The 105,875-nt window shown below is 32.9% G+C and overlaps 3 protein-coding genes across 3 annotated transcripts; 2 read left to right on the top strand and 1 right to left on the bottom strand.

Moving 5' to 3' along the window:
• Positions 1 to 39,984: 39,984 nt before the first annotated feature.
• On the top strand, positions 39,985 to 49,902 carry LOC115889315. Its single transcript, XM_030909280.1, has 3 exons — positions 39,985 to 40,309; positions 47,307 to 47,438; positions 49,566 to 49,902. Exons 1-3 carry the CDS (start codon positions 40,210 to 40,212, stop codon positions 49,643 to 49,645), a joined length of 312 nt encoding a protein of 103 aa, XP_030765140.1. The 5' UTR covers positions 39,985 to 40,209; the 3' UTR covers positions 49,646 to 49,902.
• A 15,806-nt stretch (positions 49,903 to 65,708) lies between these two features.
• LOC115889266 (inositol oxygenase) lies at positions 65,709 to 87,604 on the top strand. Its single transcript, XM_030909207.1, has 7 exons — positions 65,709 to 65,942; positions 68,076 to 68,259; positions 73,038 to 73,246; positions 74,674 to 74,810; positions 82,480 to 82,614; positions 83,850 to 83,948; positions 87,199 to 87,604. The coding sequence occupies exons 1-7, from the start codon at positions 65,931 to 65,933 to the stop codon at positions 87,305 to 87,307; spliced, it is 885 nt and encodes a 294-aa protein (XP_030765067.1). The 5' UTR covers positions 65,709 to 65,930; the 3' UTR covers positions 87,308 to 87,604.
• An 11,745-nt stretch (positions 87,605 to 99,349) lies between these two features.
• Positions 99,350 to 101,565, bottom strand: LOC115889265 (solute carrier family 35 member F6). Its single transcript, XM_030909206.1, has 8 exons — positions 101,321 to 101,565; positions 101,093 to 101,240; positions 100,460 to 100,613; positions 100,303 to 100,398; positions 100,062 to 100,250; positions 99,840 to 99,998; positions 99,632 to 99,786; positions 99,350 to 99,577 (listed from the first exon to the last, which is right to left on the bottom strand). The coding sequence occupies exons 1-8, from the start codon at positions 101,395 to 101,397 to the stop codon at positions 99,413 to 99,415; spliced, it is 1,143 nt and encodes a 380-aa protein (XP_030765066.1). The 5' UTR covers positions 101,398 to 101,565; the 3' UTR covers positions 99,350 to 99,412.
• Between the last annotated feature and the right edge of the window lie 4,310 nt (positions 101,566 to 105,875).

Here is a 105,875-nt window from a genome sequence, read left to right as displayed (position 1 = left end):
CGAAATTGGAGCCGCTATCGATCATACCTTGTATTCTTTGTACCATGAACGGAATACAGCCTTACTATTGATACTCTGTCCAACGACAAGATCCTTGACAGTGATAGATGTGTCTGTCATTTTAATTTCAAAGTAGTTTATTTTATTTTACAAAGAAATAAGTTGGTACAACTGGAACGCATAGCAGGAAATTAATATAAAGTGATTATTTCAAAATATTGTGAAAAAAAAACCTTTCAGGAAATTAATATAAAGTGATTATTTCAAAATATTGTGAAAAAAAACATTTGAATAAGAAGAATAAGGAAGGACCATATCAAAAATCTTTGGTACACCGCGATGGGCCTCAAATATGGCCGACTTAAATTCCGGTTTATCAGTGTCGTTCTAATTTTATTTAAAAAATGTAAAACTATGATGTAGGGTAGACGTGGGGTAGACTCAATAATTTGTTGTTTTATTTTACGTTGTGAATAAATGTTGGTAGTTATTAAAATTGTTATAAAAATATATAATTCTAATAAAAATAGATAAGTTATAATAAGTATTTATTAACACAAACATCCGATACGCTACTGAAGCAGGTAAGTCAAATTAACGTATCTAAATTCTTTGACATCTAATCTTTGACAAGTAATAAATAACAGCTAAAATGCAAGAAAAATATATAATTTAGTGAATTTAAGTGAATTTCATAAATGATAGGTTTACTACACGTATGTATATTATATAGTCACTTACTAGCGAAAAGTTGTTCCATTATTTCACTCAATTTTTGCCGAGATCTACCGCACGCTACACAACCAACTATTTTAGAGTCTTTTTCGATAAATCGCGATAGTGTCACTGTTAATTTAAGTTCTGCCACAATTTCCATCTAGATTTACTACCTTTATACAACTATCAGTAGTAGAATAAATAATAAATAACATAAAATAAGCTCCATAAAGACTGACAAATCCACAAAATTTCAAATCAAATTCAAATGTGTCAAATGAATCGTCAAACAGAACTGTCAAGAATCCCCACCCTAGAGAGCTTTTATGGTGCCTTTTCCGCCCACCATGCATGAATACATGGATAGCATTATGCTCCTTCCTAAAGAAAAAAACTGTATAAAAGTGGAAAAATGTAATGAAGTTATTTTATTTAAAAAAACAGTATGTGTTAATACAAAACAAACACAAACAAAACACCACATATCAAAAAAAATATATAAAAAAACTATTTCTTACTTGCACACTTCAAGAAACTTCCCGCATTTATTATTATATTATTTATCAATATAACTTATGTACAAATACAAATTTGTAATATTCCACAGGTATAAATAAAACAACATAAATAAAACAAACTATTTTATTAATAATAACACTTACCAGATTTTATATCTTAAAGGTTGCTTAATTAACTTTAATCTTGATTTTTTTAAACCAGTACCTTTTGACATTATTTTTCTGCATTACTAAAAGCCATTATTAACCTATCGTGTGATGTCGATATTTTACAGCTACTCCAGTAGTATATGTTTAGTACGATCCTTGTAGCATATACGAGATGCATTATCTACGACGAGATGATATACAAACTTTATTGGTATATAAGACTTTCTGCCTGAGCAGCGAGTATTAACTATAAACTGTGCTCTGAGTCTACAGTTAATTTTCTCTCGATTTTTCCTCCACCTGACTTCAAAAGACACAAAACACACGTAATAACACGAATCAAAATACATCATCTTCCAAAACGCAGGGTATTTGACATAAGTTGATACAAAATTATAACCTATAATTTGGCAAGACTTTGACAAGCCTCAAAAATCTAAAGGTGAGTTCATACGTTCATACGCATCGGCGACCGTTTGTCATTCATCGTTCCGTCAAACCAATAAAATTGAAATATGATCTGTCATTTTTGAAATAAACCAATAAAACTGGTTAAAAACAACAAGAGACGACGCATGACGGATTTATATTTAAACCCATCCATAGTTAACTTAAAAAATATTAGGAACTTTTTTTAGTAAAATAAATAGATTGGTATGGGACGCCATCTGCTTTTCTTCTGTCATCGTCTGTCGAAATCTTACCTGAGAAAAAAAAACAGAGTATAGCAAAAAGTTATTCCATTATTTCCCTTGATTTTTGACAGATATCTACTGCACGCTACACAACCAACTATTTTACAGTCTTTTTCGATAAATCGCAATAGTGTCACTGTTAATTTAAGTTCTGCCACAATTTGCTTCTATATTTACTACCCTTAAACAACTATCAGTAGTAGAATAAATAATAAATAACATAAAGTAAGCTCAGTAAAGACTGACAAATCCACAAACTTTCAAATGTGTTAAATGAATCGTCAAACAAAACTGTTAAAGATCCCACCCCCACCCTAGGACCCTCTCTTCGTCTACCATGCATGAATATATGGAAACATTATACTCATTCCTTAATCTTTTTAACCAAAGATACAAAATCTGAAAAAATCATATGACAGAGACCGACAAAAATGTCGATACACGTCAATTATAAGTGTAACATCACTGTCGGATTTCCAATTTTATTTAATTTTAAAACGGATCCATTGTACTCATTTGCATACTCGACCATCGGTTATTCATAGGGACGTAATCTTTTAATGAAATAATTGATAACGCACGTAGGTAACATGGCGCGTAAACGTTTGTACGATGTAAGCCGGCGGCGCTGCGACATCGGCGCCCTCTGGCCATCGTGAAATTGAATTACGCCCTCGATCGGAATAACAGGAATCTGCGCAACCGGTACGAGGATTTTCTGGTTTATGCAGAGAAATCATAAATATTTATGCGAATCCGGGACTTTGTATAATGGTTTTGGTCGATAAATATGCATTTTTGATTTGTCAAAAATTTGTCGCATTATTGATTATGAACGTAATGTTTATAAGACCCTGGGTTCTTAAATTCAGACACATGATAACACACAACTGATTCAACGAACAGCTTTTTTTTTCAAACTTCACGAAAGTATTAATTTTTTCGACGAGATTGACAATATAAAATTTCCCATGCAGTCTTCAAATGGTCTAAAAATCAGCAGGAATGACCCATTATGCAGTAAAGACACTATTGTAGAATCATTGGTAGGTCTTTTGTGGGCATTTCACAAATAAAATAAATTGTCTCATCAGAAACTGAAAATACAAAACAGATAGTAAGCTTTATAAAAATTTATACAAATTACTATATTGTCTATTTATGTCCTACAACCTACAATTCAACCATATTTTAACCAATATTATAATATCCTAGTCCAAGTAAATAAACAAAAATGCACTTTTATATCAAGAATAGTAATGGATATACCCAGTTTCCAAGGATTTTAATAAATCTTTAATGTCCAGGATTCAAAAAACACGATCTTGATTTGAGGTGAGGTCATCCATTACCTGGCGTTAGCCACGGGCCACGGGCAGGGATCGGAAGTAGTTAACTAAGACGTAATTTACCTGATTAACTACGTGCAGTTTTTCTTCAAAAACTACGTCTTGTCCCGTTCATTAACTACATGAAAACTACGTTAATAAACTATGTATTGATGTTATGAATACTTTTCCTTTGTATGAGGTGTAATAGAGATAATATGATGTAAACATTATATTTAAAGTCATATTTCTTCTGATTTCTTAAATACATTATGTGTTTTTAAAGCTTCAACTTATTATAACCTCTCCTCAAGCCTTTGACATTTGAAAGTTACATACATAGGTTACATAAACTACACCCTCTACATAAACTACATTAACTACATGTAATGTGGTTTATGTAGTTTTTAAAAGTAACATGTAGTTTTCCGAACCCTGGCCACGGGTCATTCTGTCACCGAACTAGTAGGAGGCTTTCTTTTAATATATCGATAACATATTTTTCTAACAGAGAAAAATGCAATTACGCGTGGGCTGCTCTCATTTTTCCCTTGTATGGCAAAATTACTAAACTGTAACATCTCTGGGACTAAGCGTATACCGGGTGCGTCTCAAAAGTGGCTCACCCCCTATAACTTTTGTATTTTTACAGTTAAAAAAACGAAATTTGGTATGTTAATATATGACATAAATTAGGATTGATTGGCGTATTCAATTGTTTTCGGTCACTTCCTGTTTCACCGGAAATGACTACAATTTTTGATTTTTAAATGGCACCCTCGCTACTTTTTTATTTTATTCGATAGAAAATAACACTCTGAATAGAATGACATATCATATGTCAACTTTTGACATTTTCGCATATGGTTTATATTGACTCGAAATACCAAGTGTGTGGTACCAAATTATTCGTAAAAAAATGCTTTTTCCAAATATGCTAATGAGCCACCCTCGTTCGATTTGAAAAAATTGAAATATGATTAAAAATACGATTTGAGCATTTTCTAACTGGCCAGGACAAGACACTGAAAACATTAGACAATCAAATCTATTTTTCCAAGGCTCCTTGATTAAGAATTAGTATTTTTAACATAACCATGGCACTCTAGATTGAATTTTAAAATTTAATTTTGTTTTAAGCGAGAATGTCAAAAGTTGACATATGATATGTCATTCTATTCAGAATGTAAAAAAATACCGAGGGTGCCATTTAAAAATCAAAAGTTGTAGTCATTTCCGGTAAAACAGGAAGTGACCAAAAACAATTGAATACGTCAATCAATCTTAATTTATGTCATATACTAACATACCAAATCTCGTTTTTTATCTGAAGAAATAAAAAAGTTATAGGGGGTGAGTCACTTTCGAGACGCACCCGGTATTGCCTTCTTTGATGGTGCCTCGAATAACGCTAACATTTGCCTATAAAGTTGTGTCGCTATCTTAATTTCTATGAAATTTTTAATAAAAAATAAAAAAACATAAAATTATAAAGCTAGAACAATATACGATTTTATATTAACTCTAATTTTTATGAAGTTTATAAAAAGCATTTATAAAAAATATATATCCTTCAAATCCTTCAATTTAATAATTGTTGTTGAAATTTTACTTCAAATATGCGCACATAGTGCACACACTGTTTTTTTATCTAAAAAAAATAAAGAAGTTATAGGGGTGAGCCATTTTTGAGAAACACACGGTATCATGAAAAAAAATATTGTCAATGAGTTTCTAATAAACTGGAAATAAAATCAATAAACACATTATTTATATTTTGGAGAATATAATGCTCTTTTATCGATTTTTATATACGGTTTATTCAAATGAAAGTCTGAAAAACTCCCTTTTTTCATTAATAATTTATCCGACCAAATATTGCCTCCGGCTATTTTTTCCTATTTTATTTGCTTTCGTCAATGTTGTTTAATAAATTACGTAGAAAAGACCAAACAAAACTTGGGCCGCATTTGTTTAAATTTAAATTATCAGTGCGGTGCAGCACTGTTAGTTTTAGGAGCACGGTAAATTACTCAATTGTCGATAGTCTGAATTCATAAATAATTCATTGTCTGTGCGCTATTTACCCTTTTTATTTTCTGGTTTGCTTATATCGAGGTTATTACGAAACCAATACAGTTTTCTCGATAGAATCATAATAAATAGCTTCAAAAACTCCTTCACTATGTGCTATCTTTAAGTTTTAGAGTTGGTAAAATATAATTTAAATTTAAAAGAAAAATCTGCTTTTAATATAGCAGACTTTTAAAATATTGCTCAAGTAAATATATAATATAATTATAAATAGTTAATAATACAAACAAAACAATTTTTTAAATATTTTATAACAACTTGCAAATCATATGCCACTAAATTATGATTTCACAAATATTTATAAAACCAAAATATTACTTTTATATTACCATAATGCGTATCATCCATGTTCAATATGGAAGCCGTTAAAAAACGAAACCAATAGATTTTATACATTCTCCGCCGGTGCTGTCACCATCGAAGAATATCGTAAACAACTAGTATATACAAATACACGGGTTTAAATAGCGATTATACGAAAAATTTATTATATAATTATTTTAAAAGTGTTAGGTTAGGTTAGGTACCACAACACGATGGTTTCCTAAAAGCGGAAAGTGATTTGGATTCAGACGATGACTTGGCAGTAGCCTAATGGCTGAAAAAAGTTGGAAGAAATGATAACAATATTCTAGACAATCTTCCTTGTCCTGAAAATAAGTTTAATCAATTTGTCCATATTAATGATAATCTTGTAAGTGTCGAATACTAGGATGATGATGCCATTGTCGCTTCTTTGTGTTCTTAAGTTTATATTGATGACGATGAGGAGTCGGAAGATGAAGAACCTGTGATTTAGACGATGACTTGGCAGTAGCCGAATGGCTGAGAAAAGTTGGAAGAAAATGATAACAATATTCTAGACAATCTTCCTTGTCCTGAAAATAAGTTTAATGAATTTGTCCATATTAATGATAATCTTGTAAGTGTCGAATACTTGGATGATGATGCCATTGTCGCTTCTTTGTGTTCTTAAGTTTATATTGATGACGATGAGGAGGCGGAAGATGAAGAACCTGTGAGTACAGAATTGAAACCAATTCCGACCACATCAGAAGCACTTCAACATATTGATAACGTTCGTCATTTCCTTCAGTCACGAAATACTCCGCAAAATGTTCTTAATCAATTAGCCAAAGTAGAATTACATATTAATGATATTTATTTCACAAAAATAAAAGTTTTTTTTTAAATTAGACTCTTAAGAACAGTTGTTAATGTATCTACCATATTACAAAATATATTTTATGTATCATATCTATGTATTAATAAAAATACCACATCTTTTATATTTATCAGCATTTGTCGTTTATTGCGAACTTTGCTTATAACGAACTGTTTTCGCCGGTCCCATGAGGTTCATTATAACCGAACATTACTGTATTTTGATATCTTCACAAGGTCTAACTTGTATTATAAATTATTATTCCAGCTAAAAAAAATTTTTAGATGAGTTCAGCTACGGTAGCAGTTTTATCGGCACAGTACGGCATAGTTTTATCATTATCTATTCATAATCAAAGGTTTTATCTGCCGGTTTTGCTAGTAGAGTCATAATTCAATGTCAGATGCTGGTGTAGGTGCTCATTGGTTCTGAGTATTTAGTTTTTGATCCAAATAGTTCTCTATCCTTGTTCCTATTTTATACGTAATTATTGCTTACCATAGAAAAATATGTTTCTTCTTAAGAAGAAAATAATATTGTTCATAATATTAATAAACATTGATTATTAACTGTTGATTCATTGAGACAATGATTTTTTTCATTATATTAATGATTTGTTAATCATAGATCGATGCCTGATTTATTAATAGTATGAATCTAATTTCATCAATATAATGAAAGTCTGGTTATTAAATTAATGTAAGATTTTCGTTAATATAAAGAACGCGTTCATTGTCACAATGAATGCTTTCTTTATTTTAATGGTGAGACTTTAATGAACACATATTCATTATATTAATGTACTAAATCATTGTTAATGCAATAATGTAGTGTGTTCCCTGTATTAATAGACAATGTTATTAATACAAGGAACACACTACATTATATTAATGTACGCCGTTATTAATATCAGAAACAAAATATTAGGACTTAAATGGTGGCCATCTTGATCGGTTACTTTGGCACTTTAATAAGGTCTATGTGGTTGTGCTACTCAGTGAGGCTTTAGTTTCATTAGAGCGGTAAATGTTCTCTTTAATATTTTAAATATTTTAAATAAAAATCCTATCGTATTGTAGTTGTCAAATCAAATTCCGCTGTGTGAGATCTCTGGTGCGTATATTCATTAAAACAGCGGTTTCCCAATATGTTTCAGAAGATAAAAAAACAATAAAGATAAACATAGTAACCAGTCGAGGCATGAAACTGATTATGGTAAATTCCAATGTTCTTTTAATATTATTTCATCTCATCTCGCATCTCATCAGTTTATAATCATCTGCTGATGATGCTAACATTGTTAGCGAAACGCGCGTCCAGTGTAACAGTAAAAGTGTTTTGGTGTATTGTGGCGATTTAGTGTTTTTATTTTGCTATTAGGCATTTAAATTATTTTGATTTACGTCGATTTAGAACCGGAACAAGATGCTGAGACATGCCTTCAAGCCCTCAAATTCGACCATTTAACATCGGACCCACTTGATATGACTTGAAAGGCCTGTTGCAAATTCGTCTAGACTAGCTAATATAATGAAGAAATAGTCTTTTTTTAGAAATCCCTCAGGATATCGACTGGTAAATTAATTTTCTTATTATAATTTACCTTAAAATTAATAATAACATTCCTATTCTCTTCGTCGATTCGATTTTTTTTAAATTTTTAACTTGTTTTTTATTGCCCTAATGGAAAAATTTACTGTGATCGTAAGTAAGTCGGCACTATTGGTAATTTTGTTACCTTTGTAGCTAAGGGCTTGTTGATTACCATCACCATCATCGATTATACGGTATAACAAGAGTTATTAATAGTGTCGACTTTTAAATGTATAACTAAACAGGTTATAAAATGATACGGTTCATTAATATAAGGGTTTAGGTACATTATATTAATGAAATCTGTTAATTGTACCAATAAATGTGTTCTTCAAATTAATGAACACTGTTCATTGATTTAATGAACTTAAACTTCATAGAGTTAATGAATTACTTTTCATTGAGCCAATAAAATCGTTCATCGGCTCAAAATTAATGATTTAATTCATTATATTAATGAAATTTTTCATTATATTTATGTCGACTTTTGGTTTAGTGTTGTAAAGACGATCCGGGGACATACTGTAGAAAAAAGACTAAACTCGCAAAAATTGAAATTTTTTAAGGAAACATCAAACAAAGTAATGTAGTAGTGACAAAATAGTGTATCAAAATGTATTTCACTCCTTTATTAGTTTTTTTTTAATCAAAAAACCAATTTTCTGCTGATATTTTGGCTTAAAAGCAAATCGACAATAATTTTTAAAGAGATATTTAAACGTGAGATATTAAAATAATTTCCAAAAAGTAATGGTCGTGCAGGAATGCGTTGGCCTAATCTGGCCCCTGGTCAGTAGGGCGGGCGCGGGCGGTCGCGTTTCTCTACCCCAGCCTAGTCTCTGCCTGGACAAATGACATTTCCGACATTTATATCTACGGAATCGCCGACTATTACGATGTAATATTAAAACGGGCAACGACTACGGTTTATGCAAATTTAACGGTAACGGTAATGGCGTGTAAAAAACGGTCAAAGTGGAACGGCTGGCGTTGGCGTAAAGTTTTTTTTTTCGTGAGCATGACGAACCAAAAAGGAAGTAAAGAAAATATTTTTGAATTTACTTTGTTTCAATAAAACTTTGTTGAGAAAAATAGTCACATTTTGTAAAACCGGTTTAGATTTTTTTTCGTACATTGGCAGCAATTTTCAAAAAAAAGTGTGCGCAATATGTGCACACATTTGAAGTGAAACTTCTTACTGCCAGCTATTAAATTGAAGGATTTGCAGGATATATATTTTTTACGAATGCTTTTTATAAACTTCAAAAAAATTAGAGTTAATATAAAACCGTATACTATTATAGCTTTATAATTTTATGTTTTTTAATTTTTATTAAACATTTCAGAGAAATTAAGATAGCGACGCAACTTTATAAAGAAATGTTAGCGTTATTCGAGACACCATCAAAGAAAGCAATTATGCGCTTAGTCCCAGATATGTAACAGCTAGTTATTTTGCCATAAAAGAGAAAAACGAGAGTAGCCCAAGCGTAATTGCATTTTTCTCTGTTAGAAAAATATGTTATCGATATATTAAAAGAAAGCCCCTTACTAGTTCGGTGACAGAATGACCAGTGGCCCGTGGCTATTGTCATGTTGGTAATCATAGTCGGTAATGAACAATAATGAATGACCTAACCTCAAATCAAGAATCGTGTTTTTTTTTAATCCTGGAGATTAAAGATTTATTGAAATCCTGGGAAAACAGGTATACCCATTACTATTCTTGATATAAAAAGTGCATTTTTGATTATTTACTTGGGCTAGGATATTAAAATATTGGTTATAATATGGTTGGATAGTAGGGCATAAATAGACATAGGTATGGTTATTTGTATAGAATGTTTATAAAGTTTACTATCTGTTTTTCATTTTCAGTTTTTGATGAGACAATTGATTTTATTTGTGAAATGCCCACAAAAGACAACAAACAATAGTGTCTTTACTGCATATATAATGGGACATTCTTGCTGATTTTTAGACCATTTGAATACTACATGGGAAAAACCAGATGTCACATTTTCATAGAAATTAAGATAGATTTATAGGCAAATGTTAGCGTTATTCGAATTAATTTAGTGTTCTTACCTATTATCGTTCAAATCCATGTTAATAGATAATAAATATTTGGGATTTTTATCTTTTATTTTTAAATATATTTTTGGAACTGCTGGTTTTAGTAATTATTAAATTAAACGAACTAAAAAACAATTCTCAACCATAACCTGTGCCATAACCCTATAAAAAATCAAAATAAGGCATATCTCCTGTCAACGATTACTAATAGTCTAAGAGCTAGCAACGTTTTCGAGAAAGTATTTTAAGACATCTGGCTCTTTGATATATATTTTACTATGCTCTCTGGAACAGCATGCGGTCCGTCTGGCTGCCGATGATACCTGTTGCGTTCACTACTGCGCATCGGAAGAAGATCCTATATTTTTTTATTAATTTAGTCCTATAAATTCTAGTATTGAATATAAATCGAACATGTCTCCATAGCGCAGTGCGTAGAGTTTTCGACCACGAACCGATGATTTAGAGTTCGTATCCGGGTCAGGGTAAAGACTTTTTTATTTTATTTTCGTTTATATTCTGATAGTAAAGTATTAAATAATTCTGGTGATTAAAAAAAACAAATATAGTTAGTTCAGCAGCCATACAGGACACCATGGTTCAAACAATATAAATCCTTGACAAAGCAACAAATAACCACCATATGTGTCGCCTCAGATCAAACCATTGCTTATCCCCGTCACATCTCTATAAAATCAGAATTAATAGAGATAATTTGTGTCAGTGTGGCGAGGTTGCTGATGTCTTTCATTTGATAATTGCTTGTCCACATCATTATAATCACCAAAAAATCTTATATTCCTATTTCGACAATGAGACAGAGAAAAAACCGATTTCCCTGCATGACATCCTTTTTAAATTCAACAAGACAGAACACATAAAACAAATCGCTTTGTTTTTAAATGTTAGTAATTAAAAATCTAAATATATTCACAACAAGCCTAACATTAACTTTATAATCAAGAAAAAAAACTAACCGCAAATTTGAAATGTCATAATCACATTTTCTTGAAATACACAGGAATTATTGGGACTTAGCGCTGCTTAGTACTCGTAGAATACATGCATAACTGAATAGTTGCAGAGCTTAAAGCAACCTGTTTAATAGCCTCAATAATTGTTAGTCGTTAAGAAAGATAAATCGGTGAAAGTTCATAAAACGTGACCACCCAAAAAAAAAGAAAAAAGGAAAAAGAAAAGCAGAAAAGTACTTTGCCAGAATGGTCCTGGCAGCCTAGGCAACGCAACTCTCTCCTAAAAAGGAGAGTTTGAGAAGAAAGAAGAAGAAGAACCAGCGCGAGAAGGCTGGTTTTTCTGGTTTTGTTTGTCAATCAATGTCATTTATGTGACAGAAATCAAGCAAATATTGGAAGTTCGAGTGAAATTCTCATTTAATTTCTAAAATTACTAAAAGTAATAATATTTTGTATTTACTTCCACAAGCAATGGACTTAGGCAGTAAAGGTAAATAAATTTCATTAACTAAATAAAACGACTTTTTAGGACCATTTAAACTTATCATGCAGCCATTGTCTCTTAAAGTCAGGAACATTTAAAGAATACATGAAAAACAAGACAAGTAATCATGAATGTTTTGTAGGTTATAAAAATATAAATGTTGATTAGATTTGTTCATTTATTATTGATCTGTTTTAATATTGGACCTGCAAATCTTCACTTGAGCTGTCTAACGAGTTTAACAGTTTATTAATAAAGTACTTTTCAATATTAAATTCCATTGAAACAAAGAAGCAAACGTAAAAGCAGAGAATAGGTACATTAAAAATGCATAAAAGATAAATTTTATAATAGAGGTATTGAAATTTAGTACATGTCAACATTTGACGTTTTCAGCATTTTACCAAACCGTTCCGTATCAAACCGATGTTTTTCAGGAACCGCTCTTTACCGTAGTTTACTGGTCTGGTTCGCCTGGTTTTGCAACGGAATACGGCCTAAATCAAAAAGAATATTCAATAAGTTGTCCTATCCCTATGCAACGAAGAACAACGACGACGCCTCTGTTGCAATTTCAATTTTTAATAACCGGCGAAAACAACCCGACCGAGTCTTTTATTCTTTGAGTTCCGCTCACTCGTAACATATTTTAATAACATTTTTTTTCGAATTTTTCCGTCCAAAAAGCAGAGCAGAGTCAAACGAGCGCGTTTGGTTTATCGTTTGCCGCAAAAAAATTAATTTAAAAACATTATTTACCTCCGGCGGTCGCGGCATTTGGTTCCCCCACGTCCCGACTTGCTCCACTCTCCACTCTCGTCGCTTTGTTTATCGATATAGAAATAATAGAGGCGGGCAGCTTGCACACAATTCGTTATTATGGAATATTAATAACTTTCTTACAGCAAAGTCCATGATGAACTTTTCGATCACAGCACAAAATTGAGTTTCCAGATTTCTTAGACTAAATAAAATAGAGTAATTTAAATTTACCAGAAATAACAAAAACTATATAGGGTGTCCCACAAATAAGTGCAAGAATTTTAAGGGGTAATCTCGATAAAAGAAACATATTTTCCCTTTATCGTTTTTCCAAGTCCAAAATAACGGAGTTATTTTGCTTTGAAAATTTCCAAAAAAAATGATTTTTTGCTCAAATTTTGAGAACCACGGGATCTTTTCTGGGTTTTCTTTCTTGTAAATTTAATTTACTACCTATGTTGATATATTATCAACAAATTATTTATTTTAGTAAAAACTAAAAAAATTTCCAAAAAAATTTTCAAAAAATTCCGAATTTTTAAAAAAACTACATAGGCGTGTTTCTGGGGTTGAACTATACTACCAGTTAAAATACTTGCACTTATTTCTGGGACACCCTGTATACAAGGTGTTTCAAAAAACATGTGCCATCCCTCGTGGGGGGATTCAACATGGGTCCGATTCTGCTTTGTTTCCTAGCTACAGGCTGTTAAAGTCTTAATATTTTTTCGATTTATTATACTTTTCTTCCAAGTACTTTTACCGATTTGAATGAAATTTTGAGGGTAAAAGTTACTATAAATGCGACATATTTTAAGGCTAAAAAAGTGTCGCCATATTCACCAGGGACGTGCATATGGGTTATCACTGGAATATTTTTCTAAAAAAAGCATGTACGCCACTGACTTTTTTTTTCTTGTTAGCGAAATAGTGTAACCAGTTTAATACCGATTAAATGTTGTCTCTTGATATTTTGTCGGTTTCGGCCTCCTTGATGAGATAAACGCAATTTTATTAATTTGTCTTGATCCAAGCCTAATAGGAACCTTAAAAAATTTTAATATCATTAACTTGCGAAAGTTTTAAATCGTAGAGTACTCGTTGATTCCTCATGAAAAATATGAAAAAAAGTTCCTATGAACATGGGTACCGAAATGCATATTTTTAGAGTTACAGGGTGTTAAAACTAGTTTTTTTTGTAATTATCTTAAATACCATATTTTTTTATTTGAAATTGCTGTAGGTTGGACTAATAGTAATAATAACTAATACTAATAATATTTAATAATAAATTAGGTAAAATAAATAATTTATTAATTTCATTTTTATTTTAATTTTATTAATTGTGAGTAATAAAATTGCGTTTATCTCATGAAGGAGGCCGAATTCGACAAAATATCAAGAGATAACTTTTAATTGCCATTAAACGGCCTATACAATTTTGATAGCAAAAGAAAACAGTCAGTGGCGCACATTATTTTTTTTTTGAAAAATATTGCAGTGATAACCCATATGCACGTCCCTGATGAATTTATCGACACTTTTTTAGCATTAAAATATGTAGCACTTATAGTAACTTTTACCCCCAAAATTTCATTCAAATCACTTAAAGTATTTGGAAGAAAATTATAATAAATCGAAAAATTATTAAGATTTTAACACCCTTTGACTACAAAATAAAGCAGAATCGGACCTATGTTGATATGAAAAATAAATCTGAGGAATTGTGAGGAATTTCCCCACGAGAGATGGCACATGTTTTTTGAAACATCCTGTATAATTCAAATAAGGTTTTCTCTGAAGAAAAGGAATTAAAGGGTATAGCCGGATTTATATGGGAAATCAGCCCCAACGGCTTTTTTAACTCGCACTCAGTGTATCGATTTGGTATCGAATCAAAATAATTCACCTAAATTTTTAGCTCTTTAACTCAAACGGTTTTCGAGTTTTTCCAAAAACCTGTTTTTCAATTTTATTTTTATTTCTATAATAATTTTTTTGTTGCCATTCTTGCCTCCGCCTGGATCACTATGTGAAAAGGCAGAAGGTCCAGAAGCGCCTCCTGCATCAATATGCCCCCCCCCCCCCCAGTGGGCGTTTTATTATTTCATCTCAATTCATCTGATTCATCATCATCATTTAGCTTATTCCGCTCACTGCTGAACAAAAGCCTTCCTTAACTCTAGCCATTTTCTTTTTGTGCCACTTGAATCCAGTTTCCTGTCACTCTCTTAATATCATCTGTCCATCGACTAGTAGGTCGTCCTCTGCTTCCATAGGTCTCGTGTCTTGGTCTCCATTCCACAAGTCTCTTTGTCCACCGTCCATCTCTTATCTTAGCCACATGTCCTGCCCAATTCCATTTAAGATGTAAGACAGATATCACCGCATCTCTTACTCTTGTTCGATTTCGTATGGTATGATTGGGTATTGTCAAGGATGGAATTATTCGATATATAAAATAACATATTTAATATTAATATATTACGCATATGTCACACCCCATTTTGTGGGTTATGACTAGGGGCATAGCAAATAATAAATACTTCAATTTAACTTAATAATCAATTTAATTAATCTACGAATAATACAATAATTATAAAACTAAATGTGTACTTACATATTATATTTATGGACGAACATCATCACTGGCTCGGGGGTAGTGTCAGGGTAGTGTAACGCCAATGCCGGAATCTCGACCGCGACCTTATCGAACTTACTATCGACTATCGACTGTCGACTGTCCCCCCAACAGGTGACATTTTTGTATTTATTGGTTCGTTACGTCGAATCATCGAATCAGCATTATTGGTCTATCGGTGCGATGACCGGTGCGATGACCGCGTTAGTGCTGATTTGATGATTTTACAAATTCGTAGTATTGAAAGGAAATATTTTCGCAATTGCCAATTATGCTTATAACTTTGATTTTTAAAACTTTACTTTTGTTACGTAAATGCCAATGAACTTTAATTATTTTATACTTCCTTTCAATCGAATTATTAATTTACGAAATATATTAATATTAAATATGTTATTTTATATATCGAATAATTCCATCCTTGACAGTATTTTATCTCTAAGTGTAACACCCAACAATGGACCTTTCCATTTTCCGTTGCATGACCTGTATTCTACTCACAAAAAAAACCGGCCACTAAAAACTACACCCAATTTCAAAGTTGGATTTCTCGCGAACAACTCATTAGATTTTGATGATTTTGTAAATTAATTCCTTTTTAATGAACTGAATTTATTTTGAGCATATACAGGGCACAACAATAAGACGAAGTTTTTTGCCCGAACTTTGTAACACCCTGGGGTGCAGCAGCGGTAGTAGCTATTGCTAAAATATAGATATTGCTAAATCACATTGTAGCTTCATCTTTTGTGAGCATTTTGTTTTTTTAATCACCACATTATCTCTTTTTGCATTGGAGATATGCTGTTTTAAAACGAACGTCTCGGAAAAATGCTTCGCAGGCAGAAAGTTTTATGTATAAATAATCAGGACGACATGCGACATAGGCGAAAACGGATTTATGAGTATTTGTAATACTTATGAAATAAACGGTTGTCAAATTAAAAAATGCCATCTGTAACGGATGTTGCTCGTATTGTGGCTTTAATTGAGGATGGCCGAAGTCAACGTTATGTCTCCGATACCCTGGGTATATTTCGAACAACAGTCCAGGATGCCTGGAATCGGTATATGGAAACGGGTAATTTCACCAGGCGAGTGAACTAGATACTAGTCCCTTAAAAAAATTTTACCTTTTTTTAGTTTTCATGTTTTTGTTAGTTTTCAGGTTAAACTTACCTACGTTCTGATGTTTGATTTGTTTTTAAAGCTTTTTTCGAGGCGTATGTTTTAAAGCAGCGTATCTCAATTACAAACAGAGATAATGTCGTGATTAAAAAAATAAAATGCTCACAAAAGATTAGGCTACAATGTGATTTGATTTAGCAATAGCTACTACAGCTGCTGCACCCTAGAGGGTGTTACAAAATTTGGGCAAAAAACTTCGTCTTATTGTTGTGCCCTCTATACAGGGCCGTATCTGGGGGGATGTTTTGGGGGTTCAAACCCCCCCCCCCCCCGAAATTATGGCCGAAAATTTTTAAAAAGTAATGATCATTGAGTAAGTAAATAAGAACAAAACAAAAAAGAAGAAGAAGAAGATGGATGAATATCAATGACTAAAGAATATCAGGACATGTAACGTCCATATACGGGCTGCAGCAGAATTTGTGACCTTAGACGCCAACTTTTTAGACATAACGACATCATCAGCTGGTCATCAGCGACAATTTTAGCGATTTTTAATAGTTGGTTGTGTGCAGTGAACTTTGTATAAACTTTATTACAATGGTAATTTGTTCAGCTTTCAAGTGTAAAAGGCGCAATGTAAGAAAGAGCCAGAAGTTACGTTTTATAAGGAAATAAATAGTCCCCTACACCTTTTTAGCGTTTTTTTATTGAATTCGATAATTATTTTTCTGATATTATATGTACTTGATATGTACTATGCGTCGATACTAGTTATGTACCTTTTGTCAACATTTGAATACGTTTTTTTTCGTAATTAATTAGTATGATACTACTCGATACACCATAGGCGTAGTGAAAACATATAATATCAAATATATAAATATCCCTTCAAGCGGCAATGTTAAGTAAAATATGTGCCACGGCACTGTTTGGAAGAATGGTCACAGTTTGGTCTCGGGTGCTATTTGTCCTTGTATTCTTTGTCATTGATGAATATACATTATACACCCTAACCTTACTTTTCCACTTTGAAAGCAAATGTCATTTTCGATTTTCGACTTTCAACATTCAAGTGTTTAAAACAGCAAAAGTTTGACAAGGACAAGATTTTGAATGTTGTGTGTTTTGCTGGTCATTAACGTTATTAACGTTTGTTATTGTTCTGCTATTAGACAAAGAATTCTTGGACTATGACACTTTAGCGGCAGAACTAAACTTGTGGCGGCAAAAATGGAAGCAGCTACCTGCAGTCGACCGACCTAAAAACGCCATCGAAACGATAATCGGAATGTAACCAGTGTATATTTCCAAATATATACATTTTATTAATGATCCTAGCAACTCTACCAGTGTCAACAGCTAAACCAGAAAGGTCTTTTTCAACCCAATACCGCAACCGCACATGCGGTATTCGGCGATCTCCGATCGGGGCTGTGCCGATTTCCTATGTGTGTGGATGAGGAAGTCGGAGTTCGGCGATACGATCGGCGACGAGAACGAGCGCTCGTCTCTATGTTGTTGCTATCAGAGCCCGCATGTGTGGATGGAAAGGCGAAGTCCGATCACGAGCGTTCGGTAGTTGACGAGCGCTCGGAGTTCGCTAAATGCCGCATGTGCGGTTGCGGCATAAGACGATTGAAGGACTTCCTACGTAACTCTACAGGTCAGGAGCGATTGACAGGATTTGCTCTATTAAGCGTGCATAGAGAAATAAATATCGATATCGAAGAATCATATCAATCGTATTTCCAGGAAGAATCGGTCAATCGTTTTTCCAGGGAAAAGACCAGTTTATCCTTTAAAATTAATAATTTTTACCTGTTATTTTTTTTAAATTTTATTTTCAATTAAGATTTGAGTGTAGCCCAAAGCGATTTTTTTATTATGCTTTTTTTCTTGCAGTTTTGTACCCCCAAGCCAACCCCCCCAAAATTTTGGTCTAGATACGGCCCTGCCTGTATATGCTCAAAATATATTCGGAATAAAAATTGCTGACGTAGCATCCATTAAGAAGGAATTAATTTACAATTTTAAAAAAAATCATTAAAATCTAATGAGTGGTTCGCGAGAAATCCAACTTTGAATTTGGGACTAGTTTTTAGTGGCCAGTTTTTTTTGCCGGTGAGTGTATGTATGTTCTTTTTTGTCAAAGTATCGGGCAATTAGGCTTCATCGCAATTCTTATATTAAAATAATGTAATTGTTACTTCAATTTTATATACGCTGTTATTTTTTAGTACAAGATAATAATAATTTTTATTTCTCTTTATCCTACGTTTTTTTAATGAGCGATGTGTGTACTTTTTGAAGACGATTTTATAGAAAATCTAAACTCGAAATCCAGTATTAATGTGTAAATAATCGACTGGCACCCGTTATTTCCCAAACATAATTAGCCAATATACAACCAGTAAAGCCTCAGTATCGTTTGAGGTCTCTTTTCATTCTGTATTATATACCTCGCGCTTAATGATAGAATGGCATGTCCAATTCCAATTCCGTTGATTAATTTATTTGGTTGGCTTTGTTTCTCTATCACAAATTTGCGATGGCGATGTCCCTTTACATTTGTGGTTGTACTCTAAAATGATAATTTATGTCTTTGTAGTCTTGGATTTTCTTGTTAAAAACCATCAACCTTAATGTACAGTTGGATTTATTTTTGTTGTTTTAAGCTTTTACCACTGATAAATGAATATATGCTTTTTTATTTTTTTATAAATAGACAGACGGTATCAATAGACAATATCAATACACGGTACTATCAAATATTACATGTGATGTATACAGGGTGCTAAAAATTCGAGGTACGAGGATTGGTATCTCGGTAACTGTAATAGGCACCAACATGGTTAAATTGGCGCAAAGTTGAGTTTTAGGATGTACCAAGATGCCATTAAAAAAAATTTAAAAATTTCAATCCTTTTTTTTTAAAACGGATTATTTTGAAAACCAATTTTATTTTTTCCTGTCGTTACATTTTAGAAAATCAAAAAACTAATTGGACATTCTCATATCCACTTTGTTCAAAGTGCTATAAATAAAATTGAGTGAAAAATAAATTTGTGCTATAGGGAGGATGATAACCCTTTCGAACATGTAGAGCATTAGAAACTATAGTTTGTAGAAGTTGATTTATTTATAATAACTACTATTAATATTACGGATATTATTAGATCGCCATACTGAGATTTCAAATTCACAATAAAAATAGTTAAAAATAATATCTTTAAATTGTTGACCTGGATATTATTTATTTGAATTTTCCAATTGGCTCGATTTTCCTTATTGAATGTTAATTAGCGCAGATCAATATTGTTTTAATGAATATAATCAGTTTAAATAATTAATTTTAATGAATATAATCAGTTTAAAAAAAAACAGAGTAGGATTTGAAATTATTTTAAATAATAATTAAATAGATTTGTTGTTCTTAAGGTACACAAAACAAAATAAAATAGAAAGTGTGGCATATCATTGTACTCAGGAGACCGAGTTCTTTCAAAGCCGGAAATAAAAAATGCAGATCCGTATTTAAAAAAACTAAGTTGGCCTCTGTATCTCACAAATTATAAGCTAATTTGAAAATCTAAAAAACTATCAGATAGCCCTAATAAAGTGGTTATGAGAATGTTCAATTAGTTTTTTGATTTACTAAGAAGTATAATATATTAAGAAATTTTTAAATGTCGAATCAAAATAATTCACCTAAATTTTTAGCTCTTTAACTCAAACGGTTTTCGAGATTTTTAAAAAAACTGTTTTTTCAATTTTATTTTTATTTTTATAGCAAAATTCAAAACTAATTAATAATAATTCTTCTTCTAATTCTTAGTAGTCTAAGCCCAAGGCCACACAGAAAGCGTTTTTAGTGTTTTGCGTTTTTTGCTTCTCAAGCGCTTTTTGCGATTTTACCGTTTTAAGCGCTTTTTTCCATTTGTGTCCATTAAAAACACGCAAAAGACGCGGCAGGTCTGCAGTTTCTATCAAGATGTCAATTAGTAACGTCGCAAGCTCGCGGATTCCCGGCCCGTCCAACAATCAATCCTGTGAGAAAGAGATAGGCGAGATCGGCGCCGTTAGCGTTGAAGAGACGAAGATAAAAGATGCTGGGATTGAATTGTGGACGGGCCGGGGCATATATTCGGAGACAAACACAATCTACTGCTAGTGCCAGTGGTGTGTGTAAAAATAATTATTATTATTTGCCATTTAATTTACGAATTTTAGTTTATATGTGTATAGTTTTTTTTATGTTGTAGTGTTGTGGTTAGTACTTGTTATAACTATAATATAATATAATAAATAATTATAATTATATAATAGAATAGTAAATATTTCTAGTTGCTAATGCAATTTTAGGACATGATTTATGAAATATTATGGAGTGAAACTTCTTTACGCGCGCTTGGAGTAAAAATTGAAGGCCGTCACATACGAGCTAGTGAGTCGGCCCTGACACACAAGCTCGTTGTAACGAAACGTGTTAACGGCTTAGAAATACGTAGTGACGCGACGTATATTTGTGAGCAATCCACGTGTTTATCAAAAATATTGATATTTTAATACAAATTTTGTAAAGGTGAATTAAATTATTACGTGTAAAAAAACATTTCATACACGTAAAAAACTATTTTTATTATTTTACGCAAATAAAAGTGTTACACGTAAAAAACTATTTTTTACGCGTGTAAAACTATTTGTTACTTGTAGAAAACTATTTTTTACGCGTGTAAAACTATTTGTTACTGGTAGAAAACTATTTTTTACGCGTATAAAACTATTTGTTACCGGTAAAAAACTATTTTTTACGCATATAAAACTATTTGTTACGTGTAAAAATATATTTGTTACACGTAAAAACTATTTTTTTACGCGTCAAAAACTTATTGTTTCTGGTAGAAAACCTTTCTTATGCAAAAAAAAATATTTTTTACGTGTAAAAAACTATTTGTTACACGTAAAAAACTAATTTTTACGCGTCAAAAACTTATTGTTTCTAGTAAAAAACTCTTTTACACAAAAAACTATTTTTTACGTGTAAAAAACTATTTGTTACACGTAAAAAAATATTTTTTACGCGTCAAAAAAAAACACTTTTTACGCATAAAAAAATAGTTTTTACGCGTAAGAAAATATTCCTTTAATTTATTACTTTTCCGACATTTCAAACTACACTTTTTCAAACATTTCTTTCAAATTTTTGAATTTAATAAAATCTTCCTAAACAGTAGATGTTAAAAATATTTTTAGATAATATCCTAAAATGAAAAAAATGCATACTATTTAATTTATTTTTATTGTATTATTAAATATAACGTCCGCCTATGACGGGATCTCATCTTAGAAAACGCTAAAGACGCTACAGAAAACAAACTGATTTGTTTTCATTTGCGTTTTTTGCGAGACACGCCGAACGCTACACGCTTTTGGTGTGGCCACTCCTATATAATCCTGTTATTTTATTTTAGTTTAAATAGTAAAAAACAATATGACCATGATTCTTAAACGAAAAGCCGATTTTTAGCGGAGGAAAGAAAATTAAAATCTTTATTTTTTTAACCTTTGTGAAATATGTCACTCACTAAAAATCGTCAGAAAATGTATTTTATACTTCTTTACACTCAGGAATTTTTTAGAATTTTTTGAAGCGGTGGAACAATATGAAAAAATTTAAAAACTCATTTTTTTTAAATTTTCTTTTTCTAAAATCTCGGACTCACATCGAATAAAAACGGCGTCAGCGATGGCTATGAAAAGAACATCGATTGCATTTCCCATGTAAATTTAAATATGAAATGACAGCGATCTTCTTTTCATAGTCATCACTGACCCCGTTTTTTTTCTATCATACGGTTAGAAAAAAGAAAAAAGAATGAAAAAATATTTTCTACGCACTTTTTTAAACTAAAGAAAAATATAAGTTAGGTAAAACAGAAGATTTTAGAAAAAATGAGTTTTTTTTTCATATTGTTCCACCACTTCAAAAAATATAAAAAATTGTATATTAAACTGTCATTCGAGAAAAAAGAAAGCAATAATACGCTTAGTCCCAGAGATATTACAGCTTGGTTATTTTGCCGTACAAGGGAAAAACCAGAGTAGTCTACGCGTAAATGGCAAAAACCAGAAATGTCCTTACGCATGGGCAACAAGCATGCGTTCTTGCAATTAGTATTACATGTAGTAAATTTATGTATTCTAATAAAAACCTACTTAAATATTAATTTTCTTCCTACAACAAAAAAATTATAGTTTAGATTTAGATTTTATACAACCTTTAATTGGACATCCCTGGTTTTTCCCCTGTTTTGTTTTGCATTTTGACATTTATATTTCGGTATTTCAGAATATGGCGATAATTAACAATATTAATAATTCAGAATTGATAATAATATATATTTCTCTAACTATTCAACCGAAAATAACATATTTCTTTGAAAGCACTAAATAGCATTTTTCTCGGCTCCGATTAAAATGGACAAAACTGGGTTTTCCCGTGTAGTCTTCAAATGATGTTGTTTTTAAATTTATGGATTTATACGAAAATGAGCCCTTCATATGGATGACAAAACATAAAGAACATAGAAATCGTATTGCAGTGTATAGCAAAAGAAATTAAAAAGAAAAAAAATCACTAGCAACAACAATTTCGGGACGACCGGTATCCAAGGATGCAAATATACTGTTTACTTGCCAAGGATTTAAACAATGTTTGCAATGGCGTATTTGTTGAAATGAACAGGTCGTTTGAGTGCCACACTTGCTAATTTTGTTTAGAAAGCGGGGACAGGTGGGGATACTTGCCAAGTACGCAAATATTGGCGTACTAGCCAAGTAGCGAGTCGTAAGAGCTGGCGTGGTGAATTTTTGTACCGCTTATGGCGTGCTGGGATCCGACGGACTCCAATTTTTTTTCAGTTAAAAATACATGATGAAGAGATTTTATAAAAAGCTTGTTATTTTAACACTGTTTACGATATATTCAAACTTGTGAACAAAAAACAATTTCATTAATTTTCAACAAATTAATAAGAACGGACACAAAAACAAAGTACAACGCATTTTTTAGGAATTTTTGACAACAGAAATATAACTTGGCTAAGAAACCCATAGAAATTAAAAACATATATATTTTATGATTTTACGGTATTATTAAAAGTATAAACAACTGAAATATGAAGCTAAAGTAATAAACATAAATTATTTTCAACAAAACTGCAAACCTTGAATGTACATGACTTTTTCAAATACAATTCATGCTAATATAGGATCTGCATTTGCCGCACCTGAATCGTACACATTTGATTCATGAGATTTTTGTTTTTTATCGACATATGGTTGACATATACCTCATCTCTTTCTTTTCTGATATTGATTATTCAATTTTCTCTCTTCTATAAGTAAGAGATTCAAAATCGAGTTATATTTACTCTTCGGAGAAAAATCAATGTCTCGATGATCTTCATCTCACTTAAGCCTCTTTAAGTTCATCAAACCACTCAATTAATGCTTTCTAAAAATTAACATCCCTGTGAAACACACTTTCTAGACTACCCACCATCCTAATAATGAAACACTTTTGGCATGCTGGTAGGAAGAATACTTGATAAGATCAAGTGCGCCTTTAACAGTTGCATATTGGTACCCTAACTTAAAGGTAAATGGCGAGGCGAGGCTTAATTCTTAAAAGTATCTAAATATTTTAGAGAGGTTTAAATAGTGCTTGGGGTCCGCTAGACCCCACCACGCCAGTTGAGTGTTAAATGTAAAACAAAAACAGCCTTTATCGTCCAACGAATCTTTGGACAATTTAGCGTGGCGCTTTGGTCGTATTTCTGGAACGATTACCGGAAAGCGCCGAGACGGTCCAATTCCAGGAAGAACGATGCCGGAAAACCGGTCAAGGGAGCGGGAGGGGGGGGGGCATTCGTCCTTGGAATTAATACATTTTGATTGCGTTATTAGAGGATATTGGTTCGGAATGAGGCAGGGGCTTTGGGGCCAATATACGCCAATACCCAGGTGGATTTCGTCGGAGCGGCGATCGGCACCGGCAAAAAACCGTATTATTTCCTCCGTTACGGATGGCGCTGTGAATTGGAGTTTACAGTGCGGGATTATATGTAAATACGGGATACGAAATGTGAAGGCACTCAATAGGTACGAATACGGTAATAAACAATATATTGTCGTAAAATGACAAAATCAGTGTCACGCTGTGGCGGTTTCTCAATGCAATTCTCAATACAGGGTGGGTCAAATTTACTTTTATAGGGAAACATCCCTTTCTAAAGGAGATAGACAAAAACTAATATCGGTGTATGGATCTCAATTTGAACAGGAAATTGCCTTCCTATCCGATAGTCAAGCAGCACTTAACGCGATCAACTCAGTAACCATCAATTCGAAGTTGGTCAAAGAATGCCTAGAGTAACTCAACAAATTAAGCAAAGAAAATAAAGTCCTCCTACTCTGGGTGCCTGCTCACCAAGGGTTAGAAGGCAATGAAAAAGCAAATGATCTAGCTGGAAAGGAGCGAACACTCCTCCAACTGGACCAGAACCGTTCTGTTTTCCAAACGGAAACCAACTGAAAGCGGAACTGAAGAATCTGGAAGACTCCATCCGTAACTTGGAATGAGTGTCCTCCAACGGTGTAAGACACTCGAAAAACTTCCTCAGAACTTACGACCGAGAAAAATCAAAGGTTTTCCTTGATTTAAGTAAAAACAATCTTCGAATTGTCACGGGGTTTCTAACAGGACACTGTCTCCTCAACGAACACCTCAGTAGGCTGAAGCTGAGAAACTACGGCGAATGCAGATTCTCTGGGGAAAATGGGGAAACACCAGAACACCTTATCACTGAGTGCGCCGAGACGACGAGCATTCGTGCCATGAACTTTGGTAAGGCTAATGTCGAGGATGGAGAGCTGGCCTCTGTGGAGCCGTTTCAGTTACTGGCTTTTGTTAAAGCCCTGAAACTGTATGATGAGTTATAACTCGTTATAACTCAAGAAAGGGGAACACACAATAGATCTATAAGGTCGCGGTGATTAGCTCCCCTCCTAAACATTCTACATTCTACATGGATCTCAATTAGGGTTTCCAGAACCGGAGCCGTTTATCGGAACCGGTAATTTCGGTACCACGCCTCTAAGGAACCGAGATTTCCAGTTTTTTTGTACTTTCGGTACTGGCTAATTTTTTGTTGAATGATGGCACATTTCGTCAATCAGCAAGCAACGGATGGTTTTCAAAAATAAAATCGATAGAAATATGTCTTTTTTTAATGAAAATAATAATTATTAAATAATCAGTCAAAAAATGCAAATTCCTATAAAAACAACATAAAATACAATTAATATATTGAACAACAATATTTATTTAGATAACTTTGATTTCGACCGCTAGAAAGTATCAATGAACTTTCGCATGTAACAAAAAATAATTTTTTAATCAATAAAAAAAATTTCGCTACCAAAAGAACCGGGTATTTTTATTTCTAGTCCCGGTTCTTTGATGGCTTAAAAGAACCGAAGATTCATGATACTTTCGAGACCGGGATTTCCCGGTTCTGAAGCCTAATCAACACAAATGTACACAAGTGAAGGAAAAACGACAAAAATATAGGAAACTTAAAATTTACACCAAACGACATAAACCAACTTATAACTAAATTTCAAAAAAAAAAATTTCAATTAAAAATGCAAATGTATATAAAAACATAACATAAAATATAACTAATATATTGAGCAACATTATACTTAATAATAAAATAACATATCTAAACTTCATTAATTGTTAATAAACATTATAGGAATTTCAATAGAACTTTAGAAGCAAGAACAATAAGAGATAACAACACCACACAACACTATTAATTTAGAAGAGTTTAATTTCGACCGCTAGATTATCAATGAACTTTCGCATATAACAAAAAATATTTTTTTAATTACATTTCATTAACGAGTAAAAAAAAATTGGTACCGAAAGTGCCGAAAGAACCGGAAATTTTTATTTCGAGTTCCGGTTCTTTGATGTCTCAAAAGAACCGGGAATTCCCGGTATTTTCGGTACCGTGATTTCCCGGTTCTGAACCCTAATCTCAATTTTTATCAAAAATATGATGAAGAAGGATTGATTTTATTATTGACACCATTTTGTCAAGAAAATACAATATGATCGAAAAAAAGGAGGGGTCAACTATAGCATGAAGTGGAGATTACAAAATCGAGCTACGAGCATTGGTATCTCGGTAACCATAATAGATACGAACATGGTTAAATTGACTCACCCCTCTAACTTTTTAGCCGACCATACCAACAGGGGTAGGCTATTAAGATCGGCAAAAAAAAAGTTTTTTTAATTTGGGTCATAAATGACCTAAATACAAAATATTTTCATGGTGTATGTCTGTCTGTCTGCCTGTCTGTCTGTCTGCCTGTCCGTCTGTCCGTCTGTCCGTCTGTCCGTCTGTCCGTCTGTCCGTCTGTCCGTCTGTCCGTCTGTCCGTCTGTCCGTCTGTCCGTCTGTCCGTCTGTCCGTCTGTCCGTCTGTCCGTCTGTCCGTCTGTCCGTCTGTCCGTCTGTCCGTCTGTCTGTAACACGATAACTCAAAAACCGCTAAACCGATTTTAACCAAATTTGGCACAAAAATACTGTGGCACCCGTGAATCTGGCCATTAGTTTTTGGTGGGGGTGGGGGGTTGGTAGGGGGGTATGGGAGGGGGTTAAAAATTTTAAAAAATCGTAACTCCAAAATTACAGTAGCTAGCGAAACGCGGTTTTCAAGTTAAGATTAGGAATAATATTTGCCACAAAATTTGTAATAACCTCAAAATCAGTCAAAGTCGCAGTTTTTGAGATAAAAAAAATTGGAAAAATTCCTTTACTTTAAAACTAAAAGAACTGCCTACCAACTTTTTATTAACATATTTTAGTATGGGCGGCTATACGCGCCTCCCGGCCCCAATTTTTTATTTTATTTTATTTGAGAGAAAATGACATTCTTAAATTCTTCTGAAAATTAACCATAAAAGTTGTACAAATACAAACAAAATTAATTATTAGATTTTAATTACCTATTACATTTTTAATGTAAATGAAAGCCTTTGTAAACCGATGACTCAAAGTTATTCTCTCTCTTACTTTTAATTTAATTAAAGTTTGAGAGCAAACGCAAAAGGCCCACACGCAAATACACAAAGGGCCTACGGTACGGAGAGAAAAAAATCCGTTTATCGAGTTCTCCCCATTTCCAAAACTGAAACATCTGTGCGAGACTTGCGTGTAATTGAACAAGTGTAATACAAGAGCAACGCGGCCCCATCAGCAGAAGAAACCTACCCCCCGGTCCTTAGGAGAGCGAACCTCGTATAAGGGCTTTCCACCTACCAAACTCCTCTCTTGGTTATAACACGTCTTCCATCGATGTTAAAAGTCTTAAACCAGAGGACATTCTTTTTGATTCTATGTGCACTATGTGCGCATATTTTAAGTTAAACTTTTTACTAACAGCTCTTAAATTGGATGATTTAAAGGACATGGTTTGAAATATAGAGAAAGTAACAAATTAAAAATTAATAAATATTTTGATTCACTTTCACAACACTTGTATTAAAATGACCGTCTGAGGACGCATGACTTGTTAGTAGATTATTTTTAACATGTTTGTAAAAAAATAACATTACACAGTACAAAACAGGGTTGAAAAAAATCATGATTTTTTTAAAAAAATTAAAAAATCAGATTTTTTTTATTTAAATCAGATTTTTTTTGATTTTTAATTTAGTTTTTTTTCAGGGACCGTCCTCTGCCGGAAACACTGCTACCTGTGAGGCCTATTGTGTTTGTCCCCTTTCTATATCTGCACCCATCTCCTATCCCTGTGCCCTGCACTAACTTATGCAGATCCTTGATAGGATGGGAGCATAGTTCCTCCGGTTCTAGCCTAGCTTTCCCAAATAAAAAGTGTCGCTTGAGATCCAGAGCCTCGCAGTGCCATATTATGTGCTCCGCTGTTTCAGGATCTTTATCGCAGAGTCTGCAGCAAAGACTTCCTTGATACAGGTTGGGCTTGTTCAGGTAACACTTGACAGCCATGTGTCCTGTCAAGAGGCCTGTTGTAATCCGCAATTTATTCCTGCTGAGCATTAGCAGCTCTTTTGCGGTTTTAGAGCTAGGTCCTTGGATAAAAGCCTTGCTGTGCCTGTTCCCCTGTCTGTTTCTCCAGTGGACATTCTGCTTTTCCCTGATCCAGAGTTTTAGTGCACTACGGGCCATACATTTGGGTATTCCGAGCACTGGCTCTGGACCAAGATAGGATGCCGATGATCCTTGCTCATCGGCTTTTTCGTTGCCTTGGATGCCGCTGTGGCCTGGCACCCAGAATAATTTAAATTTGTTCCTTCGAGCTAGAGCTCCCAGTTCACCTAGGCATTCCCAGACGAGTCTCGACGATACCTTTGGGCTCATAAGCGCCCCAAGTGCCGCCTCACTGTCTGAGCATATATTGATGAGCTTATCTGAATAAGCTCTTCTATTGTTTTCTCTCGCACATTGTAGAATGGCAAAGATTTGTGTCTGGAATACGGTTGAGTGTTTACCCAAAGAAAAGGATAAACTTACCCTTGGTCTTTCCCTAAATAATCCAGCTCCTGTTCCTTCAGCGGTCTTTGACCCGTCTGTATACCAGGTTACTCCATCCTGAAGGAATGTTATATCTGTCCACATTCCTCGATCCATTTTGTTCACTTCGAATGGTTTGTGGTAGTGATAAAGAGGGGTCATTTGGTCCGATCTCATTTGGAGTAGATAGAATTTCCCATCTTTGAGTGTCCTGTTTCTGTCCTATTTCCCAGAGACAAGACACTTTGTTGTCGATAGAGTCCCATTCTTGCCTCCGCCTGGATCACTATGTGAAGAGGCGGAAGGTCCAGAAGCGCCCTCATTGATGCAGTTGGCGTAAAACAATAGTTAAATCGGATTTCCAAATGACTAGGACTTATTTCCAATTAAAGTCCTATCCTAAATAGCCGAATCTATACCCCGATACCGATAACATTAACAATTCTACGGGGCGTGTGATTTTTCCACATCGGTCACCAATATATCCGCAAAAAAAGTCGTTCGCTTCATATCAAAAGGATTTTTTTTTCAAACGTCTCAAATTTTAATTTTTAACTCTATGGTCTCAAAGGTATTAATTTTTGTCATTTTAACGCATAAAAGCCATAAAAGTAAAGTACTGTTCGCCTAAGCACAAAAGTACAAAAATATATTATTAAACTGATAGTCGTGAAATTCAACGAGTGTACAAATTGTTGCTCGATTACTGTTTATATTATTTGCAATGTTTGAAACTGATGTAATGTTTAAAAAAATAGTATGTTCTATTCGGAGTAAAAATGTACTTTTTGTGCCTCCCTGTAACGTCGGAATAGCTTTACGATGGTCCTTCAAAGATACAGCATCGTCAAAAAAGTATAATTTTTACTCCTAATAATACAATACAGTATTGTTCGGAAATAGTCTTAAGTCGGGAATGAAATTAGTATGTATATCTAATGTCAAAGTGTAAAGTACTTACTGCAGATCAAAATGTCTGTAGGAATTTGGAAACATACAACTGATTCAAAAAAAAATATAAAACAGCAAATTTTCTGACAACGATTATAGATTCTCAGGAATGAAGATAGAGTCTCTATATTAGAACAACCTAGTTCTGCACTAGACTTTGCGAATGATATGTATTCGAACAGCGAATTTTTGTCACTCATACATAAATTTTAAAATAAATTTTCCTGCGTTTAGCGGTCTAATGGATTCACACCGAGATTCACACGAAATTAGTTCAAAAATCTGTCCAACAATTAAATTGATGAATAGATTTTTTTATACAGTTTTATAACATTTACAATTATTTTTTTGCACTTTACTTACGTTTTAGAAATATTTTTTATAGTTTTCTAGGGCACATTTTTATAAATTTAAAAAGTTATTTTTTGATTTATAATAAAGTTTCAATAAAACTATTTTTTGTAGTTAAATCACATTATTAAAATTAAAAAAATTACTTGATTTAAATCATGCCAACCCTGGTACAAAATAAAACAGTTTGAAAATAGCCAGTTATATTTCTTTTCTATTTTCTTATTTCAGACGTTATGATTTACATTTTTTTTTTCAAGTTCAATTAAAAAAATTCAGAAAGTAAAAAGTTTTTAAATTTATTAGGTTACCTATTCAAATTAATTTTTCTACAAGTCGTTGCGTAAATTTTTCATCAAATTTGGTTAAACAAATAATAAGAGTTCCAACAACCCATTCCTCTCAAGTAAAAAAATATGCAGATAGTGTGTTTTCATAGTAGCAATATTCGCATAATCCTATCGCTCTTCGTTTTTGACATAAAAAACAGTTTTTTTACAGTTAAGGGTTGGAACCTTCAGTGTTACAACAGCAAAATAATGCGGGGTTTGCACGGGTCGATTTTCGCTGTCCCGCAAGTTGCTTCGACAACGCCTTGCCAAAGCCGCATAGCTTCCCCATAGTCGACTGAAATCGCAAGCGACTCAGTCTATATTTTTTGAAAATGTTAAGACAGAATGTTTTTTAATATTTTTTATCGCATGTCCGCTACTGATTTTAAAACATTAATAAATGTTGGCCCCCAATGTTGACCCCTCAGTTGGCTCCCGTATAGAAAGAAAAAATACAACTTTTAGGAAGTGTATTCCGGTTAAAGAAAGAGTTAAATAAAGATTGGCCATAACATTAAGATTCCTTGCAACTAGAGACTCATGTACCAGTTTGGGTTATTTATTCAGTTTCCAAGCAAAGCATTTCAAAAATAATACCAGGCGTATGCCAAAATATAAATAAAATTCTCAAAGGTCAGATTAAGATAAGTAGGCAATATAAATATAGAGTTATAGTTTATTAAATAATAATAATTTATTATTATTAATCCAATAACAACACAGAAATATTTGTAATTCTGAAGAAAATTAAATAAGAAAAATTATGGTAGTATCATCATACCCGTGATCATACTGCAGTAAATACCAGTGGCGGATACAGAGGGGGGGGGGGGGCATGAGGCCCGGGCCCCCCTACAATCTGTAAATTGGGTAAAATATTAGGCTTTTGGGTTAAAAATGACGCCCTAAAAAGCAAATTCTACCTTTGGGCCCCTCATAAAATAAATTCCTGTATCCGCCCCTGGTAAATACCGAATCATATGAATGAAACCAAACTAAAAACTTAACAAACAACGCAAACAGCTCGTGCGCCTCGAACTGCCGCGCCGTAAAGTATGCTCGCATGGCTTCGAATCGTCTCTTTGATGTACCGCGACAGAGCCGAACAGTCGAAACAGGCATTTTATGAGATCGCAAGCACGTGGAGCACTGCGAGCGTCGCGTCGCGAACATCTCGCTCTGACGGTTTGCCATGTTTCATGTGTCCGTTCGGCCTGCTCGCGAGCTATGTGGATGCAGGACGCAGCTTTACGCTCGGTGGGCTAGTAGGAGATATTAGCCGATTGGGCTCCTCCACATGCGCAGTTCGCTTGACCTTGACATATGTGGCTTTCAAACCTCCTTGAGTGATTCCAGAAAGAACCTTGTTGTGAGACCTTAAACGACCTTTAAGGTTGACTTTCAGATGTATTTGAAATGCGTTTGTGTACCCTTCACAAGGACACCTCCTAAGCTAAACTATTCTTAACAATTGGAAAGACTTGCCAATCTACTTCATAAAACATCTATGGTTTCTCTTGATTGCACCTAAGCATTCATATTTTACCGTTTAGTTATTTGAGCGTTATCTGTTGGCAACAGTGGCCGAGATCAAAGGAGGCCTCGTGTTTGTCTGTTGTTTCTCGATGAGCCCACGGCAATTTTCGGAATTTTGCCGCTGAATTATACTCCTCTTTTGCCTGTTTTTTTCGCGTTGTTGATTTGGAGGCCGCCGCACGACAGAGGAGGCCGTGGAAAATTAACGGTAAGGCTTTGTTTTTGACAGACGACGATGAGTTTTCAGGTCGAAATTAAAGACGCCCCTTAAAAATAAACTTTCTCAAAGGATGTTTTTCTTCCGAGTTGTTTTTGCTTTATCTCCAGATACTTATGGATAATAAATATATATAAGATGTTATTATAATTTGTTTTTCTAAACGCGAAAAAACGCTTTATGGATTGCCTCTAAATATAAGTAACCACTAAATATGCTCTGTAACAGTCTTATTATACAGGGTGTTTCAAAAACACAAAAAGGTTTTTTTATCTTTCTGTTTCATTCTGTCTGTCTGTCTGTCTGTCTGTCTGTCTGTCTGCCTGCCTGCCTGCCTGCCTGCCTGCCTGCCTGCCTGCCTGCCTGCCTGCCTGCCTGCCTGCCTGCCTGCCTGCCTGCCCGCCTGCCCGCCTGCCTGCCTGCCTGCCTGCCTGCCTGCCTGCCTGCCTGCCTGCCTGCCTGCCTGCCTGCCTGCCCGCCTGCCTCGCCTGCCTGCCTGCCTGCCTGCCTGCCTGCCTGCCTGCCTGCCTGCCTTCCTGCTCTGCCTGTCTGCCTGTCTGCCTGTCTGCCTGTCTGCCTGTCTGCCTGTCTGCCTGTCTGCCTGTCTGCCTGTCTGCCTGTCTGCCTGTCTGCCTGTCTGCCTGTCTGCCTGTCTGCCTGTCTGCCTGTCTGCCTGTCTGTCTGTCTGTATGTCTGTCTGTCTGTCTGTCTGTCAATCAATCAACGTCAATAACACAAAAACCAGTAAACCGATTTTAACCAAATTTAGCACAAAAATACTGTGGCACCCAAGAATCTGTCCATTAGTTTTTGGTGGGGGTGGGGTTGGTAAGGGAGTCTGCCTGTCTGTCTGTCTGTCTGTCTGTCTGTCTGTCTGTCTGTCTGTCTGTCTGTCTGTCTGTCTGTCTGTCTGTCTGTCTGTCTGTCTGTCTGTCTGTCTGAATAATATTTGCAACAAAATTTGTAATAACATCAAAATCGGTCAAAGTCGCAGTTTTCGAGATAAAAAAAATTGGAAAAATTCCTTTACTTTGAAACTAAAAGAACTGCCTACCAACTTTTTATTAACATATTTTAGTATTGGCGCCAATTTTTTTTTATTTTAAAATTGCTGTAGGTTGGACTAATAATAATAATAACTAATAGTAATAATATGTAAATCAATAGATCTACCCCCATGCATTCACACTAACATGCAGAAAGCTGTAATCCTAAAAACTACAACTATAGTAAGAAAATTTATGCAATAGAGAGACATACGACTTGGTGTTAACCCGTCATATACTCTAAAACCACAATAGTGAGTAACTAGAAACGTAGTAATATGTAATAATAAATAAGGTAAAATATATCATTAGTTATTAATTTTATTTTTATTTTAATTTTATTAATTATAATTAATAAAATTGTGTTTATCTCATCAAGGAGGAATCATCATCAACGAAAAAACGCTTATTAATGTTCAAACAAACGCATTTCGGTTTAATCAATATTTTGTTTATTAACATTAAATTAGTAATACCAGTCCAGGAAACATAATATAACAACAGCCACATAAACATGATATGCCTCGCATAAAACATGTGGTCGTACAACCCCTAAATTAACGATGTTTATTGGTTAGTAAAAATAATACGCGCTCTCTAAATGTATCAAATTATTCATACGCTTTGTTTCTTTAAATCATGAGCTAATTTGCAGTAATGGCTTATTGGTCAATACCTAATTACCATTATAAACTATCTGAAATGATTGAAACTAGAACGAATAAACGAGATGCATAATGATGAAATGGGCAGCTAGAATATAATAGACAAAATGTGTGTTTACTGAAACACAAATTTTATTCTTAACTTTTGCTTCATCATTATTTCTTTCAAAACCTGAAATAAAAAATGCAAGGTCCATATTTAAAAAAATTGGCGCCGGGAGGCACGTTAGCCGCCCATATTAAAATATGTTAATAAAAAGTTGGTAGGCAGTTCTTTTAGTTTCAAAGTAAAGGAATTTTTCTAAATTTTTTTATCTCAAAAACTGCGACTTTGATTTTCATGTTATTACAAATTTTGTTGCAAATATTATTCCTAATCTTAACTTGAAAACCGCGTTTCGCTAGATACTGTAATTTTGGAGTTACGATTTTTTAAAATTTTTAACCCCCTCCCATACCCCCTTACCAACCCCCCACCCCCACCAAAAACTAATGGTGAGATTCTCGGGTGCCACAGTATTTTTGTGCCAAATTTGGTTAAAATCGGTTTAGCGGTTTTTGAGTTATCGTGTTACAGACGGACAGACAGACAGACACCATGAAAATATTTTGTATTTAGGTCATTTATGACCCAAATAACTCATTTTGAGTGAAATTAAAAAAAACTTTTTTTTTCTGATCTTAATAGTAATTAAGTTGGCCTCTGTAATAAAAATTAAGTTGGCCTCTGTATGTCACAAATTATCAGATAATTTAAAAATCTAAAAATACTATTAGATAGCCCTAATAAAGTGGCTATGAGAATGTGCAATTAGTTTTTTGATTTTCTAAAAAGTAACAACAGGAAAAAATAAAATTGATTTTCACAAAAATCAGTTTTTTCCAAAAAACTCAGCAATCCTTGAATTTTTTAACACTTTTTTGATGGCATCTTGGTGAACATCCCAATACGAGGCAACTTTGCCCCAATTTAACTATGTTCGTATCTATTACGGTTACCGAGATACCAATGCTCGTACCTCAAATTTATAGCACCCTGTATAATATAACCCTGTATATTATAAGTAAATGTCCCTTGAGTCAAAAAGCCTCGTCTTATTAAAGCTTTTGATGCGTAAATGGCATAAATAACTATGTTACTTGTCTATTTAATCTTGACAGGTGTCATTAAAAGCACCTGTTTTACCCTCGATCAAAATCCTCTACTCAATGCGTTTAAAAAGCAGCGCATATATAAAAGAGAAAGGAAATATGCTGTATTGTGTACTATCTTTGTGTTTTTATTGTTGTTGTTTCTTAGGCAAGGTCCCGCTAAAACTAAGTAGGTTGTTTGTTAGTACGAGAACTAATGATATTTTCCTTGAGTATATAAACATATAAGCAATAATCCTATTTAATAAGAATTTTCAGAAAATGTAGAGTTGTTAAATACCAGATTAGATATTCTACTCTATCTCTACCTCTACTACCTTCTCTAAGTTTTTGTATCCTTTATCGCGTATAATGTTTGGTTTAGCCAGTATAAATCAATATTTAAATTTTTAATATCGAAAACTAAAATTTAGTTTTAGTTGCCGTAGCTTTGTCGTAGCCAAGGGTTTGAGATGTAACGCGAAATTTGTGTAAGTGTAGATAACAATTTATAATTTTCTGGGTCTGGATAAATGATGAACTCTTGTTGACTGATTCTGGAATAGATATTTTCAAATAGACAACATAGGTGTTTAGTTTGTAAAATCGTGCGGTTAAAAGAAAACAATTGATTAAATTTCGAAAAACGTTTAGAGAAAGAATTGACTTAAAATATAAAAAAAATGTAAAATCAAACTTTTAGAAATGTGTATGTGTATTTATATTTTTGTAACATTATTATTTAAGTGTCTTATAAATCCTACCGTGGAAAATTTGTGTAAAGAACATTGACTGAATTTTTAGTGAAATGGCACTAGACCACTTGTTTAAAAATGTAAAGGTAGGTTTCATCATTGGTGTAACTACAGGGGTACCCGGGGGTGCCTGGCCCCCCCAGGTACATCTGGACACCCCCAGAGAAATCCCGAATTAAGACTCTTGGCTACGTATTAATTTTTATTTGCTTGTGATGCAATAAAAATGACATTTTCTAGTTTTGTTTAGTTAATATTATTTTGTTGTGTTCAAAAAATGTGTTAATTTTTATTTTTTACAAAATTTTTAAGTATTTAAGTAATATATTGCAACACGGTTTGATAACCAAGTCTATGAAATTTATTGATAGAGAAATTCATGAAAACGTTTTATGCAAAAAATGTGTTTTTTTAAATTATTGTTCATTTTTAAAAAAAGAAAAGCCCTAGCCCTAGGATAAATTGCTAGTTACGCTAATGGGTTTCATTTTAACATAATTTGTATTTATTTTTAGATTTATTTTCCTGTAACTAAACGTACAAGTACCTTATAAGAAACCAATTAAATATGGTCGCGTCTTAAAAAAACGACGCAATATTTTTAGATATTGACGTCCCTACAATAATAACCACGAGCCGCCACTGCCTTTTACCATCAACCTGTATTTTTTTAAAGCGATATTAGTAGTTCATTAATTTTAATTTAACAAATTGTTTTTAAAAATTGTTACAATACCTTAAATGAAAAACGTGAGTATAATTGGGTAAATACCAGGTGTAATGATATTTACCCAAATTCAATATACTATTTATTGAACTTTTGCCGGATACAAAAACAAATTTCAATATACCGGGTACTTACCCATTACTATCCTTAGCCACTGCAACGCGTGGCCGAATGAGCTAGTATTTTATAAAATATTGTATACCACGATTCAATTGAACAAACCATATTCTAAGCATTGAATCAAATCTCGTGACTAATTTAAAGTTTTAATTTAATAATATAATCATTTTTAATTAAAGTTTTTTTATTAACTATTAAGAGCGACAAAAAAAAGTTTTTTTTTTGTTTGGGCCACCAAAAGTTTGGGCCACAAATGATCTACATAAATACAAAATATGTTCATGGTGTCTGTCTGTCTGTCCGTCTGTCTGTAACACGATAACTCAAAAACCGCTAAACCGATTTTAACCAAATTTGGAACAAAAATACTGTGGCACCCGAGAATCTGGCTATTAGTTTTTGGTGGGCGTGGGTGGTTGGTAAGGGGGTATGGGAGGGGGTTAAAAATTTTAAAAAATCGTAACTCCAAAATTACAGTAGCTAGCGAAACGCGGTTTTCAATTTAAGATTAGGAATAATATTTACAACAAAATTTGTAATAACATCAAAATCAGTCGCAGTTTATGAGATAAAAAAAAATGGAAAAATTCCTATACTTTGAAACTAAAAGAACTGCCTACCAACCTTTTGCCTCCCGGCGCCAATTTTTAATACTCGTTTAAATGAAGGACTCGTTTATAGGCCAGTAAACGTAGCCGAGTATTATATGTAAAGGTGGAAAAAATTAGTAACCAACCAGTCTCAACGGGAATATGCAGATAATGATCTCCTATTTAACCCCTCAAAAGTCCCATTCGGCCCCAGTGGGGGAAGTTTGAAAAAAACCGCCGCCATCTTGGATTTTTTCGTTTTTTTTCAAATACCTCCGTTTTCATAACTTTTTTCAAAAAAAATATAGACATATTTTATGTAGAGAATTAAATTTAAAATATTTTACCTTGAATCACTTTTTTTCTGAAATAAATAGTAATAGAGATAGAGCAATTTTTTACTATACGTTTTATAAATTTTCCAGTTTTTTTAAATCAATCAGCTATAATTTTTGCGTTAACAGTATAGTGTTAATATAGAAAAACCAAGTATAAATTTAAGCATTAAAACAATTAAAAATTACGTTTAAATATTATTTATTAAATAAAATAATTATCGTTAATTTTTTTTATTAAAGTTATTAAATAAAATATGCTATGACGTCATCCTGAGCGTCATTTTAGCCTCAACTAAAATACAAAAGTTTGCGCAACTGATTTCGTAGCACTGACCATACTTTCAAGAATATGCAAGATCCAATTTTCTACAAGAGCATTTGTAGCAATTAGAGCACTGAATCTCTTTGCAATAGCAAAATATTATTTTTTTTATTATTTATATTATTAATAAAAAAGTTTGTGCAACTGATTCCGTAGCATTGACCACACTTTGAAGTGAACATTTGAAACATTTAACACCCAGTTTTCTATAAGAGCAATTCAGAACACTGACTTTCTTTGCTATTGCAAAATATTAATTTTAGTAGGTCAGGAGGCGCCACATCTTCTGTTGATTGAATAGGTGTCAGATTGCCTTTTTGATCTTTCTTCCATCCATATTGTAAAGGATCTAACTTGTTACCAATCCATTCTTGCATTTAAAAAAATACAACTTATAATATTTCATATAATAGATACATATATCTTTACAGTTATCTGAAAGTATGTCCTGAGTAAATGGAGTTTTGCAGAGTTCTCAGTTGGAGGCAATTTAGCTAAATTAAAGGTAGTCTTAAAGGATTCTCAGATGGTGCATATGTTTAATATAGCTTGGGTGGTGATACAGCTTTGAAAGATAATTTAATCCTGACTGAAATAAGTCAAAAATGTGCCTGTCGGTAGTGAAAAAAGATGTCGATCTTTGATCTTTGTCAATACCTCGACGTATTTTTAGAAAAAAAATCCTAACACAGATGACTTGTTTCAGTCAGGATTAAATTATGTTTTAAAGCTATATCACTGCCCAAGCTATATTAAACATATTAACCATCTATAATACACCCTATACAATAGGATTACATCAAGACAAGCCCTTAAGACTACCTTTAATTTAGCTAATTTGCGTCCAATTGAGAACTCTGCAAAACTCCATTTATTCAGGACATATTTCCATGTAACTGTAAAGATATATCTATTATAGGAAATGTTCTAAGGTGTAATTTGTTCATTTGTTCAAAAATGGATTGGTAACAAGTTAGATCCTTTACAATATGGATGGAAGAAAGATCAAAAAGGCAATCTGACACCTATTCAATCAACAGAAAATGTGGCGCCTCCTGACCTACTAAAATTAATATTTTGCAATTGCAAAGAGAGTCAGTGTTCTAAAGTGCTCTTGTAGAAAACTGGGTCTTAAATGTTTCAAATGTTCACTTCAAAGTGTGGTCAATGCTACGGAATCAGTTGCACAAACTTTTGTATTTTAGTTGAGGACGAAAATGACGCTCAGGATGACGTTATAGCAGATTTTATGTAATAACTTTAATTTAATAATATTTTTTTTAATAATAATTGTATTTAATAAATAATATTGAAACGTCATTTTTAATTGTTTTAATGCTTAAATTTATACTTTGTTTATTTATATTAACACTATTCTGTTAACGCAAAAATTATAGCTGATTGGTTTAAAAAAACTGGAAAATTTATAAAACGTATAGTAAAAAATTGCTCTATCTCTATTACTATTTATTTTAGAAAAAAAGTGATTGAAGGTGAAATATTCTAAATTTAATTCTCTACAAAAAACATATCTTTAGTTTTTTCGAAAAAAGTTATGCAAACGGAAATATTTGAAAAAAACGAAAAAATCCAAGATGGCGGCGGTTTTTTTTCAAACTTCCCCCGCTGGGACCGAATGAGACTTTTGAGGGGTTAAATATGAGATCATTATCTACACAGTCCCGTTGAGATCGATTGGTTACTAATTTCTTCCACCTCAACCTCCAGATTGACTGGCCTATATATAGTCTTTGCACACCTCTAGTCAAAATGCGTTCGAAAATGAATAATGGCGATTGATTGTATCAATTTTTATCAAGAACTAATCTTAAAATTACCAAATAATCTATTAATAACTCCTTATTTGTCTAACAAATAATTTCATAATACCGATCCGATATGTTTACGTTTCTAGTCATCGCCATCTACCCACTCACTAAATCTGACTTTCACTCCTTCAAAATCCGACACAGCATCCCAAACGAACAATCGCCTATCTCATCAATGGAAAACCGATAAAAAACAACTTGGTACGATGGAACACATTGCAAATTCTTCATTCATATGGATCTTGATCATCGGATCATGGTTTTTATTTTCGCGTTTTTTCTCAGTGCAGGTGCGCGTCAGCGATTATACGTCGGGTAATTTTTAATTTTACCAAGTGAAAATGGATATTAAAGTTTTTGTTCTGTTAGCTTTTTTGACAGTTACTGTCAAGGGATTGCCCACCATGTACAAAGTTAATGAAAACAAGATTTTAGAAAAAGGTAAGTTACTATAATACAAATTATTTAAAACACTTTGTTACTAGATTAAAAAAAAACTAAAATGTCAAAATGCCAAGGGCATATGTATAAAAATATATTTTTTAAAAGATGATATTTATTAGTAGGCTATGATTGATAATAAAAGAAACTAAAGAATTATTAAAAGTACACTGCTATTTGTCTCTTGTTTTATTTTGGGAGCCAGTAATAAATATATATACATATATTATTACGGAAATTTAACTCTCTACCGCTATTTGAAATTTTGGAAGCTATCGTACACACAGGAAATTTTAGATATTCCTTTAGCTAATTTACGTGAAATATACTTTCAACAAGATGGGGCTCCCCCTTACAACTTAAATTAGAAAATATTAGAATTTTGTTATAATATTATTATTTCTCAAATATTGGAACCAATGAACCCATATGATGGCCTCCCCGATTCCCAGATTTATCCGTTCTCGATTTCTGATTTTGGGGATTTTTGAAACTTGAAATATATCGTGTCGAAGACCTGAAAAATGCTTTAATAATGCAAGTTTTTAGATATTTGCAAACCCATCTCATTATATTAAATTCCGTTATATAAAAAAAGAACAATATATTGACAGATTCAGTGGTTCAGTTCAAAAGTAAAATATATCAATCCCAAATAAAATTTTAATATGTGTATTACTGTCTTAGTAAATACCATTTTGATTTTTTTATTTATCACGGCCTACTAATAAGAAAATGATATATTTTAAATAGTGCCGTAAACAGTGAAAATAAATATAGAGTGATATATATTTTTCAGAAACTCATAGCAAGAGAGATCATATGATTTATACAGGGTGTTCCATTTGAAAAAACATAGCTTTAGTTTATATTTTCAAAAATATTTTTTTCGTAGAAAAATAGATTAAGCCACTGTATTCTACGTAAAAAGTTCTACAATAAACAGTTCTCGCCTTCTCGATACATTTAACGATAACAGAGACACAGGAGGTATCCCAAATTGCAAAATTTTCGATAAAACCCTGTAGCTGAGAAACGAAGAGGGCTATGAAAATTTTGTTTGCAAAATCTTCCGTTTGACAAAAAATGGGACAGGTTTGTGCAAACCGCATCCTCATATCTTTACTAGTAACGGAGATACCGTATGATTTCAACCAAAATGGGCCACCCTGTACAGGGTGGATCAAATTCGACGCTTTTAAATGGAAACACCCTTTTCTATAGGAGATAGACAAAAACTAATATCGGTGTCTGGAGCTCAATTTTTGTCAAAAACATGATGGTGTCGATATCTGTTACAGTTTCGGAGTTACGGAGTGTTTTTCAAAAATATGTATTTTAACAAATCGCTGTAACTTTTTTGCTATAGAAAATTTTGTATTTTTATGAAAACATTTCCAAAGCACCTTTTTACGTAGAATTTAATGGTTTAAGTATAATTTTTTTAAAATTAATAATTTAAGAATTATCAACAGAAAATTTGATTCTTTATATGGGACATCCTGTATATTTTTAATTTATTGAAAAGAATTTAAAATTACCTTTCCAAAAATATAACACATTTAATATTTTACTCGATTCCTCTTCGAGATATAGAGTATATAAAAATTCGCCCGCTTTAAATAAGTAGGCTTTGCACGGCACCGGCTGTAATGCAAAAAAATTCTAGCTGTGAGCATCAATTAAAACGAAAATAATATTTGCTATGAGAGATGCAGAATTTTAAACAATTTAAACTATATTTAACCAACATGAACACATTTAAACGATATCTAATAACAATAAAAATAAATAGCAAAGTAAGACATGAGATTTTGCTACAGGTGTTCGACATTTCGACCGTCTTCTGTTATGGACAGACGGGGTCGTTTTTGAACATATCTCGCGGAATTCATTAACTCAGTGGGGCATGAAAGATACCCTCTCATAACTGCTAAGTACTTCTAATTATTGTCTAGATTATACGGACAATTTCAAAATAAGGAACCTTTATTTTTCCGCAAATATATCCATAGGATTAGATCCATGGGCACTAAGTCAGGCGGCCTCGACGGCCAACGGCTGGGATCTTGGTTAGCTATCCAATTATTCTTGAAATTGGCTGCAAAAATTTGCTGAAAACTTCAGCGTTTAGAGGCGGTGCGTCGTCTTGCTGAAAAATATGTTTTCGAGTTCCATTAAGGGCATATCATCAATAAGGGGTCCAAAGCCTATTAGTTAAGAGGGGCGAACTTTTAAAAATTCTGCATTTCGAAGGGGATTATAACAAAATATCAAGTGTCTATATTTTTGGAAAGGTAATTTGAAATTCTTTTCAGTTAATTAAAAATATAGAGGGTGTCCGAAATAAAAGTCAATTTTTCTGTTGGTAACTCTTAAATTATTAATTTTAAAAAAATTATACTTAAACCATTAAATTCTACGTAAAAAGGTGCTTTGGAAATGTTTTCATAGAAATACAAAATTTTCCATAGCAAAAAAGTTACAGCGATTTGTTAAAAATGCACATAAGAAAAACACCACGTAACTTCGAAACGGTAACAGATATTGATGAGCGGTTTTCACCATTATGTTTTTGATGAAAATTGAGCTCCAGACACCGATATTAGTTTTCGTCTATATCCTATAGAAAAGGGTGTTTCCATTTAAAAGCGACGAATTTGACCCACCCTGTACAATGATTTTGTTGTCACTCAGTATAACACATTAAAAAAGGTCCAATCAAAAACAGTTAGATTTTGTTGCAATTAAAATTTGGTATCGGTTTATTAAAATGTTTTACCGGTATTTCTGGGCCTATTGTGACCGCCACGAATTTTTCATTTAAATTAAAAGGTTTTCCAGTAGAAATAAAAGAGTCGAAATAATTTTAATCTTTATTCTGCCACATATTTGACTGGATTTTTTGCGGTCTTGACTCTCGTTTTAATAAAAGCGTTTCGGAATTGCCGGCCAGTGTTAACACTAAATTTAATTTATTTCGATTTATATAAATTAATGGCATTTTATTTAATCGATCGTAAGTAATTTCGAGATTTATCATGTCGAAATTTATTTAAAATATTTAGTTTACAGGACTATATTTCATTTAGAATTATTCTATTATTTACAATTAGGGTATGTAATTAGATATTAATTAACAACGGTACGAAAATCATAAATTATTTTTGTTAAATTTATAATTTTTGGTGATTGCTTTTATTTTTTTTTTAATTTGTTACGGATTTTTTCATTAAAAGATCGTAAATTTACAAGTTAGAATTTAAAAAAAAACTGTTGACCTAAACTGTGCGATTTTTCATACAGGGTGTTTTGCCACAAACTAAAACGTGTTTTTAGAATCAAAACAATTTATCTATACCGAGTAAGGGCTCAACTTTCGTTTAGCTGAAATCTGTTATATAAAAAATGACTTTATATATGCGTTCTAGAAGGCGTTAAGCTCGATTTTCATGCATCCATTGTCCGACGATACGTTGATACGATATTAATTTCATTGGTTGTATTTAAAGGCTTCAATTGGTTAACCGTTTCTAACCAACCGAAGTCTTTAAATTCAACCAATAAAATTAATATCGTATCATCGTATCGTCGGACAACGGATGCATGAAAATCAAGCTTTAGGAGTACAAATATACAAAAATTGTCCTGCGGAAATGCGTCATTTTCATTTTTCGGACTTTAGTATAGCCGAAATCTGTTACATCAAAACTAGTCGTCGGGGTGTGTTTTAGACATTTTTCTAAACATAAAAACACAAAAAAGTGTCTGCGGAAATTTTTTATTTTTATTTTACATATAAAAATGCTTTGACTTTAGAATAGCCGAAATCAGTTACATGAAAAATGAACTTATATTTGTTTTATACGAGCCTTTACGAGCAAAGAAATACAAACAAAAAAATCCTGCGGAAATGTGTCAATGTCATTTTGTACACTTTGTTTTTCATAGATTTTTCAGTTTAGAAGCTTACGGGACCCGGGAGCGAATAGGGGTGCTGGGTGTGGTAATACATCTTTCGGAGGAATAACAATTCTTGTAGAATAGATAATTGAGGTTCTTGCAAACTATAAGTACCTCGGAATGTTGCACTTATTCTTGTTTTTTATTAAAGCTTTACGTAAATAAGGCTGATTCAAAACAAAAAATCATTGGATCATGCAGTTTTCTTTTATATTTTAATAATTAACTGTGATTTTGCAAAAATATTATTAGATTGGCTAGGATTTGGGTTGCTTTGGTTAGCTTTTCTTTGTGGAGGGTGTTAAGCTGTGGTTTTTATCTTTTAATAATTAATTGTGATTTTGTAAAAATATTATTAGATTTATTATTAGATTGGTTAGCATTTTAGACACTTTTAAATGATTTTTTTCTAGTTCAAAAGTGATAAAAACTAATATATATATTATATATAATTTTATATGTATTTATGCTTACAAATATGGAAAATGAAAATCAAGCATTTCCGCAGAAAATTGTTTATAAACGCAGTTTGTAAACGCTCCTAAAAGGCAAAAATATATTTATTTTTTATATAACTGATTTCAGCTATTCTAAAGTCTAATAAATTTCCTTAGAAAATGAAAACAGCTTATTTTCGCAAGAAAATTTTTGTGTTTATATGTTCAGAAAAATATTAAAAATAAAACGCAAAATATATTTTTTATAGCAGATTTCAGTTATTCTAAAGTGCGAAATTTGGAAATTACGCATTTCCGCAGGAAAATTGTGTTTTCCGTGGTTCACAGTAGCTTTTTAAAGACAATTTTTTTTTCTAATAACTGATTTCAGCTAAACGAAAGTTGACCCCGAGTAAGTCTCAAAAGTAGCTCACCCCTATAACTTTTTTATTTGTTCATATTACAGAACGAGATTTGGTATGTTAGTATATGACATAAAATAGGACTGATTGACGTATTCAATTAATTGTTTTCGGTCACTTCCTGTTTCACCGGGAAATTACTACAACTTCTCATTTTTAAATGGCACCCTCGGTATTTTGTTACTTTATTCGATAGAAAATACCACTCTGAATAGAATGACATATCATATGTCAACTTTTGACATTTTCGAATATGGTTTGTTTGAAATTGCAACATGCGGTTCATAACGACATTTTGACACGAAATACCAAGTGTGTGGTACCAAATTATTCATAAAAAAAAATGTTTTTTCCAAATATGCTAATGGACCACCCTCGTTCCATTTGAAAAAAATGAGATGTGCTTAAAAATACGATTTGGGCATCTTTTAACCGGCCAGGACAAGACACGAAAAACATTAAACGATCAAATGTATTTTTTCTCAAACTCCTTGGTTAAAAATTATAGTTTTTAACACAGCCATGGCACTCTAGATTGAAATGTAAACTACAATTTTGTTTTAAGCGACAATCTCAAAAGTTAACATATGAATGTATTCCTATGTATATTTAAAGCATTTTCCAGGCGTTCCACATTGTTGTAGTTGCTACAATATATTTCATATTTCAAAAATCCCCAAAATCAGAAATGGAGAACGGACAAATCTGAGAATCAGGAAGGCCATCATACGGGTTCATTGAAATTGGTTCCAAATCATTGATTCAAGAAAAAATAATTTAACAAAATTATAACATTTTCATAGTTGTGAGGGGGGGGCATCTTTCTGAAAGTAAATTTCTGTTAAGTAAATTAGCTAAAGGAATATCTAAAAGTTCCGGTACGATAACTTCCAAGATTTACAAATAGCGGTAGAGAGTTAAGTTTTCCAACTCCCTAATATATAAAGAATTAATTAGTGGCTCCAAAATAAAACAAGAGACAGATAGCAGTATACTTTTAATAATTCTTTAGTTTCTTTTATAATAATCAATAATCAATCATAGTCTACTAATAAATATGATCTTTTAATAAAAAACTTTTAGATATTGCAGTAAATAGTGAAAATAAATATAGAGTGACATATATTTTTAAGAAGATTATTACAAGCCAGATCACATAATTTATAAATATACAGAGTGTTCCATTTAAGAAAACATAACTTTAGTTCACATCTTTAAAAATATTCTTTTCGTAGAATAATAGACGACACCTGCATTCTACGTAAACCTTGCCTTTAACAATAACAGAGATACAGAGGGTGTCTCAAATTGCAAAATTTTCAAAAAGACCCTGTAGCTCAGAAACGAAGAGGCTTATGAAAATTTTGTTTACGGCATCTTCCGTTTGTCAAAAAAGTGGGACAGGTCTGTGCAATCCGCACCCTTCTATCTTCGATAATAACGGAGATACCTTATGATTTCAACCAAAATGGTACATCATAATAATAATATAACAATTTCAAAATTAATAAAGTTAATAATACTTCATATGTTTCTACGCCTTTTTGCATAATATGTTAACCATAAACTTGTTAAACCATTTGAATATTTACAGCGGTAAAAAAGCCACTCGCCTCTTCCTCATAGTTGTAATAAATTTAAATATATTTATGGTATGTAGGCAAGGCAGAGATAAAATTAGGTATGACGGGAATGTAGCATTTGTAGTTGTTTATATTGGATTCTATACTGTAGATGGTATAGGTTTTTATTAAAGGATTAACTAAAAACCTTGAAATAAATATTATTAAAATAATTTTAACATTTAATAATTTAAAACTTTTTTTTAATATATTTTAATCGGTCCAAACATATCCACACGCTAGACTTTATTATTTTATAAATAATAGGACTGGAAAACTGTAACATATTAGTTTTAAATAAATAATTAGGAGACTTTTATTTGCAATGAAAGTTTAAAACAATTTACAGTAGTAAATAAATAATTCATGTTGAAAATTATTTTAGTTATTTTTTATAAAATTATTTTTGTTTTAATAATATTTCGTGGACATAGAACTACCAAAAGAATGACATAATCTTTTGGATGGAAGAATCAATGGTCGCTTATACAAAATATAATTTATAGATTTTATTTTATCTACTACATATTTAATTTATTAATGCCGTTTATAGATTTGGTACCTGTGTCTTCAACTGTGATTCCTTTGCCTATCTACAAAGTTAGTTCAACTGGATACAACATAAAGCCAACAAAAGAAGAAGAAATCAACCAAAAACCAAAAGGACCTGTATCGCTTTTAACAGGTAAGAAAAGAATAAAGAGCGGTAGTTGATATTATAATAGAAAAATAGACCACTAGATCACCACAATAGGTACACCAAAACACTCACTTTTAATACTGGACACTTTTTGATAACCAGTATATGATTAAACCTATGTTTTTATTTGAAAAAAGCCTGGGTATTTCGCTACTGAATGAGAGTCTAAAAAATACCAAAACACCACTGCGTAGAATCCAAACGGAAGCCGGTTTATCAGTAACTTTTGACTAGTTAAACAAATTTACGTAACGCTTGAAAAATGCTTACCATTTTTTGAAGTAGGTATATGGAATCAGAAGGGCAAAAAAAAGAAGAAAAGAGCTATTTAAAATGGCTAAATATCACTATTCAGAGAAGCGTTTAGTATGTATCAAAAGGCGTCTATTAAAAATCTAGTAATTTTTAACCAATAACAGCCAATTATCATGGTAGAAGCAAAAATGACTGATAATAGTTCATTTGTTAGTCAAATATTTACCTAGTGGTCATAAGTATATTAAAAGTTTTTAAAGAAAAAATTTAGTTATAAAAATTAAAAAAAAATAAACAAATTCAAATATTACAAAAACTATTAATTTTAGTTACCTATTTTGTTGCCATTATGTATAAAAAAGTTATATATTTTTACGCAGAATCTAAAAATATAATAAAAATAAGGTGTTGCATTTAAAAAAGCATATGTTATACTCACCACATTTTTGTGAAGCACCTTGTATAATAATTTTAAAATGTGTATCTTAACCTTCCCTACAACTTTTAACTTTAACATTTTTTTGTAAACCTTGAAACAAATGAGATAATGGACTTTACTCTATAATTGACTCACCCTGTACAGCATTTATTAGGTGCTATCTTTGAATAAAAAGACTAAGGAAGGAGCTTATTATCAACAAACTTAGGTAAAGCGCGATGGGGGATGTAAATTCCGATTTATAAGGTTGATTCTCACTATACCTTCCGTTTCCATTCCATATTCGTTCCGTATTTTTATTGTATTGACGCTATGCGTAAGCTTTCGTTCCGTATCAGTTCCATATTTTTTATTGTAATCTTTATATCATTACGAAAGTATTATTTTAAAAATTTGCATCTTTTGAAAAAGGTACTAGATTGAATTAAGAGGTGAAAGGATAAATAAATATTAGCAAAATTTTAACAGAGCTGGTAGAAATGTAAGAACTTGACAACGCTGTTTCCGATACGCTTCAGTCCGTCCGACAAAAAAATGTATGGAAGGAAAGGATATAGAATGGAAGGGAAACGAAACGTATAGTGTGCATTGCCCTATTCATTTACATGATATAATATTTTATGTAAACGGTAGGGAAACGGAAGGGAGCTGATATGGACGGTATAGTAAGAATCAACCTTTATCACGTTCGAATTGCATTTAAAAATTGTAAAAATATAATGTAGGGTAGACACAAGTAAATACAGTATCAATTAAAATATCAAACAGAACTGTCAAGGATGGAGACTATTGGAGACCCATGATGTCGATTCATGGATAGTAAGTAATATTAAGGTTGATTCTCACTATACCTTCCATATCAGCTCCCTTCCGTTTCCCTTCCGTTTGCATAAAATATTATATAATGTAAATTAATAGGACAATGCACACTATACGTTCCGTTTCCCTTCCATTCCATATTTTTCCCTTCCACACGTTTTTTTGGCGGACGGACTGCAGCGTATCGGAAACAGCGTTTTCAAGTTTTTACATTTGCACCAGCTCTGTTAAAATTTTGCTTATATTTATTAATTCTTTCAACTCCTAATTAAATCTATTACCTTTTTCAAAAGATACAAATTTTTAGAATAAAACTTTCGTAATGATATAAATTGTACAATAAAAAGTATGGAACTGATACGGAACGGAAGCTTACGTATAGCGTCAATACAATAAAATATACGGAACGGATATGGAATGGATATGGAATGGAAACGGAAGGTATAGTAAGACTCAACCTTTATAGTACAGACAATTATACTCTTTTCTTAATCTTTTTATTCAAAAAGTCAAAGGGGCTCCTATGCGTTTGGATTTGGAGTTTGGTCTTTTTTTAGATCTTTTTTTTACAATTTTAAAGAAAATATTCTTCTTTTCAGTGTACAATAAGAAGTGGTTGATCCCTCAAGAGAAAAAGCCAGTAGTCAAACAAATAACAAAAAAGGATACGGACCACTGAACAACTAACCTCCATTCTAACTCTAGAGTGGACGAGATTTATTGTATATTTATGTAATAAGGAAACCAAAGTTACCGGCCTGCAATATTAATAAAATTACCTGAGTTTAACGTACCTACCTTGTTGTTGATACACAACATGCTTTATAGAACTAACTTGAAGTTTAATCTGCATTGTTAATGTTTCTAATCGATAATTGATTTAACCTAAACAAGACCGTATATTGCCTACCGTGCTCAATAAAGGCTTAAACATTATATGGGCGTTTCCTTAATACCTACATCCCTTGTTTAGTTTTAGCACCAAAGACCAAGTAATCTCTTTTATTCCACCAAAAACTGAAAGTGTAAAAAATTCTCAGCCACGCCGGCCGTTCTTCCGCTACACAAAATTGTCAGATGTCATATAAAAACAAGTCATAGATAAACGATGTAGATATTAATATATATTATTACTACTACTCGCGTACTTGATAAACATTTGTAATTGGTATACAAGTCTCGGAACATAATTCTTCCACTATAAAAAGTTGTGAGAGTTCATGTAAAACCAAGTCAGTTTATTTTATTTAGTCTCTCTTTAAGCACTATTCAACAATTTTGTTATAAATTTATTACGAGTAGAAAAAATATTGTGCTGGGTTGGCGTTGGTTTCTATGTAATTTGACAAATAAATAAAGCTGTCTCTTTAGTTGTCAGTCTTGAGTCAATATTTTTTAATTCTCTTTCGTGTCGATTGCTGATTGAATTGGAGCCAGAAATGGCTCAAAACGAAATAAGTAAATTACCAACAGATATATAGAGATATAACTATAGAGATATAACTATCCACTTAGGAATGCAGAGCACGATCTTTATCTGCCAACCCCGAGCTCAGAACTAGTTAAGGGTGCAATACTGTACAATGCCAAAAAAATGTACACTCATCTGCCTTTGGAGAGAGCCCTATATGCGGTAAACGACTTTTTTGTTGATGTTTAATTATGAACAATTTTGAATTTTAAAATTTTGATCATCTCACACACTGGTCAAAGGTCAAGTATTTAATATTCTATAACTTTAAAATTATATCTATTTACTGCGTACTGTTCTAAAATTGTCCATGTATATTCTCTTTGTAATTTTAAAGACTTAAATCTTTTTGAATTGTATTATTTGTATTGTGTATTTTTTTGCGATTTTGTTGTTTGTGAGTGCTTTGTCAATGAAGCTGTTTTGGCTTTTTGCACAATAAAGCGTTGTTTTTTTTTATTCAGGCTGGGGCGACAAACGCCATATCCAAACTACAGATTGGTGAAGTTAGCAACTCATTGAAAGCAGGAATTATTAAATACGATCCTGCTTGGGCTGCTACAATCTTGGTTTATCCTGCTTGAAATCCCAACCCAGCCACACCTACCAATTTTGAGCTATAGTTACTTTTATTTTGGTTGCTAACGTCCCACTTGGCAAATCATGAGAAGCAGGATCTCCAAAACCAGCCACTCTTACCGTTTTTAAAATAGAACTAATCGATTCCTGGTAATCAGTCCCACATTAAGGTTAGGAAGGATTTTTTTTAACTTGATAAGTTTTAGCTTAGGCTGCTATTTTTTGCTTTATGGGCCTAAAATATGTAAAAAACAAAAGTTTAAGGATAATAATTTTCTGTAACACTTTTACTATCAACTTATAATCTCACTAGCGTGTACCAACGACTTCGTTCGCGTCGAATTAATCATTTGTAATGGTGATGATAAAGCAAAGCAAGAATTTCCATTAACATACAAACTGGATAAAATTATCTCACATTTATGTCAGCATGGGAAAAAACAATATGGCGATATTATTATATAAAGTGTGACCAACGGATCTGTAGCTACGGGGTATCGGCAGGGGAATGCAGTTGTAAACAAAACACGCCCAATTTCATTCATAAAATAGGCATGGGCGTACGGTGTTATATGAAAATAATGTGTATCATAAATATAATACTCAGATTAATAATTTTTTTCAAAAAACTTTATGCTGTTTGAATCGTTACTGTTGAGTTAGCAGATAAACACTAAAAGCTTCCTTAAATATTTTGAATCATTTTATTATTGTGTTGTTAATATAATAGAAGAAATAATTACAGCTGGGGGTTGGAACCTTTGGTGTTACACAGCAAAATAAAACTCTAAATCAGTACAATACACCAAAACACTTTTAATTTTACACTGGACGCATGTTTCGCTAACCATGTCTGCCATCAGCAGATGATCAAGACTGAGTCTTGAGGTATATTTATTTATATATCTGTACTAACTATATTTTTTTTTATAATACATAATTTTAGATATAACTATTTCCAGCAAAAAAAAATCTTGAAAATAGTTAACTTTGGAAGCGCAAACAAAACATAATTTTACTCATCAGTAGATCTGATATTGCCTATTACACCAGATATGGTATCGCTCCGCCAGCAGTTTTTAAAGGTTAGGTCATTGTCTACCCATATGTTACATCCAAATAGATAATACTTGGCTATATTTTCGAATTTCGCGTATATATATTTATATCTCTCTCTGCAATATAATGGGCCGCTCCATTAATATTTATCTGTTATTTTAACATTTACGCCAAAAAAATTCATTTGATTTTAATAACCCCCTAAGCGTTTCCCTGCAAAAGGAAAATTCGATTCTTCCTGCAATTTTTGCAAAAGCTTTCTAATTGTGGGGACGAGTTTGAATTCGAGATAAAATCTATTTATCAAATTCCTGACCACTTCGAAAAAGTCGTTGAGCTTTTCGACAGCAGTCTCACGTGGTCGTTTCTTTCCAGAGAGGATATCATTTTATCGGGGTTAGTTTTCAGCCTTTTTTTTTATCTTCTGTGTGAATTTTTTTATAGCCGATACGCTAACTCCGGTATAAAGAAATATCCGCTCAAGTTTACGTTTAAGCGGCAACTCAAGCGAACTCTCTGTAGCTTCTTCATCGCAAACCCTATTATGAACACAAGGAAATACACCAAATGAGATTTCATCCACGTTATTATTAACTTACCTATATAAATTAGCTATTATTTCTCTTGTCTGACTATGTAGCGTCTTACCCTTAACAAATTTATTCGTTTTAAAACACAAATATACGATCAAACTTGATATTAATAATTAAAAACTACGAACGAAAAACATTATAACAAGATAACAAAACAATAAAACACAACTTAACTATCAAATATACTAAAAATATAGGAATAAAGTTTAGGATAACCGGTATAAAATAATGAAATAAAGTAATAATGATCAAAAAAATGACATCGCCACTGGATATTTCAATAGTATTCAATATTCCTACTCTTTTCAGAAGAGACCGTGAAGTTGGGGATAAAGCAAGCGAATAGGAAAGGCGTAAAAGCTATGGCAACCGCGTGGTAACAAATCCTTTGACGTACTCTCGCCAATCATGTTCGATGAATAGGCGGCCATGCGCGGCGATGCCGGTTTGCCAATGATATCGTTGAAAAATCTTCAACTTTAATAATAAGCAGATTATACAGAATGAAAGAAATAAGTTATTAATATATAATATACGTCAGAATATATGCTAAACACATTATATATAATAAAAATATATTAAATTTATAGTTCATGTCTGGCAATTTTGCAATTTTATAGATAAACGTGGCAATATCGATTTTTTTTTCTCGCATTCCTTCCGTAGCTTCAGATCCGCTGGTCAAACAGTAACTTGGTAGTATTTGAGGGGTAGTTTCATCTGGTTGGAATTTGACTTTCGAAAAATCCGTTTGCCAAAAATAAGCTTTTTACGTCAAGCTGTTTCAGCAGAATCGTGGTTAAGAAATTACCCAACTTTTGGAACACCCTGTATGATTTTTTAAAAAATTTCAAAATATGTAAAAAAACCAAATAAATTATGCTTGTCCAAGCGTTCTCCCGAAAGACTAACCGTTTTTTAAATAATAAATACTGTAATATTTGAGGGGTGTTTTCACCCTCTTGGAATTTGAGATTCCTCTACACCCCACAGTCAATCCGTTTGCCAAAAATCAGCTTTAAACGTCAAGCAGTTTAAGCAGAATCGTGATTATTCAATGGTCATATTTTAGGAAACACCCTGTATAAATTTATAAAAAAATCTTAAAATATGTAAAACAACAAAATAAAATATACGTGTTTAAGAGTTTTTCCGAAAAACTCACCGGTTTTTAAATAAAAAATATTTTAATATTTGAGGGATAGTTTTACCCCCTTAGAATTCCAGTTTCGAAAAATTCCTTCTTATCGAAACTCTACACCCTAAAGTCAATCTGTTTTCCGAAAATCAGCTTTTTACGTCAAGCGCTTTAAGCAGGATCGTGATTAATCAATTACCAGATTTTTCGAAACACCCTGTATACATTTTTAAAAAATCTTAAAATATGTAAAAAAACAAAATAAAATATGCGTGTTTAAGCGTTTTTTCGGAAACTTGACCGTTTTTTAAATAAAAAATATTGTAATATTTGAGGGGTGGTTTCACCCTCTTGGAACTGGAATTTCGAAAAATCCCTTCTTATCGAACCTCTACACCCTAGAATCAACCTATATGCCAAAACTGAGCTTCTTACGTTGAGTGGTTTGAGCAGGATCGTGATTAGTCAGTATGTCAGTCACTTAAGGATTTTATACAGGGTGTTTCAAAACAAATACGAAAAACTTTAGGGGGTGATTCCTTGTTCAAAATAAAGGGTAGTTTGCTTTATAAACGTTGGGTTAAAAGTGAACCATTAGGGAGATATCGCGGTACAAAGATGGCGGAAAAATAATGTTTTTATTTTTTATCTTGAAAACGAAAAGAGATAGACTAATGAAATGTTATGGAAGCATTACTGTTATGAAAACACACTTTCAGGTAATTTTTTCACTTTTTTAAAATGAGTGGAAGGGGTTGAAATAAACTACCTCTATCATTCTTGTTAACGAAATTTAAAGAAAAATCTTATCAAACACATGCAAATGCTTTAATTTGGATAGTTTAGTTTGTTTAGAAACTTTTTTATCTCTTGTGTTCTTTTGATAAAACTCACCGACTTGAAATTAAAAAATAAAATGTAAATACATGTCAGGACAAAAAACATTTTTAGATTAAGAATCTAGTGATAATAACGATAATTAATAATAATCTAGATAATAACGCATTGCAGTAGAGTAATGTCAATTTATATGATATAAAAGCTTGTTGCTGACTTGTCCGCTAGGGCACGAACGAAACGTAAACAACTAAAAATACTGACGACTAAAGGTTGTCGCCCACTAGACCGCTGCGCGGCGCGGCGCTGGGAAGAGAATTTTTTCCGGCTGCGAAGGAACTGCGCCCACTATAGCGCGCTTTTGAAACGCGGCAACGCTATTTATTAGTTATAGTCGAAGTGTTTTTTACTTACTGTAGTTTAGTTTTTAAAGCAATGAGTTCAAGTACGGACGAAAGCGTATTTTTGTGCTCTTCTAACAGAGGAAGAGGAAGAGGGGGTGAGGAAAAGTTTGGACTCATACGAATAACAAAAAAAAGAAAGAAGTTTTGAGAATTTTACCATCTTTTTCCAGATTTAATAAAAGACAAGATAATTTAGTATTACAAAATATAAAGGAAACATTTTACGCACTACTCAATTGAGGGGGGTTAGAAGCAAAACACCGAGCATCTCTACTCATCATATTTTTTCAGAAGAGACAAATTATCTAATACTTTTGATAATTCTTATTTATTCTGATGTGTATATTAGTTATGTGGTGAGAAAAACCCTGATCTTTTTATATATTTAGGTAATTAGAATTTAAAAATTGGAGATTGTCACTTTGTTAAAAAAGTGGAGATTGCCGGTTTTGCCTCTACACCCCTCAATTATATTAAATCTTTGATAGAACGGCATTTCGTCCATCTGTCTCTAGTGAGGGAAGACTTAAAAAAATATCATATTCCTTTATGAAAATCGATTTGCCTAATTTACCTTTAAAAAATACAATTCTACCATTGATACGTATCACTAGTTCCTAGTCAAAATCCAACTGAAAAGACTCGAATGCAAAATTATTTCCCATGTGAGTACGCACACTGCAACGCGCCAAAACGCGGATGACGGAAAAAAGTTGCTAGAGAAGTCTTCCGACTTCGTGACGGAAATCCCGCGGCGCGCTTCTGCGCTGCGCGCTCTGATGTGCGTTGGTCCATTTAAATACATGGCAAGCAGACAAAAGAAATTTCCACATGGCGCCGCGCCGCGTCGCGCTGCGGTCTAGTGGGCGGCAACCTTAATTCTACTACTTCATAGTAGAAATATGTCTTTGGTAGAAACAGGTAGAAAACTAGAAAATTTGAGGTTATGGTTCGCGGGTACGTTAAGGATGCGTTAAGGCGCTTTCGGATATCACACACAGAAAAAAATAACTTGGCGTAATTAGATAAGATTTATTATCTGATGAGTAATTTATTGAATTATATGTGTATTTTTTGGATTCAGATAAAGCAGTAGTCAAATTTGCTAGATACATTATGCACAAGAATCATTTTTTTTTTCTAACACAATATTTTCTGGCTCAAATTAAACTTTATTTGAATTAGATTATACAACTTACTAATTATTAAAAACACATAAATCATTTTTTAGGTTTATTAATTTGAATAGTGTAGTTTAACGAAATAGGACCTAATTACTTTTAAAACAAGTATTGTTTAGTACTATTGTCTTTTTTATGTAGACCTGACAGAAAACTTTTTTATTTGACTCAAATTTATTTTATACCGTTTGTGTTTTAACACAAGGTTTTATTATAGTAAATACTAAGACATTAATTTATTTAAAACAATCAAAAAACTTGTAGACGAATTAGACAAGGTTCTTAGCTACCCCAGATAATGATACGGAATAATGGAGACTATTTATTTTTACGAACAGATCGTAACTTCTTTCAGCCCTTTCGACAAGATTTTAGACATTGCGTCATTTATTTCCATCTAACCATCGCAGCGTTCGCATCTTAAATGTTTAATTTGTGTTGTGAAGAAATTCTCGATTGTTTTACCAAATTATATACAGGGTGGTCCGAATTGTATTCCGGAAACCAGTGGCGGACTAAGCCTGTCGGGGACCCGGGGCGGCAAAGCTAAATGTGGCCCCCGGTCTGCACATTTTTTAAAGATTGAATGACGTATGAATAATGGTTGACAAATTTCAAGTATTTATATACTGTACTAATTTTAATAAAATCGATATATATATATATATATATATATATATATATATATATATATATATATATATATATATATATATATATATATATATATATATATATATACAGGGTGTCACAGAAATAAGTGCAAGTATTTTAAGGGGTGGTAGATAAAAGAACCATATTTTTTCTTTATCGTTTTTCAAATAAGTCCAAAATAACGGAGTTATTTTACTTTGAAAATATACAAAAAAAATTTTGCTCTTGTAAATTTGTTCTGTAAATTTAATCTAATATCTATGTTGTCATATTAACAAGAAATTATGTTTTTAACTAAAAACTAAAAAAATTCCCGAAATTTTCAATTGTTTTTTCGCGAAAAAAACCTCATAGGCGTGTTTCTGGGATTGAACTATACTACCATAAAATACTTGTACTTATTTCTAGGACACCCTGTATATTACAGTCAGTATGTCCCCGAATTGTCTTTACAAGAGGAAAAACTTTTTAATTAATGACTTTTTGAAAAAAATGCGTTCATAAGAATTTTTGCTTGTTCTAAAATGGCGTTTATAATTTTCTAAATATCCATACCGTTTTAGAAAAAATAAAAAAAACATAAAAATGTAGTTTTTTAATGTAATTTTTCCCCAAAAAAATTCTAAAAAAACTAAACATTCTTTAACATTTTAAAACAGTAAAAAAAATATCTTTAATTAAAATTCTGTCAATAATAATCTCTCAAAAAATTATCACAAAATTATATTACCATAGAAAGGCGTTTTATTTTTTTATTTTTATTAGTTCAAAAATTCAACTATATTTTCATGTTTTTTTATTTTTCTCTAAAACGGTATGGAAATTTGGAAAAGTATAAACAGGAATTACCATTTTAGAACAAGCAAAAATTTTTGACAAAAAAAAGGCAAATCATGAAAGATTTTGTGAGTAAGTAATTTCTAATTTTATTCAGATAATTATTATAATTTAAGACTAGCAACATAAAACGATAAATGCAATGAATTCTATCTTTTGGTAAATTTAAAGGCAGGTTTATACAGCATATCAATGGTTGTAATCATAAGAACATTGATAAACATAAGAGGTAAATCAATCATTTATTTATTTATACACCATCATATTTATTTATTTATACACCATCATACATATCATAATATATTATCAATACCCGCCCATACAGAAATTTTCATGTTTTTTAGATAAAATCATCCCTGAAATTACTCCAATAAAATTTTCAGACAACTCTGTATAATAATAATGTATAATATTAAATTATTTCCAGGTGGAAAATTATTTCCTTCCCTGATCACGCAATGAATTTATTCAAATAGAATATACAAGTCGTGGCAACTTTTCTAAAGACAAAGCAATAAAGAGACTACTAAACGAGTTGACAGATGATATTTCTTCAGGTAATACTCGTATTATCTATAAAGTAATAGAAATATCCGAGATTTAATAATTTTGTATTTAATTTTTTAGGCGCTAGAGCTAACATTGTAATGCAATTACTGGCCTATATTTTGTCAACAATAAGTATCCGAAAGGAAAAACCAGCAGGACGGTGGAAGCTCCTTCGCTTAGAAGTTGCTGAAGGATAACCATAAACCCTGAATCTACATAAGAACTTTCTCTAAGTACGCATGTGTGCTTCTCTACCCTAGCAAATTCCCTTTTTTGGTTTAGTAAATTTTTTTTCTAATGTAGGTGGTAAATTAGTTCCCTCACGCCAACATATTATATACGCCAGCACGTTTATTTTGTATTTGCTAAAATAAAACTACAACATGCGATTTTTCTAAATTAGTACTTCTTCCTATGTACTTTAGTGAATAAGATCCTCATTTTTTGATAAAACGTTTGTTTATCACACACAACTATATTTTTCATCTGTTTTCAACTACTAATTTTTTTTTGTATAGTCCATAATATTTTATTTGAAAAAACTAACGACTTCATTTCAAACACAAAAATGTTTATTAATTCTTAACAATTAATATTTTATAAATTACATATAGGGTTATTTATATTAGGAGAGAAATTCTAGTCAAAATATTTAGATACGGTAAATTAGATTTTGTCTGTCCCTATAGTGCATAAGTATTTTATCTAATCTACACAAGTTTTTTTTCTGTGCACTAAAAACTCTAAAGTTACTCCTGAGAACACTGAACCTGCCTTATTTTGTTCAACTGTTCGGAATAATTATTTATGGCTTGAAAGCTTATACATATTTTAGGCAAATAACGCAAAAAATAGCAGCCTAAGCTGACACTTATGAAGTTAAAATAAAATTATTCCTAACCTTAATGAGGGACTGATTACCAGGAATCGATTCGTTCTAGTTCAAAAACGGCAAGAGTGGCTGGTATAGGGTTTGAAGCAGGATGAGGCAGGATTGTAGCAGCCAAAGCAGGAACTTTTTTCAGCCATCCTGCTTTTATTGTGTTGCTATGTGTGACGTCACCAATCAGACTTAAACCTGCTGTATCTTAAAAACAGCAAGTGTTGCTGGGATGAAATTTAGAGCAGGATGCAACAGGGGTATAGCAGCGTAAGCAGGAACCAGTTTTGGCGATTCTGCTTCTCATGTGTTGCCAAGTGGGAAGTTAGCAACCAAAATAAAAGTAACTAGCTCAAAATTGGTAGGTGTGGCTGGGTTGGGATTTGAAGCAGGAAAAAGCAGGATGGGAAAAAGTGCCCAAGCAGGATCGTATTTTATAATTCCTGCTTTCAATGAGTCGCTAACTTCACCGATCTCCAAAATACTTCCATTTAAATCCCGAATAATTTATGAAAAGGAATACAAAAATTTTCAAAAATGGAAGCAATTAAAAAACATGCGAGAAGAAATAAAGTTTTTAACCTATCCTCCCTGTTAAAATTGCGGGGTTAAAATTTTATTTACTATTTTTGATAGATATAAGGCAATTTTAACAGTTGCTATGGACAAAAAACTTTATTTTTAAGGGCACTCCTATGGGGCACTCTTTAGAATTTTTAAAATAAACACACTTAATAATCGGAATGGCAGATTATTCTTTTATAATTATGGTGCTGTGCAATTGCCAAGTCTTTATAATTATTACAGAAATAAAGATGACTAATATTGATACTAACAATTTATAACAAAATTGTTGAATAGGTGCTTAAAGAGAACCCCACAGATTACACATTTTGTATCTGTTCTGTGGAGAGACTAAATAAAATAAACTAACTTGGTTTTACATGAGGTCTATATTATTAATGTCTATATTCGAGTTTCGAAAAAATAACAACTGATAGTAAAAGAACTTTTTTCCCAATCAATAAACATTTGTTAGAATATATTATATTCAATGTTACTGTAATAAATATAATAATAAATATAATAAATAATAATAATAAGGTTTGGTTTGTAGAGGATTGTAGCAATAAAATTAATGCAGCATAAATAAACAGCATTTTCCTTGACCACGAAATGTTTATCTACATTTCTATTAATAGAAGAGGTAAAATTAAATAGCTGTTAGTATTAATTGCTAAATTATATCATTTTTTATCAATTCGCATATTAAGTTAAAAAAATATTAAAAAATAATAGATAGAGAAGAAAATAAATCAAATAAAGTATGATAAATATAGAAAATAACTGTCTAAGTTCTAAGTTACAAACGAAAAAAATGCAATCCTATAGCCTCGGCTCTAGGGAACTGAAACTCGATACGCAAGAAGAAAAAAAAACGTAGAATTTTAATACAAAACAGAGCGTAATGAAAATTGATACAAAAAAATTTGGGCGTCTCACAATGACTCTTGCGAATTTTAATTTAAAATAGCGAACAGATGGTGGTAAATTTTGCGACTAAATAAATTTGAAATAAACTGATACAGTGCAGAACGTGAACAATAATGCAATGTATATTTGTTTTTTCTGATCCAACTAAAGTGACTAGGCGTCCATCAATACGACGGACAGTCCGTTTTCCAAACATGATGTCCAAGGATTTATCCATCAAAAGCTCCGTCGTTCAACATTTTTCATCCAAATATACATTAATTGAATCCAAGTCGTTACAGCAATTACAAGAAATGTTGAACATATTTGGCTTTGGGCCTTAAGCTGAACCTCGATAAAACTAAAATCATATGCACTTCCCCGGAAAATCACAACAATAAAAATCGGAGAAAATCTATTGGTATATGTAGCAGAATTGAATTACCTCGTCAGTGTGATTTCGGAAAAGCCGATATCGACTCTGAAATTCAGCACAGAATTACCAGCGCCTCAAGAGCATTCTGGAAATTAAACAACAAGATTTTCTTCATGACTTGAGCGCAAAAACGAGACTTTCAGTGTACCGAATGGCCAACGGCGAATGATCATCCACCAAGACAATGCAAATTCCTACACCTCTGAAAAACTGAATTTTTAAAACAAGAAAACTTCGAATTGTTGACCCATCCTTCATACAGTCCCAACCTAAGTCCTAACGACTTTCTTACTTTTCCAAAAATTAAGAATGAACTGCGTGCTCAAAGATTTCAGTTCACAGACGATGCAGTATGCGCCTTCAAAAACGCAATTTTGACGGTACCAACAAGCGAGTGGAATAACTGCTTTCAGAATTGGTTCCAAACTGTGCAAAAATGCATCTCTTCCTAGAGAATACTTCGAAAAACAATAGTATTTAAAAGTTACCTACTGTTTTTTGATCTCTATATTCAAAATATAAAAGACAACCCTCGTACATACAACATCATCATAATAATACGTAAACCGGGTGCGTCTCAAAAGTAGCTCACCCCTATAACTTTTTTTATTTTTTCAGATAAAAAACGAGATTTTTAACTATCCGCCAATGCATGTGCATGTTATACTTAGGAACATTGATCATTGATCGTACTCGGTATCATCAAATACTGCTCTCGATTAAAACGGGTTACTAATGTCAATATTGTCACGAATTGCAAATATCAAATCTGCTCTTGTATTTAACTCCGGGCTACAACTAAAACCGCTCTGATAATACCGTCCTTAGGCTGTATCACAGGCTGTATGAAACATTTGTCTTGTACGTAAACCATTAATCCATCAATTAAAATCTATATATAAAGTCCATCCAGCAGGGGATGAAACGATTTCGACAGACAACCTTGACAATTAACTTTTAAATTAAAATGACAATTCAATTTCTAACACCCTCCAAATAATAATAAAATCATGTTACTGTAGAATTGCGAGTAGAGTATTTGTAAAAATGCTATTCTTTTCTAGTCATATAACATTAAAAATTAGTCCAAATTATTGATGTTACCAATAAATACCTCTTGTATATTATATATACCTCTTGTATATTCTGTGTGACGAGCGGATCCCTGATAGTGACACTTGTGTTTGTCATTTTAATTCAAAGAAAAAATTATTTTCTGTCATTTTTTGGAGGTCGGTTGTCGAAATCTTTCATGGCTCGTTGGACAGACTCACACTGTGCATTCTATTACATTATACAATATTTTGAAAATTGAAACTATCCTGATAATTCCTTATCAATTTAATAAATTTTAACAATTTGTAATACTAGAACCTAATCTTATGATTTCAATTTTTTATTCTCAATTCTACTGCTTTTTAATTTTTCATTGCATATACAGGGTTCGTCAGGCATCTGTATCTCCTATAATAAAAAACTTGCAGTGTAAATAAGCGCAGATAAAATATGTATTAGGATGTATTTCAGGAAGAATTTTAACGTCTACAATTTTTTTAGAATAGTTTCAAAGATATTAATAAATAAATAAAAATATATTTTTCTAAGCCGTTTTAAAATAATTAAAAATAGAAAAAATGTCCTGAAATCAAAACTACACACAACCAAACTTATATGGAAAATCATCTATTATTTTTCATAATTTTTGAGACGTATGAAAATTTTGTGTTTATGAATAAAACTCAGGCCTTACCAATGACTTTTAATGAAAAATAATCCATATAGCAATAAAAAAATTAATCAGTTCCCAAAATAAACAGAATGGTATTTTTGTTTGTTTTTTAAAAGGAAATTAAGATTTAAATTTTTAATGGCCAAAAAGCAAAAAGAAAAAGAACATTGATAATTTTAATATTCCTTGTTGCCACCTCTAGCCCTTATGCAAGCTTCTATCCGCGCTGGCATGCTTCTTATTAAATTATCAATGTTATCTTGGGGTATGTTTTTCCATTCTGCTAATGCTGCATCAATAAGCTGTGCAATATTTCCCTGGATTATTTCGACGAGCTCTACCCCTTCTTTTGAGCTAGTCCCACAAGTGTTAGATAGGGTTTAGATCTGGTAAACATGCAGGCCAGTCCAAAACTATGACACCTTCCGTTTCAAGATATTCTCTAGTCACTCTGCTGTATGGGAAGGTGCACTATCGTACAAGAAATTAAAATTGTCCCCAATTGCAGCTCTCCAAAGACTAACGATTGGTTCTAGCACCAAATTAACATATCTCCGACCCGTTAAAGTTTGTTGAAGTGGTAACAATGGAGTTTTTACTCCAAGTATACCTCTCCTCAGAACATTACAGTTCCTCCTTTATATCTTGGTACAGATTTGGCAGCCTGAAATCTCGCTCGTCTTCCTGGAGCTCTGAAAACCTATGAATTTGTAGCACCCTGTATAAAGAAACTCTAAATAGCATCAACAATTTAAAAAATACCATCAACAGTCTGAAAAAGTAGCAAAATAAGCGTTCGGCATCTAACGTTTTATGTAAAACTGGCTAGATATTTTTACACAAATGAAGAAGGTAATTAAAGATAAAGGATTATACTATATCCGTATTGTAGTACATTTTTAGACAACTTCTTTATATTTAAGATTTTGATTGTCAAACATCAACAAAATATTCCTTATGTTTGGACTAAATTTTCTTGAAAATAAAGAGATAATTTAAAATTCCGTTACAATACAGAAATAAATCAAAGTTTTGTGATTACAGCGATATAAAATTTATATGGTTTTGTAACAAATTGCTCGCTATTTTATGGCAAATGCTGAAGCTCTGCAAACCTTAATCAAGCCTTAATCAAAGCACGTGTGTTTGGAATTTTGAATGTCGCTTAACACGACAAGATAGGGTAAGCCTTAGGCAGATTTCTGAAATATTATATATATTTCCTTCGGGCCACACACCCGCTTTACCCGACCCCCGAGAGCGATCCGAACAGTACAGCGTTAATAGACTCTTAAGATGAAAAATTAGAAAATTAAATTTTAAAAATATTCCACAAAATATTGGCCCGTATTAATAAAAATGAGCAAAATCTTCTACTTGCAAAACTTGAAGCATATGTTATATAGTTTATGAATAAAAATGTAAGTAACAGGTTTTGCTCAAACTTGTATTAGATGAAGCATGAGCATCGACTCACATTTAAGTATTTGCTCAACTTGTTATGAATAAATTGTATGCTTTGCTTACTTAGTTGAGCATATGCTCCAAAATTTTTGCATCTCGTTAGTAGGAGATGCACCTTGCAATAAGCTGGTCATAAGATGGCAGAATTCGTGAATTTACGTGCACAGAAGCAATACAAAGTGCGAAGGGAAGTTAATTGGCGAGATTTTAAATCTCTTTAGAGATTTCAAGAAGAAAATGTATATTGGATGACAACGTACTTTTTGGGAGAAAATCTTGAAAGAAGAGGAGGCGCTCTTTCTTCAAATCATAAAATGAAGGTTTTCTTGAGATATATGGCCAATCCTGGATTTCAGATGGGTGTAGCAGAAGAATTGGGGATCACTCAGTCGACTGTTTCAAAAACAATTTCATTTGTAATGAACAAAATAGTTGAAAAGTCCCATTTATGTATCAAATTTCACAACCCAACCCAAAATAAACGAAGCACAGCAAGCGTGGCGAAAAATTTCTGTTTCTAAGTGCTATTGGAGTGATTGATTGCACGCACGTTCAGATTTTGAAACCAAATCAATACGGTGATGAAAACACAAAATTTTTTTATTTTTTTACATCAACAGAAAGGGATTGGCGACTTTAAATGTGCAGGCAACATGTAACTCAATGGAAATGTTTACTAGTGCTGATGTTAGTTGGCCGGGTTCTGTACACGACGCAAGAATTTGGAGAAAATGCGATATACGTGTAACTATGCAACAGTTTGGTTTGGCAGTACTACTGGGTAATGATGGTTATGGCTTAGAACCGTGGCTAATGACTCCGTTTAGAAACCCTAATAAAGCATTGGAAAGAGCTTACAACAGACTATTTAAAACAGAAAGGGTTAATTATTGAAAGGTGTTTTGGCCAACTTAAGCGCATTCCGGTTTCCGGTTTTGAAATATATGTGCCGAGTTAAATTAGAAAAAGTTCCATCCGTATTATTTGTTGTATCGTGTATCTGAGGACATTTTAATTACATTTACAATCAAAACACGGTCAAATTAATGCAGACGCAACTCGAGTGTACGTTAATTTTTGCAAATTTCGACAGAAATGACTAGGCGCAAATGCTCATTTTATTGAAGCAAATGCTCTTGAGTATAAGCCAATCATTATTCATATCAACTCGAGTAGATGCTTATACTCCGACTTGTTACTCTAAGCTCTTGCTTCCAAGCATTTTGGAGCGTTTGGTCATATTCATGAGCATTTGCTTTCTTTTTATTCATACGGGCCATTGTTTCCATTATTAACCGCCGCGGCGCCGGCGGTTAATAATATAATAGTACGGCGCGCCGCGCCGTACAGCAATAAAAATACATATCTCAATGTTTTGAAGGATGCTGGTGCACTCTGTATAAAATTGTTGGTACGTGCGGTACGTACTATCTCTCAAGGGGTCAAATTTAATATAAAATAACAAAAACAGCAATACATACACAGCGATATACCGGTCAGATAAACAATAGATTAAATTGAAAATTTTACACCCCGATAAGACCATAAATATATAAAGTGGTGTTGAATAATTTAAAGAATCAGTTCGGTATCTTCAGTGGACAGATCTAGAACTGTATTAACGATATTTGTTAAAATAAAAATAATTGGATAACTTTTTCCCCCCGTGCTTTTATAAACATGAGAGTACTCGTAAGTAATTTTTTACATATTTTTTCGTGCTTCATAGCAGAATTTTATAGGTGTATCGTCAATAAAATAACATATTTGTTTGGAACGGTTAGATAGATACCAATTAAAATATAAAATATAAAGTTTTATGTTTGGATTTTATTGAGAGTTAAATGAAAATTACCTGTTTGTAGTTTAAAATAAGAGCGACTAAACAAAAAAAAAATAAATTCAATTAGTTCAAACCAATTAAGCATTTTGTAGAATTTTAATATATATTTTTATGTATATTATGTTTTTTTATTTAGCATAAAATAAATGTTAGGCAATTATCATTAATAATAAATTTTATACTATAATAAACACAACCAAACTAATATGGAATCATCTATTATTTTTCATAATTTATGAGACGTATGAATATTTTGTGTTTATGAATAAAACTCAGTCCTTTTTATGAAATTAACCAGAAGTGTCTACTAGCCCCAGCAGGCAAGAGAGAAAAGACAGGCAGAAAAGAGAGATTTTCTTTCTACAATCTGTAAGAAAGTATATACCTGAAAATCTAAAAATAATGTATTTCACAGAGGATTGGGCCAGCTGCTGAACTGAATGAAACAGGAAGTCTTAAAGTTTCTCAAAACCGTGATTCAAAATCGTAGCATATTCAAGATCAAAAGTTATCGATAATGGAAATAAAACAGTAGAACTCTGAAATGCTTTTTTGCTTAAATTTTGTGAACCACTGGATCTTTTCTGTATTTTCTTTCATGTAAATTTAATCTACTACCTATGTTGTCAGATTATCAAGAAATTATGTTTTCTTAACTTAAAACTAAAAAAAATTCCAAAGATTTCTTCAAAAAATTCCAAATTTTCCAAAAAAAAACTGATAGGCGTGTTTCTGAGGCCGAAATATACTACCAGTTAAAATACTTGCACTTATTTCTGGGACACCCTGTTGTTATTTACTGGGACACCACCACTTGTTATTTATTAATATATAAAATATGTTTCTTCTTTATGGTCATTTTGTTTTTGTGGATTCGGGCCGGTTGCCTGTTATTCCCGGGTCGGTTTCCACTTCCCCATCCACCCCTGACTGTAGGCTTGGTGCATTCTCCGCCGGTGCTGCCAACGCCGGAAAACTAGTAAATAACGAATACATACAAATACACGGATTTAAATTGCGAGTAAACAAAAAAATTAGTATATAATTATCAAAATAAAAACACTAAATCACCACAATACACCAAAACACTTTTACTTTTACACTGGACGCGCGTTTCGCTAACCATGTTAGCATCATCAGCAGTTGATTATAAACTGTTCATCATCAGACACCAAAGGTTCCAACCCTCAACTGTAATATATAATTATTCTAAAAGTGTTAGAAGGTGTAATTTGTGAAAATTCTAAACAAAAAAATTAAAAGGTAAATATTTTGATATGTATCTTCCGAAGGTCTAACTTGCATTATAATTTACTATTCCAGTTAAAAAAAATTTAGATGAGTGCAACTACGGTAACGAGCATAGTTTTATTACCGGTTTTGCTAGTGGGGCATAATTGGAGCTATTTCGACTATAACGAAATTTTTTAAAGGTACATAATTATAATTTTAGAAGATGTCGTAAAACATCTAATCACTAGTTGATTAAAAAAATATACTATTAATATTGCACAAGTTATATTTCATCCTCTCATAGTATATGTCCATTTAATTTTTTGATTATGTAACGAGTAACGAGCACTTAGTTTACTCACTTGTTTCATCGAACTGCTTGAATCCATTGTTGCTATTGATCAAATCGGTGTGAGAAATTATGAAGCTATAAAATGGTTGTTTCGGGAGAGTTGAATATCCGAGAAAGTTGAGTTATTGAATGTTATTGCACCCAACAACGCCCTAATTACGCTCTCCTTTACGCGTTAACATTTTTTGGGGAAGTTTTATTAACATTTGAAATTGTCACAACACAACAAGACACCTAGTGGGTATTCTTTTTCACTTATTTTTTACTACCCGAAACAGCGACATCACACAAACCTCGTACCTTTGTGTTTTGTCGTTTTAATTAATTAAGACTCTTTATTTTTCAAAAATCGTTCAAAAGTCAATCATAAACAACTTTTTATATATATTTTTTTTAGAGTGAAACTAGTCCTGTTCATATCATCGATCCTTCTGAACTACTAAGGCCAGAACCAAAGTTTGCCACCAAAGATATAGCGGCCTTTAGAAACTATGCCATCGACGAAGAAGATCCGATCCAAGAAAGAGTTAGAAAAACCTATTTGGAAATGCATACAAATCAAACAGTAGACTACGTAAGAAGTGAGTACCAAAAGATAAACACCTACATTCTAATAAGCTTGACTTGGTCTTTAATCGTCTCATCTCCATTATTTCCCTGATAGTTTAAAATATAGAGTACAACTACAAACTAATAAATAGAAAAAATAACAACCAGTAACTTTTTAAGAAGTAATATAAACTTCCGAATCCAAAACTCCTATTTTCGGCAATACGGAATTTCTCGTTTATGAGTCGAGATACAAAGATGCAGCTTTAACATCACCATGCTACTTTTTATGAAACTAATAATGCTACACACTAGAGGTGGGCAAAGATTGAACGAGTCGTTCATTTGAACGAGTATTAAAAATGAATCGCAAGATTCGATCCATTGCCAGCAATCTGCTTCGTTCAATTGAATCGTGACCAGCACGAATCCATAATTGAATCGGATCACAATGCGATCGTGCGTTCAAAAAGTCGTGAGAATTGATTCATTGCTTACAATACGGTTCGTTCAATAGAATCGCGGCCAGCACGGATCCATAATATTTGAACGATGAGCCGTAAAAAAGAATCGTGAGAATTGAATCGGATCACAATGCGATCGTGCCTTCTAAGAGTCGTGAGAATTGATTCATTGCTTACAATACGGTTCGTTCAATAGAAATTATTATCCCGTTTCTTAACGTACTCTAGAAGATTTAGTTGGCCGAACCTTTCTCTTTTTGGTTATCTTATATTTTATATAACGTCTTTTCTTAAATTTTTTTCTCTATTTTTTCTCACTGACTGACACTCACTGCCAAAATGACACGCTTTTTTATCTTTAATTTTTTGGCATAGGGTATAATCGAGGGTATAATTCACACTTAATATCTGCACAAAACTTAATATTGATATAAGTATTGACCGTGTCAGGCCAACTTTCAAATATTGATAAAATATTGACAATATTATTGATCGTGTGAGGGCCGCTTAATATTTAGACTTAGGCACCAATATTTAGACTTGAACAAAAGCCCAAAACAAACATCATGGGCATAAAATGCAAACGATAAGAAAGTTATTTACAAGAAAAAAACTTATTTATACTGTGCTTAGTACGGGAGTCTGTAAGGTATTTAATTTTCACGTTAATATTTTTGATAAAATAATATTACCGACTATTATTTAATGTCGGACTAAAAGATGAAAACGTGTTTTTATGCAACTCCAAATAAATATTGTTGGCCTCTGCTCAATGTGATAAAAAACGGCGTCAGCGATGGTTATAAAATGAAGATCGCTGTCATTTTTTAATATGTAAAATTGTGTTGGGGAATGTCATCGATGTTTATTTCCAAGCTAACAAGACGCCATTTTTTTCGATGATGCGGTATTATATACTATTTATATACGTTAGAATAAACCCAGCAGAATCTATGACCTATTCATTAGTCAATACCTGTAATTAACGACATTCATAAAAATGCTTTTGTCTTGAACTAAAGTGTTTCATTCCATCTCAAACAATACGTTATAAAAGTATGACAATGTGGCAATTCTCGACACCCTTCGTATCTTGGTTGTGTTATAACAAATCGAAAAGGTGAAAACTGTTTCCTGTAGAATTTTTCACGTAAAATCCAGTGGCGTAATTAGTTTTTCACTGGGAACTGTCATTTTGGAAATATGTCTCAAACTTTTGTTTTTTTTTAATGGGACCCTATATATTATATTTTAATTTTATGTCTTGTTGTGGGCTTTCTAAAAATATAATATGCTCTATATTTAATTTTATAAATAAGTTAAAAAATCATTATTTAACTTTTTTGAAAGAGTGATATTTCATTTAATTTAACTAGATAACCAAGCAGTGGCGGATACAGAGGGGGGCCCATGGGGCCCGGGCCCCCCGCCAAAACCTGTAACTTGTGTTAAATATCAGGCTTGTGGATTAAAAATGGCGCCCTAAAAAGCCTATTCTACATTACTTTTTATTTTGGGCCCCCACTAAAATAAATTCCTGTATCCGCTCCTGTAACCAAGGTACCAAGGTATATACTTAACCAATGAACGTAACGTTACAATTCTATATCAAAGGAATGCAGAAAATTTCAAACATACTTACGTATATACCGGGTGCGTCTCAAACGTGGCTCACCCTTATAACTTTTTTATTTTTATAGTTAAAAAAACGAGATTTGGTATGATAGTATATGACATAAATTAGGATTGAATGACGTATTCAATTGTTTTCGGTCACTTCCTGTTTCACCGGAAATGACTACAACTTTTGATTATTAAATGGCACTCTCGGTATTTTTTTACTTTATTCGATAAAAAATAATACTCCAAATAAAATGACATATCATATGTCAACTTTTGACATTTTCGCATATGATTTATTTGAAATAATAACTTATTGCGGTTCCTAACGAAAATTTTACTCGAAATACCAAGTGTGTGGTATCAAATTATTCGTAAAAAAAATGCTTATTCCAATTTTGCTAATGAGCCACCCTCGTTCCATTTAAAAAAGTTGAGATATAATTAAAAATACGATTTCAGCGTTTTCTAACTGGCCAGGACAAGACACTAAAAACATTAGACGATCCAATCTATTTTTCCAAGCCTCCTTGATTAAGAATTAGTGTCTTTAACCTAACCATGGCACTCTAGATTGAAATTTAAAATACAATTTTTTATTAAGCGAGAATGTCAAAAGTTGACATATATGTCATTCTATTCAGAATTTAATTTGCTATCGAGTAAAGTAAAAAAATACCGAAGGTACCATTTAAAAATCAAAAGTTGTAGTCATTTCCGGTGAAACAGGAAGTGACCAAAAACAGTTGAATACATCAATGAATCCTGATTTATGTCATATACTAAAGTACCAAATCTCGTTATTTTATCTGAAAAAATAAAAAGTTATAGAGGTGAGCCACTTTTGAGACGCACCCGGTATACAATTACGTAGAATAATATTTACAATATAAATAATAAAGATACTAAATGTACTTTAAATAAAACAATAATAAAACCCAGAAGGAATTTTACAGATGTTTACAAATGTCAAAAGTTATCACCAGTAATTACCAAAAATATTACTTATTGATGTCACATTGCAAAAATATTTACTTTATCAAACACGGGATAAATTAGGATTTACCAAAAAAATACCAATTTTTTTTGTCACAGCAATCAAAATTCATAGTGTTTCTAAAATAAATTAATATTATAGGAGTAAAAACGGAGCTGGAATATTAACAGAATGTTACCTTAAATGTGGTAGACATTAATTCAGTATTAAAACTAAAAGAATTTCGGGCTTCCATTGTCTTTATTTTGCTTACACAACGTTTCGATCAGAAGTAAACAAATCCTTAGTCCAAGTCCTAAAACTACTAAGCTTATCTACTGCCGAACATTCATCCGTGAATTAGCTGAGTGCAGTCAAGCATGAGGTTCTCCACTAAGAATACCTGCATTGGAGCGTTTTATGAGTGGTTGCCATATCGTTGAAATTTCCATACTTGGATTGTTAAAGATTTTATTATTATTGTTAGAAATCGGTCTCTTTAAATTTGCGCTTTTTCCAATGGGATTCTTTATGTTTGGTTGGATTGTTTCTTTTGTGTTATGGGTACTTGGACCACATAATATGATCTGCAATGCCCGACTTCACTGTTTCACCTCTTTGCGTATATTTTTTAAGTTCGTCAAATTGTACATGTAAAGGACATTTTTTGTCTCTCCAATATACGACTCACCGCACTGGCACGGTACCTGGTAGATGCCATTAGAGGTCATTGGTAGATGCACTCTTTTTCTAGCTTCACTTGGAGCAACAAGGGCGTCACGGCACTTCATAGGATTATATCAAATGACTTAATCACCATTAAATCTTGGTGCGATTCGAACCTCCTGAGTCCCAACATTTCTAAAACTAAAGCTTTGTTTTGTACTTAACAACACCACCATTAACGTCGTAAAATCTGTAAAATTCTTAGGACTTGTTATTAGACAATTCTCTAAAATGGGACATGCATATCGACGCTTTGTCGAAAAAATTAAGCTCTGCCTGTTTTGCATTAAGATCTGTTTCCAAGGAGCTTACCTTGTCAGTGGCTAGAACTGTTTATTATGCACTTTTTGAGTCGCACCTCAGATATGCCCTTCTATTCTGGGGTACGTGCTGTGCTACTCAATTTGACCGCATTTTCAAGCTCCAGAAGAGAGCTGTTGGATATTCACTGGGACTAAACAGCAGAACTCATTGCAGGATTTTTTTTTAAATTAAAAATATTAACTCTTCCTTCCTTATTTCTATTTGAATCCATTTGCCTAATACGTAAGCATGTATCAGCTTCTCAAGAAAGGCCATCTCACACTTATACACTTTAGCGGAGCAAGATCTTTATCTACCTACCCCACGTTCAGAGTTAGTTAAAAGTTCAATATTATACAACTCGAAAAAAATGCAGAATCACCTGCCATTTGAAATCAAATCCATAACATCATTTTCTTAATTTCTACGCCGTAAATGACTTATATTTTGATAATCGAATTTGATCTTGTAAACACTGGTCTAATATTAGCTATTACTATATTTACTATAAACTTACTAAATATTTTTGAATCTTATTTTTATTTTCTTATTCTTTGACATTGTAAACATTTATAAATGTTATTTTAAACAATAAGACTGACAATGTAATTTGTATACTTGTTTTGTATTCTCTTTTGTTTGTTTACTTTACCTTTGTCTACAAATTGTAACATTTTTTGACAATATTTTTTTTACATTTATTTATTCTTAAAACTTACAGAGAAGATCGACCTATGGTGTAAATTCGACACTTTCAAATCTACCATGAAGGACGCCCTCATCAAGCTAAACGAACTGGTAGACGAGAGTGATCCAGATGTTGACATCCCCAATATCGTCCACGCTTTCCAAACAGCAGAAAGAATCAGGAAGGATCACCCTAACGACGATTGGTTTCAACTCACTGGACTTATCCATGATGCTGGAAAGGTACATTGAATATTCATTGTACAGAGTGTCATTGAAATGATGTAAAAAAATCGGGGGGTGATAGTACTACTAAAAATAATAAAAAAAAGTACCTATAAGTATAGGGCGGAAAATGCATATTAAGGTAGTTAGGGGCACTGAAAGGGTAAATTTAAAAAACGGTTGTTTTAAAATTCGCGGCTTAAAATACGAGATAAAATTTCGAAAAAAAAATTCTCTGCCAAAAATTTTGTCCCTAAATCAAATGGTGATACTGAAAAATTATTTGGAAAAGTGGTTTCGTGAATAACTTTTTTGAGGTTATTTTTTTTGCAACGTGGGTTAATTTTTTGAAAACTACTTACTTTTTCCTACAAAAAAGGTACTCTTGTTGCACATCGCCCAGAGCGATGGTTTTCGAGAAAATTGAAGGCAAAGAGTTTGCTCTGATGGGTTGCTAACTGGTTAATCAACATAAACTTATGAAAGTTATGGCGGTTCAAAAGTAACCAAGTAGTTATTAAATAATTAATTGAAAAATTAAAATTTCATGATTTTTAAAACATCTTATTGCTTTAAAAAACGAGATAATCCAATTACCAAAATTCATTATTAAAATAATGCATTCCTTAATTCATTCATAGTAAATGTTCAAAGTGACCACCATTCATTTCAATGTATATAGACATCTGATCTTCTTCTCCACGATCTGCGTACCCTGTGGAATATCCTTGTTGCTGTCCGAATTTGATTGGAACAGTCAATAACGCATTGCCGTAGTTGCTCTTCAGTATTATTCGGCACTGAGAAAACCAAATTTTTTTAAAACCAAAAAAGATTATTTCATTTTTAAAGCAATAAGATGTTTTAAAAATCATGAAATTTTGATTTAATAACTACTTGGTTACTTTGGAACCGCCATAACTTTCATAATTTTATGTTGATTAACCAGTTAGCAAGTCATATAAAACCCTTTACCTTCAATTTTCTCGAAAACCATCGCTCTGGGCGATGTGCAACAAGAGTACCTTTTTTGTAGGAAAAAGTAAGTAGTTTTCAAAAAATGAACTCACGTTGCAAAAAAGATAACCTCAAAAAAGTTATTCACGAACCAACCCGCTACCCTTGCAAAAACTACCCTTTCCGCTTTTCTAAATAATTTTTCAGTATCGCCATTTGATTTAGGGTCAAAATTTATGGCAGAGGATTTTTTTACGGAATTTTATCTCGTTCTTTAAGCCTACAATTTTAAAACAACCGTTTTTTAAATTCACCCTTTCAGTGTCCCTAACTACCTTAATATGCATTTTCCGCTTTATACTTATAGGAACTTTTTTTACTCTTTTTAGGAGTACTATCACTCCCCGATTTTTTTACACCATTTCAATGACACCTTGTATACTGGAAATGATATAGCTCTTTATTATGTTAAATCTGTCATATTCTAGGTGATGGCATTTTATGGTGAACCCCAATGGTCTGTTGTAGGGGATACCTTCGTAGTGGGTGCAGATTGGGGTCCTAGTATTGTTTACAGGGACACCTCGTTCCACAATAATCCAGATGGCGATAATCCAAAGTACAAGTGAGTTTAAAAAAATCAAATTTTGATCTTCATTTTGGTTGAAATAGTTATTTTGTTTTTTCTAATTTTAAGTTGCCATAAATGACGGTTATATTTTAAATTATATATCACTGTAATCACAAAATTTCAATCTATTTCCGTATTGTAACGGAATTTTAAGTTATGTCTTTATTTTCGAGAAAATTTAGTCCAAACGTAAGGAATATTTTGTTGATGTTTGAACATCAAAATCTTAAAAATAAAGAAGTTGTCTAAAAATGTTAAATGATGATAATGATAGTGAAACAGCTTTTAATTGAAAGTTTGTTTAAAAACTAACATACATACATACTGCCATTACTCGCTGATGAGTATTTGACACGCATCAGAAGATAGTCAAGCAAGGCGATTTCTTTCATGAGTCTTTCTGTGACTGAAAAGCCCGATACGTGATGTTATCTGTCTACCGCACACCGGACATTCAAAAATCTCATTGCTTTATTGCCTCTTACTTTTTGGTTGTCGCTGTTAACTGAGTTGACAATTCTTCTCCAATGAGTTCTATTGTGAGCTGCTTCTTCCCACTCATTCTGCATCTTAATCCCCTTTAAGTTTTCTTGGAAAATGTCCTTGTACCTTTTGAGTTGTCCACCCGGCTTCTTCTTCCGTCTACAAGCTCACCGTAAAGCAGAGATTTTGGTATGCGGTTTTCTTGCAGTCTGCATACGTGGCGAGCACATCTTAAGCGGGATTTTCTAACCATGACTCCAATACTCTCGCAGTTAGCTTTTTCAAGGACCGATACGTTTGAGACATGATGGAATCATTTAATTCTTAAGAGTTGTCTAAGGTGTCTCTGTTGCAACTTGTTTAATGCGTTCATGTGTCGGCAATAGGGCACCCAGGTTTCGCTCCCATACAACATGGTGGGGATTATTATTGCTCGGTACACTGCAAGTTTCGTTTTTGTAGCTCAAATCAAGTGAAGTTGTAGAAAACCCTGTCTTTTAATTTCCAGAACGTTCTTAAGGCACTGCTAATCCTGTGCTGAATTGCACAGTCGATATTGGCCTTTTGCGAAATCAAACTGCCGAGGTAATTGAATTCCGCTACATATTCCAATAGTTTTTCTCCGATTTTTATAGCATTGTTGTGATCTTCTGGGGGAGTGCACACGATTTTAGTTTTGCCGATGTTTAGCTAAGACCCAAAGCCTTGTATGCCCAGGTATATATGTTCAAGAGTATATATACTATATATATATAGAGCGCAATCATCAGCATATTACTAACTAACACATGAAAGAAGTCCTAATATAGAAGTTCAGTTCTAATTTTTCGGTCTGTCTAAAATTTTAATATCAATAAATTGAGCTGGAAAATTTAACATTGCTAAGAAATTCTCAGCTTATAAGCTGGGCATTCCTTGCGTGCTAATGCAAAACTAAACTTTTCCGAGATGAAAATTTTAATATGTGTGTGAAAGTGCGTGTGTGTTGGTAAATGGAAAACTCCGGCGTTCTCGGACTGAAAGGATAATATGAAACCGAGGATATGGAAAGGATTTAGAGGCAGCGCGAACCGAGATTAGGTCAGTGTTAGTCTAAAGACTGTGTTGGAAGGAATATGGAAATTGGAACGGGAAATTGCAGGAGCAAGAGGTGTAATATTGCCAGAGATTAGACTTTCGAAAAAATTTTAGGGAGTTTTGTCTAGAAAATAGCAATAGCGGTGGTTTCGCAAAGCCGGATGGCAACAGTAGTTTTGACATAAGAAACGTCAAAATTTGATGCCGTCTGTGTGGTGAACCGATATTTTTGCAAATAGGTATAAATAATTAAAAATAATTATTTACATACAAGGTCAAGTTTCCTTTATAATCTACAAAGTCCAAAGTCCAGTACCTAAGTAAAAATTCTTCACACGCTGAGAGAAAATCCCAGGAACCATCGAACGTTGGCCTCATTTCGAGGTCAGTAAACAAAATTTCATATTAGAAAAAAATACTCCAATTAAAACGCACGTAGCCATCCTAAAAACGGTGGGGACAATAGATTCTTCGAGAGTAGTGGCAAGATTTTGCATATAAACACGGGTCCAGAAGTTCATAAAAGTAGTCTTTGGGCCAATATCAGTTGCAGCTCGTCGTAATGCCCAAATGTTGACCGTTTTTTTTTTTATTTTTTTTTTAATTTAATAAGTGAATATTCAAGTCGGGACTTTGTCGGTAATATTCAAGTCGGGAAAAGTGTTTGAACGTAATGTAGTAGATTTTTTAAGAGTAAATGAAAATATTCGGTCGGAACGGAAAAACAATAAGATTTAATTTAACATAAACTATTAGGTCGGGACTTGGACAACTAATTGTGTTTAATCGGGAAAAACATTGCGAGAATATATTAACGGTCAAGATTCGGCGACTGTAAAGATCAAATTCTAACCAGCGCGGCGCGTGTGGATAAGTTGAGAAAGGTCGGTATTTAAGTGCTTTCGAGTACTGGTGGTTTAGTTTAATAAATATTTTGTATAAACACACTCCAGAGTTTTTCTGTGTTAAACAAAGAGGTATAAAATACCTGATAAATAAGCTCCCTTTTCAACAAGCCAAAATAGTACAAGAGCAGGAACCCAATAATGGACTCATCTGGTGGAAGATAAGAAGAAGAGTGTTTTTTGTAAACGCCAACGGGGGAATTGGGAGAAAATAAAGTAAGTGAACATCTTCACCAGGGTATGACTAAGGATTTGATATTAATAAAAAATGTGGGTCGATTTAGGCATAATTGGGGACGTGCTACATTATGACGCCCTTGACGTTTCGAACCGATGCATCTAAATGGACGAAATCATCAGGATTTTCCTTAATTTTGGGTCGATTGAGAGACGAGCACACGGAAGACGGGCAGACGGAAGTAAGAAGAAGTTTCACTTCAAATATGCGCACATAGTGCACACACATTTTTTTTATGCTGAAGTTGCATAGTCTGCGTTAACCGCGAGAGTCAGGTTGAGGTCATAAAGCTCAACGTTTGCTCTGGTGTAATGAAAGAGCTAACTGGAATGATGAGTGGCATACTGCGATGTTCAACGATGAAAGCCGCTTTTGTCTTCGTACTGGCAGACGTACAGTTCGTGTGTGGTGACTAAGAAATACAAAACTTAACGACCGATATGTTCAAGAAGGGCATCCCTTTGGAGTTAGAGGTGTAATGGTCTGGGGTGGAATTTTCTACAGAGGCCGAACGGAATTGTATGTCTGTGAAGGTACAATGACAGGTGAAATTTATGCTGACGACATCATTGAAGAATCAAGGAGGGCGTCTTATAGGCCTATAGCAATGTAAACCTGCTTTTTTAGTCGACTTAAGACCGCCCGAGGAGTAATACTTACTCTGCTGGCAGCCAAAAGGTCCTGACTGAATAACGTGTAGTTTCTTGCAGGATCCATCCTAGCTCCTCTCATTAAGCTTCGGTCCTCCCTAGCATTTATCGACCTTGGTCTACCCTCCCTATGCCTCTCCATGACAGATCCAGTCTCATTAAATTGGTTTTTAAGTCTAGAAATTGCACTTTAGGTGACTTTAAATCGATCAGCCACATCGATCTGTCGCGCACCGCCAAGAAGCAACCCGATGGCTTGATATGCTTCCTCTACTGTTAAATGACATATATTCAAATTATCGATGACAGAATAACCACAATATCGCAAACTGCCGCTTAGCAACACGCAAACAAATTCTATTCTAAACAAAAATTAAATGTACCTACCTTTAGTACCTACATTTTTGATGATAATGCTTTTTATTTGTTTGGGTACTCTTTATGTTTACAAACAGTATTTTTTTAAACACAAATGACATAGGTATTAATAGCTATAACACATTTTTTCTGAAAAATTTTCTTCCTAGCGAAAACACAATATTTTTAAGTTTTTTCGATTAGTTTAGTTGAATATTCAATGCAGTAGGTACGCAGTTATTATTTTATCGCAGCAGGAGGCAGTGAACAAACAGGAGGTGGCAGAAAATAATTGAATACGTCAATCAATCCTTATTTATGTCATATACTAACATATTAAATCTCGATTTTTTAAAGTTATAGAGGTGAGACAATTTTAAGACGCACCCGGTATAGACAATATAAGTTCTACTTGAGGTATATTTTTCGAGTTTTTAAGTTCGTAAAAGACAATATGCGGCTTCATTTCGTTCTTACTAGGTGTATCAGACGCAAAATTAAAAAGTTGTGGTCTGACAAAAAGAAAAACACGCAAAACAAATTTTGCCGCGTAGATACAAAAGTTTAGAGGGGAACAGAGTGGGGAAGTAAGAATCCACTTAATTTTACATTAGATAATAAAGATTTTACACCTAGGTGGGGCAAAAAGGGTTGTGAGTTGGAAGTTTGGAATTTGATTAGGCTTTTGTACAGGATAGGATTAGAAAAATTGCATAATATAGATTTATTACTGAAAACTTATTCTTCTGTCGTTTTGAGCCATTTCTGGCTCCAATTCAATCAGCAATCGACACGAAAGAGAATTAAAAAAGATTGGCTCAAAACTGACGACTAAAGAGACAGCTTTATTTATTTGTCAAATTACATAGAAACCAACGCCAACCCAGCACAATATTTTTTCTACTCGTAATAAATTCCTTGAAATAATAATTTCTGAATATTTTTTAAAACGTAACTCACTATGGAAAAAAATATTTGTTTTATACACGGCGAGAAAATTGCATTATCGTCTCCCGAAATTAATCTTTTTGGTCGACGATAAAATACCATTTTATCGTCTTGTATTAAAAATAATTATTATAGGGCTGAAAAAAAGAAAAATTCAATGTTGACATTATTTTTCGTTTTCTGAAAAACGGTAATAGACCGCCAAGAAAAACAGGTTCAGATTCGTAATCTACGACCTCAAAATAAGGTGTATGGTGTATACCTACCAATTTTGGTGAAAATCGGACCATTTCCAGTTTTCCCAATAATTACCGATATTAAATATAGAAAATATAATATAAAACATTTTCAAAACACTAAGTTACCTTTACTGCTTACTACCTATACTAATTTCAATAATCTCTTCGACGTCTCCGTTTACGATTGTTACGTTTTCAAGCTCTACCATAATTAAACCACATCTCATAACTCCGACTTCTCCATTCGACCACCTTTTTCGGTCTACGGATTTCAGTGAAAAAGACTCCCAGATACGGTCCTGTGCCCCTCTGGCTCGAAACTAATTTCGTTACGAGGCTGCGGAGGAGAAGTTGCGCGACTTGCCATACTTGCAGAAACTTTGTCATTTCGTCGTTAAACACGGGAGAGAAAGTCGAAGCGCGAGGAAAGGTCGAAGGGCCGTAATGATAAGGCGACCGCTTATAATAATTAATCTCTTCTAAATGGGTCGCACGAATTCGCCCTCGTGTCGTCTAAATACCTACGTTTTCTGTCCCATGTCTCGTATACTTCCTTCCTTTCAAACCCTAATTACAATGACTACGCGTCTTTTGATATCCAGCCAACATCTTCTACATATTTCGTGTATCCGCAATGAAATCTGGAACACTGGCCATCGCATATTTTCCCTTGGAACTATTGTCTGTGTACGGCACAGATAGGGTTATCAGATGATCACTTGTACAGGATGGCGCCTCTCATACGTCAAGGTGAACTCCAAGGATAACGGTAGTTTATATCGAATTGAAATTTTGGCAGCGTATGTAGGTTAACCTGGTTAACTGAAAGCATTTTATAAAAATATATAGAATGATACACGGTGTCTACAAAAAAAGTTACGCATCAAAATTGTGTTTTTTTCTAATGGAACGCCCTATATATTAATTGATTTTCGGATTCTAGGAAAAAAATAATGGTGAGTTTTATTAAAGACGCATATACCTAAAATCTAAGGATTTTGACAGAAAATGAAGAATAAATTTTAAATTTCGATAACAGCTACCTAAATTTTAGTTGACCTTGTATAGCCTTATATTTAATTACAGTAACCATTGTATGTTAAACCAAATTAAAAGTTGACCCGAAAAGTTATGCCGGGTGAGACAAAATTAATATGGAACATTTAAAAGCAAGTTATTCTTTTATTTTAAATGGAACACCTAGTATATTATTTCGGTATTCAATGGGGAATTTATATATCTTCAAAATTTTATTAAAGTTTCCCATCCCTCAGACAAAGATTTTCCTAGATATTTTAATTTTTATGATTTTGCGTCAGTAGATCTTTATTATTTGAAAAAAATCAGCGGGTGGCTGTGATATACCTTTCGTTAATTTAACAAAAATTAAAGATTATAGAGTAAAATTCTCAACGGCAATAAAAAGATACACGTTTAAAATTTTTAAAATATATTTTAATTATTACATAAATATATTTTAATTATTACATAATTTATTAATTATTACATAATTAAAACTAGATATAAACCTATAATTAAATGTAACACAAATTAGCTAGATGAAATCAAATGCTCATAATGCTTCCTTTCCTATTAACTGCATAAAATGATTATCTTTTCAAAAGGATCTTTTCATTTTAAAAGGCATATGTAGAGTTCTACCTCGAAAAGCAGCTACAATAGTTTCTCTCATGTTGTCCACAATAGTTGGTCGAGTTTTTTAAACACTCTCTTTAACATATCCTTATAAAAAACCAGACTAGATAAAATCAGGAGCATTTAAGTATTCTATCAATTGGTGAATGCACACTGTATTCACCAACTAATAGAATCATTTCAATTATCTGTTTGCATTTTCGACAAATTTCTGAGATTTTTTTTGTGTTTTAACTGACACAAAATGATAACTAGTTATTAAAGTTGGACTAATTAGACAGCTATGTTGAAGTAACGGCACACATATCACAGCCACCTAGATTTTATCAAATAATAAAGATCTACCCAGATCAAATCATGTAAATGAAAATATCTAGAAAAATCTTTGTTTGAGGGATACGCAACCTTAATAGTATTTTGAAGAGACATGAATTCTCCATTGAATATAAGAATAATATACTGGGTGTTCCATTTAAAATAAAAGAGTAACATGCTTTTAAAGGTGACCAATGTTCAATATTAATTTTGTCTCACCCTGTATAACTTTTTGGATCAAGTTTTAATATGATTTAAAGTAAAATAGTTAATTTAACTACATATTAAGGCTATACTGGGTATATTCGAATTTAGGTAGCTTTTATTGTAATTTAAAAATTGTTCTTTATTTCTAGAAAATGTTAAATATGCCAAAAACCTTATATTTTAGTCATATACTTCTATTATAAAACTCACCTTTATTTTTCTCCGAGAATCAGAAAATCAATTAATATATACGGCGTTCCAGTACAAAAAAACACAACTTTGATATGTTACTTTTTTGGGGACACCCTGTAGAACTCTCTATATTTTTAAAAAGTGCTCTGAATTAACCTACATATGCTCACAAAATTTCATTTCAACACAACTGTACACCCCGGGCAAGCCTTCCCAAAAATCCGAACGTCATAATTTTTTTGCGATAAGAGTAAAAAGAGTAAAAAAAATATCGAAAAATAATCGAAAAAAAACAGTGTCAGCGATGGCTATGAAATGAAGGTCGCTGTCAATTTATATGTTATTTTTTTTAACACGTTGTTTTTGTATATTTAAAGCGAGTATTTTATTTTTCAGCACAAAATACGGAATGTATGAGCCAAATTGTGGACTGGACAAACTTGTAATGTCGTGGGGCCATGACGAATACTTGTACAGAATGCTGAAACATAACAATGCTAAACTGCCTCCACATGCATTAAATATGATCAGGTAAAATATTTAACTTACATCTCTTCAAAAAAGTTTTCTGGGTATTTCGCCGCTGTAAAAAAATCTACTACAATAAAAAACATTTTTTGTAAACACAGCTACGTTAATCCAACACTGACAAATTGGTCTCCGTTGGATTAACGCAGCAGTGTTTACAAAAAATTATATAAATATATAAATATTTTCGTATAGGCTTGGTGCATTTCAGTTGATTTCAACAAATTCCGACCGCAGCGCACTTTACGGCAGAAATCAGAAATTATCAATATATAGTTCAAGCCGTTGCGCGTCATGTCGATCGCATTAAAATAATATTGAAATGGGAGTTTTGTCATAATATTTAAGTATTTTAGTTTTTTGCTAGTGCAGTTATTGAGGCTATAAAACACTCAGGCACACTCAGGTACGAAGTTTGTGTGATGTAACGCTGTTTCGGGAAGTAAAACATAAATGAAAAAGAATTCGAACTAGGCGTCTTGTGTTGTGACAATTTCAAATGTTAATAAAATTGCCTAAAAAAATGTTAACGCGTAAAGGAGAGCGTAATTAGGGCGTTGTTGGGTGCAATAACATTCAATAACTTAACTTTACGGATATTCAACTCTCCCGAAACAACATTTTATAGCCCCATAATTTCTTACACCGATTTGATCCATAGCAAAAATGATTCAAGTAATTCGACCTATGAGTTCGACGAAACAAGTGAGTAAACAAAGTGCTCGTTACATAATCAAAAAATTAAATAGACATATACTATGAGAGGATAAAATATAATTTGCAATATTAATAGTATAATTTTTTAATCAACTAGGTAGTGATTAAATGTTTTATGAACATCTTCTCAAATTATAATTATGTACCTTTAAAAAATTTCGTTATAGCCGAAATAGCTCCAATTATGCCCCATTAGCAAAACCGGTGATAAACCTATGCTCGCTACCGTAGTTGAACTCATCTAATTTTTTTTAGATTATAATGCAAGTTAGACCTTCTGAAGATATCAAAATATTCAAAATATTTACCTTTTTATTTTTTTGTTTAGAATTTCCACAAATTATACTTTGTCACACTTTTGGAATAATTATATATGTACTATTTTTTTAGTTTACTCGCCATTTAAACACGTGTGTTTGTATGTATTCGTTATTTAGGATATTCTCCGGCGGTGGCAGCACCGGCGGAGAATGCAACAGGCCTATACTATATGTTTCTATACAAGTTTCATATTATTTCAGATTCCACAGCTTCTATCCATGGCATAGTGGTGGTGATTACGGACATCTTTTAACAGAGAAAGATCAAAAAGAGACCAAGAAATGGGTACTTGCATTTAAGTAAGTAGAAGAAAAGAATTAATAACAACCTGTAAATTTTCTAATAAAAAAATTGGCGCCGGGAGGCCATACTAAAATATGTGAATAAAAAGTTGGTAGGCAGTTCTTTTAGTTTCAAAGTAAAGGATTTTTTCCAATTTTGATCCGCCGTTATTTCCCCTATAGGGTCGCGTCCAATGGGAGTTTGGAGTTCTCCACACGGATTTTCTCAAAAACGGACTACGGAAACACGAAATATCTTAAAAACTGCGACTTTGACTGATTTTGATGTTATTACAAATTCTGTTGCAAATATTATTCCTAATCTTAAATTGAAAACCGCGTTTCGCTAGCTACTGTAATTTTGGAGTTACGATTTTTAAAAATTTTAATCCCCTCCCATACCCCCTTACCACCCCCCCCCCCCCGCCCCCCACGCACACACCAAAAACTAATGGCCAGATTCTCGGGTGCTACAGTATTTTTGTGCCAAATTTGGTTAAAATCGGTTTAGCAGTTTTTGAGTTATCGTATTACAGACGGACAGACGGACAAACAGACACCATGAAAATATTTTGGATTTAAGTCATTTATGACCCAAATAACTAATTTTGAGTGAAATTAAAAAAACTTTTTTTTGCCGATCGTAATCTTAATAGCCTACCATACCAGACCTGTTGGTATGGTCGGCTAATTAGATTTACATTTTATCAAAAGATCGACATTTATTTAAGGTTATTTTTATTGGGTGTTTACCATATTATTGATTAATTACCCCTAGTTTTTTTTAAAAACCTAACTTGTCTTTCGCTTTTTTTTTCGCAAATAAATCGGTGAAATGTGTTAAACTACTAAACAAAAAATATGTAGGGTAATATTATAAAGATATAACAATAATATTTGTTGGGGAACAATAAAACCCAATATTTCGTTAAAAATTTAACGCAAAAATTATGTATTAAACTTATTATTTAATTAAAGTCAAAAATGGAGTTAAGCTTGATTTTCATGCATCCGTTGTCCGACGATACGTTGATACGATATTAATTTTATTGGATGAATGTAAAGGCTTCGATTGGTTAACCATTTCTTAACCATTTCTAACCAATCGAAGTCTTTAAATTCAACCAATAAAATTAATATCGTACCATCGTATCGTCGGATAACGGATGCATGAAAATCAAGCTTTAGTAGTTAGTTAGCAGTTAGCAGATTAACACGTTTCACGACGACATGCCATAATGTTAATTTTGCATACACCATTCTTACACATTTATATCAAAAATTTAGCAAAAAAGGGCATATGTAATCTGAACGAAATGCGATGGTGTAATATACAGGGTATCTCGTTTAACAAGATATATTTTATACCAATATCTATGTCATTTTCTTCAAAGATAAAAAAGTTATAAGGGTTATAGTTAGTTAAAAGTAGGACAAAATAAAATGAAAGGGCTCAACTTTCGTTTAGCTGAAATCTGTTATATAAAAAATGACTTTATATATATCTGAACGAAATGCGATGGTGTAATATACAGGGTATCTCGTTTAACAAGATATATTTTATACCAATATCTATGTCATTTTCTTCAAAGATAAAAAGTTATAAGGGTTATAGTTAGTTAAAAGTAGGACAAAATAAAATGAAAGGGCTCAACTTTCGTTTAGCTGAAATCTGTTATATAAAAAATGACTTTATATATGCATTCTAAAAGGCATTAGGAGTACAAATATAAAATTTTCCTGCGGAAATGCGTCATTTTCATTTTTCGGACTTTAGTATAGCCGAAATCTGTTACTTCAAAACTAGTCTTCGGGGTGTGTTTTAGACATTTTTCTAAACATAGAAACACAAAAAAGTGTCTGCGGAAATGTTTTATTTTTATTTTACATAAAAAAAATGCTTTGACTTTAGAATAGCCGAAATCAGTTACATGAAAAATGAACTTATATTATTTGTTTTATACGAGCCTTTACGAGCAAAGAAATACAAAAAAATTCCTGCGGAAATGTGTCAATGTCATTTTGTACACTTTGTTTTTCATACATTTTCAGTTTAGAAGCTTACGGGACCCGGGAGCGAATAGGGGTGCTGGGTGGGGTAAAACATCTTTCGGAGGAATAACAATTCTCGTAGAATAGATAACATAGGTTCTTGTAAACTATGAGTACCTCGGAATGTTGCACTTATTCTTGTTTTTTATTCAAGCTTTACGTAAATAAGGCTGATTCAAAACAAAAAATCATTGGATCATGCAGTTTTCTTTTATATTTTAATAATTAACTGTAATTTTGCAAAAATATTAGATTGGTTAGGATTTGGGTTGCTTTGGTTAGCTTCTCTTTGTGGAGGGTGTTAAGCTGTGGTTTTCATATTTTAATAATTAACTGTGATTTTGCAAAAATATTATTATATTGGTTAGGATTTGGGTTGCTTTGGTTAGCTTTTCTTTGTGGAGGGTGTTAAGCTGTGGTTTTCATATTTTAATAATTAACTGTGATCTTGTAAAAATATTATTAAGTTTATTATTAGATTGGTTAGCATTTTAGACACTTTTAAATTATTTTTTTTGGTTCAAAAGTGATAAAAAGATAATTTTTTATGTATTTATGCTTACAAAAATGGAAAATGAAAATCAAGCATTTCCGCAGGAAATTTTTTATTTTCCTGAGTTTGCAAACGATCTAAAAGGCAAAAATATATTTATTTTTTATATAACTGATTTCAGCTATTCTAAAGTCTATTAAATTTCCTCGGAAAATGGATACAGTTTATTTCCGCAGGAAAATTTTTATTTTCCTCAATTCGTGAATGCTTCTAAAAGGCAAAAATATATTTATTTTTTTATATAACTGATTTCAGCTATTCTAAAGTCCAATGAATTTCCTTAGAAAATAAAAACAGCTTATTTCCGCAGGAAAATATTTGTATTTATATGTTCAGAAAAATATTAAAAATAAAATGCAAAATATATTTTTTTATAGCAGATTTCAGTTATTCTAATGTGCGAAATTTGGAAATTACGCATTTCCGCAGAAAAATTTGTGTTTTCCGTGGTTCACATTAGCTTGTTAAAGACAATTTTTTTTTGTAATAACTGATTTCAGCTAAACGAAAGTTGACCCAATGAAAGTACTTTAACTAATAAGCGTAAAAAAATAATACAAATTTACTTTATTTTTATGAACTTGAAATAGGTATATGAAATATAGAAAATTAAGCTAAACGAATAGCTATATATACTTATTTTACTTATTTTTTTTGTTTCAGTCAATATGATTTATATACCAAAAGTACCACTGTACCAGACATCGAGGCCCTTTGGCCTTATTACGAAAAGCTCATTGACAAATACATCCCAGGAGTATTAAGCTGGTAAACAGATGTACAGATAACCCGACGTTAAAACGATGACCAGAAAGAAATTTAATATATTTTAAATATTAAATCCCATATTTTTGAAGCATTATTAAATTCGATCTAAATTATATACTTGACATATTTTGTTATTTTTGTCAATTTATTGTTAAAGTTAGTTTATAATTATATGAATATATTCTAGGATTAAATAAAAATTAACATAAGTTTAAAATGTACTTAAACTATTATATAGAAGCCTTAAGACGATGGATGTCTTTCACCGGTTATATTATTATTATACATTTTTCTTGCACAATTTGGAGTATTTAATTGTATACCTAGAAAATATTTTTTATTGGTCAGTTATATTCTGTACTATTTTAAAAATTTTGTTTAAAAACAAGTATTTAAACGTGTTCATAACACCATTGCTTGTTTTAATCTTGTATTATACGTTTATTTAAAATTGTTAAAACATTTATTTTTACAAAGTTATTACAATCCAGAACAGTTATTTCCAAATACGTTTTATTATTTCAAATTAATTCAAAACGTATTTTCTTGACTTTTTAAATTGGATACCATGAAATTTAATATACATGTCGCAGGCGTATAGAATAATCCGGCTTTTTGCAAAAAAACTAGGCATATTATAAAACGCCGGCTTTTTACACAAAAAAAGGAATTTTTACAAAAGACTACAGTCACTTTGCAAAAAGCCTAATCAGAATTAGGCATATTAAACAACGATGATATTTTCTGTACACTTCTGCAAAAAGATTGCCCGTTTTCAGTCATTTTACAAAATTCCAAATCGAGAATCGAGGACAGGCAGATTAAAAAATGATCAAAGTTTAGTCAGCTATGAGCATAAGCATAATGAATAATTTACGCTTTAATAAAAATACCCCATATTTTCCTATATAAAAACAATAATTATTTATGTCAAAATTTTATTATATTTAAACGAAAACAACTTGAATCCTTTTTCATAAAATTTAATTATAAATAACATAATTTTAAATACAAAATATTGTTACGGATTCCGTGGGTCCACTAATTTAAACTCACGATAAAATACTTAACGAATTTATTTTCTCACTTTATACACAATTACTAACTTATAACACACAACAAACTAACTATTTATAAGATTCCTTCACCAAATTGTCCGATTTTCAATTTTCACGCGGTATATTCAAATTTCAAAAACTGTCTCAGTTGTCGATGGCTCCGGCTTATATACTCTATTGACTGCTTCTCGAAATTTCCCCAATTCTCGGAAAGCGTACTTCTTCATACCAGACAATTCCATTGTCTGATTCCCTTACTTCTCGACTTGACTAAAAGATGGCGCCTGAAAAAGTCTTTTAATTTCTGGCGGATACGTTGCGGTTGTGCAGGCAACCAGTAATACATTTTTAATTTCTGGCGGATACGCCATTTTTCTTGACATTGCCCCTTCTCAAATTTGATCGTCCCGATCAAGGTTTCCTGTCTGGTATCTCTCAATCGATCCAGATGAACTACTTTCATCTTACTTCTAGGGCTGCGTTGAATCCGGTACACAACATCATTTATCCTCTTGATGACTGTATAAGGACCTTCCCATGCTGGAGTTAACTTTGGGGACCTCCCTTTCTTGCGCTGTGGGTTATATAACCATACCATATCGTCCTGTTGAAATCCCGTAGAATTAGCTCTGAGGTCGTAACGAGCTTTCATCCGGTCACTGGCTAGCGTAATCTTACTTCTCACGGCCTTATGAATTCCCAATAACCTTTCCTTCAGTTCATCCGCGTAGTCCTCTACGTTCGTGGTGCTGTCGTCTGGTGATCCGAACACCAAGTCACAAGGCAACCGTAATTCTCGACCAAATAAAATCTTCGATGGTGAAAGTCCGGTGGTGTTGTGAACTGCACTTCTATATGCCATTAGGAATAGTGGTATATGCTGATCCCAATCTCTTTGATGTTCATCCACCATTTTCGAGAGATGTTCTTCAATGGTCTTATTGAATCTCTCGACCATCCCATCAGACTGCGGATGTAAAGCTGTTGTCCTAGTCTTGTGAATACCAAGCAGATCACACATCTTCTGGAACAGTCTTGACTCGAAGTTCCTTCCTTGGTCAGTGTGAAGCTCTAAAGGAATTCCAAATCTACTGAAGACATTATGACTAATACTTCAGCTACAGTCGATGCTTCTTGGTTTGGAATGGCAAAAACTTCTGGCCATTTACTGAAATAATCCATCGCCACTAAAACGTACTTGTTGCCCTTGTGCGTTTCAGGGAATGGGCCTGCAATGTCAACAGCGATTCTTTCGAATGGCAGTCCAACGTTATATTGTTTCATTTTTCCCCTAGATCGAGTGCTTGGTCCTTGGCTGGCTGCACAAATTTTACATTGTCGACACCATTTCTTGACATCTTCGCAATAATCCACCCAGTAAAAGCGATCTCTCAGCTTGCTCAAGGTCTTGTTTACCCCAAGATGGGCTCCAGTTTTACCACCGTGAATTTCTTCCAATACCTGGGTAACTTTCTTCCTTGGTACCAGTAACTGAGTTGTTACTGTGCTGCCATCCGCACTTTCCCATGTGCGCTTTAACAATCCATTCTCAATAACCAGTGAATTCCACTGAGCCCAGAGAGCTTTGAAAACGAGCCCTCTGTCCGCAATATCCTGCCACGGTGGTCTCTCGCCGTTACCTTCCTTGAGCCGTAGTATTGCTCCGATGTCTGGATCTTCCATTTGATCTTTCCTCAATTGTGTCGTCGTCCACTGTTCATCGGTTCCAAGTTTAAAACTCCTTATCATGACAGTGCCTTCACGTTGTTCCGTTTTACAGCAGTGCTTACAATCGGTTTGACAGGGTCTTCTGGATAAACCGTCTGCGTTACCATGCATTTTTCCAGCACGATGTTGGATGGTAAAGTGATACTGTTGGAGCTTCTCGAGCCATCGTGCTATTTGACCTTCAGGTTGTTTCATCTCCATAAGCCACTTGAGAGCCGCATGATCTGTCCTAATTAAAAATTCTTGGCCGTACAGATATTTATGAAAATGATCAACTGCCTTCACAATTGCTAGCAGCTCCTTCCGGGTAACGCAGTAATTCCTTTCTGGTTTGGATAGAACTCGACTGTAATATTCTATCACTCGTTCTTCGCCATCTTGCACTTGTGATAGCACTGCACCTATGCCGATATTGCTGGCGTCGGTATCCAGGATATACCTCCCTTGTTGTTGCGGGTAGGCTAGAATAGGACTTGAACATAAAGCCGCCTAAGTCTTCCAAAGGCTACATCACAATCGGTGTTCCATTCGTAGCCGACTTCATCACCTGTAAGTCTATGTAAGGGTGCAGCTATATTGGCAAATCCCTTGACAAATCTTCTGTAATAGGTGCATAAACCCAGAAAACTTCTAAGTTCATGTTTGTCGCGAGGTTTAGGCCAATCCTTGATTGCAGCGATTTTCTTCTGGTCAGTGTAAATTCCGTCTGCTGAGACTACATGGCCCAAAAATTCCACTTGTCGCTGGAATAAGCTACACTTCTTCGGGTTCAAGTACAGGTGAGCATTCCGTATGCGGCCGAAGACTTCTTCTAGATTTCGCAAATGCTCCTCAAAAGTTCTTCCCATAACCAATACATCGTCGAGGTAAACCAAGCACGTTTTCCAAGTTAATCCTCTTAACACCACCTCCATGAGACGTTCGAAAGTGGCTGGAGCATTGCATAATCCAAACGGCATGACCTTGAATTGGTATAGTCCGTTTCCTGTAGAAAAAGCCGTCTTTTCTTTGTCTTCCTCGTCCAGACCAACTTGCCAGTATCCACTCTTTAAGTCGAGAGTGGAGAACCAGCACGAACCTGCCAGTGTGGTTAACGTGTCGTCTATACGTGGCAGTGGGTAGCTATCTTTCTTAGTGACGTCATTGAGCTTCCTATAATCCACGCAGAATCGTGTACTACCATCTTTCTTCGTCACCAAAACAACAGGAGATGACCATGGACTCGATGATTCTTCGATAACTCCATCTTCTAGCATCTTATCTACCATTGTCTCCATTTCTTGTTGTTTGGAAAGGGGCACCCTTCTAGGACGTTGTCGAATCGGCTGAGCATGACCAGTATTAATCCGGTGCTTCACAAAATCCGTTCTTCCACTGTTGTTCTTCTCAAAAATACTACCATGCTTTAGCAGGAACTGCTTGGCCTTCTGTTTCTCCTCAGGTGTTAGGTGATCCCATGGCTGTTCTAGATGTTTTAGTGTTTCTTGGGATGCCTTTACTACCATGCTTTAGCAGGAACTGCTTGGCCTTCTGTTTCTCCTCAGGTGTTAGGTGATCCCATGGCTGTTCTAGATGTTTTAGTGTTTCTTGGGATGCCTTTTGTGTAACAGCTGACGACACCTCATCACATCGGGTGACACTTCTTACAGGTTCGCAGATGGCTATCTTGTCACCTTTTTGGATCTTGACACAATTCGGGAAAACATTCGCAATTCTGATCGGTATATTCTTGTCGGTGTTCACCAATGACTTTCCTACTAAGTACCTATCTTGTTTCTTGTCGCCACTTTTTACCAGTCCAACACAGCACCCAGCGATTTTCTCCACTTTACCGAATACGATCTTCTCGGTATTACCAGGTATCACCACAGTTTCCGCTGATCTTACATCCATTCTGCCTGGTCCCTCGTCTGGAGATAACATGAACTCTTCATATCCAATATTTAAGATATTTCTCTGGTGATCGAACGAAAATCCATGTTGACGAATCATATCCATGCCCAAGATGAAGTCATCTTCAATATCTGCCACTAAGACGCTATGCTGAAACTTCAAATTTCCTAACTTCAGTTCGACGATAGCCTTTCCCCGTGCAACGGCCATTTCCCCCGTAACTGTACGTAAACACACTCTTCTTCCCAGAGACATCAGCTTCAATCCTTGCACTGAGTTAGCCCGCACCAACGATACCATAGCGCCAGTATCCACAGTCATTCGAATTCCCTTTCCATTGACTTTCCCGTCGATCACCAAGCTGTCAGCGGTTGTTCCTAGACTCCTAATGGAAAAAATCCTGGGGGCTCTGTTCTCCCCAGTCAATACTCGCCCCTTAGTATTGACTGATTTTAGTTTTCCTGGTGCCTACGTTCTCTGGATGCTGAACGGGATCGCATGAACGCGGCAATCCCGTTTGATGTGGCCATTCCTGCCACATCTAAAGCACCTTATGTCCTGTGATCTTCTATAGCTCTCTGTCTGGGTGTTGTTGCTACTCTTGTTCACTAGTAACTCACATAGTTTACTAAACATCTCCTCCAAACGTATGTGAGAACTTCCGGGCTGTTCCTCGACCGTTACCGATCTTATCTTCGGTCTAGGGATGGCGCTAAAAGCAGCTTCGATCTCCAGCGCCCTGACCAGTGCTTCGCTGCTGGTAGAAAATCGGGATATTTGCAGCGCCCTCTGTAATTCGTTGTCCCTCAGTCCGCTGATAAAGCACTGAGCAGCGAGTTCCTCCCTAATCCTTCCGGTGCTTCAGGATACGCTAGGTGTACCAGCCGACGTAAGTCTGCTTCAAATTCCTGCAGACTCTCTCCGGACCTCTGCAGGCGTGTCTTGATCTGGGCCTGGTAAAGTTGGCGTCGATGTTGGTCGCCATATCTTCTGTCCAATGCAGCGACCAAAGTTTGGTATTCCTGCTGTTGGGCTGCAGGAATCGTTTGCAACAGTTCCAGGGCAGGGCCACGCAGCGCGATGACAAGTGCCGCTGCTTTCTCCTGGTCAGTCCATCCGTTGGCAGCGGCGGCTGCTTCAAACTGACGGTGGTACATTGTCCATGTCGTTTGTCCATCGTAGGTCGGGGCCTTAAGGTTCGCTGTTCCTTGAACGCCAGGTGTCTTTACTTGTACCTTGGTCATCTGTAGGTCCATCTCCAATCTTTCTATCTTCTGCTGAAGGCGCTCCTCCAGATCTTCTACAGCTTCTTGGAAGTGGTTCTGTTGTTCCTGGCAACGTACTTCCAACATTGATTGTTGCTTTTTTTTCCATTTTTTCGAAACTTTTCTTGATACGGTCCTGCTCTTCAAGTTTTTCTTCTTGTCGACGCACTTCAAAACCTTGTAAAATTTTCTCGATCCGGTCCTGTTCCTCTTGTCTTTCTTTTGATGACGCGCCTCTAAGCCTTCCAGAATTTTCTCAAGCCGGTCCTGTTCTTCTTGTTTTTCTTTCTGGCGACGCACTTCTAGATTTTCTACAATTTTCTCCAACCGTTCTTGTCTGATTTCTTGATTCTCCATAAGCATTTTCTGTAGTTGGTCTTGTTCTTCTTGACGTCGTAGTTTTTCCTCTTCTTTTCTCTTTCCAATCGGGCTCGTTCTTCTTCTCGTTCTTTACGGAGTCTTTCTTGATCTTCTGCTTTTTCTTTTCGCAGCCTCTCTTGTTCTTCTGCCTTTCTCTTCTCATATTCTCCATAAAATCGCCCAATAATTTGCTTACTTCCTCCATTTTCTTCGCTTGCTGTCTCGTACCAACCATAAAAATTCCCAAATTCGGTGTAAAAATCGTCCAAACCACTTAATTTCTTCTTAAAATCCTCTTGAATCCCACTTCTGACACCAATTGTTACGGATTCCGTGGGTCCACTAATTTAAACTCACGATAAAATACTTAACGAATTTATTTTCTCACTTTATACACAATTACTAACTTATAACACACAACAAACTAACTATTTATAAGATTCCTTCACCAAATTGTCCGATTTTCAATTTTCACGCGGTATATTCAAATTTCAAAAACTGTCTCAGTTGTCGATGGCTCCGGCTTATATACTCTATTGACTGCTTCTCGAAATTTCCCCAATTCTCGGACAGCGTACTTCTTCATACCAGACAATTCCATTGTCTGATTCCCTTACTTCTCGACTTGACTAAAAGATGGCGCCTGAAAAAATCTTTTAATTTCTGGCGGATACATTGCGGTTGTGCAGGCAACCAGTAATACATTTTTAATTTCTGGCGTATACGCCATTTTTCTTGACAATATATTAAAACCTTAATATTAATATCTCATTTAATTATTATACTCTGTAATTCGATTCTGTATACAGGACTGCTTCTTTGTGAAACTTTGCTTTCTTTTAAAATAAAATGAATTTAGATCTTTATAATAATCATCCTCGGCCATACTCTATTTAATAGAATTATCACTTTTTGTGCCATTATTTCCAAATTTTGAAAGAGAAGTTCAAGAAATGTCGTTGGATAAATTTAGATTAGTTATACAAATCCCGCGTAAAATGTTTTATGCAATCTGACTAGTCTTCATTAGGCATTTTGCAAAACGACTGAAGGCAGGCTCTTTGTAAAATATCCTTCTTTTGTTAAAAACGCCGGCGTTTTATAATATGCCTAGTCTTTTTGCAAAATGCCGAGTTCGATACGCCTAGCGCCTGCGACATACATACCAAAGAATATCTTACATACTCTAGTCACTGGAATATTTTTCAAGTGGATATAGAAAAATTCTATAAATTTATTTCTTTCTCCTGTCTTTTTTACATGTCTGATGTCTGATTTCAGTTTAAAAAACTTAAGAGAGTATTACAACAAAAAAAGTATATGCTCTTTACATTGTATCAAGTTATCAAATAAACCACCTACTTTAAAACATCAAAAGAAAATAATAAGCAAAGTTTACAAAAGTTAATTTTGTAATTAAACATCTTTTTTAAAAGAAATGCGAATTTTTTGTTGTATAATTTTATTTTTCTCTCCTTTATAACATAATATTTGAAATAACATGATTCACTTTTTATCCATAACAATATTATATTACGCATATAACGTTTATTAATACGGTATGATCGAAAAAAGAACGGCGTCAAATTTCCTTGAAAACCCACATAATTTTACAAGGCACCGACGGGTTTTTTCTCGATGATACAGTATACCATCCATATTTTAATGCATACCAGTCTATATTTTAATGCATACGACAGAGACAGATATAAATGATCATTAATTTGACAGACTGAAAGACAAAATAAAAACCGGCATACAGCGTTACCGGTTCACACGTAAATTTTGATGCAAAATCAACACGTAAATTTTGATTTTGCATTAAACTGTCTTTATCACTGTCTTACACGTGAAAATCCAGACTACAGGTCTAGGATGACCCAACCTGTATATTTAACGCAATCACAATAGTCTAAAAATAATTATTAGCCTACATCAACATTAAATTCAATAGTTATTTCATTTAAAGTTGCATATTTACTTAAGCAAAACAATTCCTAAAAGGTAAACTAGTTGCGCAAGCTTCTCATAATTTAGGTTCATCTTTATTTAATAAAAAAGATATTAAATTTGAGGATGTTTCCTTGTCACTCGCCCACATTCAGCGTATACAGAATGCCTTGTTTAACTCAAGTAAATACTAACTTTAAAATATTATGCCAAGACTATAGTCTTTGCTCATTTGGCTATATACAATTTAGGCTGTACTTAAACTGCCGTTAAACGGTAGCTTACTAAAATGCCGTTAATAGGTATGACGTCGTTGATGTGACGCATGTGACGCACTTGACGGCTTTATCAAATACAGAAATTTATAAGGACTAACCAACGCTATCCACCCCACCAAATAACCAACTTAACCAGCGCAACTAACCTCGACACTGATAAAAAATATAAAAAACAAATATAAATTAGTAAAAATCAACCAACCCCACCAAATAACCAACTAACCAATGAATTAACACCCTCCAAATAACCACGCTAACCAACCCGCCAAATAACTAAACCAATCCAACTAAAAAGAGTGAAACCAATGCAATAAGATAACGCTATAAGCAAAAAAAAAGTCTTGGTCGGCGTGAGATTTGAACCACGGACCATTCGCTTACGAAGCGATAGCCTCAGCCACTGACCCACAGTTACTCTTGCAGAAAGCTTAACGCTAGGCATTACTTTCCGCCGACATGAACGACGTCACAATATCTATTAACGGCATTTTAGTAGGCTACCGTTTAACGGCTGTTTAAGTACATCGTACAATTTAACACATTTAGAAAAAAGCAGTCATTAACTCTCAGTCTCTCTCAAAAATAAACCCATTTAGAAAAAGTAAATCAATATAAAAAGAGATGTAGATTAAAACAAATGTATATGTAAGATACAGTAAACGCCACGAATGTTTGGGAGTGATTCATCGGTCGCTACCATGTGAACTAATCTGTTCAAGGTCACATACAACTTAATTCCAGTGCCGTGGTGTTTCAAGTCATATAATAGTCAATATATAATCTGTGTAATTTGTTGTTTTAACTGTCAAAGTCTTGTCAAAACATATATTTGGTTATAAGCAGGTTATAAGTATAAACTGGAATGCCCCTTTGCTCGCACTGCAAGCACACCAATGGACTGGCGCACAAAAACGAATCAATCAAAGAAACGCGATATAGTATCGTCTTTGTCATTCACGCTAACATTTTAGAATAAGTAGGAGGAGCGCAGGCAGATGATTAGACCGGGCCTTTAAAAACCTACGTCTGCGGTGAAAATTTACGTTTTTAATGTAAAAATGATAGCGCGCGTGTCGATTCTAACTTCATCAAGCGATGAATCAGTAATCACTCCCAAACATTCGTGGCGTTTACATTATATTCGTTCTTCTCTTATAAGTGTTTATTGTTTTTTTTGTATTATTTTTTAATGTTTTTAAGTATCTTTATACGATGTGAAAGAAAAAAAAAAGACATTTTTTTTCTTTTTTTTAATATTGTTTTGTAAATTTTGTAATGTAATGGGGTTTCCCGTAAATAAATAAATAAATAAATATATAGCGTATGTTAAAAATACGGAGTTGTTACCTTAAAATGTCATCAACTATTGCCATTTCTGTGATAACTTGACGCCGGTTTTTTAGCAAATCCATTAGAAATTTCAAATACTATTATATTTTGCTTTATTAATATAGTTGTTTAAAAAGTTCTGCTAAAGTAGAAAAGTTATTTAAATAACTTATCATTTTCTACATAATATCACTGTTTGATTGTTTCCACAAATATTTATTTTTTATATTATTATAATTTTTTTTTATTTTTACCTAACAGACGAACTAATGTGAAATATACATGGATCGGTTATCTAGCTGTCTCTAACTGACTCGGCTTCGACTCCAATACATTGCAGGGATAGGCGATAATCTGTACACCGGTTGTTGCATCGTCGAGCAGGACATAGGAAATCCCATGTAAATTTTAATGGGGTCAATTATTGGCTTCCCTAATTATTTTAGAGAATAATTCTATTTAGGTTTATTGAAGAGCACTAAAACCCACATTCAAAAAAATAACTTTAGATATTTTTGATTAGCTCGTTTACGAGTTATCGCCGATTTCTTTTTAAATATTTTTCATGGCCCTGTATTTACTTATGAGCACCAGTCAAGGTAAAAGATAACTGTCAAATAAAGTTGTCATTTAATACTACCTAAATTGATAAGTTATTGAATATTGTAATAATACTATAATTAACCTTGTAATTGATTACTTTATTTTACTTTAATTCATATTAATTTGTATTTATAAATACATCTTTAAGATTTCCGATGTAGGAATGAGTTTTCAATAATAATAAAGCACTAAATAGGTAAATTTCTGAAATGACAACTTCATTTGACAGTTATCTTTTATCTTGACTGGTGCTCATAAGTAAATACAGGGCCATAAGAAAGGAGAAATATTTAAAAAGAAATCAGCGATAACTCGTAAACGAGCTAATAAAAAATATCTAAAGTTATTCTTTTGAATGTGGGTTTTAGTGCTCTTCGATAAACCTAAATAGAATTATTCTCTAACATAATTAGGGAAGCTAATAATTGACCCCATTAAAATTTAGATGGGATTTCCTATGTCCCGTCCGACGATGCAACACCCGGTATAGTTTATATGTATATGATAAAAATACAGCACTCCTATAAGATGTCATAGAAAATATGTATTATTTGTGGTTACCTACATAACAGTGGCAGTCAACAAACAACATGAAATTTGTCATATATTAATCAATTTTAGGCACTCTATTGTTGAATAATAATAGTAGTATCTCACATATAGGCAATAATTCAATTAAATATTTACATGCTGATAACTTTATGTTTTTGCTTCCTATACTTACCTGATTCAATTAAAAAAATCATTATTATATCAATGTTACGTTATTACAGAAATAATATAAAAATGATTAGTAGTAACATTACAAATATTGTAGCTTTATATTAGTACAAGACCTAGCAACGTCGGAAAAACAAGTATTTTAATATGTCTAGCTCTTTGATATATCTTTTACTATGCTCTCTAGAACAGCATGCGGGCCCGTCTGGCTGCCGGTAAACGTTGCGTTCTCTACTGCGCATTGAAAGAAGATCCTATATTTTTATTAGTCCTTTAAATTCTAGTATTGAATTTTAATCGAACATGTCTCCATAGCGCAGTGCGTAGAGTTTCCGACCACGAACCGATGATTCAGAGTTCGAATCAGGGTCAAGGCAAAGCTTTTTTATTTTATTTGCGTTTATATTCTGATAGTAAAGTATTAAATATTTGTTTTTTTTTAATTACCAGAATTATTTAATACTTTACAATCAGAATATAAACGAAAATAAAATAAAAAAGTCTTTGACCTGACCCGGATTCGAACTCTGAATCGTCGGTTCGTGGTCGGAAACTCTACGCACTGCGCTATGGAGACATGTTCGATTTATATTCAATACTAGAATTTATAGGACTAAATTAATAAAAAATATAGAATCTTCTTCCGATGCGCAGTAGTGAACGTAACGGGTATTAGCAGCCAGACGGGCCGTATGCTGTTCCAGAGAGCATAGTAAAAGATATATCAAAGAGCCAGACGTCTTAAAATACTTTCTCGAAAACGTTGCTAGCTCTTAGACTATATAGTCTGATCACAAAGTTTTATGAGTAGCAGACTTTGACAATAAAAAAACATGACAAAAATTAAATAAATGAAAACCAATCTAAGAAAACATATATAATTTTAGGCATTTCCTATACTAAAACTAAAACCAGTATGACATCATTAATCCTCTGTATCGCCTGCATTTGTGTTTATTATGCTTTCATCATCAAGCCTATGTCTATTAGTTCTTCTTAAAATGGCTGATCTAACTGACATAAAGGTGGATGCAAATGTTATTCCATTATACAAACACATACCAACAATTAACAGAAGAAAACCCAGAAGCTAAAAGGCAGTCATATAAATTTTTTGACAAAAAAAATAAAAAGATTGATATACCTGTAAAGCGTGGAATTTTTGATCAAAAAACATTAAACTAAACATCCAAATAATAATCGTTCTAATGCTATCCAAAACCATTCTGGTAGTTGCTGACATTTCTTTTGTTACGCTTATACCAGCAAAATTAAAGAATGCAATTGAAATAACAGTACCTATAAATTACATAATAAATATTCATAAAAAATTTCAATCTAATTATACAGACCTAAAATTGCAATAAATAATTGCCAACTGTGCCCAATTTGAACAAAAGCATCAACGGCATCTTCTAACCGATCCCCATTGTGCTGTGTTAGCGGAGGGCCAGCACGTATAAAATAAAATGGGATTTGTAAAAATCCAAGAGTTAAAAAACCAAACAGTCCTAAAATAACCCAAATAAAATTTGTAAAAAATTAGAATTTATGAATTAAAATTCTTAACAAACCTTCCCATCCTACAGCTTGCAAAGGAGGTATGTTTAATCCCCCAACAAATTTCTCTTCTACCACCATTTGAATGGCTTGTATAATTTGTGCAATTACAATAAGCATATCGCCTGTTATTATATCATTTTTATTATGAGATCCATCATTATCATTAGAAACAAAATCTGCCACACCAACAATTGCTAAACCTAATGAAAAATAATGAAAAAAATTATATTCAAGGGATTTCAAATTCCTTACCTATGATCACAGAACCTATTCCAAACCACTCTCTTTTAACCAAATTTTTCCCTAAGAAAGCTACGCTCAATAATGCAACGAATACAATAACAGATCCTAAAAACATACATTTACATAAATTTTATATATATAATACTGTTTTATTCAAAGAATATACCTCTGAACATTTGAAAACTAGAAGCAAAAGTTAAATTGAGACCAATGTACATTATAGATGTAGCTGTCATATCACACATAGCAGGAATAAACAAAATGAAAGGATTAAAATCTCTATTACCCTTTGTCAACTCTGAAACATCTTCTGTTCCATCCTAAAATGTGTTTGTACAATATGCATTATATGTTGCTGTACCATATAACATAATTTCCATTTTATATTTTTATATAATCTTAAGCCCCGTTCTCAGAACAGTGACTGTCGCTAGCGACACATCAAAGGAACCAATCAGATTTGTACAAAATTCAAACAGCTGTCAATTTTAAATTTAGTACAGCCTGAGCCAGAGTTTAGCTCCCATTGGTCGTTTGAAGTTAGTTTGAAGTGTCAGTCAGTGTAGCTGGAGACACAACGTCATTCTGAGAACGGGGCTTTATAACTAAACTCTTTCATACAATTAAAATTATTGTTTTTAATTTTTTAGCATGTAAATCTAAACCTATTTAACAATATGAACGATGAATCATCATATCACTATATAAGAAATTTACTTATAATAATATTATAGAAGGTTAGCAAAAGAAGAGTACCAAAGTACTACAAAATTTACTAATAAAAATGAAAAAAACTTACTGCTCTTTTACTGTATATCTTGTATAAAGTTTTAAATAATACTAGACACATAAGTTCGCCCAAAAACATAGTGCTAGCTTGAAAAAAGGGGTGATCAAAATTCTTTTCTTCGCCATCCCGACCAATTGATTTTATCAAATCAGCCCATCTAAAAACATAAAAAATTAATGTCCACGAACACGAGAAAAATTATAGCCGATTATAAGATTTATTTACTTAAAAACTCACTTTGTACTGATTGTGTTGATGCTTCCAGTAGTAATCATTAAAAGAGCTATAAACGTTTGGTAACCAGTCCAAGCCATTTTTATATTTTACGGTTACAATGGAAAACGAAAAAATATTAATAAATTTTTTTTAAAATATCTCACATAGACTTGTGAATCACAAATTGTGAACTTGACTAAACAGATTTTATCTGATTTTATCAACAGATGTTTAAATTGACGTCTACGACGTAAACAAAGAGTTTGACAGATAACAGTTATACAACCAAAAATACACACTTAACTTTAAATCTTCTCTTAATACGCTTTTAATTAGATCTGAAATATTCCACGGTACTTTATAAATAATGGAAAAATCTATTGCAACAACTTATTTGTACAAATGTAATAAAAATGGCAAAATATTAGAAAAAACTTAAGCCCTCCATAGAAAAAACAATCTAGTCATATATCAAAGTGTCATTAGTCATATATAAAAATTAGAAAACTGATCTATAGATTAATATAAATATCTGAACTTGAAATGGGCACGAGTGTTTTTTTTTTCTCCATTTAAGTGTTATTTAAATTTTCGATTAGAGTAGATAAATTTGGTGTAAAAAGAGCTCGTATTATATTAAAGTTTTTACCAGAGATATGGAAGTGGGAGAATGAGCTTCGACGAGTGCGCATCCAAATTTTTGTCGACGGCAAGATGGCAGACATCTTCCAGGTCTCGCTGTCACTTCCCCTCTTTAATTGACATCTGTTTGTTTTGTTTTGTTTTTCGTTTGTGTTGTTATCTAGTTAAAATTTATTATTTATCTCAATTATTCTAAACACTAATTCAAAAAGGCTTGTATATTCATAGTCATTCTAAGAAAGCTAATACGCCGGGAATAATGATTAGTTTTCATGTGTAAGTTTATACAACATAATCGTGTTTACAGATGATTCAAAACTGTTTATTTTTAGTTTTCCTAAAGGCGATTTGTAAAAATCGTGATTGTAATTGGGAATGGTCAAAAATAAGTGTATGATGTGGCCATTTAAAGAGGTTGTTGACCATTTAAAGAGGTTGTTTGTCAAAATTCAAGTCATTGTCATGACTTGAATTTTGACAAATTGAATTTGTATCAAAATAATTTTACGAAATATAAAATTGATGTTCTATTACAAGATTGAGTTTTTATTGTCGACAAAAACCAGGATAAATACTAATAATAATACCCTTAATAAAATCAATGATGTTTATGTATTATGAAAATATTTGTTAGAGGACATGTTATGTAACAGTTTTTGTAACACAATTTGAAGGGACGAATAAAAAAAATAAAACAAAAACATATTTTTTTCTAGGTTTATATTAAAAATACAAGGTAATCATCAAAAATAATTATGAACCAAATGTTTTATGAATATACAACTTGAACAAAAAGTTGTTTAGAACAATTTTTACCAAATTTGCAAAAATTTTAAATTGAAACGCGTAATTCTGTACAAGTAAACATGAAATAATTGTAAATACTTATTTAATGGCATTTCGAGTGTTTAACGAGGAAAAGGTCATCTGTCCGTAGCGTCTTTTGTCAGAATATTCGTATATTTAGTGTATTATATACCAATATTGTACGCAGTTTTGAAACTGATAATTAAATAAATCATATTAATGTTAACTAACCATAATAAATGATAGAATTTCACTAAATTTAAATCACAGGGGAACTGTTTACATTTTATGCGAATGCCAACATCCTATTGTTATTGTTTGGTATGTTGCCCAGTATTTCTCCGCTTTTGTTTATTTTTGATTTTGTATACGTATACTTTGGGGAAATCTTAAGAAAATAATAATATAATTAGCTTACTACTTTTCAAAATTTCGACATTTATAATTTTATTTAGTACTTATTAAGATTCAGTCAAGATTACAAGAAAAATAAACTTGAAATATTTGTAAATTTTGTCATTTTTCATCAGCCGTTAGGATTAATTTTTAATCTGACAACGCCGCTCTGTTGTTATAGTATTTTCTCATGGTACAAAGAATACAAGGTATGATATTGCGCAGGTTGGTCGCTACGTCACAGGTGATAACAGACGCTATTGGTCAGCACGCTCCGCGCGCCAGTTCAAATCGTCAAGATATTGTTATAAATCTGTTTTTTTGTTTATATACCGTCATTGAATTATCGCTAAGCAAGTTACTGTGGAGCAGTGCGTAAGGAGTCGGGCTAGAAAGCGAGAGACCGGAGTTCGAATCTCGGCCGGGACATAACTTTTTATTTATTTTTTTAAATACTGTTGTATTCTATAGTTTTTTTTGTAGTATAAAAAAAGAACTATTTATTCTGTTATTTTTTAATCTCCGTTATTAATATAAATTGATTGTTGGTACAATACCTCATTTAATATAAAATAATCTACTTTTTGAAATGTATCGGGCCCTAATTGTACCTAAAAGTAATATATTTTTAGTGATATACCATATTGTAAACTATTTAATATTTCAGTCACTTAAAAAGTTAATTTGCATTGAATAATTGTCTACCATTAAAGGAAATTTGAGCTATAATATAATCCTCGATGGGCATATTCTGGGTATGCAAATACTTCCTCTAAATTTTGGGTGTCGTTCAACCAATTTATTCTCAAAACCTGAAACATCTATATATAAAAAGAAGCACAGGTCACTAATTATAATAAACTTCACCCTTGGAATTACTTCTATCACAATTACAATACGTTCATCTGCATTGGCATTTTCTACTTTTCGATGGGAAACAATAAACTTCCCAACATTTTTTAAATGATGTAATAATTCCTCTTGTGGTTACTTTACCATAGATAACCTCATCTCTGTCCTCATGTGAATTCAGAGGCAATGAACATGAAAATTATTTACCATAAACTAAAAACCTAATAAACAATTTTATACCGAATATAGAAATAAATTTAGTATTCTTACCTAAGGCTATTATCGACCAAATCCATGTTAATAGGTAATTATTATTTTTAAATATATTTTTGGAACTGCTGGTTTTAGTAATTATTAAATTAAACGAACTAAAAAGTCTTAAAAATAAACAATTCTTAACCATAAACCCAAAAAATGCAGATATCCTGTCAACTTTCTTTATTTTTTATTTATTCATTATTTTCATAGTGACGTCACAGGTGGTATGCGCGAACTGAACGAAATTGGATCCGCTATCGATCATACCTTGTATTCTTTGTACCATGACTTTTGATTATGTATAAATACCGTATGATCGAATAAAACGGCGTCCAGTTGGCTTAGAAATGATGATCGATGACATTTTCCATATAATTTTACATATAAAATGACAGCGATCTTCATTTCATAGCCATCGCTGACGCCGTTTTTATTCGATCATACGGTATATACACAAGCAGGGTATTAATAGGGTATTAATACAAGAGGCGGGGTAAAATTTAAAAATGTAATTGAGTTACGCATATTTTATTTAATATATTATTTTGCTTATATAATATTTATTTAAGCTTATTATAGTTATTTTGTATTTGTTTTATAGTTTATAGGTATTATTATTACGAAGTTCTATAATAAAACAATATTTTACTTTATTTTATAAAAAATAATGTCATAAAAATATGACCTTTCTGTTAGGTATATTAAATTTTTGAAAGTTAAGAACAATCTAGACTTAAACAGACTGATAGAATTCAATTTTTATTCTAATTTCAATTCTATCGGAAACGTTTAAACAAACTACAAAAATAATTAATGCAATAAGTTAAATAATATATTATTTGAGGTGTTTTTAATTATTAGACAAGTATTATATAGTTATTTTTATAGTTAAAGACATTTTTTAAAAATGTAATTCAGTGACGTAAGGGACGACGTAATCAGGGAGATGATTATGAGAGAACCAGAGGAGAGAACGAAGAACGAATGTTCCGTTGATATTTTGTCATCCTTGATAAAACCAAAAAGTAATGATGGAATATATACTGATTATCGCCTATCTCTGCAAATGTGTTGGAGTTGAAGCCGAGTTAGAGACAACCACAGAGACAACTAGATAACCGGTTCATGTATATTTCACTTTGAATAAGAAGACTAGGGTGCAGCCACACTATCCTAAAAACGGCGTATCGGCGTAACGGCGTAATGACCTTGAATAGATTTCCAGCAATTCTATTGGCTGAAACATTCATCTGTCAGAAATTTTATCTGTCAAATTCATCTGTCAAAAATTTCAGCCAATAGAATTACTGGAAATCGATTCAAGGTCGTTACGCCGTTACGCCGATACGCCGTTTGTAGGATAGTGTGGCTGCACCCTAAGGAAGGAGCATAATGCTATCCATGTATTCATGCATGTTGGGCGGAAAAGGCACCATAAAGAGTACGTTCCACTAAGCACTCATAACGTTCACGCTCAAGATCGCGATTTTTCCGGTTCCACTTGCTTGCGAGCGTTACAATCATAAACTCAAGTGGAATGGGTTATGGGGCGTTTTAAGGGTCAATCCTGTCAATGTATGTAAATAAATAGTAAATAATAGTCAAAATCACAGAAGAGAAT

The sequence above is a fragment of the Sitophilus oryzae genome, unplaced genomic scaffold (assembly GCF_002938485.1).
Source record: "Sitophilus oryzae breed Bouriz unplaced genomic scaffold, Soryzae_2.0 scaffold_813_pilon_pilon, whole genome shotgun sequence".
In the NCBI taxonomy this organism is placed as follows: Eukaryota; Metazoa; Arthropoda; class Insecta; order Coleoptera; family Curculionidae; genus Sitophilus; species Sitophilus oryzae.
Note: the sequence above shows the minus strand (reverse complement) of the source record. Positions and strands in the feature narration are given on the sequence as shown.

Bases quoted from the DNA above. Each gene is read 5' to 3' on its own strand.
- LOC115889315 (XM_030909280.1), top strand. From the start codon at position 40,210: ATGGATATTAAAGTTTTTGTTCTGTTAGCTTTTTTGACAGTTACTGTC. The intron at 40,310-47,306 runs GTAAGTTACTAT...TGCCGTTTATAG, and splicing joins AAACAAGATTTTAGAAAAAG to ATTTGGTACCTGTGTCTTCA. The intron at 47,439-49,565 runs GTAAGAAAAGAA...TCTTCTTTTCAG, and splicing joins ACCTGTATCGCTTTTAACAG to TGTACAATAAGAAGTGGTTG.
- LOC115889266 (XM_030909207.1), top strand. The intron at 68,260-73,037 runs GTGAGTACCAAA...TAAAACTTACAG, and splicing joins AACAGTAGACTACGTAAGAA to AGAAGATCGACCTATGGTGT. The intron at 74,811-82,479 runs GTGAGTTTAAAA...TTTATTTTTCAG, and splicing joins GGCGATAATCCAAAGTACAA to CACAAAATACGGAATGTATG.
- LOC115889265 (XM_030909206.1), bottom strand. From the start codon at position 101,397: ATGGCTTGGACTGGTTACCAAACGTTTATAGCTCTTTTAATGATTACT. The intron at 101,241-101,320 runs GTGAGTTTTTAA...TTATGTTTTTAG, and splicing joins ATCAACACAATCAGTACAAA to ATGGGCTGATTTGATAAAAT. The intron at 99,578-99,631 runs GTATATCAATCT...ACTGCCTTTTAG, and splicing joins AAAAATTCCACGCTTTACAG to CTTCTGGGTTTTCTTCTGTT.